At 43.1% G+C, this 127,548-nt stretch overlaps 4 protein-coding genes and 1 long non-coding RNA gene across 8 annotated transcripts in view; 3 read left to right on the top strand and 2 right to left on the bottom strand.

The window, feature by feature from the left end:
* The window catches only part of MCM8 (minichromosome maintenance 8 homologous recombination repair factor), a 21,356-nt gene extending 8,815 nt beyond the window's left edge, over nucleotides 1-12,541 (top strand). For both annotated transcript variants that reach the window (XM_020793665.3, XM_078386611.1), the window contains exons 10-19: nucleotides 373-571; nucleotides 3,366-3,396; nucleotides 4,285-4,425; nucleotides 5,085-5,226; nucleotides 5,750-5,945; nucleotides 6,232-6,451; nucleotides 7,947-8,156; nucleotides 9,589-9,665; nucleotides 11,179-11,368; nucleotides 11,556-12,541. In XM_020793665.3, the coding sequence (XP_020649324.3) occupies nucleotides 373-571; nucleotides 3,366-3,396; nucleotides 4,285-4,425; nucleotides 5,085-5,226; nucleotides 5,750-5,945; nucleotides 6,232-6,451; nucleotides 7,947-8,156; nucleotides 9,589-9,665; nucleotides 11,179-11,368; nucleotides 11,556-11,648 (1,499 nt within the window). In that variant the 3' untranslated portion in view covers nucleotides 11,649-12,541. The remainder of the gene's footprint in view (nucleotides 1-372; nucleotides 572-3,365; nucleotides 3,397-4,284; nucleotides 4,426-5,084; nucleotides 5,227-5,749; nucleotides 5,946-6,231; nucleotides 6,452-7,946; nucleotides 8,157-9,588; nucleotides 9,666-11,178; nucleotides 11,369-11,555) is intronic.
* A 12,991-nt stretch (nucleotides 12,542-25,532) lies between these two features.
* CRLS1 (cardiolipin synthase 1) lies at nucleotides 25,533-41,425 on the top strand. 2 transcript variants are annotated; one of them, XR_012088241.2, is made up of 8 exons: nucleotides 25,598-26,193; nucleotides 29,453-29,590; nucleotides 30,401-30,530; nucleotides 31,749-31,834; nucleotides 35,290-35,358; nucleotides 37,398-37,489; nucleotides 38,730-38,970; nucleotides 39,093-41,425. XR_012088241.2 is itself a non-coding variant. In XM_073003039.2 (7 exons), the coding sequence occupies exons 1-7, from the start codon at nucleotides 25,729-25,731 to the stop codon at nucleotides 38,815-38,817; spliced, it is 1,068 nt and encodes a 355-aa protein (XP_072859140.2). In that variant the 5' UTR covers nucleotides 25,533-25,728; the 3' UTR covers nucleotides 38,818-41,425. The 2 variants fall into 2 exon arrangements, 1 of the variants encoding a protein (XP_072859140.2); XM_073003039.2 differs by having other exon boundaries at nucleotides 25,533-26,193; nucleotides 38,730-41,425.
* Nucleotides 41,426-42,275: 850 nt separating this feature from the next.
* On the bottom strand, nucleotides 42,276-53,830 carry LRRN4 (leucine rich repeat neuronal 4). Its single transcript, XM_020793642.3, has 5 exons — nucleotides 53,274-53,830; nucleotides 50,792-51,520; nucleotides 47,341-47,545; nucleotides 46,071-46,208; nucleotides 42,276-44,083 (listed from the first exon to the last, which is right to left on the bottom strand). The coding sequence occupies exons 1-5, from the start codon at nucleotides 53,275-53,277 to the stop codon at nucleotides 42,778-42,780; spliced, it is 2,382 nt and encodes a 793-aa protein (XP_020649301.3). The 5' UTR covers nucleotides 53,278-53,830; the 3' UTR covers nucleotides 42,276-42,777.
* Nucleotides 53,831-64,140: 10,310 nt separating this feature from the next.
* Nucleotides 64,141-100,776, bottom strand: FERMT1 (FERM domain containing kindlin 1). Of its 2 annotated transcripts, XM_020793677.3 has the most exons (15): nucleotides 100,654-100,776; nucleotides 98,607-98,803; nucleotides 94,891-95,124; nucleotides 91,368-91,508; nucleotides 89,202-89,415; nucleotides 87,021-87,123; nucleotides 83,683-83,790; nucleotides 82,553-82,684; nucleotides 79,724-79,773; nucleotides 75,671-75,795; nucleotides 73,217-73,323; nucleotides 71,288-71,509; nucleotides 69,500-69,624; nucleotides 66,715-66,856; nucleotides 64,141-64,539 (listed from the first exon to the last, which is right to left on the bottom strand). In XM_020793677.3, exons 2-15 carry the CDS (start codon nucleotides 98,752-98,754, stop codon nucleotides 64,366-64,368), a joined length of 2,025 nt encoding a protein of 674 aa, XP_020649336.3. In that variant the 5' UTR covers nucleotides 98,755-98,803; nucleotides 100,654-100,776; the 3' UTR covers nucleotides 64,141-64,365. The 2 variants fall into 2 exon arrangements, with proteins under 2 accessions (XP_020649336.3, XP_072859160.1); XM_073003059.2 differs by lacking the exons at nucleotides 94,891-95,124; nucleotides 98,607-98,803; nucleotides 100,654-100,776 and having other exon boundaries at nucleotides 91,387-91,501.
* A 13,701-nt stretch (nucleotides 100,777-114,477) lies between these two features.
* Nucleotides 114,478-118,147, top strand: LOC140708112 (uncharacterized). Its single transcript, XR_012088250.2, has 3 exons — nucleotides 114,478-114,717; nucleotides 116,086-116,167; nucleotides 116,289-118,147. It is a non-coding gene; the product is annotated as an uncharacterized LOC140708112 (long non-coding RNA).
* The last annotated feature ends 9,401 nt before the right edge of the window (nucleotides 118,148-127,548 follow it).

Consider the following 127,548-nt stretch of genomic DNA (forward strand, 5'->3'; position numbering starts at 1 on the left):
GCCTACTCTAGGGTGACTTACTAGCTAAGCAACAGAATTTGGACCAGTGTTTAAAATAATAATAATGAAGTCAATTGCGACTTATAGTGATCCTTTCTAGAATTTTCTAGGTATAGAGTACAGTACTCTGAAGTGAGTATTGCTATTCCCTTCTTCTGAAGGCATGCTGCTGTAATTGTACACTTTGCTCAAGGCTACACAAGCTGGCTTTTCTCCTCACAGTGGAGAATCAAACCCAACCAACTCTCCAACCCACTGAGCTATTCTGTCAGCACCATTCAGTGTTTAGAGTCATACTGTATTTACAACGAGTCCTTGAAAATTATGTCTGCATAGAGTAATATGTTAATTGCTGATCTGATCATTTAACAGGAGCAGGAAGGAATAAAAACGATAAGTGTGTCTTCCTGTTATACATTGAGGCAAACTCCATCAGTAATACTAAAGGACAGAAAGCCAAGGACTATGACCATGGAGTGAATCATCCATCATGCATGGAATTTTCACTTAAAGATCTTTATGCTGTCCAGGAAATACAAGCTGAAGAGAACCTATTCAAGCTCATTGTCAAGTATGTTTTTTCTTGTATTTCAGTGAACATTATACCTAGTTTACTATCACATTTTAACATCCCAAATTACTGATCTGAACTTGAATTCTAGAACAAGATTACATTTTGGGGGGAAATGCATTCTGACTTATTTAATCACAGAACAGGAACATTTGGGTTGGTATAAATGTAGTTAGCAATAATGTTTGATATTCATTATAACGTCCAAAATGTAAATACAAAGGAATATTTTTGTTAAAGTTAGACGAGACATCCCGATTCCTTGGAGGAATGTTTGCAAGGTTGTCCCGAGCCATCAGTGTTTACTGTGTCCCACAAATACTAGTTAGCATTCTTTCACTTTCTTGATGTCTTCTCCTTTTCCAACGATTTCAAGATGTTTCATTTCTCTTTAGATCTCTTTCTCGCCTGTACATCTTTTCTACAGTCTCTTCTTGGAGTTGTCTGTCTTCATTTCCTTTAGGGAAAAGAATGAAAAGAATGGTTAGAAGAGCGTAGAGAAACAAAAGCAAATCAAAGCCATTCCTGGGGTTTTTAAAGTAGTAAAGCTGAGGATTATAAAGGAAGCAGTGTGCCTTTATACACTGCAACAAATCCACATTCTGAGCAGAATGAACAGCATCCTCTGGTGATTCCCAATCTTGGGTCTCCCGCTATTTCTGGACTAAAGCTCCCAGAAGCCTTCACCACTAGCTGTTCTGGCCAGGATAAGAACACTTTTCTGGAAGTCAACACCATACATCCTGTTCTTCATTCTTAAAACATAGCCCAAGGACATTCCCTCTTTATAATAAAACATCTGGCCTAACTTGGCTAAATTTTGTACAATATACACCAACATTCATTAAGGATTAGAAGAAACCGCTAATGTTTCTGATTATCTAGTTAAACTGCTTATATAAGCAGAATTCCTCTCACAATTGGTAAAACATCCTTTTTTAAAAAGGAGATGGCTTTTTCTGGTCACAGATTCCCATAAATAAAGGAAGTATCACCTCAATACTCTGTTGGAACCAATCAACCAGAAGTACAAAATGCTATCTGCCTCTTGGATCATTGTTTCAAAGAGCTCTGTGAGTTGTGGTACCCAAGGGTCCACTGAAAAATATATTATTTACATTATTGGGCTTTATTTGGAATGCCTAGTGATTCGTATCTTCTCATTTTCTTCCTTCCCAGACCTTTTCCCAAATAGGCTTTTTCTTTATATATATTTGGCTGCATTGTTTCAGAAAAGAGATTTTTCTCTAAACTCTTCTGTTGATCTTATAAGATTGCCCAGCTGCATTCCAAGGATACTTCAGAAGATTCTGTAAGATTTAGTATTCTAGGCCTTGGCCACAGGGCTGAGAAGCTTCCCATGCAGAAGAATCCGGGCTGGAACCTTGCCTTGCCAAGAGGATTGTGACAGGTGGCAGCCTTAACAACATATTCTTGGAGAGAACACAAAGTTCCCCTGTCTCGTTGACCATGTACATAAAGAGAGATCTATTAAGCAGCAAAACCAAGAAAGATGAAGATGCTAAAATGGAGAAAGAATTCTTGCAAACCCACTGTAGTGGAAGAACTGTAGTGCCCACCACCACAAAAAAACATAGCTAGCTTTGAATTTTGTTTGGGAATTATTTTGGTATACAGCATGCCACTTCTGTATGACTTTTGTCCCAGCTGGTCTCTTAGGAAAATTTCAGAGTAGGAGAAGATGTCACAAATGCCTTTTATGACATCTTAAATGCTCTATTTATAAGCAGACCACGCTGTCCAGAAGTATAGTATGGCTGCTGAAGAGGACACATGAATCTACTTTCTTTCTGAATATTTTTTTAACCTGATCTATAACTTGGTCTGCTATAATCAAGACAACTGTTCTTTGCTGTCCTCATTATCTAAGAAGTGACAAGTGAGTCTAAACTGCAGGATGCAAAACAGATTGTACTATATTTTGAATAGATTTAGAGATGGAATCTAAAATGCTTAGCCTGTATTCCTTGGAGTCCGAATTATATCATGGTAGGCATCTATCATTTTGAGAGGAGTTGCAGAGTACTATTACCCTTTGCATACACAATGTTCATTCATAAATGCTGATAAACTACCTAATGTTACACATTAGTGAATACTTAATCTAGTCAGTGTTACATGCTTTTAAATCTTATTAACCTCTTTGAAAGAGATGTAGTGTTTGGAATTAAGTGGCCAAACCTAAGAGTTTCTCTTTTCCTATCCATCTCCCTCTCTGCTGCCCAAAACTCAGCTCTGGAGGGTTCTTGTAATATTGGTTTCGTATTATTTTTAAGGGGTGCTTAACTTTGGTTTGATTATCTTTTATGGGTTTGGAATATTTAGAACATAGGATTTGATATTTGCAGTGGGATGGGGAATAATTGTCATGAGATGGCAAGAAAACCCTCTCATTGTGCTTCTGCTAGCCAGATAATTAGCAATGAATGTTGCCTGATTCTGTAAAAGAGGAGAATATAACAGTGGGTGTGAAGTTCCTTGCCTTTGAATGTCCGTATTTTTAAATGTGCAGTTTTCTGACTGTGAGCAATGCTGCTGAAATCTCAGAAACCCAAGTTGGCCTCTGTAGGTAGCCTTTCATGGCCTCACATAGCACTTCCTTCTTGCCTCTGCAGCTCTAGCAAAAGATTGTGTGTGTGTGTGTGTGTGTGTGTGTGTGTGTGTGTGAGAGAGAGAGAGAGAGAGAGAGAGAGAGAGAGAGAGAATTCAGTGACAACACATGGTATTTGCTATAGTATTATGTGCTAATAATGAACTTTCTTCTTCCTCTTAGCTCCCTTTGTCCTACCATCTACGGTCATGAGGTAAGTGCTTCTCAAGTGACAAAGAAAGAAACATGCCTTAACCCATCCTGGTTTTGAAGCCTGTTCTGAAGGTCACTGTGAAAATCCACGGTGGACTGGGGGGCTACGGATAACCTACATGCTGGCTACCTATAATTGCTTACAAGATGTATAACATTTCTGCTACTGTCCTACTATTATAGGTTTTGAGCAGTGTCCTGCTAAGTTTTGGTGAGCAGAAAATCTTGCTAGTGAAATATGCAGAGCGGTCACAAACACTGCTGTTGGCAAGCAGAGAGTGGGTTCTCTTCTTGGAGGTCAATTCTTGTGCATATGGCAGTATTTTCACAAGCAGTGTGATCCCACATTACTACACTGGCACTAGTTTCTGTTAAACAGAAGCTAAATATTTATTTATTTATTTATTTATTTATTTATTTATTTATTTATTTATTTATTTATTTATTTATTTATTTATTTATTTATTTAATGGACTTATATACCGCTCCATAGCGCTACAAGCACTCTCCGGGCGGTTTACAATTTAATTATACAGGCTACACATTGCCCCCCCAGCAAGCTGGGTACTCATTTTACCGACCTCGGAAGGATGGAAGGCTGAAAAATATGATACATTCAATTAATATATAAGGTTTTATTTGTAACTGCCTATTTTTATTTTTTAAAAATTTTGCAAATCCCTTTTTGTAAGAGTTTAACTCTAACGAAGCCCTCTAGCTTCTTTATGACCCTTCTAGTATTTTGCTATTGCCCTTTCATCCTTGCTTTTGAAGGCTACAAATCCTGGCCTTCTGCCGAGTATCAATAAGGCAGATTTGGACCATATACTGTGACATTTTGAGATAATCCTTTCAAATACTTTTTAATGTTACATTTTTCATGTCACAGATTGTGAAAGCTGGCTTAGTTCTGGCATTATTTGGAGGATGTCAAAAATATGTGGATGATAAAAATAGGATTCCCATTCGAGGTGATCCACATCTTCTGATGGTTGGAGATCCGGGATTGGGGAAGAGTCAGATGTTGCAGGTACGGATTCATTTACTAATTAATATAGCTTATTTCTTCTAAATGTCAGTTATTTTTAAAAGTGTGCTGTAGGACTTGTTGCCAAGTTAATTTCTACACAAAAAAGATGGTTTTCCCTGGGTAGTTTGATCTTTTTAAACTCCATATAGACGTGATACATTTATGCTCAAACTGTACTGAAATTAAAGGAGTGCCATTTTGAATTTGTTGTGAGGAAATTGTGAGTATATTGTTTAAGAGGAAGGATGTAAAATTTCTAGCTTTTCCGTCCTTGGTGAATCTATAGGCTACTCTGCATGAAGCCAAACAATGCTGAGCCACCTGATGAGACGTGTTCCTTTCAGTGTGACATCAGTCTTCCATCATACCTTGGAACAACATGTAGATGAGAAGGATTTAAGATCAGCCTCCACTCCAATGTCCAGTCTCCTCCACTTCGTTCATTAAAAGCTGCTTGCTTTTAACATCTAAACTCTTGAAGGAAAATGTTCCCCAAAATGTGCCTCTGCATACTTTTTGAGCAGTTTGATTATACAAAAGTATCACATCAGTATGGATTTTGGACCATTTTGTGCCACCACTGCTTTGTTTTTCTCCTTTTTGAGTGTAAATCAGCTGGTGGGATTGAAAAGTAATTTTTTTTCATTTTGTTTGTCTAGGCTGTGTGCAATATTGCACCTCGTGGTGTATATGTTTGTGGCAATGTCACTACTGCTTCTGGCCTGACTGTAACTCTGTGCAGAGATAGTTCATCTGGAGATTTTTCATTGGAAGCTGGTGCCCTTGTGCTTGGAGATCAAGGTACTGTATAAACATATTTATATTTCATAAAAAGCAGGATTAAAGGACTAACTTGTTTCCTGTATCCAAAGCTTTCTGACATTTGTCTCCACTTCGTCAGATGCAACAAGTGTAAGCCTAAATTGGCAGACATATGTACAAAAACAGTGGAAGAATATTAAAGGCTCCCTGCTATTTATGCTCAACTCATGGTTAAGCCTGGTTCTACTGATTAGAAATATTGAGTACCTAGCGTTGATAGTATATTGAATACCCTGTCTGAGATTTCTATAGATAATTCTCAAATTAGGCATCTAAAAATTGTGAGAAATAACAGGTGTTTCAGAAAAGTGATGGAATCCACATTTTTAAAAAATATTTTATGTCATTTGGAGTACTGGAGTGAAAAGTACTGAATCGGATATCTCCTGCATATTATTCAAAACATCCATTATCTGTGATGCCTTTTGGTTGTTACTTGTCAGCCTTCAAGAAGGCTCTCTGTGCCAGTTCTTGTATCATCCTTCTGTAACTTTGTTTTTAGGCATTTGTGGAATAGATGAGTTTGATAAGATGGGGAGCCAGCATCAAGCCTTGCTGGAAGCTATGGAACAGCAAAGTATCAGTCTTGCTAAAGCTGGCATTGTTTGCAGCTTGCCCGCTAGGACATCCATTATAGCTGCGGCGAATCCAGTTGGAGGACACTATAACAAAGCCAAAACAGTATCTGAGAATTTAAAGTAAGTATTTTTAAAGTATCTGCCGTCTAGCCTGCAACAGAAATCAGGAAATAAGATTTTCCCAATAAAAAATTGGGTTTTGGAAGTACTGTATGTGTACTGATTGTTTAAAATTTGGCAAGTATGTTCAGATTGGGAGTACAGTATATATGTGCTTCCTTTCAAACCGTACTGTTGTATTTGCCTTGTTTCTTCTGACTGTCCTTTCAGGTATGTTGGTCTGATAGAGACAAAAACTAGCCAGGTACAGAGAGATACTGTCTGTACTGTTTTTCTCTCTCCCTAGAATGGGAAGTGCTCTATTGTCCCGATTTGACTTGGTATTCATACTGCTGGATATACCAAATGAAGATCACGATCATTTGCTTTCTGAGCACGTAATGGCAATGAGAGGTGGAAAACCATCAGGATGCAGCAGTGCTGTAGTGACTCGTGGGAACTCTCAGAGTTCAAATGCGTCCGTCCTTGAAGCTGTTTCAGACAAACCATTATCAGAAAGATTAAAGGTAGTGTATTCGGTTCGCGTTTCTTTCATACCCCTCTCTTATAGAACAGCACCCTGAAAGCCCAAAGGTTAGTATGACTTCTGGAGTGATGCTGCATGAGGTGCCAGGGAGTTGCAAATAATTGGGAGTTGTGGCTGTCCTCCAGACCACCACCCCACCTCCTCTTTAGTCGTTCTTTCCACAGATGACAATGGCATGTCAAAGATACATCTTTAAAAACTTAGCAACAACAGGGTCTTTGCCTGAGGAGGGTCATCTTTCTTCAGAGTGATTTCAACATTATTATCTCTTTCAACAAACAATGGTTTCCTAGCAACTGGCTCTGCAGTAGAACTGGAGTTTTTGTATTCCCACTTTAACCCTTGTCCCAGCTTTTCCGTATCATCTTTGACATCTAGGGTTGTTGGGGGTAGTAGACCTAACCCCCCAAAGGTCCTCATACTTTCTGACCTGAAGAGGGTCATACTCTGGGTCAGGAGGGACACACCCCACATGATCTCCTAGGGTGCCCTTGATATGCTCTATTTCCCCTATCTTTGCCTGCCACTTATGTTCCTTCTTACGCCTCTCTTGTTCTTCAGTTTCTCCCCAGTAAGGGGGTTTCTTTTAAGAAATGTGCTCTGCAACTCTCTGCCTTGAGCTCAGCCCATTTGCCCAGCCAAGGTCCTCTTTCATGATCACCAACCAGCCTTGTCTTTCTGCCCCTCTTCTTCTGTGATCTGACAACCTTCTCCTTCAGCATTCTCCTCTAACTGCCCCTCAGTTTCCTTTTCCTTTTCTTTTAATACCCATCTTCTTTCCCACCCAAATAGCTCCCTGTATTGGTAAGTCTTTTCTTTCATTTCCCAGTTCTTGCTTTCTCAGGCTCAACGTTTTCATCTCTTCCTCTAGAGTTATTAATAGAGTTTCCTTTGTGCTTTCTGGAGTGGAGAATGGCACACTACTGACAGCTGCAGTGTTGTCCTCTTCAGGCTCACGTAAATCAATTCTGACATGGCAACCCTTCTCATGGTTTTCTAATTACAAAGAACTCAGAAGTGGTTTACCCTTCCCTTTTTCTGCCCCTTGCCCATGACTGCGCAGGCTGGCTCTATCCCGAGAAGGCACAATGGGGAGTTGAACTTCCAACCTCTGGCTCCTGATCAGTGGTTCTACCTTACTGACGAAACTAAAATATTCTCCTTGCTGCATTTGCCCAGAAACACTTCTTATTCATGCAAAAAGTGAGGAGATGGATGCCATCTATTGAGTAACATTTGTTATATAATTCAGCAGCTCTGTGTTGTGATGATCCACACACACACACACACACACACAAAAACAAATGACTTGCTAGGGCTATATCTCGTATGAATATTTAACCCAAGTGTCCCAGCTCTAACACTCTTTGTAACCACGAGAGCAACTGTGGTTCATATGTGATCGTACTGGTTTGCTGAAGCAAACCAGCTGAAGCAAAGCTCTGATAATACCTGAACTGTATTTTTATTTTTAGCTCATTCCAGGAGAAAACTTTGACCCAATTCCACATCAGTTGTTAAGGAAATACGTTGGTTATGCTCGACAATATGTACAACCCAGATTATCTCCAGAAGCTGCTCAGGTTCTGCAGAAATTCTATCTTGAGCTCAGACAACAAAGTCAAAGAGCAGATAGCACGCCTATCACCACACGACAGCTAGAATCATTGATACGTCTTACTGAGGTATCCTTCCATTTCATACTACTTGTTGTGAAATGTGTAGCCATATTTTGACATGTGACAGATTACAGAGCTATTAGTGGGTTTCAAAATATGGTGGGGGAGATAGCATAAATATTGGTACATGGTGATGCCATCAATCTTGTAGGCCTGGATTCAGATCACATCTAAACTGCTAGATTTCTTGTGAATGTATGAAAATCCTCTCAATCCCTTCACCTAACGGAGCTAGGTATTTGTATGCTTCTCCGGGGGTTGGTGTGTGTGTGTGTAAGTAAATGTTTGTTTGTTTATTTATTTATTTATTTACTTATTTATTTATTTGATTTATATCCCGCCCATCTAGTCTGGTCGATTATGTTTAGCCTAGAACATGCTAAAAGTTAATAAACCAGCTTCAGATGTATGTATATCCTTCAGTTTCTCATATATCACTTGCATGGATGATTCTGTCATTAATGTCCTGTGAATAGTCTCTTAAGAAGACAAATTACTTACAGTTTGATGCCCCAGATGATATCACTTGCAAGCGGAATACTGTACTAAAATGTCCCATATCTTAATTACAATTCTGGTCATAAAATCCAGGTTAACTCTTTTGGTGTTGATTTAATTTCAGTGTATTAACTGTATACTACTTTTCCTCTTCCCTACTATAATTTACACCGATACTACCTCTAAGGTACTCTACTTTGTTCTTCCTTCACTTTGGAATCTTGTTTTTTTTAAAAAAAATTCAGAAGCTAATATGGTTCTCTTTTTTTGTATATTCTATTGAGTGATCATGGCAATTTGAGTCTTCCTATATTCTTAGAAGTATTTTGTGTCAGGTTTTAATTTCAGAATCTGTGAAGTTGTGTTAAATTGATTCAGATAACTGGATGTGCATGTTGATTCAGATAATTGGACCACAATCATTTACTCTAGCACTTGGTAAAATTTCTTTTTTTAAAAAAATTACATCTCATAGAATCCACCAGCCAACATAGCTGGTAACAATGGTGGCTGAGGGATTCAGGGAGCTGTAGTCAAAAACAGTTTAATTTCTTGAACCCTTGGGTAGAGAGATCTTTCCCAGACCCCTAGACATGTTGGAGCTGTTTTGTATTGGCAAAACATCATCTTGCTTCTGGGCCAAGGCTTCTCCCATATGTTCTTCTCTCCATCTAGGTCATTAATAGACTAACACATGGGCCTTTAGCAGATACCACTTTGATACTGAATCTGGTAGTGATCATTTTCTGAATATAGTTTACCAGTCTGCAGTGACAGAGCTCTTTCCTCGTCCTGTGTTCAAACTGAAGAAAGAGGCATATAGTATATTTCTCTGTATTCATTACAGCCAGGTGGAAACAATGTTTACACAGCCTTTTTAAAAAAAATCTGACTGAAGTATTACATAATACCTTACATTTAATAAAGCTTTCTGTTAAAGGCACGTTCAAGACTAGAATTGAGAGAAAAAGCCACAAAGGAAGATGCTGAGGATGTCGTAGAAATAATGAAATACAGGTAATACAACTCTTGGAAAACCAGCTTTACAGCAAGCCAAAAGTCTGTGGAGCTCGGTTATGCACCTGGAGTTCCAGATAACCAGGTGCTGCTTCAATTTGCTTCAGTAATCTGCCTATTTCTTGCCTGAGTAAATGAAGCTGTCTCATACATTGGAATGAATGAGCAGCCATTTTCCAATCAGTGGTCTGTGTGCACATTGGCATAACTGGCTCCTGGTGGTTAATCATGTGCCATTTTTTATACAGACAATTCACTTATAGCTGGTAGAGATTAAGGGCAAAGGATGTGTATTCCCACAAGTTCATTGTGTTCTGAATATTACTGCCCTATAAATTAGTAAATCCTCACACTAGGAAGCAAACCTTAAATTTTGGTAGCTATATTACAGTTCTGCTGGATTTTTATTTTAAGCACTATGTACTGTACCTTCAGAAGAGAATATATAACAGAAAGAAAAAGGCGGGGGGGGGGGTCAGTTTAACTAGAGACATGAAGATCTGAATTTCTTCTGTATTCTTTTTTCCTGGTTCATCATATTGCTGAGCTTAGCCTTTTAAATGACAAAAATACTGCTGTGCAGATTGTTAGGCTCGTGATATATCTCAGAAAACATTTATCAAGGGAAATCTATCTGCAGAAACAAGTCAGTATACACAAATAGAGTTCAAAGAAATCTAACCCCACACAATATTATAGGCTGCATTCTTTATAGAACCATATTCACAACAAATCACATGCAACGTACAGGCTCAGAATAGTTGAACATAAACAGGACAATACTATTATGAAAAGTAAGAGGACAATTTTATATTACTTACTAAAAACATTTTGTTGAAGTGCATCTGTTCTCATATAAAACACAAAACTTGTTTGCCTCTATGACATCTTACTTGTAGAGCTGAAATAAAGTCAGCTTTTTAAAAATTTTTCCTGTTGTGTGGATACTTAATGGCATTCTTAAGGTCAGTCCTTGGTACAGCTGCCTCCCACTTTCTGTTTTAAGATCTGGACCACACAAATTTCATGACTAATAAACCATGCTAGCTTTTTCATCTGCCTTCCCATTATTGAAATATCATGTCTGATTAAGACATCCAGATATTTTTTGCATATCTTATCAATGTTTTGGGCTCATAGCATTTGGATTTTAAGGGTACAGTACGTGTGTATTTTGAGCCCATTTGTTAATACCGCATGACAGTGTCAAGCAAAATATAGAAAAACACTAGTTCTGTTTGCACTTGATCATCCTGGGTCCCCTTAGCATCTGGAGCCATTGATTTAGAAAGTTTTAGTGTGGATTGATGGAAATCTGAAAAAGTCTGGATACGTTGTATAGGTGCTGGCTTACATTGTGTTTCCTGTATAGAACTACAAGCCATAAGGTTTCAACCTCTCTGTGGTTCAGGGCAAGAAATCCTATATCTTCCAAATGTAGTTCATGTCTAGCTTGTATTTCTCTCTGAATTAGTTATTGATTGCACACGTTTTGGGTTTTTTCTGACTCAAGCATGTTAGGAACGTACTCTGATGAGTTTGGAAAGTTGGATTTTGAACGTTCCCAACATGGTTCTGGAATGAGCAACAGGTCCCAAGCAAAGAGATTCATTTCAGCTCTTCATGGTGTAGCAGAAAGAACCTACAGCAACCTTTTTGAGTTTCAACAGCTTCGGCAGATTGCTAAGGAAATAAACATACAGGTAAGTCAAACTAAAAGTGTAGATTAGCTGTTCACATTCTCAGCTAGTAAACGGAGTAGTAAAGTTATGATCCCAGGATTTCTATTTCTGTTGAACAAAAGAACCCAATTATGTTGCCCCAGTACTGCTGACTTTTAGCCTCTGAATTTAGAATCTGTGTTGATTGTCTTGTATTTTTTTATTCCAGGTAGCTGATTTTGAAAACTTCATTGGGTCGTTAAATGACCAAGGTTATTTCTTGAAAAAAGGCCCCAAATTATATCAGCTTCAGACTATGTGAAGGAATTTGACATCAAAACAGCCATTTTGTTGGAACATGTCAGCAGAACACCACAGTGGACTGCATTGTGGCTGATTAAACCTTACAGGTAGCCAAGATAGCTAAGATGGTGATTTAAAATCACTATTGGCTTATTCCAGAAAGCATGGCTGCATGTAGTGAGTGCAGAGACACTTTGTGTAAGGTATTTACATAATTGGAAAAAAAGAATTTTGGCAGGTGTTTGAAAGTGATTTAAACGATCTGAATGGAACTGATGCATGGCATGGCTTAATTTAATTTACGTTCAAAAGCAGCTATCAAAAATGGTTTACTTTTTAATATGGAAGTATAATCCAAGATGCCAATTGTATCTTGTAGTATTTTGAAAGGCTTGGTAGACTTTCATGATACATACTTGCAGGAAGCATGTGCCTGTTCAGACAAGCAACACTGTGCTTTCTTTTGGATGCTGCTACTTTCTCAGTTTGTTTTCAATTGCAGCTTGCTGTTTCAGACTCTACAAAAAAGTATGGTTAGCATTAAACAAGGGATTAACAGGAAAGCCATGCCGTGTGTGGGAGGGAAGGAGGAAGTGTGAAACTCTACAATTATCTTCTGAGCAGACTCATTGCCTGTTGAAGATTCAGCTCTGAAAATTCAGGCGCTGGCTGTGAACATCTTAATGTTAGTGATTCTAATACTGTATCTGTAATGTAATGATTTGAATAGTTACAACTGAAATTGTTTAAATGTAACAAGTAGTGTAGACAATGTTTATAGTCTCAACAGATTTTCATCCCAACTTACTGTGATATTTTAAATTTGAAGCCACGCTCCGTTTCTGTTATGTTCAGTGTAACTGTTAATTAATGTTCTGTAATGAATAAAATTATTCTGCTTTCTTAATGCTATGAACAGGGTACTGTGTAAAAAAGCAATGTATGAAATTCCATTGATGGGTACAAAGTGCATGTTCTGTGTATATATCAGTCAATATGTTTGTGAGGGTGTATTTTGACTTATGATTTATATTACAGTATGCCATGTTGTCTGAGCAAAAAGGACAGTCCCCTGCTATGTATGTATCACCCCACTAAAAAGTGGTTTGTGGAATAATTAGATCAAGTCACAACCTGTATCATTCAGAGGTTACAGAATTACTTCTTTCCGTGGCATGTTTATGGTAAGAGAGGGAGTGAACTATCATCAGTGTCTTGGGCTGCATAGAAACACATGAACAAACCAGGCAAATTTAAGACATTCATAACCTGACTTTTTTCGCAAGAAGTGTTTACCAGTTGTTGGAACACGGACTGAGGAGGACTGGCCTCCACAGCCATGTTATCTAGTGTTACTCTAATTACAAGACTGTGTGCGCACAAACGGTGGGGTCCATAGGAATGTAATTAGGAAAGCTGAAGAGTATTTACACTAGACAGGTGTATCGGTTTAGTACTATTTTAATGGCAAGGGATCCGGACTATGGAGCCCTGCAGTTTGTAGGAGGACTTAGAATTCCCAGCTGTAGCTCAGGGGAGGGCACTAGAGGCTCTCTAGGAGCAAAACTTCTAAAGCAAGGGTCCCCAACCCCCGATCCACGGCCCAGTGCTGGTCCGTGGGCTTCCTGGAACTGGGCCATAGAGACAGATCTCTGCCCCCCAGCCACGAGCGCAACATGCCCACATACGAGCGTGGGGGGGCCCCTGTCCCCCCAACCAGTCCGTGGTCCCAAAAAGGTTGCGGACCACTGCTCTAAAGAATACATTTCTCCCTTGAACAATGCTGGGTTTAGTGGTGCTGGACCCCCGTGTAGTTCAAAATCCATATATAACTCATGCCCCCAAAATAACTACAATGCACAAACAGTTAAGTGTGCAGCATGCCCCAGCAGTCTCTGTGGCTACCATGGCAGGTGAGGGGGCTAGCCAGGTTGCTGCCATTGGACCAGGGCTGTTTCACCGCCAACAACAGGAGTCTTGGTAAGTCCAAGACCCATCTTTCTCAGGCCACTTCCTGGAGGTGAATAACACCACAGTATTCCTTGAATATTTAGTTCCCTTATTTATTTATATTTTTTGGGGGGGGGAGATCCATACATACCCAAAACCATGCTGGTCAAGCCTGTGCAATTCAAGGGAGAGGAAGAAAGTGAAAGATGGATCCATGAAATTAAGAATAGATCCTCATTATTTCATATGATTTTTATGTAGGATCCTTATCAAATCATAGATCCCATATATACCCACACACTGCACAAAAATTATGTATCCTTCAACACATAGGGCTTTGCAGTGGCACAAACATGGATCCAAGGCACGGATCCTCATGGTTTCCTATGATTTTTGATGTAATCCTCCCTAAACCACTGTTGGATCATAGATCCCATTTGCACTCACAGACTACAGCACAGAAATCATATGTCCTTCAGTGCACAGCTTTGCATCGGTGCAAAACATTATTTATGAGGCACAAAGCCTCGTGGAACCACATGATCTTTCAGTAACATCCTCTCCAAACCACTCTCCAATTATAGGCCCCATCTGTGCCCACAGGCTACATTACAGAAATCATAAGTCCCTCAGTGCATGGCTTTCCAGTGGTGCAAAAACATGGATCTGAGGCACAGATCTTCAAGGACCCACATGATTTTCAAGTAGGATCATCCTCAAGCCAGTCCCAAATAGTAAATTCCATTTGTACCCACAGACTAATAGAGATCATGCCACTGCCGTGGTGCAATTACATGCTTCCCAGGCACAGATTCTCATGGACACACAAAATTTCAATGTAAGATCATTTCCAAACCACTGTCCTGTCATAGGCCCCCTCTGCACCCACAGACTACAACACAGAAATTAGGGGGTCAGTGCATGGCTTTGAAGTTAGAGAAAAACATTGATCTGAGCCATGGATCCTTATGGATTCACAGGATTTTTATGTGGGATGTTCCCCAAGCCTGATCTTGCCCCTTTGTACTGACCCTGGGTAGGGCCATGAAAAGTAATACCCAGGGTCAGTGCAATACCCAGCATCATGTGCTTGATGGCAATTGTGCTTCTGTTGTACACCTCAGGATGACCAAAAGAGTGTCACAATGAGATGGAGTTCCCTCCCATCCCATGTCCAAGGTCTGACTGGAAAGTTGCATCTTTCTTCAAAACAATGCCACTAGGTAGGAGTCAGGCTTGATCAAGTCTGTTGAATGTTGGCCACGAAAATTAGGAGACTTCTTTTAAAACGCAAGTCACACTCCTTCCAATAATGGATATCCCCTAATGCACAGTATGTGATGTTGGATAGATCCAGATCTGGGATGCAGAAGTCCTGGGGGGTTCCTGGAAGCTGGCTATCCAGACAACCATCTCTGGTTCTTGGCACTCATGGTGGGGAAAAGAAGGGGAGCCCCACCCAGCCCGGTCCAGATATGCAGGATCAACCCCTGTGTCTCAGGAACCTTCATTCTGGGAGATGTTGGGGATTAACTTCCCCAATGGGCTAGTGGTAAGCATAAAAAAGAAGAGCAAAGTGGCCCAGGATGCTGAGAAGGGAAGCAAAGAGGAACTGGTGTTTTGTGTTTGTGAGAAGTTAACATGACCCTTAGGCAACTTGGCAGGTGTTCTCAAAAGACGTCTGGCTGCTGCTTCTAGGCACAGGAGCCAGACCAGGGAAGCAATTGGCAGCCCACCCTACATAACCACCACTGAGCTCTGTGAAAGCCTAGGCTAGTATTTTCATTCGAAAATGGGTGGTTGCTCTGCAGGATTCCAGAGCCTGGTCTGTTTACGTGGTTGCCGCAGCAACACAGTTCCCAGCCAGCCCAGGGCGACTGACTGGTCATTCATGCTCTGGACCGGGCTGCTCAGAGAAGCGGCTTCAGGGCACTCCTGCTGGTGGCTCTTAGTTGGGCAAGACATTTGCTTCAACCGAGTTCTCCAGTGTCCGCACATCATGGCGCTGAGAAGGATGTTCATAGTGTCAATCCAAGGGTCCTCAAAAGCAAGTTTTTATTTTTATTTTTTTTAACAGAGGGATGGAGAATAAGATACAGGAAATAAGTCATAGTGACATGGCTAACACAAAATTTTAAGGAGGGGAATCTCTTGAACAGCAAATGGAGCCACATAATTAACTTTTTAAGAAACGTAAAGATACTGAACCATTTTTTAAATTCTAAAAGTTGGGGGAGAAAATTTCCACCATCTAACAAATGTAGCCATAGATAATTTTTTAACTTGAAAAGACATCCAACCATCTATTTTTTTAAAGTGGGAGGGGAAAGATGGTTCCTACCCATAAAACAGGGTTTCTTCCCGCCCCATAAAGGGGAAAAAGACAGTGCAAGCCCTTACAGATATCAGGTAAAAATAAAGCCAAATAAAAGAACGACATTTTAAAAATTGAATAAAAATAAAGCAACAAAAAGGACCCCTCCTCCATCGAAACGCCCCTGATCGAAATAAAGACACTGATGCATTTTTAAAGTGTGTGTGTGTGTGTGTGTGTGTGTGTGTGTATACACACACACACACACACACACACACACACACACACACACACACACACACACACACACACACACACACACACACACACACACACAACCTACCTTCTAGGACTAAACCACTCAGTCTTCTTCACCCAGTCATGGACAGGCATGGGAGTTTGAAATGTGACAGAGTTCAGAGGTTAGTCCATCATGATCTCTGGCCGGCAGTCCAGGTGGGCACTAACTCCATCCAAACAGCTCTGCCTCTCACAACATTGATTTTTTTTTGCCCTTTTTTTCCTCTCTTTCAGCATGTGAGGAGGTGGTGCCCGTGTTCCTGCTCTGCAGGCACTCCAGCAGAGGAAGGCTTGGTCCTTAACCTGCCAGGTAGGACCCCGAACAGCCGAGGCACTGGCATCGCAAACGTTTCCTAAAGCCAAACGAAACCCGAGACCCTGCCCTCGGGGACCCTCCAGTCTGAATCCACAAAGCTTCTAATCAGCAGAGAAAAGGGAGGGAGAGAAGAGCAGGGAAATGCTCCTCCTTCCTTAGCCTTGGAGGTGATGAAGGAGAGGAGAAGAGGGGCAACCACAGGTACATGGAGAACTCTGTGGTCGACATCTAACAGAGCATAGCTTCTTCCAGACCTTTAGGGCAGACAGACAGGATGAGGGGAGAGGAGGTGCCGGGTCCCCCTCCCAATTTTGTTGTTGTTGTTGTTTAGTCGCTTAGTCATGTCTGACTCTTTGTGACCCCATGAACCAGAGCACGCCAGGCCCTCCTGTCTTCCACTGCCTCCCAGAGTTTGGTCAAATTCATGTTGGTAACTTCGATGACACTGTCCAGCCATCTCGTCCTCGGTCGTCCCCTTCTCCTCTTGCCATCACACTTTCCCAACATCAAGGTCTTTTCCAGGGAGTCTTCTCTTCTCATGAGATGGCCAAAGTATTGGAGCCTCAGCTTCAGGATCTGTCCTTCCAGTGAGCACTCAGGGCTGATTTCCTTCAGAACGGATAGGTTTCATCTCCTTGCAGTCCAGGGGACTCTCAAGAGTCTCCTCCAACACCACAATTCAAAAGCATAAATTCTTCGGTGGTCAGCCTTCTTTATGGTCCAGCTCTCACTTCCATACATCACGACAGGAAAAACCATAGCTTTGACTATTCGGACTTTTGCTGGCAAGGTGATGTCTCTGCTTTTTAAGATGCTGTCAAGATTTGTCATCACTTTCCTCCCAAGAAGCAGGCGTCTTTTAATTTCGGGGCTGCTGTCTCCATCTGCAGTGACCATGGAGCCCAGGAAAATAAAATCTGTCACTGCCTCCATATCTTCCCCTTCTATTTCCCAGGAGGTGATGGGACCGGTGGCCATGATCTTAGTTTTTTTGATGTTGAGTTTCAGACCGTTTTTTTCACTCTCCTCTTTCACTCTCATTACAAGGTTCTTTAATTCCTCCTCACTTTCTGCCATCTGTCGTGGTGGCCCAACCACTTCATTAGCTCTGGAACTACTTGTAGTTGTCCTCCACTCTTCCTCAGTAGCATGTTGGACGCCTTCCGACCTGAGGGGCTCCTCTTCCAGCATGACATCTTTTAGCATTTTGTTTCTGTTCATGGGGTTTTCTTGGCAAAGATGCTGGAGTAGCATTGCCATTTCCTACTCCAGGTGGATTGCGTTTAGTCGGAACTCTCCACTATGTCCTGTCCGTCTTGGGTGTCCCTGCACAGCATAGCCCATAGCTTCTCTGAATTACTCAAGCCTCTTCGCCACGACAAGGCAGCAATCCATGAAGGGGGGCCCTCCCCATACAAGCCTCCAAAGGAGAGGAAGGAAAAGGATAAAGTTCAACTTCTCCCCACAACCTACCCTCTAGGACCAAACCACCAGTCATTGACAGGCATGGGAGTTTGAAGAAACTGCCTGGATTAGTTCAGAGTGAAGACCATCATCATGATCTCTTGGCAGTGGTCCAGGTTGGCACTAATGTCACCCAAGCAGCTCTGCTTCTCACATTATGATGATGATGATGATGATGATGATGATGATGATGATGATGATGATGATGATGATGATGCCATTCTTTCTCTTCCAGCATGTGAGGAGGTAGTGCTTGTGTGCCTGCTGTGCAGGCACCCCAACTAAAGAAAATCTGCTCATTTACCTGCCAGGCAGGACCCCAAACAGCTGATGCACTGCCATCACAAACATTTCCTAAAGCCAAATGAAACCCAGGTCTCTGCCATCAAGGACTCTCCCGTCTAAACCCACAGCATTTTTAATTAACAGAGAAAATGGGAGGATAGTACACTGATTGGAAAGAAAAACTGGGATTGCTCATATTTCCTTAGCCTTGCAGAAGATGCGGAGGAATTGGAGGTGATGAAGGAGGGAAGGGGCAACCAACCACAGATACATGGAGAGTTTGTGGTGGACATCTAAGCAGATCTTAGGTGGCCCTGCTGTCTTTGGGATGCTTGGAGTTATCTTCCCGGAAAGTAATTTCTCCCAACTCTGTAATTAAATATGGTTGGCCTGTGGGGGGTCTCCTCTCATCATCAGCACTTCAGAGACATGAACTGGTGCTCCTTTGGTACCTGGACCCCAGGTAAGCTTTGTAGCTCCCCCAGATTGTGGTCAGTCAGCTGTGGCTCATTCCAGCGGAGGTTTTAGAACAGAAAATATATCCAGGATCACCAGTGCTTTCTTGGGATGCTCTCAGGTTGGCTGACAGGTGACATGAGGGGGCCTTGTGAACATTTGCCTTTCACTGAGTCATTCTGGGGCAGGTACTTTAGTCTTGGCCTACTTCACACTGGCAACAGCTCTCCCAAATGTCCCCTCTGAAGTCTTCCAAAAATGGAGATCCCAGGGGCTGGATCCCTATCTTCTCATATCAGGAGATCTCGAGAACTAATTGCCTTGAGGTCTCTTTCCAGTTGAGAGAAACCTCACACAGCTATGGCTTTGTGTAAATGACAGAATTTGGGCACAACTCCTTATACTGGAAAGCTGTTCAAAGCGTCTCTGAGACACACCTATAGAAGATTCAGGAAATCCCTTCTTTGTTTCTAAAGGTGCTCTTGACATACAAACAGCTTGTAAATGCTACTTTTGGGGTGACAGTTCCCCAGCTCCAAGCACCAATCTGACTCAGAAATACTAGGAATCATTATACTAAACAGTGGTGCCTCAACTGATGAACGTCCTGACATAGGACCATTTTGAGTTACGACCAGCTCTGGCCACACAATTTTGCTTCTACTTGCGACCGGAGCTTTGAGTTACAGAAAAAGGTGGGGGATTCTAATTGCTAACCATTAGTGGCAAACAAGCTGCTGCTTTGTAGCTCTTTCACCCCAGCAAAGACCTAGACTGCAAGAAAGCATTGGGAGCCAGGATGTTGCTGCAAAGAGATGCCAGCTACCCATTGCTTCTCCCTCTAAATATCACTTCCATCCAGCACTGCAAGGTTCTAAAGCTCATTTCAAGCACAGAACATGGGTATGGAGGGGGGAAACTAGATGGCAGATGGCCATGCACTGGGAAACAGAGCTCTTGGGGGAAGATGAAAGCACTTGTTCCTTGTTCTTGTGGCTTTCAATTCCATTTGCTCCATCACCTTTACACTCACTGCAAGCAGTATTACATATAATGTACTGGAAGAATTTTCCTAATTAATTCTCTGAATGTATGTTGTCTGAAGAGGCATCCTGTTTTAAAGAGAGAACCAACTTTATCCACAGAGAAATCATAGCAGAGAACACCTTTAGGATGAAACAGAGAGGTGGACTTCAGAGTGAGTGTCTGACTTTCCAGCTCATTCTTCTCTTTAATTTATAGGATTCTGTGAATGTGAATCCCTCTAAGAGACTATGTAGTAGCCTGGAGGACTGGGCTTCTGACCTTTCATTTGGAAAGATACTGTCTTCTTAACTAAGGAATAGGAAGGTTTAGCCCACATACCTGCCAAACAGCCCCCAGGCTTCCCCTCAACATCAGAGCTAGGACAATGGAAGGAATTGTCAGGCAAAGATTGGTGGGTAGTAATCACGTCCATAGACTGATTTCTGGTAGTCCCTACCAGTTACTGGAAAGCAAAGGGTGGGAGGTAATGTTTGAGTTCATGACGTGCTTGCAGCTTTCCAGGACAACAGCAGGAATCACGATTCAGGGCTAGTTGCTGGAGGCCTGGTTTAATCCAGTGGGGCTCTTATAACTTCATTTTCTGACTTGTTATGTCATCTTCCCACAACACTGTCAATGAGCAAGAATGAGGGAACCCTAAAAAGGAGGAGGAGGAAGAATTACACAGCAGCAGTTCAGTGGGATTTGTAGCTTCCTGTAGTGTCGGCTGGGGCCAGGGATGGTATTGGGATCTTGCTGGGTTACCGCGCTCCCCGCGACCCAGCCATTTCCTTACCAGAGGTGGCGGATTTGGCTCTGTGGCACTGTTGGAGTCCCTGAGGCTTTTGGTCTTGGGGGACTTTAGCATCCACACAGAGGCAGACACTTCCGGTCCAGCTCTTGAGTTCTTGGAAACCATAACTTCCTTGAATATGTCCCAACATGTCAACGGCCCCACACACGTGGGTGGTCATATGACCTGTTTTTTCCACCAGTTGGAGTGAGCGTGATCTGATGGTGACTGACCTCGTGTTGGTCCCCTTGTCATGGTCAGTGTGACAAACCCAGACCTACTGGGATCTGCCACACGTTAACTAAGCTGCCACCAACCATTCCCTATAAGAAGTCACACAGACCAGGGATGGATTTTTAACAAATAAAAGAATAAGGTTTATTTAAATCATACACAGGGAAAAATAAAATGATCAGGTGAATAAGATTTAGTAACGTGGCTTAGTCTCATCCATACAGGCATACAGTTTGGTTCACACAGAACCCTTAACTTGAAGCACAGACCCTGAACCTATCAGTTCTGGCTAACCAACAGACACCTGAACCTATCAGGTTGGTACTCTGACACACAGTAGTACCCTGTCTGACACACAGACTCCCACACCAGCTTCTTCTTCCCAGCTGCTGCTTCGTCACATCCCTGCGTCTCCTAACTTCTCCACACACGCTTCACATATATACAGTACAGCCCCTCCTCCTGATGTCCCGCCTTCCACTCCCCATAGGATGGAACTTTCCCTCCAAACCCATGACAGACAGGTAACATCAGGGCTGTATGTAACAGTCAGATCACCACCTAATAAAATGTAACTTCTCAGTGGCTCTCCCTCCTCGTAGGGAGCATGGACCTATTTCTATGGTCCGCCCTTGAATGCTACTGGATCCCATAGGATTCCAGGATGCCATGAGAGGGATTTCAGCTAGCCTGATTGGTGCTCCTGTTGAGGCTCTGGTTGATGGATGGTTTACTGCCACCACCAGGGCTGTAGACACGATCGCTCCTAAACGCCCTCTCCAGTGCAGAGCTCAGCCTGCGTCCTGGTTTAACTAGGACCTGAGAGTGATGAAGCAAACTAGGAGAAGGCTAGAGTGCAAGTGGAGAAGAGACCTGACAGTTCAGAATCGAGCAGCTGTCAGGGTCGGGACTAACCTTTACTTTCCTAAGGTAAAGGCTGCTAGGTGAGCACACTATGCTGACCAGATAAGCAAAGCTTCAAATCAGCAGGCAGAGCTTTTCTGCATAATTCGTGACCTATCCGGAATTGGTCTAGGTAATGGGCCTCCCCCTAGTATCTCACCAGACCAATTTGCAGCATTTTAAAAATCTAAAGTGGAGGCTATCTGCCGGGAACTTTCTCCTTTTTTGAATACAGTGAGTCGAGCAGAGATGTCCAGTGCTCTGCCTTGCCCAGTGAGAATTGATCATTTTCAGCCGGTGACACCAGAGATTGTGGAAAAGGCACTTGATCGCTGTCGTGCCACCACCTCATCTCTTGACCCTGGCCTGGCCTGGCTAACCAAAGCAGCCAGGCCTATAACAACAGAATAGGCAACGGCGATAATTAATGGGTCCTTCCTTGAGGGCAGGTTTCCCCTTGCCCTCAAGGAGACACTCATTAGGCCCATAAGAAAGAAACTAAATTTGGCGGCGAACGATATTGGCAATTACAGGCCCATTGCCAATGTTTCTTTCATTAGCAAAGTGGTGGAGAGGGTGGTGGCTGACCAACTTCAGGTGCACTTGGATGAAACAAATGCCCTGGATCCATTCCATTTGGGCTTCAGGCCACACCATGGTACAGAAACGGCATTGGTCACCCTGTTAGATGATCTATTGAGGGAGACCGACAGAAAAACTTCTCTGCTGGTCCTCTTCGATATCTCAGCTGCCTTTGATACCGTTGACCAGGGTATCCTCCTGAGGAGGCTCTCCAAGTTGGGAATTGGTGGCCTGGCGTTTGCTTGGCTCCAATCCTTCCTGGAGGACTGCCCCCAGAGAGTACAGCTTGGGGAGAGGGTTTCGGCCCCATGGAGCCTCAATTGTGGGGTCTCGCAGGACTCGATCATCTCCCCAATGCTGTTTAATATCTATATGGGGCAGCTGGGAGGGGCCATCAGGGGATGTGGGGCATCGTGCCATCAGTATGCTGATGACACACAGCTATACATCTCCTTTTCTCCAACTACAGTGGATGCCATTCTGTCCCTTCAGTGCTGCTTGGACACTGTTCTACAATGGATGCAGGGAAATGGGTTGAGGCTGAACCCGGAGAAGATGGAGGTACTGAGGTTGGGCGCCCCCACCATCAGCAGTTTGGGAAACTCCCTCTCATTTTGGGGGGGTGACTCACTGCGAAGAGTGAGGTGCATAGCTTGGGGATACATCTGGACCCAGCGCTCACAATGGAAACCCAGGTGGTGTCAGTGGCCTGCTCCACCTACTTCTCCCTTTGGCGGATTGCCCAGCTGCGTCCCTATCTTGATGCTGGGCCGCTCACCACTTTTAGTGCATGCGCTTGTAATCTCGAGATTAGACCACTGTAATGCACTGTACATGGGGCTACCTTTGAGACTGATGTGGAAACTTCAAATGGTGCAGAATGTGGCGGCCAGACTTCTTAGTGGGGTGAGAAAACACCATCTCTCTCCCACTCTGGCCGCATTGCACTGGCTGCCTATGCACTTCTGCATCGATTTCAGTTTTTTCCCTTTTTCTTCTTATTTTTTTCTTCCCCCCCCTCTTTTCCCATCTTGAATAATTTTTCTATTGATGTTTTAAAATTTTGTTATATTTTATATGTTGTTATATATGTTCTAAGCCGCCTAGAGTGATCGTTCGACTAGATAGGTGGGTATAAATGCAATAAATAAATAAATAAATAAATAAATAAATAAATAAATAAATAAATAAATAAATAAATAAATAAATACAAAGCCCTCAACAGTTTAGGACCTCACTATCTGATGGAATGTCTCCTCCCACCAAAATCTACCCGTATCACTCAATCTAGTCAGATGGTGCAACTGAGTAGCCTAACGCTGAGAGAGGCCCGGAAGGAAAAAACAAGAAACCGGGCCTTCTAGGCAGTGGCTCCTCGGTTATGGAATAATCTACCTACAGAGATCCATATGGCCCCTTCGCTGGGTATTTTTTAAAGCCAATTAAAGACCTGGTTATTCAGGCAGTCCATCCCTCTGGGCACTATTTGATCTATTTCCTTTGTTTTTTCCATCTTGAATGATTAATTATTTTTGGATATTGATGTTATTTTAATCTGTTTATTTTGTTTCATGTATGCCGCCCATACTAGTCGAATGACTTGATGGGTGAGATATAAATATATTAAATAAATAAATTCCTGTGTAAGGAATGAAAAAAAGTCTTCTTGCTCAGTGGGACGTCCCCATTCCCTCCCATTCCACAGCTTGCTGCAAGATGGTCAACATTGTGGTTAGTGAGGCAGGCTTACATTCGGGGCTCATCTACACATTATATGTGCAAACAGGCAAGCACTCCTGCTCCTAGACTGCAAGAAAGTATTGGGAGCCAGGATGTTGCTGAAGAGAAATGCTAGCAACCATTCCTTCTCCCTCTAAATGTTGCTTCCATCCAGGATTCTAAAGCCTGTTTCAAGATCTTCATAGGTAGACTCTGGACCAGTGCATTCATACAAGTGAGTATGTGTCCCTCCCTTTTAGATTAGGCATCCTTCAGTAACGTGCTCTGAATAGGAACAGCATCTAGTGTGGCTGAGAAGGCTAATTTGAGAGTGACAATCCCTTCCATGCTGAAGACAAATACAATCTGTCCCCTGTCCAGCTACCTAATTTTGTTGGTTTCGGGAGTGCCTCTTTGCCTTGGCCTGCTGGACAAGTGTCTCTTCAAAATTTAAGAACAAGAAAAAGGACAAAATAAAAGGCATCACCTTCTCTCGCATCTCAGTTTTAACAATCTAATTTTGGCTGTAAATTTCCCTTCATTCATGGTGACATTTGACAAACAGCAAGCCCAGGGCAAGCCCTATTTATGAAAATAGTTTCTGTGGGCAAAGATGGACACTAGTTTGGGGAGGATCTTCTATAAAAATCATGTGGCTCCACAAGAATCCATGCTTCAGATCCATGTTTTTCTGCCACTGCAAAGTCATGTGTTGAAGAATTAAAGATTTTATGTATTTAATCTGTGGGCACAGACGGGGCTTATAACTGGATAGTGGCTTGGGCAGGATCCTACAAGAAAATCATGTGCATCCATGAGGATCTATGCCTCAGATCCATGTTTCTGCTCTACTACCATGTTATGCACCAAAGGACCCATGATTTCTGTGTTGTAATCTGTGGGCGCAGGACGGGATCTATGATCTGATGGTGGTTTAGAGAGGATTCCATCTAAAAATCATAAGATATAATATGGATCTGTGATATGAATCAATGTTTTTTGTCACTGCAAAGCCATGTGCCAAAGGATCCATGATTTCTGTGGTGCTGTCCATGGGCATGAGATCTATGATTTGAGGGTGGTTTGGCAGGGATGTCACATAAAAATCATATGAAATCATACGGATCCATTCTTGATTTCATGGATCCACCTTTTACCCACACCCCAAGGGAGAAGTGTATAAAACTACCAATTCCAGGATGTCACAAGATACAGCAAGTAAGATGGTGTAACTGCAGCTGAGTTACCAAATAGTGTACTGTATAGGCAACGAAGCACGGTTAGCGAAAGCAGCACTATTTGAGTTATTATTAAAGATAATGGAAACTTTCAATTGCCGGCTGTAAAAAGTATATAGGAGCAACCAAGAAGTCAGATCAACTGAACGATGATGAAAACCGGAACGACGTCTTGACTCTTTACTGATCTTTCCCAGTTACATTCCCCCTCAGGGAAATGGAAAGACCCACCTTTTTTCTCTCCCGCCCTCCCCAGCTCTGGGCAAAAACTCGCCTGCCTCTTTAACACGGAAAGACCCTTGCCGTAAAGCGCAGCGGCGATGTCGCAAAAGGCACGTCGGCCCCCCGGCCGTGAAGCGAAGGGAATCCCTCAGGCGGGCGAAGTTGAATGGAGGAGGGCGAGCGGGAGGGCACCGGCGGGGGGAGCCCAGAGGAGAGGGGCGTGCCTTTGCCCTCCGCCTCCGGCGGGCGCTCCTAGCAGGCGAAAGAGGTCTCCCCCCTCCCGGCAGAGCAGGAGCCATGCTCACCGCGGCCTGGCCGGCCAAAGGCAGCGCCTGCTGCGGCTGGGCGCTCCTGAGGAAAGCGAGCCCGGGGCGGTCCGTCAGAGCCGCCGTAGCAGCGGCGGTGGCAGGAGGCGCGAGGTGGGGCGCCAGGTCCGGGGGCCAGGGCGCGCGCCTCAGCGACCCACGGGCCGCGCACGCGGCCCCCTCGCGGAGCGGCCTCGCGGCAGCTCACCCCCCTTCGCCGCCGGGCCGGGACCAGGGCCCTCTGGTGCGCCTGCGCTCTCCCGCCGCTGCCGCCGCCGAGGCCAGGTTCGCTTCGGGGTGGGCTCCCTCCGCCGGCAGCCGCCGCCGCTGGAACTCCGGGAGACTGGACCAGCAGCGCCCCTCATCCTCCGGCCGGGATGGCGGGCCCCGGCAGAGCGCCGGGTCGTCGGAACAGGAGAGCGCCGGACAAGCGGACCGACCGGAACGCCATGAACTGGTAGGTGTTTGTGGGGGGGAGCGGGCAAGCCTTCGCCTCCCCAGCAGTCGTTGCGAGTGGTGTGTGGGGGTGCCTGAAAGCTGCTGCCGGTGGTCCCACGGCTGGGAGCGGGGCCAGTGGTGACCATTTTAGGGCATGGAAGGCTTTCCTTTGCCAGAAGGGACTCCCAGGAAGTCCCGGAACCTGGGATGGGCTCGAATAATAATACAGTGGGGTCTTGACTTAAGAACAGCTCGAGTTAAGAACATTTTGACTTAAGAACCGCTCTCATAGGAAAATATTGACTTGACTTAAGTACTTAGATTTGAGTTAAGAACTGAAAAAAAAACCCACGTGGGAGGCAGGGAAAGTGCAAAATGTGAACTTTCAGTTAACTGTTGGCCAGTGAAAAGGGTGCCTGTCTGCTTCCTCACTCCTCCCAGCATTTACAGAGTGGATTGGGAGACAGTCTTCGGACTGCCTGGTACTGCCTGGACTGTATTTTCCCTGCCTTCCCTGAACCTTTCTTGACCTAAGAAAAAAAGAAACAAAATATTCCCCCTCTAGTGGTCGAAGGCGGAATAGCAGCTTCCCATTAGTTTCTATGGACGGAAAAGAGCAGATACGGATCAAATGGTTTTCAATGCATTCCTATGGGAAATGCAGATTTGACCTAAGAACCTTTTGACTTGAGAACCGCCTTCCAATACGGATTAAGTTCTCAAGTCAAGACCCCACTGTAAAGGAACTTTTAATGAGCGATCGTAGGCCATGGCTGATAACATCGCCCGCTTGCACATGGGTAACTTTACACCAAAGGATGTTGGCCCTTGTAAAAACAAACTAGAGCTTGGTAAAAGTACAGATGTCTCAATTCAGAATAATGTCCTTAAAAACAAGTAACATTTGCAAACTATTGCAGTGCCACATTAGGAGGGATCCAGTTACTTGTGAATTCCTATTTTAAGTAAAACGAGTTGGAGTCCATTAAGTCTATTTTTAAATCTCCTTGAATCATGAAAGTGTTTTTAATTAAATAATTTAAGGAGGGCTGCTGAAGTTGTTAGATACTAGGTGCTCCCTGTGATTGATGCAATGAATAGTAAAGATAGAAGGTATAACTATGTTTAGAAGGGTGATTATCCTCTGTATCAACCAACGATAGAAGCAGCACCAACAGTTGCACAAGCAGTTATATTCTCAGAATATTGATTTCACTTAAGTAACTTTTGGCTTCTTCAAAAATAGACAGCTCCTTAGTATCCATTTTAATCCTCCTGGCAAACAGCAACTCTTCCATCCGTTACTGTTTCAGAAGCTCATATAAGGCATGAGAAGAGCATCTTGTAAAGTAGTTTCATCTAATTGTAAAGAGAATTTCTTGGATTGGCCTGAAGTGACCAATCTTTTCAATGTATCCAAATGTGTTTTCCCCCAAATTTGCTTGGCCTCATGCTTTCATTTGAAATTGTAGTCATACAGTCCAAGCACATAGGCAGTGATTGGTTTTGCAGAGATGCAAGGAAACCATATGATAAGTATTCCACAGAATATTGATGTGTTTTTGCCAAGGAACTCATGGGTAGAATGATATATGGACGTAATTTTAAAAATAGGGAAAAAAATTAAAAAGAAAATAAGGAGCAGATACTGTAAAAGGTAAAGGTTCCTTTTGACATTGTTAGTCCAGTCATGTCCGAATCTAGGGGGCGGTGCTCATCCCGTTTTCAAACCATAGAGCCAGTGCTTGTCCAAAGACAGTTTCCATTTTCACATGGACAGCGTGACTAGGGAACGCCATTTTACCTTCCCACCGAAGTGGTACCTATTTATCTACTTGCATTTGCATGCTTTCGAACTGCTAGGTTGGCGAGTAGCTGGGACAAAGCGACGGGAGCTCACTCCGTTGCGTGGATTCAATCTTACGACAGCTTGGTCTTCTGACTCTGCAGCACACAGGCTTCTGCGGTTTAGCCTGCAGCGCCACCACGTCTCTTCCAGATACTGTATACATGTATAAGTCAATAAATTTAGGTCTTAAAATTGATCTTAAAAACCTGGGTTGACTTATATGTGAGTGTATGTGGCCTTTTCTGATCTGCACAGTGCGTTTTTCTGTGTAGATTGAAGGGAAGGAAGCTCAGTATGGAATGGACCATTCAATTCTATTGCAGCACCTTCAGGTGTTTTTGTAGCAACACCAGCCCGGCAGGGACATCCAGACAGGGGAGGCAGGGTCTCAGGAAACCCAAAACAAGTTAAAAAACTAAAGCACAACAAGCAAAAAGAAAAACTAATTTGCTTTTCTGTATCACTCATTTCTTCTCCAGCACAGTCAGCGAGTTAAGCTCCACACATAGACACATATCACTATATAGATAGAAGCCACTGGCAGCTGACTCACTACATTCATGGCTTGTTTTCTGTAAAAACAGTTAGGATGCCTGCATCAGCAATCACTGGGGAGGCAGCAGACAGAGTTGCTTCTGTTCTGTTCTGAGAAAGCCAGAAAAACAGGGAGCCTGTGGGAAGGGCCCGGCTCATGCTGCTTGGGTATTTAATCGATTCAGTTAGCAGGGCCTCCCACAAACCCTTGGGGCTCACCTTCTCACAGATTTCAGTTTGTGGTCCTTTTCAAATTGCCAGGGGCCCCAGGCCCTTGTTGAGAATGGCTGTAAGGGAGAGGCTTTGCTCATATGCTCTCTTCTGATGCCTGAAAGGGTACTGTGTGTGCCTTGGAACTACTCTGATGCTATGCTAAGATGTTTAATTTTATTTTATTGTGTGGTATTTTAAGTATTTGAACTTTGTCTCAGAATCATATTTTCCTTCAAGTATTTTTTGAAATGTTTCTTTGCAGCTTTTTGTCTTTTTATCTATTTTGCTTCCTTTAATAAACTATAAACTCTTTAACCAGCTCCGAGTTTTGACTTGGAGAGTTTTTGGTACTATAATCAGGTCTGGAAGAAGTGCCAAGTCTGAATAGACTGGAGTGATGACGAGCCACCAGTGTTAGACAGGGGCCATTGCCATCATCATAGCTCACATTCTCCTGGGTTCAACCACCCCAGGATAAGCAGAGTAGTGTGTCTCAGTGGCTAGAGAGGGAGCCGTAACTCGAATACCATCACATCTAGTTTGATCCTCAGTGTTCTTCCTAGCAAGGAAAGGAAATGCACTCCCTGCATTAAAGGGACATTCCTCACTTTTTATTGCCAAAACAGATTGAATTGAGATAGTAGTGGATTTTTGAAAAAGTCATCTATGTTTACTTTTCCAGTATGAAAATCCATGGACAATTCCTAATTTTCTTTCAATGGCAAGGATCGGTCTGGCACCAGTTTTGGGCTACTTAATAGTTGAAGAAGATTTTAATATTGCATTGGGTGTGTTTGCTCTGGCTGGCATAACAGATCTGGTAAGCATTTTTTGTAATAAAATATTTGACTTATTTGTTTGATTCACAGTTTGTTATGTAAACCGAATACTCTTTCTCTGAAATGTAGTGGTAAGTTGCAACTAGAGTAGGGCCATTGAATCAGTGGAGTTGATTCACTATGAATCAATGATCCTAATCTAATTATGACTTGCTACTGATTTCAACCCTTAATACCTGAAATCCTATTTGTGCAACTCTGCCACAAATATCATCAGTGTCAATTTGTTGTAATTAAAGGTTTCCCAGTTTCTGTCACAGATTCCTGGCAATGAAAGAAATTCCATGGGAACTTTGGGACAGATAGAGGAAATGTTTAATTTCTGAAAAAAATCACTTTTGCTGCTGCTGATGTCATCAGTCCTGCTTGGACAAGTTGCACCAACAGGCCAATATAAGTTTTTAATAACTACTTCTAAGTTTTGATAACATGCTTATAACCTCTGCCTATTTTCTAAGATGATTTGGGAGGAAAGGTATTATTCTTTTTTCCAGGATGGTTTTTAATAGGCACATTAGATTTTTCTAGCTTGTTATACCACTCTGCAACTTTTGTTCTAGTTGTACCAGTCAAAATGTGTATTATACTGCCTTGTTTTTTTTTTTAATGTGGCTGGCAGTGCACTATTAAAGTACAGCATTCATGTACATATAGAAGTTTTGTGCTCAGGTTTGGTTCGCATACAACATGCCTATGCCATGTAGCTAACCTCTTTTGAAAATGCAGAGACTTTCCAGAGCATTAAAAAGGCTTGCTTTTTACCTGGCTGACTGCTAAATTTATATTTTCAGTTGGATGGCTTTATTGCACGAAACTGGGCCAACCAAAAATCTGTTTTAGGGAGCGCCTTGGACCCCCTGGCTGATAAACTTCTTATCAGTATCCTGTATGTTAGCTTGACATGTGCAAATCTTATTCCAGGTAAGCAAAGTAGCTTCGTTTCAAATGATGACTGTAGAATGGCTATTTGTGGTTATAAAGCTGCCCTGAGTAGACTTTGTCTAGAAGGTGCGGGATAAAAATCTAATAAAAAATAAAAATAAATAAATAAGCAGTAGAAGCATTTTTATTTTATTTTTTGTCAATAGTTATCACTTTCTAATTTGCTCTCAAAATTCAGTAACTGGACAAAGTGACCCCATGGCTTGTTTTAGTCATGATTTTTGCTATATTTTATTGAAAATTATATTTTTAAAAAAATATGTTGATTGTATTTGCTCTTTATTGAATTAATTTCACTAAGTTTATTTTCATGTCTGAGCTGGCTACATCTTTGGGTTCTCCTGATAAGAATAAATGATCTTAAGTGGTGGGTGGTTTTCCCTGAAAGAATTGCAACCTTCACTTTTTAATGAATGGTTTCAGAGCTGTTAGAAAAGAACTACAGTGCACACCCTTGTCTCTGAGGAAGTCCCAGTGAGCTCAGTGGGTCTTTTTTCTGAGAAGATAGGTACAGGATAGCATTGTTACTTTGTAATATCCAGCCTGTCTGGATGTAATTCATGGCAACTTAGAAATACTCGAATAAAACAAACCAAGTTAAGAAATCTTGCTGACATCATAGTCTCACTAAGACGACAGATACTTTCATTGTGTAGGAGAGGGAAGAGCTGTGCATAAGAGCTGTACCCTGGGTGATAGGTTGAGCATGTGTTCATTGTATGGCCAAATAACAAGAAAAGATGCTGTTCTTAGCAATTTTTACCTCCTTCCTCTGTCTCTCTCCAGTAGAGTAGGTTCCAACACCACCACCCCCAGGAAAACATATAGTATTGAATGCTATACATAGCATTGTCTCTGGCTCTCTCTAGTGGCTGGTTGTGGTAAATACATCATGATAATACATATAAATGTGTATTTCTTTGTTTTTAATTTAATATTTTCAGGCAGCAGATAAGTGAACTCCACAGATGTTGATCCAGAAGATAGAGGGAGTCTGTTTTAAGCTTATGTGGCCAGCAAACTGTGTACTGCCAGTTTAGATTAAATAAATGAAAACAAGGCTTTCTCCCCCTTTCTCCTCCTTTCTTTGTGTTTTAATGGATTTTTGGTTTGATGTGTATGGATATATAATGGATTTTAATTATTTCTCTCTCTGTGTATGTAAAGCTATTTAAAATAATTTCATCTTTCCCCCAGTTCCTCTTACGTCTATCGTCATTTTAAGGGATGCTGCGTTAATTGCTGTTGCTTTTTATGTACGATATAAAACTCTCCCTCCACCAGTAAGTATGCAAAAGCCTATTTGACTATTTAGTCCTAAGCATTTTTTTTTTGGTACAAATAAGAGATATGTAACTGGTCTATGGATCACAAACAGTGTACCTTGAGAGCTCAACATGCCACGGTTAGAGCAAGGATGGGGAGCTTGTGGGACTTGGGCTCCCTCTCACATATGCTCCAGTTAGCACAGCCAGTGGCTATGGATCATGGAACTATAGTCCAGTAAGCTATTAGGTTCCCCAGGTTCCCCAACCTGTGAATTTAAATGTGTGTGTGTTTTTTTTTTAAAGTTGCACTTTGGTGTCTGAAAAGAGTTGCTGTGGTTTTACAATAACTTCAAAGTTGCATTTTGTTATTAAGTGTCTGTTGAAAGCTCTGTAGTCCGATTATGGTTGTTTCCTTGGAATTTCATTTTGATTTTTAAAAATAATTTGACTCTCCTTTGCTTGGGTCCGTTCCCCGGATTTTTGCAGTTCTACCCTCTGCAAGTTCATTTCCCACCCATCTGATCACTTGGTGTTTCCATAGGGGGAGTTCTTCTAAATACAGCCCTCTTCGTTCAGCCTTTTGCTATTCTTTCTATACTTAGTCCTTGGATGACTCACTATATTCCGTAACTTTTGATACCATCACCTGTACACTAAAACATCCACCTCTGTCTCTCCATCCCAGATTATGTGCCACCATTAAATCTCAAATCCCTCCATGTTAGATAAGGGAGGCCAATTTTAGTGGCTCCAAGAGACAGTTTACCCTTAGGAACCAACTCTGAGCTGCCTCTCCAGCCAAATGACCAAAATTAAGCAGCAACTGGGAAAAGTCCTTTAAATTGGCATCTTCTGCTTCCTTTTGTTCCTCATATCTCATCTGTCTTCTGCAAATCAGATCATTCTCTGCCCCTTTTTTTGTAGCCTGACAAAAACAGGATTTTTCCTCCCTGTATCCCCTAGTAAAAAACTCTGGTCAATGCTTGGGTAACTTTTGCCTTGACTGCTGCAATTTTTTTCCTCCTCTGGTCTGCCACTGTTTTCACTTGGTCCAGTCCTGCCCATCCAGGATGGTTCAACGTCTGTTGCTCTGGCCAGTTAACACACTACGTTAAGTTCCCACTCTTAGCTTCCTGCTATCTTCTGGCTTCAAAACCCTCCATGATCTGGTCCTCTATATCCCTCTGGTATCCCAACATATTTATTCCTGCAACTATTGGCTTGTCCCAACCATACAGAGTCTACTCTATGAAATGGCTTTGCCGTTTCTCTCTTTTTGCATTATGTCTCTTTGTGTCTGGAAACTATTACTCAGAATGCTAGTTCAGCTCATGGAACCTGTACCTTGTCCTTATTCTATTGTGGCTTCTCCCAATGTGGTGCATCCCAGATGTTTTGGAAGACTCCACCTATATCTCCTGACCCTGCTGGCTGGAATATTAGGGGTTGTAGCCAAAATATCTAGAAGGCATCGGGTTGAGGAATTGTAACTAAGTCACAGTACATTTAATTGAAGTACAGTGGTGCCTCGTTTAACAAGTGCCCCGGTTAACGATGAATTCGCATAGCGATGGCAAAAAAGCAATCTCTTTTGCCATCGCTTTGCGATGTTGCCTATGGGGAAAAATCGCTTTGCGATGTTTTCCCCATGGGCCCCATTTTCCCCCAGCTGAGTGGCGGGAGCCTCCAAAGGACCGCTCCCGCTGCTCAGCTGGGGGAAAATGCCGGTGGTAGCCTCGGAAGGACCCTTCCGAAGGGTCGTTCCAAGGCCACTGCCGGGATTCCCCTTCGGAGGGGGCATTTTCCCCTAGCTGAGCAGGAGCCCCGCTGCTCAGCTGGGGGAAAATGCCGGCGGTAGCCTCGGAAGGACCCTTCCGAAGGGTCCTTCTGAGGCCACCGCCGGGATTCCCCTTCGGATGCCTAAAAGGCATCCGGACCGCCGCCGCCGCTTGTATCCCCCCCGCGGCCGGCTACCCCCGCCATGGTCGGACTCTCAGGAGTCCGACCATGGATGGGGTAGCCGGCCGCAGCGTGGATCCAAGCCGCGGCGGCAGGGGTCCGGATGCCTATCAGGCATCTGGGGCTAGGATCTGCCCCCCGGCCGGTTCCCTTCCATGGTCGGACTCTCAGGAGTCCGGCCATGAATGGGGTAACCGGCCGGGAGGCGGATCCAAGCCCCACCGCCACCGCCGCCGCTTGGAACCGCCCCCCGGCCGGTTCCCCTTGCATGGTCGGATCCGACCGTGCAAGGGGAACCGGCCGGGGGCCGGATCCAAGCGGCGGCAGCGGCAGCGGTAGGAGCTTGGATTCTCCCCCCGGCCGGTTACCCCATCCATGGCTGGACTCCAGAGAGTCCGACCATGGAAGGGAAAGCCGGCCGGGGGGAGAATCCAAGCAGCGGCGGCGGCGGTAGGAGCTTGGATCCGGCCCCCGGCCGGTTCCCCTTGCATGGTCAGATCAGACCAAGCAAGGGGAACCGGCCGGGGGCCGGATCCAAGCCCCTACCGCCGCCGCCGCTTGGATTCGCCCCCCGGCCAGTTCCCCTTGCATGGTCAGATCAGACCAAGCAAGGGGAACCGGTCGGGGGCCGGATCCAAGCGGCGGCGGCGGTGGTAGGAGCTTTGATCCGGCCGCCAGCCGGTTCCCCTTGCATGATCAGATCAGACCAAGCAAGGGGAACCGGCCGGGGGCCGGATCAAAGCCCCTACCGCTGCCGCCGCTTGGATTCGCCTGGAAGCCATTCGGACACCCCCTACCCTGTCCCCGCCGCCGCTGAGAGCCTTCCGAGCTCTCAAAGGGCTTTCTCCAATGTGTGGCGGGGAAGCCCTTTGAGAGCTCGGAAGGCAAATGTTGGCGGTCGGCGGTGGCTTTGGGATCCATCCAAAGCCACCGCCGACTGCCGATATTTTCCCCCAGCTGAGCGGCGGGGCTTTGAAGCTCCCGCCACTCAGCTGGGGGAAAATGCCATTTTCGGTCAGCTGGTCGGCGGTTCTAAAATGGCCGACCGGCTGTGCTGCCTCGCTTTAGAGGCACCGAAAATGGCCGCCCCTATGGAGGAACATCGCTGAACGGTGAGTTTATCCTCCATAGGAACACATTAAACAAAGTTTAATGTGTTCCTATGGCTTTTTTAATTCCGTTCAGTGATGTTTTCGCATAGCGACGATTAATCCGGAACGGATTAACGTCGCTATGCGAGGCACCACTGTAATCACATTTCCCTGCCTATTAATATTTCCTTCCATTTTTCCATCTGTGTTCCTTCCCTAGGCCTACTTTAAACTATAAGTCTTTCAGAGAAGGCAGTCCCACCCCCACGTATCATCTACCTAAATAGTGTTAATTAAATACATGCATTGCAAGTTAAGATGGAAAATGATTGTATTGCCCTTTGAGCTGTATTTTATTAGCTTGCATGCTAAGTAGAGTTTTTTTAAATGTAATAAGGAAGCAAACTTTGTTTTTCACAGAGAACACTTAGTAAATATTTCAATCCATGTTATGCACCTGCTCAGTTAAAGCCAACATTCATCAGCAAGGTAAGATTATCTTACTTTATCAGCTTGCCTCCAGGAGATGTCATTTTGCAACAAGTGAATCACCAGGGGAAAAGCAGAGGTAGATGCAGGAGTGAATTGTCTTACAGCTTTCTTCCTGCTGTCATTCATGAAATAAAACATGAATGAGGATGGTGGTAACTGAATTATAGCCAACCTGCAAGATAATTTTGATAGTGTAGTTCTCTGCCCTGAATGCTGGCACCAGTACGTTACAGAAAAAGTATGAGGGGTTCTTAACTTTGGATGGAAAGTATTGCCATCCTGCATCACCTGCCCCTCCTCCAGTTATTGCTTCTGAGGGAGACAGCAGAGGGAGGGTTTCTATCTGCTGGCCTGTCACTTTGTGCTGTCTCTTTTAACTTCACCTTATGCCTTGAAATAAGGCTAAATGTTGGTTACCCTGGATTTCAAACAAGGTGTAATTTTTTCATATCCTGATTCAGATCTAGTATTTAACTATGTTTTATATTAAAAAGTGACTTCTGCTTTCAGTTTTTAATAAATTTGCATTTCACGTTATGTTCAAACTTCAAAAACGGTGGTTATTTCAAACAGACCAGAATTTGTAACCATAATTCAGTTGTGGTTTTATCATGCCTCACTTTGCTAAGACTTTTTCCCAAGAGGAATTTGGCCTCTTGCAGATGAAGAGATTCAGTGAACAAGGGGAACTTTACAGTTCAGTACCCTCTCAGAGATTTTGGGAAACACAGTAGGTGAAACTAGAGAAAAACAAAGATTCACAACATTGAAGCAAAAGTAGTGCCAGCAACTTAAAGTGGATGCCAGGGAGTGGCAAGCTGAGAGCTATAAATTCTGTGCTTGCGGACTGTTAAGCTTGTGAGAGACAACTGGCAAAGTCAACACTTGCTTGTGACTTTATTTCTGCTAGACAAGACTCCTTGGAACTTCCTGTGATCTGGATTGTCTAGTAGTTCTGTGTCTGCCTGTTGCCCATACAGTTGATAGATTTACTGAACTGGACTCTCAGCTTTGACTCATAGATTGTGAGTGACTGTCCTGCATTTGGAGAAGGACTGACTCAGATGGTGCAGCCCGGACACTTGTTTCCTACAGTCATGTCAGGTTTATTAGCACAATGATGGTTTGCCACTGTTTCTTGAGCTTAGACATAACAGGAAACTGAGGCTGATTCAAAATGGAAAGTGGAGTACAGTGATGCCCCGCTGGACAATTACCCCGCTTGATGAAGAATCTGCTTAATGTTGAAGTTTTTGCAAACGATGTTTAGATGGGGGGGGAATTTCGCTTAATGTTGATCGGATCCCTGTTTCGGGAACCGATTTTTCGCTTTACGACAATCAGCAAACAGCTGATTGTCGGGTTTCAAAATGGCTGCCAGCTGTAGAAAATGGCTCCCCGCTATGATAGGGACGGATTCCTCACATTACAGGCACCAGAAAATGGCCACCATATGGAGGATCTTCACTGGATGAGCAGGTATTTCGCCCATTGGAACGCATTGAACGGTTTTCAATGCGTCTCAATGGGTTTTTTTATTTCGCTTGGCGACGTTTTCACTCTACAGCGATTTCGCTGGAACAAATTAACGTTGTCAAGCAAGGCACCACTGTATTTGACTCTTCTTCCCTTGCTGACCAAGAAGGAGGTGAGGGGTATGAGTAGCATGTGTGCCCTGACCTTGCCGTGGCATGTTCTCTGAATGACAGAATCTGGTTTCACATTTTGTCAAAGTGCTGAGCTGCTACATTTTGTTCTCAGATTCTGTATTTTGATTTTAAGTTGAAACCTTTGTGCTCAGTTCACCTTCCCCATCGTGATGCTATCCAGTTGTTTTATGTTACATCTTCCATGTCCTGGCCAGTATGGGATGATAGGAGTTGTAATCCAAAGCATCTGGAAGGCACCAGGTTAGGTAAGCCTGACTTAGGCTATTGGGGCATTGCCACATAAGTCCTTTTATTTCCTTCTAATTACAGTGGGTCAAAATGACGTTAGTGCTGTATGACTTCAGCTTTCTTTTAATCTTTTACCAGGTGAACACAGTGGTGCAGCTTGCCTTAGTGGCGGCATCCTTAGCAGCTCCAGTGTTCAATTACGTGGACAGTATGTATCTTCAGACATTATGGTATGTGAGCCTTATGATTTTTGTAAGGGAGCAGGGTAATTCAGAAGGAACGTGATAAGAATGTAAAAAGAGAGCTTGGAGCACTTCAGGGGTTCCTGATCTCTAGGGTTGGCACCTGTACGAGAATAGCTTAGAAGCTTGGAGAGGAAGCAACCCAAGTATGGCTTGTCAAATCAAAACAATTAGCCTTAACTTGATTTGCAGCCCAATCCCCTGTGCATTTTCTTTGGAGAAGACTGAATAAAAATACTCCCAGATACAATGTGCATAAAATTGTGGCCTTAGTAATATTGAAATAATGGGGTTACGTATGCATCGACTTGCCTTTCTTTTAGTGCTGAGCTGGTAGTAAGAAAAGATTGAGACATCCTAGAATCAGTCCCACCTTGGAATCACTTCTGCTGTCTGTTTTGCCAATGGCGGTAATGAACTCACAGTTAGCCTTAGCCTCTTTTTGAAGATGCAGAAAGTGAAATGCTACCTCTTCTTCTGCACATGGATGGGATGTAATCTCACTGGCCTATATTATTGTAAGGAATGCCGACAAAATAACATATGGGGGAAATTGCTTTGGATATTCTTAAAGGCTAAATGAATGCTGAGCATTATTTCAGGGAGGTGCATCAAAGCATTTGCTTTGTGTATGGAAAATCCAGAGAGGGAGAGAACACACAGAAGTTCTTATGAATAAAGTTTTAGTTACCACAGCAAAAAAAATGTGTTCTAATCATAAGTGGTGTTCTCATTGCCTTAAATATCATTTAATACAAGGGAACCCTGGTACTTTATAAATTTTAATTGTATTTTAATTGTATTTTAATTGTATTTTAATCATCTTATTGTATTGAATTTTAATTATTGTAAGCCGCCCAGAGACCTCTGGGTAGAGTGGGCGGCATATAAATAAAATAAAATAAAATAAAATAAAATAAAATAAAATAAAATAAAATAAAATAAAAAAATAAATAAATAAATAAATAAATAAATAAATAAATAAATAAATAAATAAATAAATAAATAAATAAATAAATAAATAAATAAATAAATAAATACTTTAGACTGTAGGTTCCCAGATTTTGGCGCCCTGATGTTCTTGAACTACAGCTCCCAGAAACACTTAACTGTTGGCTGTGCTAGCTAGGGCATCTGCAGCCCCAAGTAGTTTGGAAATCACTGCTGTAGGCTTAAGACTTTTCCGTCTTTTTTCATGGAAGCTAATATAATTGTTTCATCCCTGAAGGTGCATCACAGCTTGTACAACAACAGCGTCTGCATACAGTTACTACCATTATGGCCGAAAAATAGTTCAGGTGCTAAACAAAAAATAAACTTCTGCAGAGGAACTGTTCACCTCATGTTTGGTCCATACAGGAATGTTTAACGATGTTGCATTTTAGAGTGTGGATAAAGAACTCTTTTCAATGGGTTTGCCTCATCAAAACCATGTCTTCACGGTGAAGTTCAAATGAAGTTTGGATCATGTAAATATACAGAATTTTCCATGTACTTTTTCAATTTGTTACAAATAAAATATAATTTTTTTACCTTGGTATATTTAAAAATATAAATCACTGATATCGTGTATTTGTCCATTGATTTTCAGAATGCTGCACTTTAAAACAAAACAAAACCAAGGTTGATACAGTACATTCTTCAATACAGCTGGACTGAAATAAAGTTAATTGTGGGGTGCTTGTGACAAGCAGAGGCCAATTCAGTTTCATTATCTGTGAGAAGTGATCCCATCAGTGCAGCAGATGGCATAACATGTAGGTGTAAAGTGGCAGGTAGTAACACTGCTTTGAACACCATGATCCTTAGTTAAGCCTAAAGTATAATTTGGTTTAAGCCATAGATTATATTTTTATATTGTTGCTAGGGGCAGTCAGAATAAAACCTTGAATATCCTTTTGCTCAGTGGTCTGATCCTAGAATTTGCGGTGTTAGCATCTATAAACCTTCAGAAATGGTAATCCTGGTTATGCCAGCACATTGTGTCTGGTGATGTTATTAAGCGACATTGTAGTCATGTCAGTGCAAATCATGAGAATCAAATTTCTGATTTAACAAGTTAACCCTGAGCCCTAGTGAAATGTTTCCTTCATAAATTAGACATAATTATTAAATATGCTGAAATAAGGGGAGGGGAAAGTGCTGTAGCATCATGATTAATAAAGATTTATGAATCAGGATGCCTCTATTTTGAATGTCAGTTCTTGGTGAGAAGCTAACAAGTTAGGCTGCCTCAGCCTTAGGCTTCTAGCCGAAGTAGGGGGATAAACATTATCTTGCAGTTTGGTAAGGTTACAAGAAAATAACTTGTATGAAGGATTTCCAAGAATTGTTACACAAACATGAAGAATTATATTTTTATCAACATGGGGAGGTGATCTATGAAGTCTAAATTCTATTTACATATGTATTTTAAGATATAAGTTTAAGTTCTGTGTAATTTATTTGTATGTCCTTAATTTTTACAGATGAGATGGCTAATGTTTCTTGTTGCTGATGCTCTTAAAACTACCCAGTACGGAATTTTATATAACTGTTATGTGTCAGAGGGAGGAAAACAATAAAGACTTTAGATAGTTAACTAGATGCATGAACTCATGGGACATTTTAGGATGTGATATAGTAAAAGCAAATCCTTTTTCTTTTTGTAACCTGGACATTATTAGGTAACATTGCTGTCATGATAGTTCAAATCTTGAGAATCAGATTTCCAAGTACTGTATGGTGGCCCAGATTCAATACTTTTGCTATACCACAAGCAATAAAACAAAGTGGGAGACACTCGTTACTACAATACTGTTGTCTTGTAGGATGATGAGCAGTCTGCCAGCAGAAAAGGCTGAACAGGATTGAACAAGTTCAGGCATTGTGACTAATGATGAGAGAATATAAACCTCATGGGCAGGATTCTGTTAAACTCCAGTAAGTTGGCAGAAATTTAGGTGACATGTCTGAGTAGCTTCCTGTATGAGCCCTCTGGTTTCTGCAGTTCATCAGGCAGGCAGGCTAAACCGAGGGAAGTGCTCTTTTGAGTTAACCCTTGGCCTGAATCATTGTGCTAATTATCTTACTAGGCTGTACAGGTCAGTTTTAAAATTTCATGTTTAAACTTTTTTAAAAATATGGACAGAAAAACGAAAAAGATTTCACAGGACTATTGGTAGGCACACAAAGCATGTTTTGTGTGTAGTAAACAAGTTCCCAAACTGTACAGGGACGTTAATTTCTGGACATTAATTTCTGCATGTTAGCATCTGCTGCTGTCTCTCCAAAACTACTTGGGAAACAAAGCCTGGTGGAACAGAAGGTGATGGAATTAAAGATGGGCAGGAACTGCTGGTTCAGCAGTTTGTGCCAGTTTGTCCTTTGGATAAACAGGTGTTCGGTGGTTCCCAGCCCTGCCTCATCTGGTGGGTACCCAATCTTTGGCAACCCGGGAGGGGGCAGGGTGGAAAGCTGGGGCACTGCCTTTGAGTGGGCACCCACTGGAGTAGGTGGGGCTGTGAATTGCTGACACCTGTGTGTTCAAAAGATGAACCAGCACAAACCAGCAGTTCATGCCCATCTTGGAATTCTCTATGTGTATGAAAAATTATTAATGATTTTGTTTATGTTTAAAGATGTATAAATGTTATAAAGTATACATTGAAAAGAGTTTTCCTTGATAATTTATGGAATGTCATTGTATTATAAAAAGACATACTTTTCCTGTAGAAAAATGTTGAGGAAAGATGCCCATATTTCATTTTATTAAGATGTAGAATATGAGCTCCATAAAAGCCACTCAGGTAAATTCTTTCAGATGACCAAGTGTAAATGCATATTGGAACATGTAAGAGCATTGAACAATGAATGGTTTCTGCAGGATTGTCCACAGTCTGTGCCTCTGCACTTTCCAAATAAATCTTGTCAGTTCTTTGACTACCTATGGCTAAGTGAGTGGTGTGTGACCCTTTCCAGCTGAACTGTCTCAATTGCTGCTTAATTATCATCTGTACTGTACAGCCATGACCCAGATGTTGCACGAGGGCTTTACCAGTCAAATTTTTTATGCAACATTAAGCGACTGGGGAGAAAGGGAATAAAAATAGAAATAACTGCGCTATGCAAACATTTCTTTTTTCAGTTAACACAAACCAGGTATAGTGAAAATTAGCATATTCAGTATTCTATGCTAAAGCCTCAACAAATGATTCTGATTCATCTACAACAACTTGTTTGAGCTTATCACCTGATACTAATCCAGGCCATTGTTGAGATTTGTTGCACCAGGAGTATCCTAGTGAATCAGAAGTAAGGATTTGATAATATTCAAATAAAAATGCAGTGAAGCATGTAATTATACAGTTTGGTGTTTCCCATACAATGTGCAGAAGCAGAGACTGCCCTTATATTCTGGTGTGACCCTTCTCAGCATCATGTTCAGTGACCCAATACACTTACCCTAAAGCCTAATCCAGTGAAATGTTACTTTTTCCCTACTTTGGATTGGATCCGGAATCTGCTTTCTGTCAGAATGCTTCTGATCAGCACAGCCTTTCCTCTAGCAGCATAGGCAGGGAGGCACAGTTTCCTCATACCCTTTCCTGCCCCTACCCCTCTCCTCTTGGACTGAGGGTTGAAAGGCAGCCTGGAACAAGGTACTGTAGATGGTGGCACTTAAAGGCTTCCAACAGAGTAAGGAAGAAATGCTGGATCCCAAGATTGGATTGGATTTTGCCAAAAATAAATGGTCATAACATTAAAGGATCTTCGCAACTGTTTGAGCAGGAAATTTAAAGTTTCAAAAGGACAAAAATATTTACCATTTATTGAATGCAGTTACACAACACAAAGATCAGAAAGGGGAACCGATAGGGACAAAGGGGTACTAAAGCAAAGTCTTAAATGTCCAGTCAGAACTGGGAAGAAATGTGAGGTGGGGATTCCTAGATTTTGCCCAGTCAGCACTGTCAAAAAAGCTTTCAATGAAATGTTGCACTAGCAGACATCTAATAGAATTTCCCCCCTTTCATATTACCTAGAAATATGTTCCAGAGGGTTACCCAACCTTTCAGGACAAGTTTTGAGAGTGGGTGGGGAAGGGGCTACCAAAGGAAAGGAGACTCACAGACATTCGTTTCTGCTGGCATTAGCAGAAACATCCCACTGAAATCTAGTCTTTGAAAATCTCCCCCTCCCCATTATGCTGTTGGGGGGGGGAAAGCCTCCAGAAAAATAATTAAAAAGGTGAAAGCTTTTGGAACAATAACAGGTTTGTGGTAATCTCATTAACCTTACTTTAAGGAGTAATCAAAAGCAGGGTTTTTGTATGAGACAAGGTGTGTATTATAATGCTCAATGTGGGGTGCTCTGCATTTTTTGCACAGACAGGCTGACAACAATATGGTAGCAACAAGGAAGAGTCCACTGGTTGCACACAAGGCAGCAAAGACAGATCGATAGCTGGACTTGGTTGCAAAAACATTGCATGGAGCATTGTGCTTGCTCTCCTCTGAAGTCTGACTTAGCCCTGCCTTGTTTGAAGCAATGACACATACCTCATAGGTAGAGCCAGGCAGGAGGTTATACAAGGTGTACCGCCTGGCTGTCATGTAAATCTCCCCAGACATTGTATAATTCCTCTTACTGCCTCGGGGTCGGTAGGCAAGTTGATAAGAGCTTACTTCTGAATTTGGGGCACACCACTGGATCTCCGCAGAGGTGTCCCTTATTTCTGATACTTCCTGAAGCCTTGGTGGTTCTGGGATAGTGAATTCATCTGATAAACCAGGGCACAAGCAAGGAGACAACTTTTGGAGATCGGCACAAGGCTTCTGGAGATGTCTGCAGGAGTCATAGTCACAAGGCTCAAGTGCCTCAGCTGCAGATTCCTTTGGGTCCTTTTCGTAGTCATAGTCCTCTGCATAATACTTCAGATCATCAGTGGTTGCAAGATTCGGAATAAAGGCAGCCTTGGTGGGGCCTCGAGATGGTGGCATGGCCTGATTTGAGTATGCTGTAGTGTGGGTGGCAAATGCAGTGCCTGGAACCTGGAATCCATCAGCGGCTGTTGGTTCACGTGTAGGACTCTGTAGTGTAGAATGGTACCATATTCTTTCTAGGGGGGCAAGAGAATTCACTGTTGCATCTTGTTCCATTCCAGTTGTGTCTGCCACGGTTTGTTTGGCAGAAAGTTCATCCAGAATTGTGGAGGCAGTTGTGGCAACATCTACTGATGCAGGTGGATTGGCTGTAGATCGGTACATGGTTTCCTCTTTGTATGCAAGAATGTTTGCCTTGGTTGAATCCCACTGCGTGGTGTCTCCCCATGTCGAAGGAGTCGCATCTCCCCAAGTTAGAGGAGTATTTTGTGGGGGCAGAGGACTGCTCTGCCATTCATAGGGGAATACTCTGGAGTCTGAAAGTGTGTTGGTAGCGATGCTGGACAAAGTACCAAGCAGTTTGCCTTGAGTAAATAACGGAGTTAAATGAACAGTTCTCTGTGTTTCACATTGGTCATGCAAGTTGGACAGCAGCATGGATCCAGAAGTAGATGCCATGTGACTTTCTATGGATATTTGGCATGTAGTTTCTGATGCCCTAAGACAAGTGGGAGATACCAAGGCAAAAGCTGTGTTAAACAGAAGTAGCAGAGTAGCATAAGGAGAACTTCATAGTAGTGCTCCCCTGGGTGTCCATCGTTTGAGGAAATTACTTTTAGGATTCTAGTCCTAGTATCAGGCGTCAGCTTGGCCCTTCACATCATTGTGATGTAAACTCAATTTAGTGCACTGGAGCAGTTATGGCTTGCTACCCACTGCCACTGACAATCTTACAGTTCATATTTGAAATGTACACATTACTGGGGAAGCTTTTTAAAATTTTGATTAATAAAAAGAAGAATCAAGCACAATAATTGAAATGAAACAAACTTTTAACAACAAAAAAAAACCAACCCAAAACTAACCAGTATGAATGTATTTCAGATTCAGATTTTAAGGTCTCTGTGGTTGCCACATCTTTGTTCTAGGGAATGAATGGGTGGATTCTGTTTACAAGTATCAGTGTTTCAGACCAGTACCTGATTGGCCACTAAACCATTATATTTCAGGGAAAACAGGATCCCAGTTGTTTCTTCATCTATATCCCAACCAGAGTGCACACTACCAGTATGTCAGGTTAGCCATTGTTGTGAAAAATGTGGTGGAAGCCGGCCCACACCTGAAAAGGTGAGCGTTCATCTTGGAATTGATTTTCTTGACCATGAAGACGTTTTTTGAGTTAGTCCCTCAAAAACTGTAAAATAACTGAGAAGATCTGACATCTTTTTGTCAGTCTCTTTCATTCATCTTTAGTGCCCATCATATTTCTTTCCAACAGACAAGAGCATCCTCCCAATGGACATCTGTGTAGAATACTCCAGCATGTGTGATGGAGTTTCTGCCAGTTCCTCCATCCCTCTGCATAACCCATCAGTGCCTCCAATGCTCTTTTAGAGTCCCCCTTTCAAAATCCCCGGAGCTGCAGTTTCTGAAGGTGGCGGATAAGGGGCTGCAGGTGGATTGAGGAATAGGCAAAGACCACGTCCCACCCCAGCATTGTGCCTGTAGAAATTGTCTGCAGATCAAAAGTATTCTGTGCACGAAACTTCTGTTTTTTGGAAGCAGATCCTGGATCCACCTCATCCTATTGTAATTCTTCTCTGAGCTACTGCTCAGATTAGAAATTTATTGTATTCTATTAGAAGAAAATTAAACAAAATTTAACAGATAGCATGAAAAGTTTTCAGTGAGCTAGCATGCTAGTCTCTTTCAGCATGTGTAATAAAGACAAAATAAACATGGCCCCTTAAAGTTTAACAGATTTACTTCAGAGTGAGCTTCTGTGGATTACGCTCCACCTCTCCACAAGTGTTGTGTCTGAGGAAGTTCACTGAAATCCATGAAAGCGTACACTGGAATGAATCTCAATCTTTGAGGTACCAGCACAACATATTTTGCTTTTGCAGTGGTACCTCACTAGACGATGATAATCCATTCCACTGAAATCGCTGTTTAGCGAGATCATTGTCTAGCGAAAAGCATTTCCTCATTGGAATGCATTGAAACCTGTTTAATGCATTCCAATGGGGAAGAATCATCGTTGTCTAGTGAAGATCGGCCATAGGAAAGCCCCTTTGTGAACCGCTGATCAGCTGTTTAAGTCGCTGTCTTGCGATGCTTAAGTCCCAAAAACACCTGTTTTGCGAGCGCCAAGGGAGCTGTCAAAATCATCGTCTAGCAAAAATCGGTTTGCGAAGTAGGGACCAAACATTGTCCAGCAAAATTCCCCCAGAGGAATCACTGTTTTGCGAATCACTATAGTGATTGCAAAAAGTCAATGTCTAGTGAAAAAACTGTCATGTGGTGTAACTGTCTAAGCGAGGCACCACTGTATTATTGTTATACAGGCAGGATTAATGCGTTCTCTGTCCACATATTGACCAGCCCGCTAGCTTTTTATATAGGCAGCTGTCTGGACGGAACAAAGATTCTCAGATTGGTACTGAGAAACCTGGAATTAATTTCATCCTTGAAATTCTTCCTACCTCTGTAGAACTATTTTATCTGGTTTGGAGAGCAGCCAGGACATCCCACAGTGGCAGATCAAAGGGTTTCCGTAGAGGTTGATAGCAAGGCTGTTTGATGAGCTGAGATTCCACTGACTGAAAGAACTCAGGTTACAGCTAGAATGAGAAAAATATAAAATGTCAACGAATGTGTGGATAATAGATTTTTCTATAATATGACGTACAGTATTTTGTCTTCTCCAGAGAGAGTTGAATACATTCAGTTACTAAGCTGAGTTTATCTCCAGCTTGCTTAAGGCAGCTAAAAATAAAATTTCCAAAATAAAATTTAAAGACTGAATAAAAACCAGTTTGAATCAGTGTGTTGCAAGCTGCTCAGGAATTTGTTACAGCTAGAAAGTAGAAAATCTACTTTGTCTGGTGCTAGGTAAGTATTAAATTACAGTATTTTGACAAAGAGGTACTAATACTCCTTTGTCTTCAATCATCTACTATGTATCTATTTAGCTTGCTCTGTAGCTGAAGTGGCTTTTTTGGGGGGGCGGCAGAGCGGCTCCTCCATATGTTGAAAAAGCATCTGTTTTTCATAGCATATGATATTCTTCACATATATTTTTGTTTTGCAATTGGTTACCGCAAGGTAAATATGGGTTTAATGTGCATCTCTGATAACTGAGGCAAAGATCTTTGAGGGCATCCTATTGTGGAAGGGAAAAAAGTTTAACAATAGGGAACACACATTCCCCTTAACATCTAGCTTAATCTAGAAAAAAAGATGTGGTATAAATAGAAAAAGGAATGGGGAGGAATGAAGAAAAAAGCCGCTGTCTTTCAGCAGAGTTGCTGGAATGGCCCTGCTTCCCCATTCATTCCTCTGGGATTACTGCCAGTGGTAACAGTGGAAGGAGGAGATGTTCCTTCAGGAGATCACAGATAACACAGTCCTTTCATCGCTTGTGCTTCACCCACCTCATCTAACCTCGTTCAAGGGATCCCTTCCATCCTTTGAGAATCAATTCCTGGCCTCAGTTTCTGTCGAATACTGGTGGCCATGCTAGTGTGTTGCAGCAAAATCCACAAAGAGTCTGCCAGCACCTTAAAGACTAACACCTTTGTTGTTGGACAACATGTACTAAGATACCATGGTACCAAATCATAGCCCTACAGTGGACTCAAAATCCTCACAATACTCACTGAGGATTACCAAGGAATTGTGAAAGGGATGATCTCTGTAGATCCTTTTGATTTAGCTGGAGTCCTTCTAGCAAGACAACACAGGGACTCTTACTTTTGGAACTGGAGAATGGCCAGGTGAGGTGTGTGGTTGAATGATTCAGTTTCCACCAGACTTAGTCCCTGGGAATCTCGACAATCCAGTTCTTTCAGCATGGGCACATACAGGAAGGCTGAGGGTTCGAGGATTCGTAGTCTGGTCATTTTTGTTAGATGGAGAGACGTGAGTCTGGGCAGATGCTTTAACCAGTCCTGATGAACTGGGGAGGAGAAGGACAGATTAACAGGCAAGTGTATCAAAGAGAGGAGCGTCTATTTAAAGATGGGTCTGTCCAGATTTTTCACAAACTTTTTACAGCCTGAGACAACACTCCTTCCCTTCCACAAACAGAAGCTGAGTAACTAGGTACATGGAAATGCCTTCAACACTGGGAATGGGACAAGGTCCACCATGACACTTAAAGGCAGCAGATGATGTTAGGACATGCTAGAGAGGTCATGTAGCATAGCCCACAGAGCCCTGTCCTCCAAGACAGGGAAACATTGGAGAGTACAGCCAAGATAGGAAGAGGATTGTTACTATGGCCCTCCCGTCATCTGCCACTGGAATCCATTAACTCCCTCTCCATATTTCTAGGGCCATGTCTCTTGGTGAGGGCTACCTTACTTAGGATTACTCAGAAGATCCACATCCTCTGTGAAAATTCACGGCTCCTTCAAATCCTGCCCATTTTGCTACACAGTGAGCAAAGTTAGACTCTCTCAGTCCAGAAGTTTGTTTGGGAGCAAAAAGCCCACAGATTTGCTGTACCCATAGGCTTCTCATTGTCTGACTACTGGTGAGTCATTTTTGAGGAAGGAGAGAGCTATATATTACAAGGTAGTTTACTACTGGGAGTGTCTTCTGTGGCTGATTCTGAATCTGAACATCTGTGACTTCAGGTGCTCTAATGTTCTTTGGAAGAACCTCAGGCTGTTGCCTTACTCAATGTGCTTAGTTTTCAAACCTGGTTTAAGTTATATGACATTAAGACAATGTTTTCTGTGAGGAGCTTCTTTTTAATCCTTCCCAAGGAATAGGAATATTTAAAGTCCACTCCAGATGATGTACATGAACAGTAACATCCTGTATTTGTTTTATTTTTCTGGCCTAAAAATGCAAAATAATTAAGTAAAACAATACTGAAATAGAAATGTAAAAGGGCAGATAACATTTTGAGTACTTCTCTAGACTCTAGAGGACCAGCCCTGCCATTAAGCAGAGTGAGGTGGATGCCTCAGGCAAAAGATGTGGGTGTCATAAGAGAAGAGGAAATGACCGTTTGTTACCGTTACAATAACAATTTGCTCACTTACGTAAGGAGAGGGAGAGATGCTTCCATCGTTTTTTGTGCCTCATGTGCCAAAATAAGCTGGCTGGGCTTGGGCACTCTGCACGCTGACTTGCGTCAGTAAAATCCATGTCATTTGCTGCTCTGTCTCAGGCAGCAAAATGTTTTAATCCTAGCATTCATCTCCTACCTCAAAAACTCTCAGTAAATAGAAAACAGGAAGGAGTATTTATTAATTTTTATTTGTTTTATTTATAGGACACCTTTCTCCCGATAAGGAGGGAAAAGTCTGAACCTACGTAGGATTGACCTGAAGTTTCCCTCCTGAAACAAATGGTTACCTTTGTTCTGCTTCCAAATGATATTTATGTGGGGCAACCACTCAGTATCCAAGTTTAGCCTCTGGACTCCCCCAGGTCACTGTGGCACATAGGCCATTGATGTGAATGTTAAGGCCCATTCTCTGCTTCATGGTGGACTGAAACTGATAAACTAAAACATCGCCAAAACATTATAAATCAAAAGGATCTAAACTATACCATATACCAAGGATGTGGAACGTCTTTCCAGATGTTGGTGAATTGCTCATCATCTCTCACCACTGGCTAGACTAGCTGAGGCTGCTGAGAACTGGGGTCTATAACATCTGGAGAACTACAAGCTCTGCCATCACACATTTCTGAAGGTCTGACCATGGAATAAGGGTATCCACACGATAAGAGGAGAGAGAAAATAACATTCTGTCCCTTTGCATATTGATAAATGCAGTAAAATACAATTTAGTAGGAAAGCTGTAGAGCACAGGGAGTACAGTGGACTCTCTACTTACGGAATTAATCCGTATTGGAACGGGGGCTGCAGGTTGAAAAGTCTGTTCCATTTTGGTTTTTTTCTGGTCTGTAGGTCGATTCTCTGACTGCAAGTCAAACCAAAATTTTGCGGCCAGAGAAGTCTGTAACTCGAAAAGTCTGTAAGTCGAGCCGTCTGTAAATCAAGGGTCCACTGTACCTCTGTTGAAAAACTGTTCAGTTGTACCTTGTGTGTGGCAAAGCTCATTACAGTCATACATATGCATAAGTCCTGCGTACTTGGTATACAATGCAGCTCTTTGTTTTAAAGACAATTTAGAATCCTTATGAAGTTTATGGAGTGGGCAACTGGCCTACTATATGTTTTTTGGGCTGTAACTCCCATAATTGCTTGCCAACAGCTATACTGAACAGGGGTGATGGAAACTGTAGGCCAAGGACAAAATTGCTTACTCCTGGTTTGGCACCACAGTCACTAGTACCTGTAATGATGAGTCCCTTAAAACTGCAGTCATGCCTAGTGAAGTCAATTCAATTCTGAGTAGGGATTCTAAATCTTTATGATCTGGAATGTTTACAAAGGCTTTGACTCATCACCACATCGCTGGTAAATTTTTAACAGTTAAACATTTGGAGCAGTAAACTTATATCATTCCTGTGGAGTTTGAGCTCCATTGAAATAATTTGCACTTACTATTCATTCATTCATTCATTCATTCATTCATTCATTCATTCATTCATTCATTCATTCATTCATTCATTCATTCCAACTTGTATACTGCCCCACAGTGCAAGCACTGTTTACGTGGTTCCCAACATATATTTTTAGATAAAGGATGTACTGCTAGTGCTATAATCCTTTTAAATTGTCCATTCAGTGTATTCAAATCAGACTTTATAATACATAGCGTAAAAATATAGCACAAATCCATGCCTTAAGAAATGTAATTAACTTAAATATTGAATTTATATTTGAATTTAATAAAACTTTATTTATGCTTCTTTAAATGGCATTCAGATTCTATTGTAGGAATTACACACACACACTTCCTCTAAATAAAGATCTGAAAAATATCCCCTAGTAAAATTTTACCCAAGCTATTCAATTTTTAATGTTTCCATTATATTTAGATTTCTAAAACTGAACAATGCTTTCAATTCGGATACATCAAGTGTTCTGTTGGCCAGACAATAGAAATTTTAGTAGGTATTGGCCTCTTCCTTTCTCTAACCACAATCAGAGCTTGGGAAAGTTACTTTTTTTGAGGCTATAGCTCCTATAGGAATTGTAATTCAATACTGACTTTCCCAAACTTTGGTCTCAGTTTAATGGGATGATGGCTTCCATTCTACTTTTAGAACTTACTGCTCTCCAGAAAGGTTGCACTCAGATCGAGCACACTGATAACACTTCCAGATTCTTCAGTGGAGTCTCCAACATGCACCGAGTTTATGGCAAAGGCTGATGGCCTGATCCTGTCTTTGCCATCCTTTCCCAGCCAAGTGGATGACAGATTGAGGAAATGTAGTTGAGGATAGCAGGAGAAAGCCAGGGGCTGGATTTCTGTGATAGGGTTCCCAGCCAGAGAAAGCCACTTAAGATCTCCCAAAATGGAGGCACTGCATGCAGGCACAAAGGATAGCAAATTGAAGCTGAGATCCAAGAATCGGAGGCTGTTGGCACTTCCAGCATCCCAAGTTACTTGTCGAATGACATTCTGTTTCAGGGAGAGGACTTGCAACTTGGGCAGGTGGGCCATGTGCCGACTGTCGAATTCAGGCAGGAGGTTAGCACTTAGATCCAAACGCTCCAGGTGGCCTGGCAAACAGGCTGGGAAATAAGTCAGTTCTTGGCTTTTCAGGCGCAAGGCAGTCCATGTCTGGTTATTTATCTCATCACAAGAAAGGCTGGTCAGATTGACATTCTCCTCCCAAACATTCTGCTTCACCAGCTGGAAAAGTGGCCTCACATCTCCCTGTATGGCAGGATTCGTCTCTGTTGGCTTGGCTGGCATTTCCCTCACATGGAGAAATATGCAAGCAAAGAGGCAGAACATGGTGGTCCTTCTGGGCACCTTCCACCTAAAGAGGAACCCTATTCCAGAGAGAAAGCAAAGGACAGAAAGCAATTGGAGTGCTGCCAGCCAAGCAGTCATTCTCACAAAAATAGTCATCCTTCAGATGTCACCTGAACATAGAAGGATAGTGTGCAAAGTCTCAGACAGGCAGCTGGGTTCAAAACCAGATTCGGCTGGAGGTCACTTGGTCAGCCACAGACAAAGCACTTGTTCATACTGCAACCCCATACTTGGTCATAGAGAGGTAAGGAAATCCCACTAAACTCCATATGGCTTGCCTCTGAGACTGTGATGTCGGTCCTAACGTGACATAATAAGAGTTCCAAAAACTAGCTATGTTTGATTCACAACTCCACAGCACCCTCATCTGCCTAGCCACACTAATGAGAGGATTTGAGGAATTAAAATCCAGAAAGAGGAGCTTTGGAAAAAATGGCTGATATCCTTTTGGTATAGTAAGTCACAACTGGCATGGACTTATTTAAGTCAATGGAATGTACACTTGACTCACCAAATCCCCACACATTTAATGGAACTATTCCAGTGCACCCTATTATGCTAAGCAACAAGATTTCAGCCAATAAGTCCTGCCTCAGAAAGGTGTTGGGAGTTCAAGAAAAAGGTGCATTGGTGGTTGAAGGAACAGGACAGATGTCAAGACCAAAGGCTGTAATTGGCCTCAAAGGAGCACCTGAACCCCAACTACCAGGTAGCACCTAGGAATGGCATTTGGATGGCACAGGAAGCAACTGCCAGTGAAGCTGGTGCTTTGTCCTGGCATTGGCCTATGCCAGTATTATCCATCCTCAGGCCCTGCAGATACATTTCACCTGCATAGCTGAGTAGTCCAGATAGGTTTGAGTTCCATTTGCTACAGTATGCTGGGTGGGAAGTATGGGTATTGCAGGCCAATATATCTGGAGGGTGTCAAGCTGGGAAAGCTAACTTACAACAAAAGATCACTGCAGCCTGATAGGTTAATAAGTGTCACTTCCCCCACTTTCCCACAAGGAGAGCTCCTGTTTATCTAAATGTTTCTGTTTGATGAATGCTACAGCCCTAAATGCAGTTATTAATACCAACTGCTGTAGACCCATGGAACCAAAACAGCATACATACGTGTTGACTTAACATGTCCCATTCATTCAACTGGTCCTATAGCTAGAACTAACAATTGAATTTATAGACCTTGTTCTGAAACATAAATATTAGTTGCCATAGTTGCCTAAGTTCTTATTCAGTTGTCTAACTAAAGTTGTTGTCTTCTTACTTGGGTGGTGGGAGCGTCTTGGACCTTTGAAGCTGCAGAAGCAGAGAGAAATGTTTGGCACGTGTAGCTTTTCCCCTCCCCCTTACAATAACTTGGAAAGGTTAAATTTTGGACCACAGTTCCCAGAATTCCCAGTTAGCACAGCCACTGGAGACATTGTCCAGAAAATTAATTTTACCAAAGTTTTCCCATCACAGTTTTAGAACAATAAAAGTACAGATGCTTAACATAAAAAGAAGACGACTACATGAGACACTGGCAATGCCAAGTCCACTCACTTGTAGCTGAATCTTTTACAGACCTTACATATATATAATGTTGCTATATATATAATTAATGGTAATTAACTATATTCATGGTAGTAATAACTATATATCATTTTCTTTCTTGCTCAGTGCTAAAATGCATCCCATTTTATCCAGAAATAATGAGACTTCAAATCGCCCTTGTTAAAGAATGATTAATTCCTCTCATCTCCATTAGCATCAAGTGGTACTTACCCATCAAAGCATCTCATAGGGAGACGTTCTAGTAGTGCCTGTGACATCTGAATTTATTTTCCAGCCTTTCCTTTAAACATTCAAGCGATTTAGAGCAAAAGCATGGAAGCCTTCAGCTTGCCTCCTTGGCCTCTACCATTCAAACCACCCTCTTCTAGGTGAATCTGAGTGGTCTCCTCTCCCCCCGAAAAAGCCAGTTCACCCCCACCTTTGCCTGCCTCTTGCTAGAGAAGAAGAATGGTTCTTATGATGATACGGCACCCGCCCTTCCCTCTCCCTTGGTGGTGGGTGGGCAGATTTATTTCCCAGCCTCCACAAATGGATGCTTTTGACAGCTCCTCCCTGCATTAGCTGGGGGCTGGCCTAGGGAGGTCTCTCTCTCTCTCTCTCTCTCTCTCTTTGTGAGTGTGTGTGTGTGTGTATTGGGGCAGAATTGCCCTTTGCCATTGAGGAAGGGAGAAGAGGACTTTCTTTCAAGGTGAAAGATCCATGAGGAGTCCTGGTCTGCTGAGCAGTTGGCCAAAGGCTTATATTCCTCCCCCAAAGAAATAATTCTTTCTGTTTCAGTTCTGCTGCAAGTGAGTAAGAGGCCAATCACATATCCCAGGGGTATAAGTGCCATGAAGCCCCACTGTTTTAAAGAAAAAACGAAAAGTGATTTGGTGGGAGAATGGGGAAGAATGTTTTATCCTTGTCCTGCCAGTATGATTCTTGTTCAATTGTCTGGATATCTGGAATTCCATGATGAAGAAAAAGGTGAGAGTATTTTGGAATGGAAGAGTAATTAATGATGTATTCCTCTCTCACACACACACCCCCGCTTATTTCCTGCCTTATACTCTTGGACAGACCCTGGGTCCCTCTTGCTCAGTATCTGGCAGTGGCTCTCCAGGACTTCAGGCAGAGGCTTTTGTAGTTTCTGCTTGGAGGATTTGAACCTGGGACCTTTTATGTGCAGCCCATATGTTCTACCATTGAGCTACAACTCTACCCCTCCCTCAAAACAACAACAACAACAAAAAAAGCCAACCATGAAGAGGCTTGCATTTTATATTTAGATGGTTGAGATGGAGAAGCAACAAAAAGGATGTCTTTCCAGATGTTGGTGAATTGCTCATCATCTCTCACCACTGGCTAGACTAGCTGAGGCTGCTGAGAACTGGGGTCTATAACATCTGGAGACCTACAAGCTCTGCCATCACACATTTCTGAAGGTCTGACCATGGAATAAGGGTATCCACACGATAAGAGGAGAGAGAAAATAACTTTCTGTCCCTTTGCATATTGATAAATGCAGTAAAATACAATTTAGTAGGAAAGTTGTAAGACAGCACTGTGGAGCACAGGGAGTACCTCTGTTGAATACTTGTTCAGTCGTACCTTGTGAGCGGCAAAGCTCGTTACAGTCATACATATGCATAAGTGCTGCATACTTGGTATACAATGCAGCTCTTTGTTTTAAAGACAATTTAGAATCCTTATGAAGTTTATGGAGTGGGCAACTGGCCTACTATATGTTTTTTGGGCTGTAACTCCCATAATTGCTTGCCAACAGCTATCTTTTTGAAGCTGCTTTTCTTCAAAGAAAAACCTGCTTCTTCGAGAAGAAAAATATATAGAGAGAAAGAGAGCGAGAGAGACTAAGAGTGCACACTAGGGCTTCATTATTGATCATATGCCTGGTGTCCTTTTGGTTCTCAGTTTAAAGGCAAGTGAACTTAGAATGAAAGAAGGAAAGACAAATGAATCTGTCAATAGCAACATGAAAAACAGCAGGTAGCATTACCTAAGGGGAACACAGTGGGTGTCTCAGTTATTACGTATTGTGCACAACACTAGAAATGAAGGCCATGCTTTCTCATTCCCCTTGCGAATGTACTCTGGCCTTATCTTTCTACATGCTGCTCTTTGTCAAGAGAGTCTTGACACATACCAGGCTCCCCAGAGATTTAAGAGGGAATGATGCCTTAATGGGGCAGTCTGGAGCCCTTTTGTCCCCCCCCCCTTTTCTTATAAACAGATCAGTTTGTACTTTTGAAATAGCCAAGGACGTAATCAGGTACTGGTCTAAACTGTTCCGTTCCTGTGAATGTTTGGTACTTGCCATGAAGTCTGATTTCCCCCTCAGTATTCTTTTGGGAAGAACAAGGCCCCAGAGAACAAACTAAAATGATTGGACAGAGCCATAAAGTACAATAACATCAGCTAGAAACAGATACAGTGGACCCTCGACTTACAGACGGTTCGACTTACAGACTTTTCTAGTTACAGACTTCTCTGGCTGCAAAATTTAGATTCGAGTTGCAGCCGGAGAATCGATTTACAGGCCAGAAAAAAACCAAAATGGAACAAAAATAGAATAAAAACCGCCGGTTATGGGATTAATCGGTTTTCAATGCATTGTAGGTCAATGGAGATTCGACCTACAGACTTTTCGACTTGCAGACACCATTCCAATACGGATTAATTCTGTAAGTAGAGGGTCCACTGTATAGACAAAACACTGACTAGCAGAAAACATTAACAGTTGTTAAGTCAGTTCTATTGGATACTTCTAAATTTCATCGTCTAGGTATTTTTTCTCTCTAATAAGTAAGTGTATACCCTGCCTTTCCAAAGCAGGGCTTCACAAACGAGCATACTAGGTGCTACAGGATCTTAAGTCACGTTTGAGGATTAATAGAGTTTTCAAGATATGTGGGATATTTAAGGAGAGGTTTTGCCAGTGTCACAAACCCCAACCTCAGTGAGTTTCCATGGCTGAGCAGAAATTTTAGCCAAAGCGTCCTTCGTGCTAGTCAGACACTCTGTCTACTACACCTCACTAGCTCTTGTTCGCAATAGATCACATGAATAAAGTGAGTGCATCCATTGGCATAAGTTAAAAGAGCTATTCTTCTGAGGAAAACTCTGGGGTTTCACTATCTCAAACTAGGCCTGAATCACATGGATGAAAACGCATTAGGCTACAACCATAAACCTATTAAGGGAAGTTGTCCTGGAAGGCACCCATTGTCTGAAGAACTTTCTTGAAGGAACCAAGGATCATTCACTGAACAATGCTACAGTAGCATTTATACAGCATTTTGCTTGAGCAGCGGACACATTTTATGCATACAATCTCAGCAGTTTTTATGGACAGACTAGTTTTATTATCTCACTATTACAAAAGGGGAATTGAAGCTGGGAGCATGTAGCTTGCTAGGATCACCTGGTATGTTTACATCCAGGGTTGGAGACTCAAGTTGCGGGACTCGCTGTGAAGTTGGACTACAGTCACGTGAGCAACTTGACTTGAACACGACTCGGATTTTGTTTCAATGACTCAAGACTTGGAACCTGCCACCCTCTCCTTTTTTTTTCTGGAGAAAACCACTTGATTTAAATAGGGACTTAGATTTGGGGCTTGGAACTTGGTGCCAAAGACTCAAACTTGGGACTCAAACCCAAAGACTGTCCAATATCCTTGTTTACATCATTTTGAGATGGTCACCTCAGACAGCAGCTGTCGAGAAGTGGCTGACAGGTGTTGAGATGAGAAAGCTGTATGCCACGTGCCCTGCCTTGCAGCCCTCCTAAGCTAATTTGGCTTCCTCTAGGTTTACTAGAACAGTGGTCCCCAACCTTGGGCCTCCAGATGTTCTTGGACTTCAACTCCCAGAAATCCTGGCCAGCAGAGGTGGTGGTGAAGGCTTCTGGGAGTTGTAGTCCAAGAAGATCTGGAGGCCCAAGGTTGGAGACCACTGTACTAGAAGATACTACCCCATTGTGACTGTTGAAAGAATATTCAGCTGCCCATCCAGTCAGCTTCTGTGTGTGGAATGAAGAGGGAACACCATTTTTGCCTCAAGCAGCAAAATATTTTTGATGGGCCACAAAATCACCCTTTGAGCCAGTGACGTTTGACTGTTTCCTTTTCTCCTCCCCATATTTTGTAGTAGTGCTTTTTAATGTTCATCTTGTAAGAACTTCTCCATTCATCCCACAGGGAAGGAAAATAAATATGCCATTCCAAGGCTAACACAGCAGTTTTCAAAAAGGCAGCGGTCAGAATCTGTGGCAGTAGGTAGAACAAAACAACATCAACAGATGGAGTCCTGTGTCACCTTAAAGTTTTACAGATTTATTTCATTGTGAGCTTTTATGGATTACAACCCATCCATTAAAGGTGGCAGGAAACATGTTTGTTTCATTCTTGCTGTACAGGTTGGTGTACTTTCTCACCACTCACCAAGGAAACGATGGGGAGGTTACATGTGGATGTTGGGATCGATAAATGCAATGTTCCCCTTGATCCACCTCTTCCAAACTTGCCCCCTTTCTTCCTCAGAAGTAATAGTGTTAACCCTGTGTGTGTCTAATCACAAGTAAGCTTTAGTCAGTTCATTGGGGTATGCTTCCAAGTAAACATACTGAGATTTTTTTTAAAAAAAATGATAATAAACAAAGCTGGGATAGCACATTTCACTGAACTGTTTTGACTCCCATTACTGGGCCAATTCAACTATTTCTCTGTGCTTATTTTGTTAAATCATTAAATAATGTGGTTGTGTTTCTTAGCTAGTGTACCTATGGCCCAACACCACCCTAGTTGGCTATGTACTCTAGTGGGCTTACACACGCTCCATTGTTACATGTGTGCTGTACTATGTCTTTCCCTGTATTTTAAAAAGATCTTGAAAGCTACAGCAATACACATGTGCCGACACACATCTTTTGCCCTCCTATCAGTGCTGGCTGCAGATCATTCAAGTCTGGAATTTTACAACTGAAGGCTGAATTCCTGAGTGACACAGGAGAAGATAAACAGGACAGAACCGTTCCAAGAGGAGATGGTACGGTGCCTCAGAGATGAGTTCCTCCCCTCCCCTCTTTTCTTACTCCAATGATGGTATGAACTATTAAGCAATGGCTAAAAAATAATCTTCAAATAATCTTCAAAACCAGGCTTTTATTTTCTTTTTTTAAAAATCCAGTCAGACCTCACCTAGGCCAACTCAGATCTTTACTTGTTGAATGTGGAGGTAATTAAAACATCTAAATAAGAAATTTAAAGACATGTTTTCTACTCTATCCCACATTGTCCATTGTAATGTCCAAGGTCCATCGTAAGGAAATGAAGTGGCGATGTGATTTTCTAAAATATTGTTAGCATGATAAATACCCAGTTCAATTTCTGAAGCTCATATAAAAAGCTCCATGGGATTCGGTGCTCATGAGAAGTGAGGAAATACTACACTTCATGATTTTTAGAAACAATTTTGTACCAGTTTTATCTTATCCTTCCTCCACAGAGCTCAAAGAATTCTACAGAGTTCTCTTCTCTCCCTCACTTTTATCCTCACAAACACCATGTAAGAAAGCATCATCCGAAAATATTCACTAGCATGCCACCTCTGGAAGCAGACTGAGTTATTGCTGATGTCTTCAGTAGAATACTGGTGCTATGGGGTTAAGTACAAAGAATCAATAGCTAAAAGCAATATTCTAAACCCAGAGTGAGACTAGACAATGAAGTTATCTTGAGCTGGATCAGTTTTAACAGGGTTGCTTGAAGGTGTGGCCTGAGATTTAGATTGATGGTCTGGTAGTTTAGGGATGGGAAACCACACCACTTTCATGCCCGCTCCTGTCTCTCCCTCCAAGGGGAGTGAGTGAAACCTGGACTTTTTAAAAAAGAGTTTGGCAAATGACATGTCACTGAATTGCCTTGTCATCCAAGTGACACAGCACTAGATTCCAAAAATTCTGCAGGGAATTAAAGGGAAGCAAGGAAGGGCTAGATTAAAAGAAATTATAAGTGGCATTGTTGGGGAATTTACTTTGGTTTGATTTGACAAATGCAGGAATCCAACCTAAAACTAAGAAAACAGTAGCCACAGCCACAGATCCAAGAAAGTATGGGATTGGGATTGTTCAAGATTACCAGAGTACTGTGGAGTCATTAGAAACTAGGATGAACCTGACTGTGCCAAAAGCGGTCCAGAATGTGAAATAAATGACCATCTGATGATGCCCTCAGTTGCTGAGACATGCTCACAATAGTGTGCATAGTAGGTTCTATGTCAACTCTCATGCTTCTGCTTGCACAGCTGACTGCTTATGCTCTTCTGTCATTGAAATGTCATGTTGAATTTTACTTTTTTTATTTTTATTTTTAACAAGGGGATGACAAAAAAGGAAAAGGGGAATTGAGGTTAATAGGGAAGAGGAGAAACAATAACATACTAATGTCCATTCTATACCTATTGCCATATCAAAATTTCAAATGATTCTTTTTACTATTTTCTGCCTTCCAGGTTTAAGTTCTCGTTTCAATATATGCTCTTCATACGCTGCCTGCTGATTCAGTCCATTTGTAGAATAAGTCCGATCATTCTGTTGCCTTTTGTAAAGGACAGTCCTTCATCACTTCTGATAAAATGTCCATTTCTGCTGTTTCCCGTATCTTCTCTATAAAGTCTTCTTGTTTCAGTACCATCAGACTTTTCCAATTTTTGGCATAGAGAATTCTGGCTGCAGTGACTATGTATACCTTGAATGTTACTTTCAAAGGAGAAACATAATATAGAAAGTTGTCAAGTCTTTCTTCCATTCAATTCAATACTGTTGATACTGATTGTCAGCAGCATTCCAGGGTTTCAGGCATTCCTTTTCCGAGCCCTAGCCCTAGCTGTGTCAAGTCTGGCACCTTCTCTTTGCAAAGCACATGCTATGGGCCTTCTTCTGCCACACCGTAACAGCATAAAATAGTCCTCCTGTGAATGGAAGACATGATCCACAACTAGAAGGGCACAATTGGGTACAACCCATTCCCCCCAACAGCCACTCAATTTACTATTTCTTTTCATGTTTCCTGATTTTAATCCCCATCCTCTCCTGTTCAGGTGATCAGTGGAAGTCTCAGCTACTAAAGTGAGGATTAGAACACAGCAAAACTTGTACTGATAAAAAAAATACAAACAGGGAAGGATTTTGTTAACCCTGAAAATCGGGTTGATTCTCCGGCAGAGGCAGCAGACTAAGACACGAGACAACCAGCTGTATAGAATGCCAATTATTTATTAAATTACACAGCTAGGGCCCAATCTCTTAAAAGCAGAGAAGAGCCCCAAAACACGGGTGCATGGATGTTTTATAGGGATACACACAAAGGGCCATAAACAGTTAGATTCTGATTGGTGTCCTGAACCCGAAACTTTGGATCTCTATGCCCATTGGCCCTAAATGTTCTGTGGGTCTGACTTATTGGCTACACCTGAATGTGCATATGATACGCATGCCCCCTTGGCCTTAAGGTTATGAATTACTCAGATGGCGACTATGTGTCTGATTTGACAGTACCCAGATATTCGTTTTATCTCTGTCGTTTTGTTTATTGTTGCATTGTATATGGTGGCCTTCAAGTAACAGCTTTTCCCTTGGTGTCAAGATGGAAGTGCCTTAGCTTCCTCCCTACGCATACCAAGGGTGCCAATTATCTCCTTAATTGCCCTCTGAGCAGGCCTGTTGTTTTGGGAAGTGAAAGTATTGTGTTCTGTTCCTTGGGGCGATATCTCTCAGCTAGCAGATGGAAGGCCATTGAGGCACTATGTGTTTTGATATGCAAGGGTGTGTTTGTAAAGAAGGCCATTGAGGCACTATGTGTTTTGATATGCAAGGGTGTGTTCGTAAAGTTAGCACCCTGGTGTGATTGTGGCAAGAGTCAGAAGAGATCTAAGTCAGGGTCAGTCTATAGTACAAGCAGTTTCTAATACAGACCCATTCGGATACAGATACATTCAGATACATAAAGTTACACAAGTATTCATGTGCAAGACGTTACAATAATTAAGTTGTATTGAAACTAAATACAATTGCTGCGTTGTGGAAGAAGCAATGGGAATAAAAGCGGTGCATGGAGTGAGATATAATAATAAAATGCTTATTTGTTAACCCTAGAATGGGCAGCCTTCAATTTCATGCTGGAATCCTAGAAAACATTAAGAAGGACTGGATGGAATACATGTTGCTGTTGGACTGCTGTACATTTATTTTTAATATTTTTATTAGACAATCCCAGGAATTCTGATTCTCCACAAAAATGTGCACTTTCAAATTCATTTATTATCAGAAGTTCCAAACAAAATATTATACATATTTTAATTTTTTTTGTTTAAGAAGCATTTTGTGTGTGTGTGCGCCGTCAAATCAATTTTGACTTATGACAACCCTTTTCAGGGCTTTCCAAGTAAAGAATACACAGAAGTGGTCTACCCTTCCCTTCTTCTGGGGGTGGTCCTGGCGCTGTGCAGTTTGCCCAAGGCCACACAGGCTGGCTCTCCTCCCAGGAGGCCCAGTGGGGGACCCAACCTCTGGCTCCACAGCCAGATACTTAAACCACTGAGCTATCCAGCCAGCGTTTTAGATTATTCTAAAAGACCCAAAGAATTGAAACCATAGTAAAACCCTTGACATTTCCCTACAAAACAAACAAACAAACAAAAAACTAGATAGTTATATTACATTACCTAATTTGGGAAAGTAGACAAACATCGTTCAATAACTAAGCAACGTTCAATAACTCTGAAATGATTTATATGAAAAGTATCTCCTGAATCCAAAAACACTGCGAGGACTACATGGAAAATATTTGGATGGAAATGAAAACAACAACAACCCAACTTTAAAAATACTCTAAGATAACATTTTATAGAAATATAGGTCAAAATTCAATTGTACAGTGATGCTGGCAGAAGGGCAGTGGCACAATTCACAAGTGCAAATTACTACTAATTAACAAGTACCCAGATTATGTGCCAAGCCACCCAACTGACACGCAATGAAGAATCCAAGTGGAGACTCATTAATTAGTGGTAAACTGCAGTTACAAGTTACATCATTATCAGCACAATTGCACAGCAGGCTCTTTGGCTATAATTTGCAGATTTACATAGGGAAGAAATCCAAAAACAGAAGACTGTAATTAAAATTGCAAACATGTACATACATTGACTTTGCAAACTTTAATACATTGTATATAGAGCACCTGTTTAATTTCTTCTGCTTTAGCATCCTTATTTTACGTGTGTGCCTAATTAAAATGAGTATGAACAGTCTCTTAAAAAGGCAGAATAGTAATGATGATGAATCTCCTCTAATATGTAGTATAGCAGTAAGTCAAGGAGCTGTGAGATTGCTTCAGTGCATACATTGGTACATCTATGTTTTCATTCTTTCCACAGCCACCACCTCAAAGCTATTCAGGAGAACCAAGCGCAAAAACTCCTGTAGTTCCACATCAATGCCCGACTGCTTTTTGATAATACAAGGACCTCTTTAAATCATGAGCCAGATCAAATGATCTGAGAGTCTTAGCCTTGCAAGCACAACACTACAGGTGCCATGGCAGTCCATTTCCCCCCGCCCGCCCCCCCCGAACTAGCTCGGTTCACTCACTGGGCTCTGTGCAGCATGCATGTCCACTAGCACCACTGTCATGCCAATCATGGAAGTAGTCTTGCCAGCATTTCCCCATCTCTCCCCACAGCCAACCACTCCAGTAAGGATGTGTCTCCCTGCTCAGCTGCTGAGCAGTTATGAGAGTTGGGAAGTGCTGGCAAGACGACTTCTGCAATTAGTGTGATGATGATGCTGACAGATGGGCGTGCCACTCGGAGCCTGTTGAGTGGAGTGGGCTGGTTCTGGGAGGAGGGAACGGCCCACCATGGCACCTGGGGTGCTGGGTTTGTATTTGTACCCTCTGGATACGGAAACGAAGCACCCATGTCTGCAGGGCGCTGTTTTGTTTATAGGCTAGAGGAGCATTTCCTGTAGTAAAAAAAGTCAAAATCAAAATTTCAGTTCACAGTATGGTGCGTGCAAGTGCTGATGGGCTGAACCGACAGCATGACACGGTGTAGTGGTTAGAATGCCAGACGAGGATTGAGGAGTTGCAGGTCCTCACTCAGAGATAAAAGTTCACACAGCCACTCACTCTCCCAGACAAATCTGTACTTCATTGCTCCTTGGAGCAGTGTGTGTGTGTGTGTGTGTGTGTGTGTGTGTGTGTGTGTGTGTGTGTGTGTGTGTGTGTGTGTGTGTGTGTGTGTGTGTGTGTCTGTGTGTGTGTGTGTCTGTGTCTGTGTCTGTCTGTGTCTGTCTGTGTCCATTGCTCCTTGGCAATGTCTCACATCCATTGCTCCAAGGAGCAATGAAATACAAATTTGTCTGGGAGAGTGTGTGGCTGTGTGAACTTTATCTCTGATATATATATAGGGTTTTTAAACATTCAGTGGCTAGAATCCAATTGCTGTTTGTGTAATGTCTGCATAACCCATCATGGTTAATTCTAGCTTCAAATACCAGGCCGCTTCTCAGTTCCATGCCTGGTCACAGACACCACACACACACAACGGCATAACCAAGATGCTTCCTAGCCCTTCATCCATCAGCTGCAATTACCCAATGACTAGTTATACAAACCTTACATGGACACTGACAGGAACCCACTCAACGGAAGCACCGGACACTCATCCGATCAATGCCTGTGTGGTTCGGGCCCTTGGACCGAAGTCTGCAGTTCTGGCTCTTCCACCTGGTGTCTGGGAATGGAGTAACATCCCAGGGCAAGGAGCTAAAACCAACTGGATGGTTCTTTACTTCCTCGCTCAAGAGCATTTGCGAACCTCACAAGCATAGCTGTGACCAGTTGCCATTCAAAAGCAAGATCATTTGTGACTTGCACAGCTGAGAAACCTCATTCCAACCTCTTAAGGGAACTCTCCTCCCGTTTTGACCCTGAGTTACAGAGGCTGACAACTGTATCATTTCAATAAAGATTACAGAGTCAGTTCAACTGCGTCCCCCACAGACATGATGGGTAAGTAGCGTAACAAGTTAGGCTCTGTGTATTAACATGGGTGGGCTTGGATAACACAGATAATCCCTGAGGTAAGTCAAAAAGTGATAGTGATAACAAGAAATGAGTTGCATCAAGAATGGGTTAAAACAGTGTATCATTCCTTGGCTTCAAAATAGATTCATATATAGGAAGTCCTTTTCTGCAGTTCTCGCTGGCCTATCCGAACCAAAGGCAGCTCCAAGCTCTTCCTTACTCCCAGCCTCCAGTTAATTTATGGAACAAGTCTTCATCCAGTGTTTCATTCTGGTCTTTAGAACGGGTTGACAAGAAAATATAGCCTCCAATGTATTCATGGACCACCTTGCAATCCGCACTGAGGCAAGTGAAGGCAATTGATACATTCTGATCAAATTCAATGGCAACCTGAAGGAAAAATAAATAAGTAATTTCAATTATCATGCCCAGAATGGAACAATTTCCCCAGCTTCTCACACTTATAAAGTAAAGGAAATCACATAAGGCTCAAAAACCCGGATGCCTGAACTAGATGTGACACAGGAGACACAAAACAATACCCCAACAGCTTCCTTCTGGAAAATGTGTTTTAAAAGCTGAAAGGCAGCAGCAATCAGGGAAGGTGGAAGGAAGGGAGGGGCTCCCTAACCCTTCTCCCTCCCATGTGCCATCTCCAGAACCACCCTTCTTATTAGGAGCTTTTCCATTCCCTTGGGGAAAATTATAGGCAATCCTCTCTCCTGCAGGGAGAAAAAGCAACTTAAAGAAAGTGATATTAGACAATGGTCAAGGAGGGGAAAGGCTTCAGGAGCAGTTGTCTTTTCCACTGAGATTGGCAGCCTACCCAACTACTTTCCAGCTAAAAAGCGTTTTCTATCCTATTTTTTTGAATTGTAATTCATTTTCGATTGGGTAAGGAAAGATCATAGGGAAGGGGGTTTGGAACAGGATACTGGGGTAAGTATAAAAATACAGAATGTGATAGAGAACAATATACATCATTATTACTTTTGCTGATACGTTTTCTTATTAAGCTTACTTCACACATACCTTGCCATTTTTTCTAAGCCTTTAAACTCTACAATTATATATATTCTTTCTTATAGTTTTAACACATTCATGTTCTCATCTCTCATCCAATTATACAAAGATTCCCACTTTTTTGTAGCCTCAACAATTTCTTCATCTTTTAATACTTCGGTTAAAATATCCATCTCTGCTGCTTTGAAAATGTTTTCTATTAACTCCTGGATTGTTGGAACCTCTTCTCTCTCCCCCCCCCAAATAAAATTCTTGCTCCACAGGCAGGATAACATACAGTTAGAGGATACCCAAGTCTGATGCTTTACCACGTCTTCCTAAATCAAAGTCAGCTCACAGGTTTCAAAGAAAGAAAGAAAGAACCTGTCCGCAGTGATTTACAATACACCAGGCAACCCATTATAAGGGATTTTCCAGACAGGCAAAAGTTTTGCAATACAGTGGTGACTCGCTAGACAGTTACCCCGCATAAGTTTTATCGCTAGACATTGACTTTTTGGGACTGCTATAGCAATTCGCAAAACAGTGATTCCTATGGGGGAATTTCACTGGACAATCTTTGGTCCCTGTGTCACAAATCGATTTTCACTAGATGACAATTTTGACAGCTCCCTCCGCGCTCGCAAAACAGGTGTTTTCGGGACCTAAGCTTTGCAAGACAGCGATTTAAACAGCTGATCGACAGTTTGCAAAGCAGTTTTCCTATGGCTGATCTTCGCTAGACAATGATGAGTCTTCCCCATTGGAATGCATTAAACAGGTTTCAATGCATTCCAATGGGGAAATGCTTTTCGCTAGACAATGATTTCGCTAAACAGCGATTTCAGTGGAATGGCTTATCATCATCTAGCGAGGCATCACAGTAAATGATTCTGCTTGGCTGCAGATCCTCCCAAAGGGCATCAGGACATATTAGTAGCCATGGGTTTGAAAGCCTAATAAATCATTATAAACCTACTTCCTCACTGTTGCTTTGCTTGTAGACCATTTCCTACCACTGCTTTGAAAGCCAATGAGTGAGGTAATTAAAGGCTTCTACCTGGAAGTCTTTAAAAGCTGGGAGCAGTGACTCGGGGTAAACTCACTATAGGAAGTGCTTCAACATCACATTCTGTCCTCTGGAACAAAGCCCAGTACAAAATAATACAGCTTTCCCTGGGTTATTATGGAAGGTAGGGGAAAAGGCACAGATCTCAGCAAACTGACCCTTCTGTTGGTGAGGGGTGGGGGAAAAAAATCCTAAACCAGCAGTGTTGAACAGAATATTTTTGCTTCCACCTGCACAATCACTTAGTTTCATTAAAGTCATTCCTGCTGTTGGCACTACCAGTACTTGAGGATAGCATGTTCTGTACTTTCACAGTATGTTGTGTGAAGAATAGCTGTTTCTTTGCTCCGAAGCCTTAAATAAATTCTGAAAGACGCCCCTCCCTCATAATGAAGGCATTAATTTGCAGTTTCCTGTTATAACACAACATTGTTGTTCAATTTCTATTAACTCGAGAAAGATAAAGCAGTGCTCCAGGAAACATTGGATTTTACCTGTCGTATCTCCCAGTTCACATTCCACTGTTTCATATTTGAGAATCTCCACGTGGTTATTGGGTCCCCAGTGACAGCATCTATCCTTATCAGCCTGTTATAAGAAATCCCCAGGAGATCGTCCTTCTTGCTTCCCTTAAATCTGAGGGAGAGGAAAAAAAATCACCATTGCATGTTTTTGCTAAAAGTGGTGGAAATAGGAAACATAGCTATACAATGCTGACCATATGAGGAGAACCCATTCCTGGACAATGTCTCTTCCACTCAGACAAAAAGGGGTGGGGTGAGGCATGGGGAGGCACTTGTGAAAGAAAGGAGAGCCCCCTTTATCAGAAACGCAGGGAGCTAAAAGGCTGTCATTCCATCTTTGGGACCACTTTCTGTTCATGGTTTATCTCCAGCTTTGTGAGTCCAGCAAGTGTGAAAGAAGAAAGTATTGATAAGCTCGGGACTCTGTTTCAGGATGGCTGATGGATAAGAACGGGCAAAGGGCCCTTCAGAACAGCTTCAGCCTTTAGTGGCTCTGAGATGAGAATGGGGATGACATCTGACTTTAAAGTGCCACCATGTTTTTGTCTTCTTCATTTTTTCTTTTGCTTTTGGCTGAAATGGTGAAGCAAAAGCCTTCCTCCTTCCCTTCTCTTCCCTCACCGGGGTAATTTGGGAGCCGTGCTTTCCCCTCCATCCCAAAGCAGAAATAAACAAACGTTATGAAATGGACAGAAGGAAAAGAGGAGGTGGAAATGAGAAGACCTGAAACACTGGACCGTCATGGCTTGGTGGAATTATACTTCCCCCTACTGTCCAAATGCACACCCCACATGGTTGGAAGATATGTATTCCAGAAATGTAGACGGCTTCGAGGCAAGGCTTTTTTTTCTCATGAAAAGTGTCATGCCTTGAGGCATAGCCTTTTACTAAAGCCCAGGTATCACCCCGTTCCCTGAGTAACCCTCATATATCTTCCTATTACTACTTCTGTCTCTCCCCTCCAACATTAAAAAACAACAAGTGTTATAGTAGGAAAGACCAGAAAGGACACAATGAATTCTGACTGGTCATATCAGGAGCTGTCTACCTGGAAGAGGCACCTGCTGAAATCTCATGGGGCTTTCCAATGGGATTAGTCACATGCACTCCCCCCCCCCCCCGGCCGCCCCTTAGGTTGAAATACTGTTTTAAACTCTAATCCTGACCTAGCAGTAGGAGTGTAAAAACCCAAGGTCTTTTGTCCCTGAGAGATCCCTGTCACAACTGGTGTCTATACTTGCACCTGACACTTCCATGTTTTAAATCAGGAGGGCTGCGCTACATCAACTGAAGGAAGGGATGTGGTAGTAAAGATTCCAAAAAGCAGGATGGTGCCTCTAAGGGAGGGAGAGGCAGGTGCACAGGTTCCCACAGTGGAGAACTGGCCACGGCTGTGCCCACATTCCTTTGCCCTTGTAGGCTCTTGTTTACCTTGTGAGATTTCCAAGTGGAACAACTCATCTGGGTCTTGAGCCAAGTTCCCTGATCACGTCAATTCTGCGTTTGAGAAATGCTGGTGCTCTCTCTAAGCAAGCAAACGATCCCCTGAGCATTTCTAAGTGGCTCCACGGGAGACCCCTGGGGACGGATTTCTCCCTTGGCCCTGGGGGGGGGGGCAAACCAAAGTGAACACCAGCATTACAGGTCCTGCTTCATGAATTCTGGGATGGCACTACCAGCGAGGCTATGGGATAGGCTTAGAGTTCAGAGGAAGTGCCTCATACATCTTCCTATACTTGATCCCCATTCTGAACACTGTGACTCTCTGGCATCTCAATTTGGAGTCACAGAGAATGGAAGTGTGAGGAAATGAGAGTAATTGTATGTGGGCAACAGGATGACAGACATTCTTGGTAAGGTATACTATGACCATTGACGTGGAAAAATTTGGAAGAGTACAAAAGTTCTGAAATATAAAATGGAGTGGTAGAGAAAAAGAACATGTGGGTGTTTTCCTATGCATTGTTACCTTTCCCCCCCCTCTCTCACATACACACACACACACACACACACACAGAGAGAGAGAGAGAGAGAGAGAGAGAGAGCATATTCCCCTGATATATTTGTGTATCCTTCTTGGAAGCAAGAATGGCTTAATTCTCTCCTCAGTTTCACCGTTAACGCCTTCTACCCTCAGTGACACTGTGCCAGTTTACAGGAGCTTTAGGAAGATTCCAGCACAGATATTGCAGAATTGGAAAAGAGAACACAAGGCATTTGGATCGACAATTTCTGAGCCAAAAAGGGGGTATGTGCAATCTGTTTATCTGGGATAGGTTGCATATGCAGTGAATTAACTCCCAACTATTAACATGATGGTTGGAACACTGGTAGTAACAGGATTCAGAAGGTTCTCAGCACAGTATCTTCTGGTGGACCCCTTCTTTCACTCATGGGCCACCATGATGGCTCTGATCCTCTAATCGGCATCATGTCACTGCCATTATCACTTCCTAAAATACCCTGGTGGGTACCCATGTTGGGGGGCACTGTGTGAAAGAGCAACAATCTCCATGCGCTTTATTTTACTGGCTATACGGTAGGTGGGGGGGGAGAGCAGATGGTGAACCCCTGGTACTGTAACTGCCTCAGGATGTGTATCAACCCAATGGAAAATAGGAAGTGCATTAAAAAGTCAAGCATTTAGAGAATGTGAAACGGTCAGAAATGTTTCAGCACTTACATTTTCAACTCCAACAGGTGAAAGGGACCTGAGAAACCTTTGCCACCTGGGGCAGCAAAATGCTACATTTACCTTACGATGTAGTAGGACAAGCCGAACTCAGGAAGTGACTGCCAGGCCTGGATAAATCTCAGTTTGGCTTCCACAAGTGGCATGTGAGCAATGTTTTGGTGGGCTTCTAAAATGCGAGCAGCCAGCTTTTTTAAAAAAAGAAAACACACAGAAGGAAAAATACAGGCTTTGATTAGCAGATGCAAAAAACAAAAGAACAGCATCATGTGGGCAATAGGCATGTTGTCAAGGGGTACCAATGTCCACTTCACTCTCTCTTCAGGAAGCAAGATTTCTGTCAAGGACATAATGCTCCATGGAAAATCAGGCAAAGCGGTGCAATCTCAAACCATACAGGTAGCCTTGTTCTTTGAACAACCATGAGACAACAAGAAACGTAGGCCGTGTGGCTTCCAAACCCCCTGCCATTTTATTTTCCATTACTACTCCAAGGCATACAGTTCAAGGTCTGAATGGCACAGTGATATTCCAAAGCACCAGGATGGAAAGATTCCCTGATATTTATAGTTGATAGCAAAACACTGCGTAGTACAGGTGGTGTTGTGTTTATATTATTGTTCTACACAGTGTGGTAACCATCATGGCATTAAGCAGCTGCAAAGCTGTATTTCAGCATGGGTCCAGCTGTTTTGCCACTACCTGGTTTTGAACAATCTGCTCAGCCTTCCAGATCATCATAGTTCATATTTTACAGATGGTGGGGAACTAACTTACAAGATTGTGAGCTGTCTTTTAGATATAATATTGTATTGCATTTTATAACCTTTGTTTAAAACAATGTGTGTTTTGGGAGCAGTGGAATCAAGCACTTTTGCACTGATGGCTAATCTGAATCATAATCTTCTGTTAGGAACAAAACTATGAAAGCTTTGTGTATATTTTTCAGTAATATTTCTTGATGTTAAGTTCTCCTAGCGGATACCCAATATCCCTCTGCTTAAGATACTGGACATGGAAAATTGGGTCATATACATATCAAACATTTATACAGTGTCCCCCTTACCCTACAGTAGAGTCTTATGTCCCTTTTGTTGAAGGGAATTTGGGTGTAGGGAGGGAATTAGGATGCAACTATGTTGATAAATAATGGCTAATCAAGTGCAAGAAATTATCAGGGAGAGAAAAAGAAGTATTAAGGTAGTTTTGCTCTAACCTTGCCTCTTTCAAATCTGTCCAGAGCCATTTTAAGAAGCTGGAAATAAGACTGAATTGAAAACTTCCTCATCTCTCTCTGCCAATTCCTCACTTTTTTTCTTTTTTCTTTTAAATGAAAGTAATGGAATGGAATGAAATGAGAAAGGAAGAGGGAAACAAGCAGACTTAGGCACCAGGTGTGGGGAGAAGAGGATTCAAATAGTGAACAAACTGCAAACAAGGCTAATTTCCTCTTTTCTCTCTGTGACTTCTATGTTGTTGGCTGAAGCAAATTTACCCAGAGAAACATGACTTCCTGAGTATGATTTCACAGCAAATTCATTTGCATTTTTCCTATACTGTGCAGTTACATTCTCACATAGGGCCAATATAGTGTGAATACAGGAAGAGCCAGTTATAAACCTCAATCTCCCATATTTGAGTCCAATAGGCTGCCTGTTGAAACATCCTGGCTCTTTGGATTTTCATTTGCAGAACTTCAGTTCATGACCCTGCAGATAAAACAAACAAACTAGGAACCCTAGAATTCAGGTTTTCCCGTAGTTAAGCAGGACTAACGTGGGTCACCTTGGAATCCCACCTCAAAAGATCCAGCAGTGCTTTCTCTCTCCCCCCCTCTCTCCCCCCCATTACCTGCTTTGACTTGTATTTTTTTGCATATCTGGGTGAGACAAAGCATTCTGGTTTCACATCCATGCTTTCCACATTGGTAACTTCTTGGGGAGAAGCAGTTCTGCTTTTCATTTTTAAGAATGACAGGATGTTGTGGACCTCAGGGCGATAGGAGCTGTCCGCCATTGTTTTTCCTTTAGAAGCTAAAACGCAAGCAGCCATCCATCTGGCATACTGATTTTCCTGCAACAAAGAGCGGAGTTCTGTTGAAGAACAAACCCCCAAAACAATGTATGCATCAAAAGTCTGTGTGCAATCATTTAGAATGTGAAATCAAGCTTCTCGAGTAAGGTCAGGCACAGACCCTAATTCTGGAATATAGCAGGTATGTGTAAGGAATGGGACCCTCCGGATGCTGCTGCATTGCAATTTCCATTATCCCTCGCTGCTGGTGATGCTGGCTAGGACTGGTAAGAGCAGCTTCCTAACACTGGTGGGGAACATGTTTCCAACTCTTGAAACAGAAGTTTGACTTTGCACACATTCATTCAGATGACTTCACAAATGAGTTCAGGCAAATTCCTCCTGGAAGATCAGATTAGTAATTGCTCACAATTGCCTCAATGACTGTAAGCAATGTCTAGGTTCAGAGGCAGTGCACTACAGAACAACAGGAGAAGAGCGCTATTGCACTCATGCCTTGCATGGGAGCCTGCTAGCGGGAAAAAAGGATTATGGCCAAGATGGCTCTCTAGTCGGACCCAAGATGGTTCTCATGTTCCTATGCTGACCCAATCTTGAATTCTAAGTTGGTTTTTAAAAAAATGTCAGATGACATGCCTTTTTGTGCCATCATTAACCACTAAAATATCTGAACTTGGACACTACCAATACAGCTACTGCTAAGAAGAACAGGAATTGTTGACGTTCCACTAATCAGTGCATCTGAGAGTGGGGGAAAGCTGCAAAAGAAGAACCACAGAAGCATCAGTCTAGGTATAAAATGGACGATGATGTGTAATCACCAGAGTTAATTTTGAAGCTGGCTTCAAATTATAAACAAAAACCAGTCTGCATACTGAGACAAAAACCAGTCTGCACCCCCAGAAGCTTTTTTTGCTAATGAAAATCTTCTCAAGATATGTGATGAAGAAATTCAACATACCAAAATGTAAACAGATTATGCAAGGCTGGTTAAAATCACACAACTTAGATTCCTTACTTCATGTGCAGCGACAGCCACAGGAGAGCTGCCATGAAGTCACAGCCTGTACACAAATATCCTCAATCACAGGCTGGGTAGAACTGTGAGGTCACATAAGCCAAACACATTTGTATTGTACTGTATTGTAATTTTATCTATCCCTCTGCCTGCCTGCCTCCTTTCTTTCCACGGGAGACTCAAGGCAGCTCACAGTCAATTAAAACTACACATTAAAAACACCAAAGGAAGCAAGAGTGAAAAACAACTGAATATATAATAATATTAAAAACCATGAATAAAAACCAATATTTAAAACATTAAAAACAGCTCTAAATGCAACAGCTCACATATCCCTAGAACTCCCATTTCTTGCCTCAAAGGCTGAATGAAAAGGAAGGTCTTTGCCTATGATGGAGGGACGATGGGGTGTGGGGTTGACTTGGCTTCTCTGGGCAGTTCATTTTAAAGGCAAGGAGCAGCCACTGAGAAGGCCCTCTCAGTAAGCCAAAGCCTATACATGCAGGCCAATCTGTAATTTTGTTTGTTGCTTCTATTGCAATGTTATCTCATTCACTGCACAGTTTCCATTTTGGTGAAGACATTTTTCTCATCTGATCTGTTTATGGCTTGCTTGCTATTTTCAGCCAGGTTCCTTGACCTTAATTAGATCTCCCACATATTACTGCAATGCACACAAAGGAAATTAAACCTTTCTATAGAATCGGTTGACTATTTCTGCTACTCACGTTATCGCATCTCAAGTGTACTTCATTCATTCCATCAGCAACAGGGATAAGTAACTTAATTCCATATTTTTTCCCTGATACACTTACATCGGGGACAATTTCACATCCTGAATGAAAGAACACATGAGAAGCCATAAGTGAGGTTATGTTTTATCCGCTTTAAGGATGAACGACGAGGTAATCAGAATAATATGAAAGGGAACTAGGAGAGAATGAGAAAAACAAAGATGACAGCTCGTACAAGAGATAATAACAAGGTCCATTTACGGCTGAAGCAGGGCTGGGTGACTCCTCTCAAGATTTCCAGGTGAGGCATCCATCCTCCTTGGAGCATGAGCCATCTACAGGTGATAGCAGAGTTTAAATTTAAAGTCTACAGATGACCAAACATTATATTTCTAAGAGGGCAGGGAAGAATTTCATTTTGTATCTTTCTCCAAATCAGTGAACTGGGAAATACTAAAAAGAATTTACTGAAGTCTGCATAGGATCATAGAATAATTTTGCTGGAAGGGGCCCTTAAAGCTATTAAGTCCAGCCCTCTGTTCAGTGAGGGAATCCAAATCTGACAGATGGTTGTCTTTCTCTTGAATGCTTCTGCAGCTGGAGCAGCGCTCCCCACCTCCCAAGGTCATTGGTTCCGTTGTCATACTGCTCGAACAGTTAGGAACTTTTTCCTAATATTCAACCAAAATCTGGCTTCCTGTAACTTGAACCCATTATTACATGCCCTACACTCTGTATATATGTTCTGATTTACACTGAAGACATGAATTTATTTCTAGAAGTAAAGCCCTGAACCCAGGCGCTGACAAACAATTATACCCACAACTCCTCAACACTGGCATGGCTGGGTGGGGCTGAAGGGAAGTGGAGTCCAAATGGACCTGGAGAACCACAGGCCCCCCAACTCTGTTTCACAATCACAGACCTTCAAAACTAAGGGCCTAATCACACCTGCTGAAAGAATGCCAGTTATACCCAATCTTTCCATACCTCTGTTCTTACCAATATACAGTCATGTGGTACATAAATATAAAAATATATATTTTAATTGTTTTATCTTTTTACTGTATTTAAATTGCTGTAAGCCGCCCAGAGACCTTTGAGTAGTGTGGGTGGCATATAAGTTGAATAATTAAACAAAATAAACTGGCAGGAATGTTCACGTTGTTTTTACCTGTAGTGATTCAATTCTTCCTATTTGAAACATTATTGCTGGCTACACCTTTGAATTAAATTATTTCCTCTGATGTTTCCTGGAGCACTGCTGCCCCTTCTTTATTATTATTTTTTAAAAATCCCGAATGGATACATCAAAATGGCAGAAAGGGATTCCCATTCAGGGCCATTTGATCCCTGGTGCCTATGTCTCATGGAAGTAACACACTGCCCACCATGGCCCTGTCCCCCACCCGTACGGCTGTGCCACTTGGCAGATAGTAGGATGAGGCATGAAGTAGAGACAAGACAAAGGGCACATGGAAGTTAAACAATGCCAAAACTGTCCCTGTACCATAGCCCTTGGTATATCAATGTATTGATGCATTGCCTATGAAAAAAATAATAAAAAAATAATTACAGGGCAGCCATGCGACAATTATGGTCGTTGCCTCCCTTACAGACTGAGAATGAGAGAAGAACTGACAGGTCTGCGCACACATGCCATACCAGTAAGGAATGAATCAATACATCGTCGCAATTTAAAACCACTCTCTCAGTGAGGGGAAAATAAACTGGAAATAAACTGCTGGTCAGAAAAATGAGCTGATTTTGGTCGTGTGTCACATGCTCGGAAATCTATAAAACAATCTAAAAAACAGCCACATGAGTGTAACTGGGGTTCTTTTGCCAGATGTGATCAAGCTCTAAGCTGCTTTGTCCAACCTTTTAACTTGGAGTACATTATAGTACTGGTGCCCACAACTTTAACAGGTTAATGTATTCGTGAAGGCTTTCACGGCCGGGGTCAAATGGTTGTTGGGGGTTTTTCAGGCTCTTTGGCCGTGTTCTGAAGGTTGCTCTTCCTAACGTTTCGCCAGTCTCTGTGGCCGGCATCTTCAGAGGACAGAGAGAGCACAGAGTGCTGTCCTCTGAAGATGCCGGCCACAGAGACTGGCGAAATGTTAGGAAGAACAACCTTCAGAACACGGCCAAAGAGCCCAAAAAACCCACAACAACCATTTAACAGATTACTCAGTTTAACTAGAACACAATGTCATAAGTGTCATATCATCTTTTACTGACCTGGTGACAAGCAAACCTAAAGCAACAGTACTGGTTCAAAAAACAAAGTGTTGAATCACAGTTTGGTGTAACAGCAGATTAAATTGCACATGTATGAGCACACTACCAGGAAAGAAGTAAAGTGTGCACTGTGCACTGTTGCTCACTCTCAAGCCATATACAAAAATCTGCACCTTATGAAACGTAGTATAAAAATGCCAGCTCTACCTCGTAGGTTCAACTTCTCAATGGGTTCTCCCTGTTCAGCTTCTTTGTTTTTAAAATAAGAAACCGATGTGTCCTTGAAGACAAACCAATACTGCTTGGAGCCTTTCAGTGACAACTTTCTGGATCTGCAAGTCAAGCATAACAGCATCAACGCTCAGTTCTTTTTACACTGCTTATCAACCGTGGGCCAGAATTCATTCCCCTGTATGACTGGGAAGATTTTGTGGGGGACCACTGGGTGGGAGGTGGATTATTTTCAAGACTTTTAGTGGCTTTAACTGAGAAAATCTTAAAGTGTGTGGGGAGAATCTGACTAATTTTAAGACAGAGTTATTTTCTACCTCAAGAGGGACTTTCTGGCAGAATTTCTATTGCAAACTGAAAGATGGACTCACTACTTATTTGCAAAGATTCTCTAGCATATTACATAGCGGGCTGAATTCTAACTACACACACGTCCAACCTGCAGTTCCCTTGTTTCCATTTTAATACTCAACAGGAAGAACTCAATCTGTGACATTCCTTTCAGGCACTCAAGATGGCTTGTCCAGCGGCACAGGATGTCACCCAGGATTATGCCCCAGAAACCTCCCTATGCCAGATCCTTTACACACAAGGACTTTGGACTGTGTCCCCTGTATATTTATCTTCAAAGCTGTCACTATTTTACAAATGTGAATGCTTTTCTTAATCATTTGCCCCTGAGCAGGAATTATTCTTCTTCTCTTTAAAGACAGCTTTTTATTTGGCTTCTGAAACAAGCTACTTGATTTCTGGGAAAGCTATCATGATCACCAAGTAAACCGAAATACCTGATTGTATGCAAAGCTTTATGCTCTTTTATCTTATTGTTTCATGCAATTAAAGTTTTGAATCGGTTACTTCAATGAAAGAAAAAGCTAGCAATTCGCTAGGGCAAATAAAATGACTATAATGGGGCTGTCTCTGAGTCATTGAGAAGTTTGCCTTGATTATCAGTGCACACGGCATTGATATTAATAATACAAGTAATGCTTTATCTGCTCCCACCTGCAATTCACAATTGTTTTGAAATTATTGCTACAACCATGCACTAAATGAAATGGGCTGGAAGTTCATGAAAGCTCTTGCAAAATAAAGTTCATTAATCTTTGAGATGCTACAGCAGACCTGGTCAAAGTGCGGCCCGAGGGCCACCTACGAGCCGCGAGCCGCTCCTGTCTGGCCCAGGGACAGTTTTGAACATGAAAACCATTTATAGCTTTTTGTCTAAAGTTGATCAGTTGCTTATCTTTAATATACTGCAAAAAAACCTCTTTAGTATTTGTGAAGATTAACAAGTTTAAAATAAAAACAATCATAACATCACTGTTTCATTTTATTTTTAAGTAAAGTTGGTTTGGCCCACAAACACAGTTCAGATTTTTCATGCCCCCCTAGAAATTAATTGCCCACTCCTGTGCTACAAGAATCTGTGCTGTTTTCCCCCATGACAGATTAATACAGCTGGTCGGCTCTGCAAACCTATCACAATCTAGAGTAAAATTGAAAACCGTTATGTTAATCCTAGGGGTCTGTGTATTTCTAAACAGCAACAGTAGTATTATTAACAGCAATGAAAAAGTCAGGGGATAGTGAGGGGGAAATGGGGCAGGGAGAAAAATAATTAAAGAAAGGACAGATTTGTTGACATGAAGGAAAGTGCCAGTTTGCATTTGTAACTGTCTTAAAATGGAACAGGACTGGTGTTATGCAAGGCACTCACATTTACTTATGTTCTGTTGAACTCAGCAAGATGTCCTGAGTATAAGAGACAGAGGCCCTGGTCACATGAGGGAAATGTTCTCTAAACCTGTATCCTCCAGATAGTTAGTTGTATTTTTTTTCAGGTCACATGATGCACAAGCAAGACTGAAACATTTCCCTGGCTAGCGGTGCAAGTGGGGAACATTTCCCCCTGGCTGGGAGGATTGTGTTATTCTGTACCTCTGTTGTACCGGTGCATTCCTTACTGGGATAGCCTGTGTGCAAACCTGCCCAGCTTCTTTTCAGAATCAAAGCCAGGAAGGTGGCTGCCATTTCTGTGGCATGCATATTAATTTTTTAAAATGTTCCCAGCTGATACATCAATACATTGTTAAAAGTATATTACTGTATTGGGGAGATTACCAGTACAGGATGTGTGGATTTTTCTTTCTTTCTTTCTTTCTTTCTTTCTTTCTTTCTTTCTTTCTTTCTTTCTTTCTTTCTTTCTTTCTTTCTTTCTTTCTTTCTTTCTTTCTTTCTTTCTTTTTCTTTCTTTCTTTCTTTCCTTCTTTCTCTTTCTTTCTTTCTTTCTTTCTTTCTTTCTTTCTTTCTTTCTTTCTTTCTTTCTTTCTTTCTTTCTTTCCTTCTTTCTTTCCTTCTTTCTTTCTTTCTTTCTTTCTTTCTTTCTTTCTCCACAGCCTGTTTGCATGTCTGCTTAGGTAGCAGCGGCTTCCCTTGCTGCCGAGTGTGTGCCATAGACGGTGGTGCCATGCGATTCTACAGGAGCAACTATATAAATTAAGGGGCTAAACTGCCCCTTGAAAATAATAAACCAGTGCCATGGTGTAACTGGCCATAATGAGTCAAATAGGTGGAAATAAATTGGAACCACTAAAAGCTGCTGGGACATTCACACTGGTATACATATATATCACAAGACGGTGAATCAGTACAACAGAGGTATGGACAGTATAGGAAGAACTAGACAACATTTCTCTTATTTGGCCAGGGCATGAGTGGTACATAAGCTTAGCTTGTTGCAAGCAACAATAAATTCCAATAAACTAGTGCATCAATGTTTCAGACTTGGTCCAATGGGTAAAACAGAACTTTTTCTCCCCATTCTATGTACATTAATCCCTGCATCCTGCAAGACTGCTTTAGGAGCCTCATGGCACAGTGATTAAACTGCAGTACTGCTGTCAAATTTCTGCTCATAAATCAGGTGGCCAGTTTGAGGTTGACTTATCCTTTCAATGCTGGTAAACTGAGTACCCAGCTCACGGGGTGGGCGGAAGCCAGTTGTAGCCAGCCATAATTAAAACTGTAAAGTGCCCACAGAGTACTTTAAGTACTATGGGATGGTATACAAGCAGCAAACTACTTTACATGATTCCCCTAGCAGCACATTTAGTTGTGTCAAGAAACAGAGAAGCTTTCCATACATTCTATGTCTGGCAAGATATATTCAAAGCAGTATGGTCCCAGGAAGGAATTTGCCTGATATATTTCACACTGCCTAAACTTTTCAACCATCTCTTTCTCTCTCTAGTTTTTTTGCAAATTTTCGTAATTTCTTCTATTTTGTTCCACAGTAATTCCTGATTGTAAATAGGCCCAAGAAAGCAGTACATCCTACATAGATCTGTTCTGTCTCCTGAATATGATGAAATTCCCAGGGCAGGCTCTGCACTAGACATGTAACAAAGCAGTTTTCCTGCAGTTCTGCACCAATGGAGAACTATCACTGCACATCCCCCTAGTCACATGGTCCTTACTAACGGTACGTGGGCCTCACGTATGTGAACCTCATCATGACACAGTATTTTGGTTGATAATTTCTATGTGCACCTATCGAAAACACACAGACACAGATCCACAAAGAGATACTGCTCTTTTGGTAAATTTAAAGTAAATTTCTCAAAAAGAAATATGTAAATATTTATGAAAGGAAAACACGTCAGTTGTCGCACATCACTGCTTTCAATAGATCTGAATTTCTTAAGGTTCTTTTTGGTAATATAATTGTATAGTTTCAATTATGTAAATAATTTTGAAAGGTTTCTCCCCCCCCCCCCTTTTAACAGGAGGTTGGCACAAAACTTTACTAAAAAAATACGTATATTTACCATCTTATTGAAAACCATTAAGGAAGCCAATATACCTTTATCAGATTTGGGGGGAAATGATTTATGCAACTTTTCACATGGGCTAACTGGATATTCCGCTTTCTGTATGATCAGTATCCATTACAGTTCTTTAATCCTTGTGGGGTTATAAATCAATCAATCAAAATAATTCTGTTATTTGCTTTTTTTTTTTGCTTACCTAAATAACCTGAGGTTGTCAGCAAGCTCTGGTATGTCTGTGATATCCTCCTATGGACAACCAAGAATTATATTAGCACCGCATACTTTTTAGACATTTTCTAGCACATCTATCTATCTATCTATCTATCTATCTATCTATCTATCTATCTATCTATCTATCTATCTATCTATCTATCTATCTATCTATCTATCTATCTATCTATCTATCTATCTATCTATCTATCTATCTATCTATCTATCTATCTATCTATCTATCTATCTATCTATCTATCTATCTAAAATACTTTTATCCCGTCTTTCTTCTTAAAAGACAGTATTTAAATCTAGCACCACAGTGGGTATACAAATATTAAAAATAGGGAACTAACAGATGCAGAAGACATCAAGAGGTGGACAGACTACAAAGAGGAATTATACCAGAAAGATCTGGGTGTCCCAGACAACCCAGAGAGTGTGGTTGCTGATCTTGAGCCAGACATCCTGGAGAGTGAAGTCAAGTGGGCCTCAGAAAGCCTGGCTAACAACAAGGCCAGTGAAGGGGATGGCATTCCAGTTGAACTATTTAAAATCTTAAAAGATGATGCTGTTAAGGTGCTAAACTCAATATACCAGCAAGTTTGGAAAACTCAACAGTGGCCAGAGGATTGGAAAAGATCAGTCTACATCCCAATCCCAAAGAAGGGCAGTGCCAAAGAATGCTCCAGCTACAATTACACTCATTTCACATACTAGCAAGGTTATACTCAAAATCCTACAAGGTAGGCTTCAGCAGTATGTGGACAGAGAACTCCCAGAAGTACAAGCTGGATTTCGAAGGGGCAGAGGAACTAGAGACCAAATTGCTAACGTGCGCTGGATTATGGAGAAAGCCAGAGAGTTCCAGAAAAACATCTACTTCTGCTTCATTGACTACACAAAAGGCTTTAACTGTGTGGACCACAGCAAACTATGACCAATTCTTAAAGAAATGGGAGTGCCTGACCACCTTATATATCTCCTGAGAAATCTATATGTGGGACAGGAAGCAACAGTTAGAACTGGATATGGAACAACTGATTGGTTCAAAATTGGGAAAGGAGTACAACAAGGCTGTATATTGTCTCCCTGCTTACTCAACTTATATGCAGAATACATGATGCGAAAGGCTGGACTGGATGAATCCCAAACTGGAATTAAGATTGCCGGAAAAAATATCAACAACCTCAGATATGCAGATGATACCACTCTGATGGCAGAAAATTGAGGAGGAATTAAAGAACCTCTTAATGAGGGTGAAAGAGGAGAGCACAACAAATGGTCTTAAGCTCAACATAAAAAAAAAAAAAACCAAGATCATGGCCTCTGGTCTCATCACCTCCTGGCAAACAGAAGGGGAAAATATGGAGGCAGTGACAGATTTTTACCTTCCTAGGCTCCAAGATTACTGCAGATGGTGACACGAAATTAAAAGACGCCTGCTTCTTAGGAGGAAAGCGATGACAAACCTCAACAGCATCTTAAAAAGCAGAGACATCACCCTGCCAACAAAGGTCCGGAATGGCCAAAGCTATGGTTTTTCTAGTAGCGATGTATGGAAGTGAGAGCTGGACTATAAAGAAGGCTGACAGTCGAAGAATTGATGTTTTTAATGGTGGTGCTGGAGGAGACTCTTGAGAATCCCCTGGACTGCAAGGAGAACAAACCTCTCAATTCTGAAGGAAATCAACCCAGAGTGCTCACTGGAAGGACAGATCCTGAAGCTGAGGCTCCAATACTTTGGCCATCTCATGAGAAGAGAAGACTCCCTGGAAAAGACCCTGATGTTGGGAAAATGTGAAGGCAAGAGCAGAAGAGACGACAGAGGACGAGATGGTTGGGCAGTGTCATCGAAGCTACCAACATGAATTTGACCCAACTCCAGGAGGCAGTGGAAGACAAGAGAGCCTGGTGTGCTCTGGTCCATGGGGCCATGAAGAGTTGGACACAATGACTAAACAACAAAGCATCACACTGGGTATACATATATTAAAAAGAATCTAACGAATACCGTGCTAAAAACATATATTTGGCTGCTTGCAGAAGGACAGCAAAGATGGGGCCAGGTCAGCCTTATGTGGGAGGGAGTTGCAAAGTTTGGGAACATCAACAGAGAAGGCTCTCTCCTGTGTACCCACCAAACACACCTGTGAAGATGACAAGACCAAGAAAACCAAGAGAAAGGTTTTTCCTGATGATGGACCATTGGCTATGTTATGATTTCTCAATTTGTTTTTGTTCCTGCCCCATAGTATTTCTTTAATCCCAGGTTAATGATAGGCTGTGGACAAACAAACAAAATTCACATGCCAAACCAACAACCACCTCTCAAGCTTGGAAGAAGCAAAATATCCCAAATGTTTTTCCCCACATACGGCCCGCGAGCCACTCCTGTCTGGCCTGTGGACAGTTTTGAACATCAAAACCATTTATAGCTTTTTGTCTAAAGTTGATCAGTTGCTTATCTTTAACATACCGCAAAAAACCTCTTTAGTATTTGTGAAGATTAACAAGTTTAAAATAAAAACAATCATAACATCACTGTTTCATTTTATTTTTAAGTAAAGTTGGTTCGGCCCCCGAACACAGTCTGATTTTTCATGTGGCCCCCTATAGAAATTAATTGCTCACCCATGGCTCAGAATATGGATTTCAATAAGGGAGCTGCCACCACAGGAAACCTAGAATGCAGCTGGTTATCCCGGTGGCCATAGTCTGAGATATTTTTAGCAACAACAAGCAACAACCCTTTCTCCTCAGCCCTTGACATTGTCTTGACTCAATGACCCTTAAAGTCACACGCCTTACATACCAAAGGATTCTCTGCTTTTACCCCTTCCAGAGTTACTTCAAGATTAAAAAGAGCAGCTTCCACTTCATCCGTTTCCACTTCTGTTGTGAAATCCTGTGACCCCGAGGATAACGTCAGCTTGCTGATGTGATACTACAATAACAATATGTATATAAGATAAAGACACAGGGGTGGTCTACATGAGGCCATTTACTTCATATACATGAGGGACTTTAAAAAAATAAATCAGTAGCAAAACCATTTGAAGTGAAATTTATTTATTTACATGTGGGATTTGTATCTTGCTTTATATCTAGGTCTCCAAACGCATTGGCTCACGACATTGAGAAAACTGAGCATGAGCCTGCCAGCCTCCCCCGACCCGCCAGTTCTCTTCTATAAAGCAACTGGGCTGACCCGCTCACTTCAAGTGAGGGAGGAAGGAACGGTCTAGTAGGTGTGACAAGTTGCATCTGTCTGTCAGCCTGCCTACCTCAGACTCTTTTCCAAGGATTCCTGATTCCTTTCTCACAAAGCAGCTGGTCTTAAATACAACTAAGCTTCTCTGACTTTTTCAGCCTTTCCCTTTCCCCCTTTCTCTGTTCTTTTCCTTCCCTTCCCTTCTTTTCCTTTCAACGGCCTGTAGTCACACAATAGCTGAAAGGTTGCACAGTTAATACAAAATGTGTAACTTTCAGAACTGAATGGCTGTAAGTTGAGAAATCTATCGCATGACCCCTACAAGTAACAGCATCAGGTTGGGGGGGGTCCCCCTTTACCGCATGCTACGAAAGTGCCCATGTGCTTACCCTTACTCTGTATGCATATTTATACATAAAGCAGATGTTAAACACTGGTCTCTCTGGTGCTTTTCCCTCTATAATATGATGTTACTATGTGGAATTATCATTTAGAGGTCAGGAGTGCATGACAATACTTTAACCATTAGTTGCTGCTAGAGAAGGCGGGGGGGGGGCATCTGTTAACTATTTACACTGGATTAAATAAGAGTTGGGATTACTACTCAAAAGTGGTGGCAGCGGGAGAGGCTTTATGTGGAACAATCAATCCTCGCTCAGTTCACTGTGTTCATGTCCTGGCAGGGTCCTAACCTGAACAGGAAAACTGGTTTGTCTAGATCAAGCCCTCACCTGCAATGCAGCAAAGATGAAGGTTTCTTCCTCTGTGCAGTCTATTTCTTCCAGCAGAATAGCCCATCGAGCTTGTTCGTACAGCTGGTTGATTCGCACTGCGTCATACTGCCAAGAAATTACAAGATGTTGTACTGAGGGGCAACATTTCGAACAAGGCTGCCATAAACTGAACAATTAAATGGTGCAACCACCTCCACTCACAAGGAGCCCTGAAGGAGGTGCATCCTTTTGAACGCCTATGTGAATTTCGTTGTATGATATAATGTGTATATACTTACAATGACAATAAATTATATTATTATATTATATTATTATTATGTATATTCATTAGGAATTAAGCCTCACTGAACAAACTGGGATTTCCTTTGAAGTACAGATGCGTAGGCTCGAGCTAGAAAGCAGACGGCAAAGCAGGACAGGGTTGCGTGTCACCATGTGTACAGAATTCCTGTGCACACGGTGTCATGAAAGTCTGCCCAAGCCCACTTGAGCCACAGCACTTTTGTCGGAGGATGAGCCTGAGGCCTCACTGTATCCAACTTCTTACTGGCTTCATGAGGCAGTCAGGGACCATCAAGACCATCCAAAGACATTTTGTTTCCAGAGGGGGAACAATAAATGGGAATTCTCTCACCATTGATATGGTACAGGGTACCCAAGGCCAACCAATTTGTTTTGGCACCCAAGGAACAATGTCCCAACAAGTACCCTTCTCCATTTCCCTGGTTTTAAAGTTGGAAAAATTAATCATAATAGATGTACAACAATTTGATCTTTCATGACTTGCCCAAGGCATCTATCTCAGTCTGCCTAATGGCAGAATCAGTCCTGAGTACTATATCATCTATGTATCTACTTGCTTTTAAGCCACACATGGCTGCTGAGCCACAGTCTGGCCTCCTACATCAGTTACCAAAAGCAAAAAATGACCATATGACCTCTGACTATAGTTTGTAGATGTTCCATACGGTATATCTAATCATGCATAGAATTCTGGTCATACCACAAGCTGAATGTCCCTTTCATGCAACACCAAGGGTTACATCGCTAAATCGCTGCACTATATTTCTGGAGCTGGAGCCACCTCTCCAACTGTTAACAAATGCTTCAAAGTGTCATCCACAATCAGTGAATGGTCACCCCATTCTAAATTACAATGCACTGACTGGGAACTATGAAGATGAAATAACACAACTATCAGCATGTCAACTATGCACGACGAGGCCCAGCCTCGAGAACTCCTGAGTAAATGCAGAAGAGAATGTTTTCTTCCTCTTCAGTGAACCTGTAAACATCGTCAGGAGAAACTATGAAAACTTGTTCAGATTCTCCTTAAACAGAATGTAATGCAGGGCACCTAACAAGGATTGTTTGGAAAGCAAGCTACATGTTTGGGCATGAGTTCCAGGAATTCAGTGTTTTGGCATGGTAAATACCATCCCTATGACACTGGCCTTGAGACAGCATTTTCCTAGCTTGTTAGCAGCAGAAGAGATCTAATTTTTCCAAGTTCCACTTAAAACAAGAAACAAGTCAACTTCAAACCAGTCCAGGGAAATGGCTTGTTTTCATTTGCCAGAGTAAAGAATAGTTTAAGGTTCAGGTGACATTATAAACTGTGGCTAATCGAAAACAGAAGCAGACTCTTCCAATCTCCTCTGTGTGCCACAGCAGGAGAGGTCAGGAGAAGATTATATGCATTCTTGCAATGTTAAACCAGGGCTTACATCTAAGCACTGCTACAAATTAGACACCTGAAGGATTGGAGAGTGTTTACATAAAATATAGAAGCACATGGTGGAGGTGATTAGTCTGGAGAGTTTCCATCTGTGCCAGGTAAAGACAGGCTTCCAAAAAGATCTTCATTCAAGAACCAATACACATCTGCCAGATTACTTGTAATATAGTTTGTCCTTTGATTTCAAAGATGACCATCTCCATCAGATTCACCATTAAGGGGAAAAAGAAGAGGTTTGTGGTTAAGGTTGAGCAATAGCTAGTCCAGCATGAGATTGGAAGATATGGAATCCATGGAGGCAGGTTAGCTGATCCTGGTCTTGTTAAGGAGGTACATCCTTGCTTTTTTACTTCTCTCTTCCTTGGTTTGCCCTTCTGTTTCGAATGCTTTAGCCCCTTGTTTGATCGCCTTTCACCAGGTACTTCTGTTTTGAGCAAGTGCTTCCCAACTGACATGGCCAATCTTAACATCTTTCAGTGTTGTTTTCAGTGTATCATTGATTCTTTTCTTTTGCTCACCATGCAGTTGAGTGCCTGAAACAAGCTCTCCATAGAAGGTACATTTTCGGAGACGACATGGCCACCCCACTGAAGTTGTCATTTCAAGATTGTAAAATAATAAAAAATAATTAAAAAGGCTGTCATCTGCATTTGCTTCAAGACTCCAGTGTTGGAGACTTTATCCTGGCGTTGACATCAAGACAGCCAAGATGAAAACGACTGAGCTTTCTTGCATAGTGTTGATAGATAAGTCAGTGTCTCCACTCCATAAAGTAGAGAGGATGATAGAACAACAGCCATGCACACTTCCCCCTCTTTTATATGGTTGATTAAATGGCCCACAGAATGAGCTTATTAATTATTGCTAAATTATTGAAAACAAAGTATTAGGAGAACAGTTAAGTTTTTTCTGCAGAGGAACATGGCTAGATTGTTCGGCAAAACTAAACCAAAAATATCAAGAGAGAAACAGGAGGGAGACCAATGAGGCATTTCAAAGGGAATGAAATGCTTTATAAATTTTATTTTAGAAGGCAACATGTGACCAGGAATTAGAAATCAAATGGTTACTTGCCGTAGTTTGCAATCTTTTTAAAACATCTTCCACATCCTGGTGGCTTACAGATACTGGGCTACAACTCCCATATTTCCAGTAGGCACAGCCAATGGTCATGTTGGCTGGGGATGATGGGAGCTGTAGCTCACATCTGGAATACAGTAGATGTGAAGCTGGCATACAAACCCACCTGGCAACAAGCTGCACTGAATATAGTGGGACTTGCTGTAAGAGAAAACATGCATAGAACTGCACTGCAGATATGAGATACTTGTTCTCTTCTTTACATGAAAATTTAAGTTTTAATAATAAAACGGAGATGTAGTGGGATTATTCCTTTTTAAATGAATTATTTTGTTCCATTAAATCACATTAGATCACAAAAACACAGGGCAGGTATGGTACCACTTGACTAATAAATACTGTATGTTTTGGTTTGCAAGATGCAGATAAAGAACTGGTAAATTTCTTATATTTGTTTTTCAACTGATGTGTAACTAAACATGACAGGTAATGAATACAGAGTCTTAGAATTTCTTACTTTTGCATTCAAATCAAAGAAAGCATAGTATTTAAAACGTAGCAAAAGCTGATCATCCTCCTGGACTCCTTGTTCCATGAGGGATCGTGAAGAATCTAGCCACCTGAAAGAAAAACACATACTTTCAAATAAGCTACACTTGTTAATAAGAAAGCAACAGTAAACAAGCCCAACTGTTGCTGTTTTTCAATGCTCACGTACATTTTTAATTCTCTTGGAAAAAAATATACAAGCACCCTAGAAGCAGTCAGGAAAAAAACTGGTAAACCATTGCTTTCAATGAAATGTAGAAGATGACTTTTTCATTGTTTTGCAAGCATTACGTTTATAAACATAGCCTATTTTAGTGCCTCGCATTACGACGTTAATTCGTCCCAGCGAAATTGCTGTAGAATGAAAACGTTGTAATGCGAAATAAAAAACTCATTGAAATGCATTAAAACCTGTTTAATGCGTTCCAATGGCCTAAAAACTCACCGTCCAGCGAAGATCCTCCATAGGGCGGCCATTTTCGGTGGCTGTCTTACGAGGAATCCATCCCAGAAAACAGCGGGGAGCCATTTTATTTACCTGGCGGCCATTTTGAAACCGCAGATCAGCTGTAGGAAAATCGTCGTTTTGCGAAGAATCGGTTCCCGAAGCAGGGAACCGATCATTGCAAAGCAAAAAAAGCCTATTCAGACCATCGTTTTGCGATTGCAAAAGCGACTGCAAAAATGTCGTCGTAATGCGGTTTCGTCATAATGCGGGGCAATCATAAAGCGGGGCACGACTGTACATGCAAATATCCAGCCAGGCTTGTTCAAGAAGCTTATGATTTTGAGGGAACCTTTCCTTAAGATTTATGGGTGGAGTGCCCCGTGGCTGGACCATCAACCATTTCTGGAAGCTTGTCTGCTTTAAAATATCCAGTTTTGTCTTTTTGAATTTCATGTATTTTTATACTGCCTTTTAAGATAAAGCCTACTGGGGACCGTTAGTAAGATAAAATATTAAAATAATAGAACTATAGTGACTGCAGCATAAAATATTTAAATAGTACAAAATATTTAATATAGCAGAAACAGTAAAGGCTTCAATACACGTAATAAAGGTAGACACACAATAAATTAACGGCAAACTGAAACTTCAAGTTCTTTCAGACTGTTTAAAAATGGATAAGAAGGAATCTAGCAATGATTGATAATAAACATGGCCTGTTCTGCTGGCAGAAAAACACATTGAATCTTAATGGTGTTTAGAGTACTTTGGCTGTGATCTTAAACAGATTAGAGACTAAATATGTACAGAATTGCTGAGCCTGATTTACCATGATTGAATTTATGGAAACTCAGTCACAGCACAAATACCAGGACAGCACATAGGAGACACCAAAGCCATTTGGTGTCTGAAGATGGTGTATGAAACAGTACATTCAAGCTTTGGGAAATGAGAGTCAAAGAAAGAAAGGTAGGGCTAGGACTTTTTCTGTTGGAACATCAGTCCCCTCTGGAACCACCTCTCTACTCATGACAATGTATCCAGAGACTATACAAACCAATCTATGACAGCAGTTTATACAGTGGCTTTCAGCAACTTCAGACTATTGTTTAGCACATTTACGTGCTAAAAATGCCATATACAAGTGGGAGGGACAAACATTTCTGTGCAATCTGAAATACAAATGTGTTTTGAAGGACCCAGTGAAATGGCGTGCAAAGAAAAGTATACAAAAATGGTGCTGCACCTGGCTGGTCTCCCTGGCAGGCTGGAACATCCCTTCCTAAACACCTACCTGGTAGCATCCCTTGTCCTTTCCTTTCAGTTCCTCCCATTCACTTTTTCAGCAAAACCCTTGGCTTAACCCTTTCATCATTTCAAAAGAGCGTCATCATTTCAAACCAATCCCAGGTGTATTCTCAAAGGCTTTTAAGCATGCATTACATGTAACTGCATCTTTTCAAGTTTGTTCCTTGACCCCTAAGATCAAGACTATAAGCTGCTTGCTCATGTCCCAGAATGAAGGGGAATACATACGGATGTACATATCAACCTACGTCATGTGCCATGTACATCTTTGTAGTTGTAGAATCCTGAATAATTGCTGGTGTGCAGGCACCCTGACCAATGTTCTGAAAAAAATGCAAATTCTGGTTTACCCAAACCAGCAAACTTATATGATTCACAGAAGCACTCCCTTACCCTGCGTACAGTTTTGCTTTGTCCACCAAAGTTCGAGGCTGGTACATTTTGGCCAGTGTTTCAGGTGTACAAGTGGGGAGGCTGAAAGCAAGGCTGTTCCAGTGCTGCTGCATCAGAGGGCTGCTGCCAAACCATGCAACGGTTGAAGAGACAGGGGTGCCGCTGACGGGATCGTATATGGGAGTCATGGTTTTACTGTATAATCCGGGACTTGCTGAAATATGGAGTAAACACATCAGGTTGCTACAGTGCTCCGTGTCAAAAGCGCTATATATCTCTTAGCTATGCCAAGATCCATACATTTCTGTGTATATCTAAATAAACATGTTATTTACAAGTCTATTAAAAATGGAATTACAGTTATTTCTGTAGCGCGATGCTGGGGTGCAAACCTGAACAGGAAGCCCAATTCATTTACACCAGCAAGCCCTGCTCCTTTATGTCTGTGAGGATGTATTACATGTTCTTACAAAAGAGAAATGTTAGTTGCTGGGGTTACTCCCAGAATATTATGCAATCAGCTATCAAGTCCAGAGGCACCCTATGGAGACCATCTAGTCAATTCTCTGCCCAATGTAGGATTTTCAGTACAGGATTCCTGCCATTCCAGACTCTGCTTAAATGCCTCCAGTTGAAGAAAAACCCCTCCCCTCTCCACAGTCAATGCTTACTAAAAGGATGTTTCTGCTTCTGCTTAGTCAAGATTGATCTCCTCAGAGTTTCCACTTATTGGTCTTACTAAGCCCTCACTCTGAAGTGGCAAAGAACAAATCTGGCCCATCTTTTGTGTGACAACCTCCCAGATACTTAAGAGGCTGTTCTCACATCTCCCTTTCATCATTTCTCCTCCGCGTTAAACATGCCCAACTATTTCTCCTGCTCACCTATTCCAGATCACCCTACTCTGGGGATGTTCTGATTTTTCCTAAACATCTCTTAAAATATGACACAGAAATATACTTTTTAAGAGTTAGACTGTGGAGGGTGAAGCAGAACAGTGCCAGACACAAGAATTATGTTCCTAGTGAGATTTTGTTCAAGGATGCTTCCTGCCTGCAACACATCTTGTCATATAAATGAGGTCTTGGAGCGACACCCAAGGATTATCCTGGCTTTTTAAATTTCATCTGAAACCTCTTTGCCAACCCACACTGCCATTTTCCAAATGAAAATGTGGCCCTCAGACTCAAATGTCAGCAGAAAACAACAACAACAAGAAAGCTACTCTTACTGCCAACATAGAAATCCAACTGCGTGTTGCTACAAAGGCAGTCATGCCAAGTGGTCCATGGCCATGCCTGTACATTTAGGGCAAGAGTGGACTTTCACCGTCTGTGGGTCACATGTACTGCTCTGGCCCCCATCCTCCTCAAACTTTAGAAGTCTACTTGGGCCTTCCAGAGGACAATTCTGACATGTTTTGAGGATCACCCTGGCAACCCTAACCCTAATCTTGAAATCTTTCCACCTCCAAACTGATAACATGTTTTAAAAATTGAACACTAAACTAGAAAAAAAGATTTCAATTAAAAATTGTTTTAGTTTTTTTTCCAGCCCATGGTAGCAAACTATAATACATAAATACTGCATTAAAAAACCAAGTAATTCACTATACTAATTAACCTTCTTCACCACACCCTAAATCTTTAGCCCCACCCATTCAGACAGCAGTCCTTAGGCTGCCAGCAAATCTGAAAATTGGTCCTCGGTCCTGCTGGGAATTCCCACTGCCCGATTTTGGCTACACATGCAATTGTTAACAGACACTAATTGGGGATCATATGGATTGGGACCTCAGTGCTGAAGCTGGAGGAGTCTGTTGGGCAGGCAGCAGCAGTTGGAGGGCAAGATGCAGAAAAGGTTATAATGGCCTGAATCCCACCCACTCTTTGTCGGTGTCATTGGTGTGATACTGCCTGCCCTAGTTTGGTCATTAGTATTACCTCCATATTGCAAAAGTTGAGAATAGCTTGCTTTAGAGCACATAGGAAATTCACAGGCGAGATGAGATTTGAGCTGTGGACTTCTTGGTTAAGGGTGAAAGATTACAGGCACTGCATTCCAACTGCGTTGGGTGGGCTACTGTTGCCCTTCCTGGCTATAAAGTAGAGATGAACATAGACAACACACACTAAACAAAGATAGTCCTATTTTCTTCACTGTTACCTGGCAATCCCAAACTCACTGGAGAGCTGTGCAAATTTAAAATATCTTCTATGACTGGCTCTTTGTCCTTTTCTTTTCTCTTTTTCTTTTTCGCGTCCTCGGGTAATTTCAGCAGAGAAAGTTCTTCCGACCGTCTAATACCTGTAAGAGAGTTTCCAAAGGGAAAGTGGCAATGTCTTAAAATGAGAACAGGCTGAAAAGGTCAATGTGCTGTCTTACTTGAGAAGAAACTGGGTTCTGCTGAAAAGAGCAGCACATCCTTGGCAAGTATCTCAGAAGGGTGAGGGTGAGCTGAAGCCTGCAAAATGTTAAGTATCTTCCCTCTTCACCTGGTTTTTAAAAAATATATATATACACGATACTATCGTAACACTCGGAATGTCAAAAGTCCAGGAGTATTACCTTCATACCATCCTTAACGGTCTAAATGTTGACCACAGACTTTACTAGACCTACAAGTAGTACTGTAATTAGGCAGCTAGTATCTATCAAGTTAAGTCATCTTGCTTCAGAAGTGGCAAGGAAAAAAAAAGGAAGTTCCTATGGACATAGTAAAAAAGCAGGGAAACTGGAAGAGAGCATGTTAATTACATTTAAGAATTCATTTATCAAACAAGAGTGGTTAATCTTACAAAGGAGTAACTGGAACTGCATTTGCTGCACTGTTATGTGTATGTTGCCTTATTTATTATCTGTTTATTTAAAGAAGGGGCAGACATAGTGTGGCCTGTGGGCTGCATATCATCCCTAGGAACCAAATGAGCATGTCTCTCTCCCACCGGCCTGCCTATACTCCCATTTTAATGCTTGTTTTTCCTCAAAAATCCCCCCCAGGTGCCTCCAGGGGGTAGATGGTACAATTCTGACATGTTTTGGACATCCAGGGACTCCATAATCTGTTTAAAATTAAAAAAACATAACAAAACCCTGAGGGGACACTTGAGGGGATAAGAGGCCATTCTTCAGCTAAAAAAGAGAAAATATTCTTGCTTTTGGGTTATGGGGGTGGGCAAAGGCCTCCAAGGCCCTCAACTTTTGTGGGAGAGTGAACAATTCTGGAAATTTGATTGTGCTGTCAAGCAAGCATGCTTTTACAGAATGCCTGCCACCAAGTGTTCATTTGGGAAAAAACTGCCATGTTAAACATGGCCAGTCACAAAACATTTTCCAGCATACACACGGATGAGGCTAGCAACAATTATAATAACTTGTCCAGCAACCTAATACAAAACCTCAATCCTATTTGTACTGTATTTCTGGAAAGCAATTTTTTTAAAAAAAGAGAAGAAAAAGAAATTAATCTGTCACGAACTGTGCACGTAAGTGGACTCAACCTCTACACAGTCTGCAAGCACAACTGAGGGAATAGTAAACAGGAGACACAACAGTTGTTTGCTATTGTGGCAACGTGAGTGCCTGCAGTTGATAGAGGTACCCTTTGTTTGGAATGTGGAAAGGTATAATTCACTACCAGTTGACAGCCCAAGGGTGGAACACGTCTTCCTCCTATTTCAGGGTGAAGTGCCCTCCCCTGCTGCATTTCAATGATCTATGTGTTTCAGCAAGTCTCGGGAAGCCAAGTGTGGCCCTAAACTGTTAACGCTGGTTTGTTTTAGCTCTGGTGATTTTCATGGTTTAAGTCTTTAAAACAGGCTTAGCTGCTCTTATTTGAGACTTGGTTAAAAACAGAAAAATAAATTCACACATATCTTAAAAATAAACAGAACAATCAAATCTGGAATACCTATAAATAGGCAATCTGACCAGTATTACTGCATGTTCTTTTATATCTTATCATTCAAATTGTCTTTTTGATTAGTTCAATACATACAGATGACAACTTGCAGCGAATTTATCTGTTCTGTAGCTATTTATTTGTGGCTAGGTATACTTAACAGCCAAATGCCCATTGAGCAATATCAAGGGCTTTCATCACAGTAATTGTGACACTCAGACATGTTTACAGTCACGAGCTAGGAATTTAGAGGGTGAAATGCACAGCTGTTCATATGGCTTGGGGTGAAGCATTCCATCTGCAGGGAGTAGGTGTATTAACTCACATACCATTGGAGATGTGAATGATATGTACTTCCAGATTGGAGTAATCTGGAAATGCATGGCCTAAAAGCAGAATGTCTGTTTTGAGGCAGAAACACTCAAACTGTGACAGTGGGAAAAATGTTATGGATTTAAATAACATTTCAACCCAGTCTGAAATCCTCCCCATCACTTCAGTGATTATAGAATCGCTTCTCTAAAATCTCCTAAAAACCATCCTTTCATTTTGTAGATTTACATCATTTTTCTTCCTCAAGCCAAACCAAAAGGACCACAAACCCTAAAAGACAACACCCAATAAGTTTAGAGGACACAACTGCAAGTATGAACACAGAGTGATCAACATAAGAGAAAAACATTATTCTAAAGCAGCAGCAAAAGGCAACAAACCATATCATCACGACTGCTGTACAATCTGACATTGCTGAAGTCTGAAAAAGACCCTTGCAAGCCAAAATCGCTGAGCAAGGAACAGATCTTAGCTAAATGGCTAGGAAAAAAAGGGTAAGGGCTGGCAAATCTCCTCAGAGATTTCAGGGATATTTTCAAGAAACGTCATTTGATCAGGCTGAAATCCTGCTATGTAGTTCTGCATGCACAATGGGAATGACATCATCATTAACAGCAGCAAATGGCCACTGATTAAGAGTTTCCTTCGATAAGGTCCAAAACTGTGTAAATTAAGTGCAGTGTGGTCCCTGAAAGCTGATTCTTAAAAAAAGAGATTTGTTGGTCTCAAAGCTGTCACAGGACTCCATTGGTTTTCTTGCAGCTGATCAACACAGCTACCCACCCCTAGTACAAAGAAACTATGGTTAATGCATAACAAGTGTGTGGCAGCCCTAATCTATAGGCTTGCTTAGGAATGTAATTGCTCAGCAAGGTCAGACTACAGTTTATCTAATCCTCCATATTTTGATTAAACTGTTACCATGATGCTGTGTTACTTTATTTCAGTTAGTTTGCATTTGGGAAGTTGCAATTTTGGTACCTCTGCATTTTGGTCCCTCTGCATTTAACATGCACACATCAAAGCTCTTGAATATGAGAGGCATCATACATGAAGACAGCAACTTTACCTAGCAGTAGGATATCCGCTGACTAAATTGGGATAAACTTACTTAAGCAAACATTATAGAATACCTGTATGAGAAATGCACACCCTGAAGATGCAGAAATTATACAGAACTCAAAAATTCACCAATACTCCGTCAAGCAAGTCTTAAAATCTATACTACAATTTCATTTCATGAAATTACAGGGCAGAATTCACCAGACACAGATGCTGTGCTTCCTTTACTCTCTGAAACAGTGGTTCCACCGGGGCCCAACCACAAAGTGAAAAGAATGGAAGGGGCACATGGAAGATTGCTGTATCTTGCTTATGTTCCTATTAACTCCACTGCTTTGGGATGCTAAGTGCAATTCTTGGGAACCTTTCCAGGTGTCTGGACTCCATTCTTACCAAGGGTCTTGCAGATGTCTCCAACAACCTTGAACACCACCGAAGAGAAGCTGACACTCAATCGTACAGTCTTCATGCTTGGCAAGCGAAGGCGCAGCATTTTGTGCTGTACAGTAAAGAGCAGCTTGGCATCAGCTTGCACCCCATATTTATCCAATGTCCAGTGTGTTTTTAGAAGCCAGCATTGCTTTTGCTCCCACCAAAGGGCATAGTCTGACCAATCCTGTGAGACACCTGGAGGAAAAAAAAATCCAGCAAAAGACAAAACAGAACTAAATTGTTCATCTGTTCAAGCACAGCTACCATTGAGGCGTCTTTGAAAACATCTGTGAACTGGGAGCCTAGATCCAAAGAAAGAGATATCACATCCAGAGAAGTCACTTCTAACAGGCTCTGGTTCTGGAGATTTCTGAAGCTCTCCTCCAGATAGGAAGAAAAAGCAGGAAAGGATCACTGGCCGTGTTTCCTCAGGACTTCAGGGAAGATGTCCAGCAGCCTACTCAGCAAAATGAGTAGAAAGGATCCTGACACGGTGGGGTTACCTCACCACCTTTGATATGGGTGAAGTAATATGTATTACCATCCCAAACGTCCCTTCCATTCATTAAACCTAGAGTCTAAAACTATCTAAGTGCACTGCTAATGAGATACAAACAAATTGGAGGGGGGGGGGGGAAGAAGCCACTGGTTATCTTCCTCTTTGTTCATCTGCTTTCTGATTTAAGAACCAATTTTATCACCACTCTTCCTTTCCAATCCTTATGGACAATGAGCCCCCAAGAAAAGCTATAGTAAGCAAGGATCAATAATAGAAGGAGATTTCTGACTAACTCAAATTTGGGGGTGGTTCAACAGCAGATCTCCTCTGAGCTCAGAGTTTCAAAGCTCCATAGTGTGTGGTTTAGGATCAGAAAAGGAGAGATTTGTTCTGTTCTTTGACCCTTGGACACATCCCTGGAACCAGAGAGCTGCAGCCCAAAGACAGCAACAAGAAACAGTAACATTCATGATGGTCACTCCATTATATATTTGTCCAGTAATTGCAATGGTGACTTAGCAGAATCATTTGAAACCTCCAAATTATTCTCCTCATCTTCTCACTCCAGATCTCTAGATAATTCAGGCATTCTCTATCTTTTCCAGAAAATACCTTTTATTTTGGCATCAGATATGTCTGTAACTGAAAATGGAACATTATACTGATAAAGACTTATATTCAAAGACAGAGGAAACTTATTTTCCTTTAAAAGTGTTATTATAGCTGCATTATAGCGTACAGTTTTGCACTCACAACAATCACAGCTCAAAAATATTGTGTTTTAGACTACATAATTTGTAATCTAAAACATAACAAATAATTTGTTTTAGATTCCCAGAATTTGACTAGCCTATAGAATCACTGGAGTATTAAAGGCTGGAATACAGCCACTTCTTCAAAATGTACCACATTAGGAGTCCAGTAGAGACTGCCAGGAGTCTCCCTCATCAAAGGGCTCAGAGTATTAAACCATCATGACTGGACAAAGAAAATAATTGATATATCCCCTGTACAGGAGATATTGGGATATTATTCCCCCTTTGTTCATTCGTTCGTTTAGTCATTTAGTCGTGTCCGACTCTTCGTGACCCCATGGACCATATTCCCCCTACAAACTCCCAAATGACTTTCTTCCAACACTCCCTACTGGTGAACTTCATGACAAAACAGAACCGATAACTAGAATATCTGGAGGCTGATAATGGCTCCCATTTCAGAGATGTTGTGAATCCACTCTGGGTTCTACTCTTCCCTTTACAAGGGGTAGCCAGTGTGCTGAACATGTTTGGGAGAAGAGCGTTCAGCACCTTGGACAGCTCCAGTAAAGGGCAACCCCCAAATCCAGAATGGATTTACAGCACCTCTGAAATTGGAGTCATCAGCCTTCACTGCCTGAGAGGTAGCCATCCAACCTCTATGAAAAAATGCCAGTGAAGGAGAAACCCAACTAAAATGGTCCTCGCCCGACCAGATAGGCGGGATATAAATAAATAAATAAAGCAAAATAGAGTGATATTATTATCTCCTTTGATCTTGACCAGTGGTTCCCAACCTTAGGTCCCCAGGTGTTCTTGCATTACAACTCCCAGAAATCCTGGCCAGCACAGCTAGTGGTGAAGGCTTCTGGGAGTTTTAGAAGATGGCTATCATATCTGCCCCTCAGTCTCACTAAGCTCAGTTTCTGGGCCTTTTACCATTTTGCAGCTGGGAAACATTTAAGCTTGTTGATAACCTTCTTAAACAGTGGTGCCTGTAACTGGACTGAAGTTTGGGAACTACAAGTCGAGACACTATACTTTTGTTGATGCAGTCTCACACTGCATGCATTTCTTTTTGCTTTGTTGACAAATATTTAGCTTGTGGACTACTAAGGCCCCCCAAATCTTTTTCAGATGTACCAATGTCAAGCCAGCTGTCATTCATTCTATAATTGTGTATCTTATTTTTTCCTCCCTAAGCATAAAACTTTATACTTTCTCCCACTGAAACTCATTTTGTTCTCCAATTTCTTATACAAGTCATCTTGAATCCCGGTTCTCTATTCTGAAGTATTACCAACTCTGGTGTCATCTGAAAATTCCATCATGTCTCTTCCGCACCCTCATCCATGTCATTTATAAAGATCTTGAGCTACAGCAAGTACAGGAAAGAGCCTCACTTGTCACTTTCGTTCAGGATGAGGAGAAATCATTGGTGAGCATTCTTGAGGTATAGCTTGCCAACCTGCTACAAATCTGTCAACGTTTGGAATTTTGCACAAATAAAGTATTTAAATTATTAATGGGGGGAATATAAGAATTGTAATCCTAGAAATATGAGAAATGATCATAAAATTGAGGTTTGAATAGCAATGGATGCCTGTTGGAGGTTACTTCAGGGCAAACAGCTAATTTCACTAAACTAGTAAAATATATATAAAAGGCTATCGGCTCTGCAAGGTGAGCAAAATACTGTACATTGTAATTCAACAGGGTTTGTGAATTACGCAGATAATTAATATAGTTTTTCTACTAGAGCAAGGCTCATGGGAAAACACTATATATTTGCTTCAACAGCAAAACCAGACTTCGTTTTCAAGATGTTACAACTGTTTTGTAGTATGCTGAAAAATATATTTTTCTAACAAGTCTTTGCCTGCAACTTCGGTTCAATCTTCTTATATTTTCAAGGATTTGTCCTTGCAGCTTTTTTCATAACTGAGAAAATGGTTTTTGAAGTAATATGCCTATGACTTTTCAAAAGTTACATGATTTCAACAACTATCTTTATGCATATGGAACATATGCTTGCTGAATAAGGCAAACTGATGTTGCCTGGTGCCATTTTTCTCTGCTTGGGAAACATGGAATGAACAAGATTATGGTTGTCTGGAATACATCACCATGAGAGAAACAATGGTTTGTCCTCATCCTCTGAAGGGAACTAGAGCATTTAAAATACTTCTATCTTGATACTTTGATGAATTTTGATATGACTAAAAAGATTATCCGATCTCACACTGGAACCAACCCTTTCAGGACAATGGAAAAGTTATTCCTTCCCTATTATTCAGAGGGAGGAGCTGCATCACTGAGAGGACTTAATGAGTTACCACCAATTAATTGCATCTTTTTAAAATTAGTTTTTTCATCCTTTAAAAATACAAAATACAGAAAAATGGCATACTCTTGGTACTCACTAATTTTTTCCACAAGCTTGAGCATTACTCCTCCAATATGAAGATCTCCTGATACTTGGAGCGTGCTCTCCTTCTGTTTTCCATATGGGTGATCAATGGCGACAGTGAGCTCCCAGGAACCAGAACCATATTCCTTGGATGAAATCATACTGCTACTGAGAATGCCACAGTCTCAAGAACGGAAGAAATCTCAACATCTGCTTTAAAAAAATAAGGTATATTTTTTTCAGTGGTGTCATGGAGTACAAAGCCATTCTAAGTCTAAAGGCACAAACCAGACTTTCACCCCATTCGTTGGGTGCATTCAAGGAACTCACTGAAGTTTGCTATGACCTCCTGGCAGGTCTACTCCTTGAAAGAACAACAACAACAACAAAATGCGTACTCTTCCCAAGTGCAAAATCCAGGTGCACAGTACCCAAGGCTTGCCAAGTTATTTTGGCTCCTGAAGCAGAAAAACCTACACTCATCTCTCTCCTTACCCAACAGAAGAAATAATAAAACCAGGAAAAAACCAACAACAATGTGCTACCTTTCAGGTCACTAAGAATCTGATGGCAGAGGTGGCCCCTGGCTACTGAATTCCCCATGGTTCACACTCAAGCTGCAGACTATGGACAGCTCTTATCTATAGTTCCCTCTTAAATGAGTGACTACCAGCTTGAGACAGATCGACTCCATAAAGGAAGCAAGAGGTTTTAGCTTGCAAGAGCTAAGCTGGTCTGTTAATGATAGGACATTTTGGAGGTTGCCGTAAACCAGAGTCAACTTGATGGCACATAACAGTAACAACAGCTTGTTATCACATGCTGGGGCATATTCCTAAGAAACCCTTAGTTGAGGAGATTGCCATCACTTGCTCTACGTACTGTTTGATGAGGAGCACTCATCATGCTGTTGAACTTCGAGTTCCACCCACCACCTCCCGTCTGGTCTGGCCACCTCATAATGAATCATATATTTATATTATGTTGTTGTCCAGGCTTCTGTGATGTCTGGCATACCCATTGATCAACCCGTTCAAACATCTTCACTATGTCATGTTGAAAATAACTACTCTACTTCTTAGTATTAATCTTTGGATGAGTAGTGGGCCTCTGTCTGGAGGACACATTCCAGCCTGACGTAACTGAGAAGAGATACCTTGTCCAGGATCTGTTGCTGACAATGCAGGCAGATTATGCTTCACCAAAGTTTGTGTTCTAGAACTCTGTTACTATGCTAAACGTCATGATTTCCAGAAACCCTTAAAAAAAAAAGATATTGCCTCTCATATCAGCTCCACTGTGCCCCATTCCCAACAGGAAGCATGGATTCAATTCCAGGGAGCTTTCCAAAGGAAAAGAATACTATCCTGAATAAAATGTTTACAAAATATCAGGAGGGGGAAAAAAAAGGAAATTCTCAGCATTCCATTCCTTCAATCAACATACAAAAGTTTGTCTTTTCCTTGGTCTCATGTCCCCCCCCCCCAAAAAAAAATCTCACATCAATTCATGCCAATGATAAGGACTACTATGCTGATGGTTTTTACGTAGGTCAGAATAGGATTTTTTATTCTGTTTGTTTTGTTCTAGCATAACTGCGGATTTCTATTCAATTTTATTTTTGCACTGGAAAAACTTCATTTGCTCTCTTTCTCGATGGATTTCTCTCCTCGTGGTTTAGCACGCTGTCAAATCTTAAAATACCGATTCAATAAGAGTCTTCGGGCAGTTTAATGATCCGTAAACGGTGACTTAAAAAAAAAAAGCAACGAGGAACCCCGTGGCACCCGGAACCCTAAAGAATTGATTCCAGCATAAACTTTCGCGGACTGTAGCTCCCTTCCTGCAGCCTATCAAAAGCTTTCTCTCCCACATTTCTCTCCCCGCGCCTTCCCAATACTCTCGAGCAAAACAACGCAGAGTCGTGTAACACCTTCAGGCTTTCTTTGGCTTCAGCCTACAAAGGGGGGGGGGCTGCGGGTTGCGCTCCAAAGGTGCTCTCGCAGAGGCGCCCCCCCCCTCCTGCAGCCGGCCAGCGGAAGAGGGAAGAAGTCTCCTACCTGAGAGAGAGACGACTCCTCTCGGTCATGCTCAGCTCCACCTCGCGCGCAATCCCCCGCAGCAGCTGCCGCGCGCGTCCGAAGGCCGAGGTTGGCGGGGCGGGAGAGGAGGAGGAAGGAGAGACGCAGGCTTTCTCCGGCCCCACCTTCCCAGGTGGCGCGGCCTTCCTCGTAGCTGCAGGGAACCGCAGGCGGTCCCAAGGAGCCGCCTTCTCCCGTGACTCTTAGGCGAGGCTCCCGCAGGCGAGTGTCCTCCGCCCCCTCCCCGCCGCCCGCCTTTGTCTGGCACCGGGAGGCGGGCAGGTAGGAACAAGCGAGCGCCAGACAAGCGGGAGGATTTGTCAGGCTGCGGCTCCCTCCCACGGCGGGAAGAAGGACTCTCGTAGCGGCTCGGGGGCCGCCATGACCTAGGAGCCGAGGCCGACCCCCACGGTTTTGCTGCCTGAAGCGGCGTCAGCCACAGTGGCCGTGATCTTAGCTGGCTGCTTTCCCAGGAGGCCCAGCGGGGACGTGGAGGGCTTGCTCCTGGCTCTGTAGCCATGCCGTCCTACCCAACGAGCTGTATCAGTGCTCTAAATACCTATCCCGCCCTCCCGGCGCGCAAATTGAACAACAAAACTACAACACTAACAAATCTCATAAATATCGTTGAGCTCTTTCTCAGTATTAAAAATCTGCAGCCTCACTCTGGTTAATGCAGGCGTCAGGGAACTTTTTTAACCTTTTACCCCCCCCCCCCCCAATTTATATATGCCGACATTACCTCCTTGATTCAAAAGGAAGGAAATCATACATTATTTGAATTAAAAATATTATTGAATCTACACAGGCTGTGTACTGAACTAGCAGGATGCACCAAAGATGTGCACTATTTTTGCTGGAACACATTGCACTCCAGCCATGGTGTGGTATAGGAAACAGGTGTCCAACATGCCTAGCAAGTTGCATTAAATTTTTGCTAGCTTGCAGAGGATTTAATCATCAGTGGCTACCAGAGTGGTGCTGGCAATGACATGCTTGCTAGAAACAGCCAACGCAGAATTGGGGACGGGGTTTCCCTACCTCTTTAATCATTCTATGTGTGGTGTGCAAAAAGGAACAAACCAAGCTAAAGGCCATGTCACTCACCTGGTGCCACAGCCCAATATCAAAGGACCAGTGTGCTTTTTTAAATCATCATCAATGGAAAACTCAGCAGTGGTCAGAGGACTGGAAAAGATTAGTCTACATCCCAATCCCAAAGAAGGGGAGTGCCAAAGAATGCTCCAACTACCAAACAATTGCACTCATTTCACACACTAGCGAGGTTATGCTCAAAATCCTACAAGTTGGGCTTCAGGAGTATGTGGACTGAGAACTCCCAGAAGTACAAGCTGGATTTCGAAGCGGCAGAGGAACTAGAGACCAAATTGCTAACATGTGCTGGATTAAGGAGAAAGCCAGAGAGTTCCAGAAAAACATCTGCTTCATTGACTACGCAAAAGCATGGCAGAAAGTGAGGTGTGTTACATACAGCACTGATGTTACCTGTCTGTCATGGGTTTGGAGGGAAAGTTCCATCCTATGGGGAGTGGAAGGCGGGACATCAGGAGGAGGGGCTGTACTGTATATATATGTGAAGCCTGTGTGGTGAAGTGGAGACGCTGGGATGTGAAGAAGCAGCAGCTGGGAAGAAGAAGCTGGTGTGGGAGTCTGTGTGTCAGACAGGGTACTACTGTGTGTCAGAGTACCAACCTGATAGGTTCAGGTGTCTGTATGGTTAGCCAGAACTGATAGGTTCAGGGTCTGTGCTTCAAGTTAAGGGTTCTGTGTGAACCAAACTGTGTGTATGTGTGAGTGAAACTAAGCCACGTTACTAAATCTTATTCACCTGATCATTTTATTTTCCCTGTGTGTGATTTAAATAAACCTTATTCTTTTATTTGTTGAAAATCCATCCCTGGTCTGTGTGACTTCTTATAGGGAATGGTTGGTGGCAGCTTAGTTAACGTGTGGCAGATCCCAGTAGGTCTGGGTTTGTCACATTGATTGGTGTCCAGCGTGTGGGATACGACTGATCCAGTTGTCCAGCGGTCCAGCAAAGCCTTGGCAAGTGTGCCCAGAGCAAGGGGGGTCTAGTCAGGGACAATCTGAGAGCACGTAGGTAATCTTCTAGGTGTACCTCACGGGGGGGTGCACTAGTAGAAGAACGTGTAACCTCAGATTGGGGACTAGATTAGGGAGCTCTGAGGCAGCCTGTTTTGGCGGGAAAAAAGCTGAGGCAAAACTGTGAAATAGCAGTGAGCTAGCTTGTCTGCTGAGAGGCCCAGCAGAGGGGGGTAGACTCTAGCTCGCAACTGTTGCAAATTAGTGCTGAAGGACAGCAGCAATCTATAGGGAAAGCTGGTTCTGAGGCAAAAAAAAAAGTGGTCGTTTTATTTTGAGGCTTGACTTTTTAAAGCAGCCTGTTCTGGGGGGGGGATTATGCCCTTGACTCAAAGCCAGATGGCAGAAATGGGTGAAGTGAAAGACCCCCAGGTAGACCAAGGTTCTGAGGATGAATTTGGCTCAGTGCAGGGTGACAGCACAGGAGAGCAGAACCCAGAACTCAGAAAGATACTCCTAGCCCAACAGCATGAACTGAGGGTGAGGGAAATGGAAGAAAGATTGGAGAGAGAGAAAATGGTGTTTGAATTAGAGAGAGAGAGAGAGAGAGAGAATGGAGAGAGAAGAAAGAATGGAGAGAGAGAAAATTGCTCTGGAAAAAGAAAGGATGGCGTTTGAATTAAGAAAATTGGAAATGATGAACCAGAACAATAATAACAATAGGGATTCTGAGGGAGGCCAATTGTCTAAAGCTGACCTGAAGAAATTCCCTGTGTACCACAAGGGAGATTGTCCTGAGGTGTTCTTTTCCTTAGTGGAAAGAGCGTTTGTGGACTTCTCAGTGAGGGAAACTGAGAAGATGACCATCATGCGATCTTTAATCAGCGGTAGCCTGGCTGAGGTTTATTCAGAGATGCCACAGGAACTGATGAGAGATTTTGCAGAGTTTAAAAAACTGGTGTTTGCAAGACATGGGATAAATGCGGAACAGCTGAGGCAAAGATTCAGGTCCCTCACAAAGAAACCAGAGCAGACTTTTACCCAAGTGGGGGCTCAATTGGTGAGGCTGCTTGAGAAATGGCTATCTCAGGAGGGAACAGAGACCTTTCAGCAGCTTAAAGATTTGATAGCGCTGGAACAGTTCTATTCAGTCCTGCATGGGGAACTGAAATTCCAGGTGAGGGAAAGGAAACCAAAATCTGTGGCAGAAGCAGCCGAGATCGCAGATTTTATTTACCAGATAAGAAAGCCCTTAGGTGAGGAGAAATCTGTAGGAAAACCCAAAGAAACCTACAGCAAGTACTCTCAGGGACCAGGGAAAAGCCAGCAAGGGGGAGGGGCCCATGGTGAAGGGAAGCCCTCAGACATGAAACCAAGACCTCAGATTTTGGAGGGAAAACCAAAACAAGATGAGAAAGACTCAAAATATAGCAGAAAATGTTATTTCTGTCAGGGAAAGGGCCATCTAATCTCAGAGTGTGAGAAATTAAAGCAGCTAAAAGGACTTGTGCCTCAGGATTCGAGTGGAACCAAGCCAAAAGCTGTGTTCTGTGTCCAGAAAGAGCAAGGCTCATTGTCACTGAGGGAGCCTGTTGCCATGGCTACTCAATCTGAAACAGCTACATCTGCTGATCAGGCTGAGGAAAATGGTCCTCTTGTAGAGGTCAGGCGCTGCCTACTGGTGAGAACAGATTCCCAGTTGTTTGAGACAGCAGGGGTGGACGTAGGAATACTTGACCATCAGTATCGGGGGCTGCGGGACACTTGTTCCCAGGTGACCCTGTGCCATCCAGATATTATTCCTAGGGAGTATGTAATCCCAAATGAGAGCATGAAGGTGGCAGGGATTGAGGGGCAGGTCATCTCACTGCCAGTCGCGGAGGTACCTGTGAACTTTCAAGGCTGGAGGGGAGTTTGGCGGCTAGCAATTTCATCGACTCTGCCAGCAGCCGTGCTCGTGGGAAATGACCTGGCTGAACATGTGAAACGGGTGCTGGTGATTACACGTTCACAAGCCACCATGGGGACAGTTCAGGGGGGTAATGATGAGCCAGAGACGGAAGCAGAGGGGAGTTCAGAAGCTGTGGTGGAAACCTTAACCACAGACAGCAGATTTGGACAAGAGCAAAAGGCAGATGCCACTCTCCAAAAGTGTTTTGAACAGGTGACTGACGCCCAGCTAACACCTGAAACCCCAGTGAGATTTCTGGAGAAAAAGGGGATTTTGTATAGAGAGACCCTGAGGAATATCTCAAAAGGGGGAGATGGGATCAGAAGTCAGCTAGTGGTACCTGAAAAGTATCGCCCCATGATCTTACAAAGGGGGCACTCTGACATGTTTGCTGCACACTTAGGGGTGAACAAAACACAGCAGAGAATCACACAGAATTTTTACTGGCCTGACATAGGGAAGCAGATCAGGGAGTTCTGTAAACAATGTGATGTGTGTCAAAGGCAGGGGAATAGCCGCGACAGGACCAAAGCAAAGTTGTGCCCTTTGCCTGTGATTGACACTCCGTTCAAATGCATAGGGGTGGATATTGTGGGACCTTTGCCCAAGGCCACAAAGAGGGGGAACAGGTTCATTCTCACCATTGTGGACCATGCCACGAGGTACCCTGAAGCCATACCCTTGACTAATATTGAAACTAACACAGTGGCAGATGCCTTGGTGGGGTATATGTCCAGGATGGGATTTGCCTCAGAGATAATCACAGATTTGGGCGCATCGTTCACATCAAAGCTCATGAAACGCTTATGGCAAATCTGTGGAATTAAGCACAAGGAAACTACTGCCTATCATCCTGAAAGTAATGGGTTAACTGAGAAGTTCAATGGGACTCTAATGCGCATGATTAGGGCTTACTTGGCAGAGAATCCAAACAATTGGGACCAGAAGCTGCAATCCCTTTTGTTTGCTTATCGATCAGTGCCACAAGCCAGTACCGGGTTCAGTCCATTTGAACTTTTATTTGGGAGAAGGGTGAAAGGGCCCCTTGATTTGATCAAACAAAATTGGGAGCAGATCACCCAGGATGACCCACAAGACGTTGTGACATATATAGACTCTTTAAGGAAAGACCTAAAGAGGAACCTAGAGCTAGCAGCAGAGACCCTGCAAGCTCAAAAGGTCAGAAAGAAAGCTTGGGATGACCAGAGAGCCAGTGAGAGGCACTTTGACCCAGGGGAGGAAGTGCTTTGGCCTAGGCCTTGCAGAGGGAACAAACTGCAGCTGGGTAGCCCAGAAATAAAATACTTGGGTCACATGGTAGGGGGAGGAGTGATAAAACCCCTGGAGGCCAGAATAGAAGCTGTTCGTGATTGGCCCAGACCCAACACCAAGAAAAAAGTCAAATCATTTCTTGGGTTGGTGGGCTACTACAGAAAGTTCATCCCGAGGTTTAGCGAGATTGCGGCTCCGCTGACCGATCTGACGAGGAAGAAGACTGATGACCGCATCCCGTGGACCAGCGACTGTGAGGCGGCGTTCCAGAGGTTGAAGGAGGCGCTCGTCCAGTATCCAGTGCTGCGTGCTCCAGACTTCGACCGGGAGTTCATCATCTACACCGATGCGTCTAACAGCGGGGTAGGAGCAGTTCTGTGCCAGGAGGATGAGAATGGTGACCAGCATCCAGTGTCCTACCTGAGTAGGAAACTTCAAAAAGGTGAGAGACATTTGGCAACCGTGGAGAAGGAGTGGTTGGCCATAGTCTACACGATCCAGAAGGCCAAGCCTTACATCTGGGGGAGACATTTTGTTCTGTGCACTGACCATTCACCACTGCAATGGTTAAAGACAATGAAAACCCACAATAGCGAACTTATGAGGTGGGCTTTAAACCTACAGGACTATGACTTTGAAGTGAAGGTGGTCAGAGGGTCAGTGAACTGTGTTGCTGACGCCTTGTCAAGAAGACCTGAAGAATGAAGACGGCGAAAGAAACATGGACTATGTATATATATTGATGACAAAAAGTTAAATGTACCTGTTTTTTGAACTTGGTTTGTATGAATAAAGGTAAATTGATGTAATGTATATGGTAAATGTTTAAATGCCTAATTGCTATGGTTAACTTAGAATGTAAGTATAAGTAAGTATGATATGGTATGTATAACTGTTGTTGTATGTTTTATCCAGGTTGTTTTTTGGGAAAAAGCACCTTAGCTTTCCCCCTACAAAACAACTTATAAAGAGGGGAGGTGTTACATACAGCACTGATGTTACCTGTCTGTCATGGGTTTGGAGGGAAAGTTCCATCCTATGGGGAGTGGAAGGCGGGACATCAGGAGGAGGGGCTGTACTGTATATATATGTGAAGCCTGTGTGGTGAAGTGGAGACGCTGGGATGTGAAGAAGCAGCAGCTGGGAAGAAGAAGCTGGTGTGGGAGTCTGTGTGTCAGACAGGGTACTACTGTGTGTCAGAGTACCAACCTGATAGGTTCAGGTGTCTGTATGGTTAGCCAGAACTGATAGGTTCAGGGTCTGTGCTTCAAGTTAAGGGTTCTGTGTGAACCAAACTGTGTGTATGTGTGAGTGAAACTAAGCCACGTTACTAAATCTTATTCACCTGATCATTTTATTTTCCCTGTGTGTGATTTAAATAAACCTTATTCTTTTATTTGTTGAAAATCCATCCCTGGTCTGTGTGACTTCTTATAGGGAATGGTTGGTGGCAGCTTAGTTAACGTGTGGCAGATCCCAGTAGGTCTGGGTTTGTCACAAGGTGGACTTAAAGAACCTCTTGGAAGGAAAGCAATGATAAACCTAGACAGCACCTTAAAAAGCCATCCTTCCCCCCGCACCTTAATTCAAGGTTTCTCTTTCTCTTTCCTGTTCTTTTTCATAGTTTTGAGTCAGTCAGTCTCTCTCCCTCACTCACTTTCTCTCTCCCTCACACACACACACACACACACACCCACACACCCCCACACACACACCCATACCCATCCATCCACCCACCCACCCTTCCTCCATTTCCTCCCTCCATTTTGTACATTTAAATAAGCTTGATGAAGTCCTTGGTCTCTCGCACCTTTCTTCCCTCCTTCCCTTGCTTGCTCCTTGATCCTTTCCCTCCTGCTGCTTCTTTGCAGTCATTTCCGGAGGAAGCAGTCATTCAGAAGCCCCTGATTGATTGCCCAGGGCTATTCCACAGCTGTAACCAATCAAGGAGGCTTATCTCTGATCTCCAGAGGATTTATGAGTGCCCTGCTGCAACCAAGGAAGTAACAAGGAGAGGTGGCTTACAAATTGAGGTTTGGCTGCAGAGGGTGGGGGTGGGTGGGTGGGAGGGAGGGGGTAGCACTCTATTCATTACCCCCAGGATTTGCACTTTTACCCAATTTGGGGTTATTTACCCCTGTTTCCTGACCTATGCCCTAAACGGTTTAGGGCCTCGATATCTGATGGAACGCCTCCTCCGACCCAAATCTACTTGCATCACTCGATCTAGCCAGGAGGTGAGGCTGAGAAGTCTAGCACCTGAGGGAGGCCCGGAAGGAAAAAACAAGAAACTGAGCCTTCTCGGCAGTGGCTCCTCGCCTTTGGAATAACCTCCCTTCTGAAATTCGTATGGCCCCTTCGCTGGGCATTTTCAAAGGTCAACTGAAAACCAGGCTATTTAGGCAAGCCTTCCCTCCAGCCACCTCTTGATTTATTTTGTTTTCTCATCTTGAGTCCTTGTCTATTATTGTATTGCTTGTTCTATATTTTAATTGGTTTATTTTATATGTTGTTAGCTGCCGAGAGTAGTCAGTTGACTAAATGGACGGGCACAAATTTAACTAACTAACTAACTAACTAACTAACTAACTAACTAACTAACTAACTAACTAACTAACTAACTAACTAACTAACTAACTAACTAACTAACTAACTAACTAACTAAAACAAGGAAACAGTGTGCTGTAAGGAAGATCCTTAAATAATAATTGTGTGCTGTCAAATCAATCCTGATTTACAGTGGTCCTTGTCAGAGTTTCCTAGGTAGAGAGTACTCAGAAGTGGTTTACCCTTTCCTTCTTCTGGGGACATCCTGAGACTGTGCAGCTTGCCCAAGGCCACACAGGCTGGCTCTTCTGGGAGGCACAGTGAGGAATTAAATTCCCAACCTCTGGCTTTGCAGACAGAAACTTAACTCACTGAGCTATCCAAAAAGCTACATCAATAGTTACCTTTCAGGGTAATTACACTGTAACAAAACAACTCCTCAGAATTAAGGAATACACTCATTGTGCTGGTGTAACAAGTGATGTTTTCTAGTTACTTTCAGGGGAAAAATAATGGGTATGTAAAGACTGGCTTGTACCACTTTATACTATGGAGAGTGGATTACATTTTCCATTTTAAAAAGGGGAACCTCTTCTTGCACAAAGAAAAAGAGCAACAGGGATCAGTGGACATGGGGTCCAGTTGGCAGCATCCTCCCTCTCCCGCTGCGCCTGATGTTTCATCATTTCCCAAATGGGTCGTTGCTGTTTCGTGATGGGCTTTGAGACTTCCAGGAGGGGTTGTTCTCCACAGGATGAAAGTGTCCCCTTTGAATGTGGAAGAAGCAGGGGGCTCCGTGGGATGCCGCACAATGACCAAGGGTGTCTGGGTGTTGGTGGCCAGCCTCCAGTGACTTTAGGCTTGTCGGGTGCCTTGGATGGTTTCCCTTGGGAGGGTCTTGGGATGGGCACGTCTTTCTTGGTTAGGGGCTCCTGAGACTGTTCTCCGATGTCGTCAAAAAAGGTGGCACTTCCGCCACCTTTTTTGCCACTGACGAGGGAACTGCAAGACTTCTTATGTGACCCCAAAGCCATCGCCCAATGGCCAAGGGTGTCTGGGTGTTGGTGGCCACCCTCTAGTGACTTTGCCCAGACATGGGGGGATGAGGAAGGGGAGTGCTGGTCTTCATGGAGGTGCTGGCCGGCCGTCTCCACCCAGGGCCTCGTATAGCTGGGATGGGGAGGACTTCGGTTTGCAGGGGTAGGATAGGATTGCAGGCTCTGTAGGCTACAACCGGAATGGAGGATGCCACCCAGGGGCCTCGTATAGCTGGGATGGGGAGGCCTTCGGTTTGCAGGGGTGGGATAAGATTGCAGGCTCTGTAGGCTACAACCGGAATGGAGGATGCCACAGATTTTAATGGTGGCTGCAAGGGTGGCTGAGGGCCTGAGTGGGATGCTGAAATTTTGGGGATCTTTGGCAGGGAAGGCAGGGGTCTTGCCCATGTTTCTGGCAGTGGGAATGGGTATTCTGGAGCGGAGGGAGCCAGAGGGGGCTGTTTCTTCACTGGCGCCAGCTGTGGTTTGCCCTTCCTCAGTGGGTAGAAGACATTCAGGGACTCAGTCATCTGCATGGCCAGATGGCTCCTAGGAAGTGGCTTAGGGGGCTCCTGAGGGGCCACTTGCTTAGGTCCCACCCCTGCTGTCACTGAGGTTGTTGTCTTCTTTTTCGCTGCTTTCGATGCCTTGCTTGGGGCAAGATCTTTTCCAGACCCAGCACTCTGCATCATGAGACTGACCCCTTGGTTTGTAGCGCCCTTTGCCGACTTTTTTGCACCTCTGCCTCCATTTTGGCCACTGATGAGGGAACTGCAAGGCTTCTTATGTGCCCCTAAAGCCATTCCCTCCCCAGAAGTGGTGGGATCTGAGCTTTTCTTTGTCTTCCTCCCTTTCCTGCTTGGTTCCCCTTCACTTGCTGGGCTTTCCCCCCTCTTTGCCTTGGTATTGAGTTTAGGCTCGTCGGGTGCCTCAGATGGTTTCCCTTGGGAGGGTCTTGGGATGGGCACGTCTGTCTTGGCTTGGGGCTCCTGAGACTGGCCTCCAATGTCGTCACAGGGCCGAGAAGGGGTTGCCAACAGTTCCTGGGCCTGCCCGGAGTCCCTGGGCTCTGTTGGATCCAAAGAGGGAATGGTGCTGTCTGGAAGGAGGGGCTCCATGGAAGAGACGAGGTCCTCAAAATCTGGGGACTCAGTGAGGAGATTCTCCGGCAGCTGGATATCATCTCTGGAGCTCATAAGGAGACTTCTCTCTTGGGCAGGAGGCAGCAGCTGAGACTCCAACATTGGGTTTATTTGACCATCCCCTCCTGGAAGAGAGGGAACAAAACCAGGACCCTCAATCAGAAGGCACAGACTCTTCCCTTGATTGCCAGGACAAAGCCTGAGCAGCTGCCTGGTTCCAGCCCTGAGGGTGGAGCTCCTCCACACACGCCCCGATGCAGTGGAGCTGCCCTCCCCTCACCCGCTTAACAGAAAGAGAAAAGCAGGAGTCTCCCTTTCGAACCACTTCCTTGCGTTTCTCCAGAGAGACCCTGGTACACCACCTGCCCTCTGCTGCAACCTGGGGTTAGCCGGGTCTGAGGTTTGCCAGGAACATCTGCTTGCCGGCCTTGGTGGCACTTGGGAAATGCTAGTCCTTCATGTTCCCAGGGAAGGATGTGGGACGTGCTGTATGTAAGTGACTGGCTCTCTCCTTTTTGGGCTGAATGGGCAAAGCAAGAAAGTGGATTGGCCCACGTCTAATCAAGACTTTCCAGCTCCCGGGACCCCTTGGGAAGACAGAACAAAACCAATTCACCCCTACAGGTTCCGTGTGCACTTGTTTCCCTTCTGCACTCACCGTGGGATCCTTCATGGAGTGTCTTGATATTCTCCGCAGATGCCGTGGCAGAGGAAATGGAGGGGCAGGCAGAAGAGGACTGGGAGCAGATGCTGCTCCGGCTGTTGGTCTCTGCAGGCTCTCCCGGAGGGTTGGCAAGTCCTTTGACAAGAGAGGAGGCGATTGCTCCTGAAAGAGAGGAGAGAGGATGCCTGAGCCTCTGTTCTAAGCTTGCCTAGTCCTGCACTCTGGTAGAAGGAGGTCCCTGGAACAACGTTGGGGGATCGTCTCCACTGGAAGTCCCATTAAGATGTCTGGAAGCTGGATGAGGAGCAGGCATAGCCTCCAGAAACAGTCTGCGAGAGACGCCCAGAACAGACGCCTGTGGATCTCAGCATGCATTTCTGAGTCCTGCCTGCACCCCCAATGGATGCAAGCCAGGGCCCTTGTGCAGGTCAGCCAGCCAGTGCCGATCTTACCTAATGGAATTACCCAATGGTAGTATAAAAGGAACAGTTTTACTCAATTTCAGAAGCAGGAAGCCTGGCTATGGTCTTTTGTTTCTCTCTTGCAGCCTCTCTGCATTCCTGCTCCCTTCTCTTTTTTTACCTCTTATTCTGCAACCTCTCTCAAAACAAAAACAAAAACAAAAACAAAAACCCAACCAATGGAGAACTCTTCCCTTTCTCCACCTCAGCCTGTAGCAGCGTCTACATTTTGGGAGGTTTTTTAAAAAAATTAAAATTTTTTAAACTTTCCATTATTATATTCTCTGTAGGACCTGATTATAAGACATAAGAAATTTATTTGTCATTGCGCTCACAAGTGGGTGCAACGAAATGAGGTGCTCTTCCCCAAGGTAAAACTGGACAACACTACAAAAAAAAAGTTAAAATATACACAACTTTCACCATCCAAATATAGATACTCCGTTTTCTCTCAGCAATTAAAATTCCACCAAAAACCTATGGCCCCGCATTTAAACTCAATACTGCACTTGGGTAAAAACTGTTCTTGAATCTGCTTGTCCTTGCTTTCAATACCCTGAATCTCCTTCCTGATGGTAATAGTTTAAAGAGCTGATATCCCGGATGAGAGGAGTCTTTCGGTATGTTAGATATCTTCCTCTTACATCTGTTCTTATACAATTCTTCCAAAGAGAGGAGTGAACAGCCAATGATGTTTTGGGCCGTCTTAATCACCCTTTGAATTGCCTTTTTCTCTGCCACTGTGCAGCTCGTGAACCATACACAGAGAGGTTTATTTGAGGTTTAATAACCTTCTGTCCCATCCCCTTTAATAAAAGGAAAAAAAGTTCCCCCAGGCCATCCGTCTTGTGTGTAATTTCGAAGCTGCCTCTCCTGGGGCTGAAACCTCCCTCCTTTATGTCCAAAGCCACAGTTGCTGCCTGTCAGTCGTTCCATCCGCTCCCCTGGCTCTTCTCCCTAGACCGATCTCCTTGTGCTCATGTGTCCCTTTAACAAGATGTGCCGGACCCTGGAGTCGGGACCTTCTTCTTCCCACAGAGCTCTCCCATTGAGCTCCAGCCCTCCAGGTGGGGGTGTGGGAGGGGTTTGCTTCTGAAAGCAAACACATGCCCTCAACGACTAACAGACCCGGCTTGCCCTCAATGGTGCTTGAAGCTGCCGAGTCCCGTATCAGCCTACAGAGTATTTGCACTGCCAAACACGGCTTTTGGGGGGAACTAGTTCTGAGGGGTTGGCTTAAGTTTAGCTTCAGGGAATGAGGAATGTTTGGGACCAGGAACGTAGGAGCAGGCTTGCTGCTGTTGCCTCGGGAACCCCGGAATTCTGAGAGTGTTTGGGTCTGAAAGGGATTCTAGAATGGAGGGCAGTTGGCTTGAGCTGGGAGGCCGAGTGTCCGTTAAGAGCCAACGCCTAAGTCCAACCGAAACAAGCAAACCAAAATAAGCCCTTGTTGATTGTCTGCCAGGTGAAGAGTCCTCCAAAGTCAAGATTATTCTGAAGGTTTGGTGCAGAGGCAAGCACTGGACTGACGGAGCCCCAAGCCATGGGTCAGACCCTTTAAGGGGGTCAGGACTCCCCTTAGGACCTTCAGAGGCCTCTTCGTCCCCTTCCCTCTCCCAGAACGAAGCTCAGGGACCTGCACAGAGCATGTAGACCTCCCTGTAGGTAGGCCTGACCGGAAAGCGGTGCCTCTCCTTCCCCTCCCCCTTTTCAGAGGTGTTACTTTCTTTCAGTCCCTTGCCCAGGGCCTTCTGACTCAATCCCAAATCCCATGGAGGGTCAGGTAACAGGCTTTAGGCTTGCCCCACCTAAACCCCATTAGCATGACTGGGAAGTCCCCATGTAACTGAAGTGGCTGGCTTGTGCCTTGTGCCTGTGCAGCTGTAAAGTCCTTTCCCTTCCTGCCAATTCATTTCCATCTCCACTTTCATGTGTTCTACCTAGTCTAATCTAACCTAAGGCCCTTTGCTTTTTCCAGCTAAGCGTCCATAGCTTCATGGTCGGCTTTTCTGGGAGTGTCTTGGGAAAACCAAGAAAGAAAAGAAAAGATCAATTTGAACCTTGAAATGACATCATGACCTACCTGCCATGGTGAAGAAGTTGATTGGGGAAGTATATTTTCCTAATCATAGGAGACCACTTCCAACACTCCTAACCGATGAAGCGTCCGGTACGGAGTAGGCAATGGAATGGTGATGATGCAGAATTGTTTATGGTTGTTCCTATGGTAACCTGGGGGCAGGGGCAGGGAGCATAACCACCATAGAATATGATGATGTCAGATGATGTCATTACCCAAGATCAGCCAGGGCAACCAGGAAGAGCTAAGGCAGGAAGGGAAGACATGGACCCATTCATGTTTCCGATGGACAAGCCATCTTCACAAGTTCCTTATCCCTGTTAGTTTATTTCTCCATCCATCTATCCATCCATTCCCCATCATCTTTGCCTTGACTTTGCAAGGGAGACTTAGCATTAGATGGCCACCTTCATCAAACATAGGTGATCATGATAAATTCTCTTTGTGTTTTCTTTTGATGGGAGACAAACACAGCATGCTTTCTACTTTCCTAAAAGCCATGTTGATGTATGTGAATGACAGCTACAGGCTACTGCACGACCAAGTCTTCTTGCTGATACTCTTTCTGTCTTTTGGTTCATGAAGTTACAGCCACTTGAAGGAGCCATTGGCATGACAGTGTGCAGGCAAGGAAGTGCCTTAAACTGGAATGTTCCAGTGTCCCAGGTGGAAGCCATTTGTTCCAGTTGAGCACGCTTTCCAAAACATCATGGAGGTGAAATTGAAGAAGAGGTATGAGGCCTGGCAAGGTCAAGGAGCCTGCAGTCCCTTGCATCTTTCGATTTCTGTCATGCCTGAAGTTGGATGGTACCCTCTGGAGAACTGGTATGCTGTCACGGAGGTGCCATGAATGGGAAACCTGCATGTTGAAAGGTCCCAATTTCGCCACAGGTTCATTCCCATCCCCGTCCATTCCATGGGTTTTCTCATTCTGACCTCCCAAAGTAGATCTAACTGCATAGAATAATGGCCTATGTCTGGTTTCAATAGTCTTCTCCTCCCAGAAACAAATGGTGGAGGATTTAGCCCTCTGCCCCTCCCACCAGTACTTGTGGATGGTACAACTCTGTCTCTCTGTCCTTCACCTTCTAAAAGCAGATGGTCTCTACTTGCATCTTTTATCTGAATTGAGAATGCTCAGTAGAAAATCTGGGATGGAACTGTGGTTTTCTAACTTCCTTACGTAGGACAAGTTTGGTGGAACACATCTAATCCTGGAGGGTGTTTCACAAGGAAAAATGTGGGGAAATGGGCATAGGGGCTTCTTCTGCGTTTATTTTAACTCTAGCTCAACACACATCAGGCTCTAGTACAAACACTCTGGGACCCTCACCTGTTTACAGCACAGCATGGACGAATCATGGTTGCCCCTTTGCCTATCTGGGCTGGTCTCACATCTGATCCTCCAGCGAATATTTTGAGAGAAGATCCATACTTACAATGTGACGTAATAAAAGGGCAGAATTGTATGTTGAACTTCTACGCCATTGGCTGTGATGTTGTACAGTAACTGCTTCTAACCCTACGTCGTTCATAGCTTTGAGCTGTTGACCGTATGCCATCCATGAATTGGCAAAACAAGACAAATACAAGAGCAGGCAATGCCTTTATTTTAAAAAATCAATCAAACAGGAGGTGGGGAGGGCAGGTGGGTACCCTGTGCAGTTCCTCGCCAGGGCGCGCTCTCCCCGCGATGGAACACCCATCTACACAGCATTGTCAGAAATAAAATGCCTGGGGGTAAAATGCCTGCCGTGACTGTCCTCATTACCCCCAGGATTTTCATTTTTACCCCATTTGGGGTAATTTAACCCTGTTCCCTGACCACTGGGTTAATGATAGGGCTGCTCTGATAAGGGGGCTTGCTGTGAACATATACACTTAGGATCTGGCTGTTACAGAGTAGCAGCTCTTTGAGGTCAGTTTCATAGAAACCTGAGAGTAGGTTCCCTTGAACTCAGAAGCTGTGATTTTGAATGCATCAGGGTTCTGGAGCTGAGCTCTAAATTACAGGCTTGCTTGGATATAATAAAGCTCCTATAAATATACGCCTTTCCTCTTTCCTGGTTTTGGTATTTTCCCTGTCACCCAGATGATGTGAGGTGTGATTCACTGTGACCCCCCATGCCTTTTCACTTGCTTTGCATTGTTTTTAGTTTTTCCCCCCGAAAAGAGCAATTTATTTTGTTTCAGAATTTGTTCCAATGGGCAGAATTGATCACAACACCTCTTTCCAAGGAAAGTTCACGTTCACATTAGAAGCTTCCAATCAGAAGTAAGTGATTAATTTGCTCTTAAAATTAGGTTTAAAAATAATGATCCCCTTTAAAAATTAGCTCCAAAGGCAAAGTTGCAGCCTGCAAAATGGATTTGTAAGGATTTTCTTTTCTCCTTAGGATCTCAAAGAGAAGCACTCCCCCACCCCCACCCCCAAAAGATTAGCTGCGCAAACTTGCATCCTGGTAATCACAAGTCTCCTTTAGGGCAAACTGTTCATTTGGAATGGAACATTGACCCACCTGGGAAGCCCTTGGTATATACTTAGAAAGGACTGTGAAGATCTATGGACGTGGATGGAAACCATGATGTAATCCTTTTTGAAGATGGAGGCCTACGAGAGGGTTGCCTCTGCACTCTGGGCGAACTGTCTGATCTTGCCCGGCACCCTTTGGAGGTCCTGCACAGACATGATGTCCCCTCCAAGGGTAAGAAAACAGCTGGACAGAATAAGGACAAACGTATGGGGAAGGAAGCAGGGGCTGGGCTCTGTGGGCCGCTGAGGGCCATAAAACTGGAGGAGGTGGAAGGACGGGGTCAGAGGAGTTAGGTGCTGGGGATCTGGGGCAAGAAAAATCCAGGGCTGATGCCCATAGAAGAGCCTGTTCTGGCCTACTTGGTGGAGGATCTCTTTGCCTATCTCCTGGGTGGGGGTTCTAGTGAAGCTGCCCATTCCTAAAGGGATGGTGGGAGTCTGCAGTGCTGCCTGGAACTGATGACAGTTGATGCCACATCAGGGCTGCCACTGAGGGCCACTGCTGCTTGGACCACAGATCCAGACCCCAACGTTGATGCAGAAGAGATGCTGGAGACACCAGTGACAGCACCAGTGGGAGCCTCTGTGGCATCTGCAGGAGGAGTCTGCCTCAACCCAAGGGTAGAGGTGGCCTCGGCTCTACAAGCCCTCTTTGTTGGGTGCAGGTGGCCCCTCTGTGTTTTCTCTTCAACCTTGCCTCAGGGAAGGCTCATAGAGGTGCCAGGGATGCTGAGTTAGCAGAGGGACTAGTAATTGGAACTCAGTCCTCTGCGGGGTGGCCATGCAGGGAGGGGGGGTTGGCATTGTTGAAAGCTTGGCTAGAAACCCTGACTCTCATTGAATAAAAACGGAGTTGCCTCAACCTTCCAGTCTTATGCCCAGGGATATACAGACTGAAGAGAGATCGTTTGCTACCCTGATGCTTGGTGAGTGTGGAGGAACTCACAAGACCCCATTGTATGGATCCATGACAATCCGTTTTATTTTTAATTTTATAGATTTGATGCTTACTTAGAACAAGTAATTCCATTAATCACTTTAAAACAGCAAATGAGAGGAAGGGGAACTGCTACTGTTGCTTTTCCCAATAAAGCCCCTTGCTCAAGAGATTTCTAGATTTCCCCCTCCCCTCCAGTACTTTACTTTGTCCCTGGCTTAGTACTAGGATATGTAAGCAAATGTTAGTGGAATGGATACTCTTTCCTAGAATAGATTTGGAGTGGAGGAAAGGAAGAGATTGGAGGGCATTGTTGTGTTTTAAAAGAAGAGCTATTTGCCCTTTAGAAGAGAATTCACTTGCATTCACTTACTGTGTCAAAAGGTTCGTAAGTCATTTTTGGTGGTTTGCCGAGATAAGCAGGAAAGCCAGGAGTCTGATCTCTTGAAACAGAACTGTCTTTATTAACTCTTAACAGTGGTGTATCTATAACAACCTCTATGGGTTCTAAACTGTCCCGATCGTTCAACCTTCTCTCCACCTGCCCATACTGATTAACTGTATATTAACTGTATATTAATTCCTTAAAACCAGGGAGCCGGACCAAAGCGCTCCTTGTCGGTAGGCTTCCTGAGGGGGGCACTTCTCACCGCGCATAGAGTCCCACAACAAGGGTGCCGTGCCCAATCTCCCTCCTGCCGTGGTTTGTCGAAAGTCATGTCCGGCCGAACCACCTTCCTCCAAGGACCCTGGCCTCGCGGGTAAACCACCACCGTCCATTCCATTGTTTCTTGCACTACCACGCCTCCTCGAGAGGGCTCTGGATCTGGTAATAGTCCACTGACCCTCAGATTTGAGAAATCCTCTAACAAGTTTCTCACTTTGTGTGCTCTAGCTTTTTCTTTCTCCTCTTTCTTTGTGTCAGTTACAACTTTAAATTCTCGCCCCTTCACCTCCCCCTTTATATCTTCCTCTACCCATTGCTCCTCCTCCTTTCCTTTCCCTTCCTCTGCCAGGCACACTTCTGTTTTAACTCCCTCTTGTCCATCGACTTTCTCCAGACAGCTTTCCTTCTCTTTGATGTTCTCTTTCACCGGAGGAGACGGCGCACTGAAATTCTCCTGACCTTCACAGTTGTGTTTTAAAAGAAGAGCTATTTGCCCTTTAGAAGAGGATTCACTTGCATTCACTTACTGTGAAGTCACACCAGGGAGTTTGGGTTTCCCTGGGTTTATTTGCATTAACTGGCCACACAGGTAGAGAGGACAGCCTTGTTTGCAGTTGCTTGCCGTTCTACTCATAGCCCTGCAGGTGGTGCAGTTACAAAGGAACAACCTAATAAGTTATAAACAAGGCTTTCCATCCTCATTTCTTTGTCTCCTTCTTATCTAAAAAAAATCCCCACAACTTGTTGATGGAGAGAAGCTTTGCTCTCATTTATTAAGCTGTGAAAAGGATCTTGCTGATGGAGAGAAAAAAAGCTGTAAATGTATTGGTGGGGGGCTTTTCTGCATCAGTTGAATGGATGGATTTCTCAAGTCTTGGTCCTTTGGAGCCCTTCCTGGTGGTCTTTGAGGCCCTCAGTATCTTTTCCACCAAGCTAGGGAAAATTCAAGAAGATTATTAGAAGTGAGTATCCCCTAAACTCCCAAAGGCAACTTGCTTGAAACCTACTCGAAGAGGAAGCCCTTGAAGCGGGACTTTTTCTTTTTAAGTAGTACTCCCAGCAACAGAGGCAAAAACTACAGATGACGGGGGTGGGGAGGGAACATCAGGTCAATTTGTATTTCCTCTTGCATTGTGTGGCCAAGAAAAAAAAGGCAAATCGGCCCATCCCAATCCCAGAACATTTCCCGTACAGTATTTCTGTTTTTTAATCAGTGTGGTAACTAGCTAACATGCTTGTCTCTGCCTGAGTGAGGGGCAGGCAGAGAAAAGCAAGTTAAGTTTGAGCTGACAAAAAATAAATCTGAGGTATATTTCTTTACAGTTGAGCTGCTGCTGCTACTTTTAGGATGGCCACGTGCAGTGGTGGGATTCAAATAAATTAACAACAGGTTCTATGTCCTAATGATTGATAAATAAATAAATAAATGAATGAATGAATGAATGAATGAATAAATAAATAAATAAATACATAAATAAATAAATAAATAAATGCCCAGGACAGTTTTTAAAAAGGTACCACATAAGCAACAGTCTTATGTGGTACCTTTAACTTGAAAAAAAAAATCATAGTAAAATGAGGATGGTTGGGTGTTTAACTGAAGCGGTCTCACCCCAAAACTTTTTCCCTCTGTGTCCTGCCCTCATGCCTTGTCAATCACCCCCCCCCTCTCTGCCTCGAGGCCATGAGCTTTCCTCCAGTGACATCAAGGACTCATCCTCCCCCCTTTCCCCCATTGATGCCTCTGCTCTTTCCAGGGCTTTATCTCTCTCACCCACACCCCACCTCAGACGGCTCAGTGTGGCGCAGGAAGAGAGGCAGCTAATTGCGCCCCCCTCCCCCCGCTCATAGCTGGTCACCTGGCCCCTCCTCCTTCATTCATCTCAGGCCAGCAAACGGTTCTAAGAACCGATAGTACATTTAGGAATCGGTTCTATAGAATAGGTGCGAACCTGCTGAATCCCACCTCTGGCCACGTGTCCTGCTTTATGGAGTCTGATTCTCTATCTGAAGGACTGCCAGGGAACAATCTTCTAGAGATGAAGTCAACTTCTGTTTGAAAGGCTGTCCAGTCTAACCTGGTTTAAAGATTAAAGCTGAAACCCTGGTACACAATTTATACCAATATGGAAAAATTCCTAAACCCTCACCTCTCAAACACACAAAGATCCTATGAGATTCCTTTTGTTGTAGGGAAGCTGTTAGTCGCCATCGGATGGAGTGGGAACTCTTTGGTTTCTAAAATTTGCCATGGTTGGGATAATTTTACTACTTGAATCTTTGGGACACAATGTCAGCCAAAGAAACTTAAGGAGGGAGAGCAAGCAAGGGCCTTAAAACAGCTCACCTGCAGTTTAAGTACTTGAACAGTGGTCTAAGCAATCACACAGGCATCTTGATTACAAGTCTTCCTTACTAAAAATTAGAGTATTTATTTCTAAGTGAGCATCCATGGGTATAAAGAAGCTTCTGTAAATTTTACAGGAATCCATGTCCTCTTTTGTCCTCTTTCTGGTTATTCATTCCTTCTGGCACTGTATGAGCGCTCACCTTGGCTGCCTTTCAGGACTGTCTTATTGCTTCCTCATTTAGTGTGCTAGTATATTTGTAAATAAAGGAAATACAATAAAAATGCCATAAATCTCAGGTGTTCTTTTATCCAAGGAAAACCAAAGTCAAGACAGGCAGGGAGGTGTTTATAACATAACAGTCCAAATCTGGCAGCCAGAAATGTAAAAGGGTTGGAAGAAAAACTGGTCATCCACCAACCTCTTTTCCATTTTTCAAAGCAGGCAATGGATCATGGAGCACTTGGAAGTACATGTTTGCACAAGGCTCAAAGCAACGGTTATTTATTTAATCAATTGCCATGCTACTTTGCATATTTAACAATGCCTCAAAGCAACTACAGTATATCAAATTATGCTTCAGGTGCTGAACATGAGGGTTCCACTAGAACACACTAAACAAACTACTTACTGCAGGCTTCATATTGCTACAACAGTATAGAATTACTCTGCCAACGTGACTTTATGTTCTACCACCAGCTAAAGTGAGTTTTGATTAGGATCCAGTACCACCCACCAAAAAGTAACTCAAGGACAGCACTGTGTAGGCTGGGATCACGTGCATGCCAGAATAGCACATCTTTTAAGATAGTCTCTCGTGTCTGAACTTGACAAGTACATAATGATAAAATGGGAAGAGAATCAATGACAACCGAAAGAAACATTTGCATGAAATAATATAAACCTCATTCTCCCACCAATGAGTAAGCATGAGATGTTATGTTGCTCTAGTGGATTTCAGCGGAAACTATCCCAATACTTCCAATGTGAAAGTTAGTATTACTGATTCAGATTTTTGTCATCCTCTGAAAGAGGGATCCTGAAATCTGCATCCTGTGAGGTGGCAATATGATTATTATGCTTGGATGTTCTCCAAACCTTGAAGCTTTCTGCAAAGCTTCCTTCTGCTCATATCCATGGAGGATCGTGGCACTTTTAAGGCTAACAGATTTTATTAGGCATGAGCTTTTGTGGATACAGGCTACGTCACAGAGTGCATGGAGCAGAGTATTCACACCACAGGTTTACATGCTTGTAGTCTTGATTATGTTGGTGGGATATAGTGGGATGATAGGATACTGAAAATGACAATTGGATGAACACTGGTCCTAAGTTTTCAGAGAGCTGGTAGGCATAAACATCCTGGCCACATAAGATCACTGACATGTCCATTACATGGAGACGAGTGATGGGAGTTGTTGCCCAACAACACCTAGAAGGCCACACATTTCCTACATCTGCTGCATCCCTTCCTCCACAAGCAACGAGGTGGAAGAGCAGCCTGCTGATGCTGCCAGCAAGAGAAATGCACTAAGGAAGTGGCCTCATTCCAAAACAAAACAAAACAGAACAAAAAACAAAACCCACACCTCTGAGCAAGGCAACAAGCTGAAGCACGCTAAGCACAAAGTCATGAGGCCAGGAATGGAGCACAGCCGATGAGCCCTTTGTGACTGGAGGCAGACAGGAGGTTGCAACAAACAGCCAAGGAAACCGTGCTTCCAGAGATACCTGGCTCTCTAAAAGGCCTGTTGCACAGGCGTGGAAAGAATAAAAAGTGTCCTGTCCAGGGATTTTAGCCCCATGGTCATACTTCTCAAGATCTTGCTGACGGAGCAGAGTCTTATGCCTTGGTGTGTTCCTGTTCATATCTCCCAATGCTTTGGGGTATGCAGGAGCAGGAGATACCAACCCCCCTTGTCTCCCTACTTTGTGCATCTGGAGAAGCAAGGAGGGGGATGCTGGCTATCTTGTATCCACTAACCTATTCTATCTCCTATCTTCAAATCCCCTCCGTTCCTATTCTCTGCACATGCAGCCAAGTGCACAGCTTCTAACTGAGCCATAACCTCCATTAAATGGTCTCTTCCCTCTCCTTCTACTGTCCTGAAGTCCCTATTTCACCAAATTTCCCCAAAAAACAGGCAACACCCTAAAAGCATAATGGGAGTCTGCAAACATTTTATTTTCCCAGCCCGGGGCCAATGTAAGGGCGAGGGTACAGGAAGGGCTTGTGCCTCAACCGTATCAGAATCGACTTCAAGGCAAGGGCAGAAGGGAGGCAGAGTTCAAACGCAGACTCAGAAGGAATTTCCAATAGTTGCCCAAATGTTGGTCAAGATGTTTAGACTAAGGCAAAGCCATGTGCCCATGAGGCTTTGGGGACTGGGCAATGGCAACTGGTCCCCCTTTTGGTTGGTGTGATGGGAAGCCCAGCACAGGTGGGCAGAGCCTCAGTAGCAGGCGGAGCTGAGGCAAAGATCTGTTACATAGGTATACATGCAGACTGTGATGTAACTGTGGCCAATTGGCATGGTAACTGGGGAAACAAGGTGATTGGCTGGAGGGTGCAGGTGGTCAGCCTATCCGGGAGAGCCTGAAGGAGGAGGAGCCTGGAGAGCTAGAATGAAAAGATTATAACTACTGATGGAGGTGGTGGTTTTTTGAGAAGTTGGGTTGTAATTGAAGAAAAGCTAATGTTGTTTAGATCTGTTTCCCGATAAGTTGTTACTTTGTAATAAAGAGAATATCATGTGTTTTAATTCTTTAACTGCTTGGTCTAGTCTAGTGTGTTTAATGATTGGAGTCAAGCCCTTTAGAAGAAGGTTATTTTAAAAAGTGACAAGACTGGATGGGGGCTGGTCACGCAGACTAATAAGCATTCATACTTGGACACAGGAGGAAGTGGGGCATTGGTTGAGCCTGAACCCTCTGCCTCTGATAAGGAGGCAGGCAGAAGGGGGCTGACTGGGGTAGCTTGAACATGAGATGGGGCGGTGGCTCATTTGCTGCCCTCATGGCTGATCTCCACTGAAGCTGGGGAAGAAGGAAATACTTAATAATTTTTTTTCCTATGGGGAAAAAGTGTGACAAAGATGGAATGAAAAGCAACAGCTGTCAAAAGCCCAGTTGGGAGAACTCCGCTCCAAATGGGCACAACTCCTGTATGGACAGATGGTTCACTGTTGATCAAATGTCACCACAGCATATCCTGGCACTGCTGCTGCTCACCTAGAAATGTTTAATCATCTCAGGAAGATGCCTTTGAAGTGTACACATGCCATTGTCATGACCCCTACTCATCCCATTTGCTGTCACTCAAATTTACCAAATGAAATAGTGCTGAACTGGCAAGGCATGGTAACCATTGCATTAGTAGTGTGTCAATTTAGTGCTATAGCTAAACTGTGTTCTGCCTATAGTGCTACATTACGAGGAAATAAAATCACTATACAATTTACAAATTGCATTGTGGCCGTAGACCTTTCTGATGTGAGCAGGAAGAGGCAAAAGGAGTAGGGTTTTTGCCTACACTGTGCTTCACTCGGCACATTATCAATTTTTCATTGGGATATGCCTGGCAACTTCCCCAAAGGACCAGTACAGTATAGGCAATCACAAAAGCCAAAAGTAGGACAACATAATGTACCGTATTTTTCGCACCATAAGACGCACTTTTTTCCCACAAAACAGGAGGGTGGAAAGTCTGTGTGTCTTATGGAGCGAAGAAAACATATTATATTTTCCTGTTTTCTTCTCCTAAAAAATTGGTGCGTCTTATGGAAAGGTGCGTCTTATGGAGCGAAAAATATGGTAACTGGAAATGTTACAAACAAACCCCACAAGCCCTGCCAGCTTAACACAATACACGCTATACTCATAAGTCATAACAAAAGATTGGCCATTCTCTCAATTAGTGCTAACATGGTGTAGTCGATGGAATAGATATTGAAAGGAACAATGAAGAATATGGCATTAAGTGCCAGGACAAATGCCCATCTTACTCCTCAAGGAACTGTAGGTCAAAACAACCAAAAGAACAATGCAAGTAATGACTTTTCAGCACTTGCTTATATGTTTTATCATGCTAGACACCACTTCCCCGCCCTATTTTTCAGACCATTCAATATGGCCTCTGATGGTTTACATCCATTTCTAAATCTGCTTAATATGAGCTCTGCATCAAACTCCATGTAGAGTAGCAATGTTTGAAGTGCAGGTCTTGTTCTGACAGTCCTGAACTGACAACACACAAGGAGAGACCAAAAACGCATGTTGTTGTTTTGATCCATAGCTAGCAATTCTTTTCTTCCCAAAGAGTTGTGGCATTGTGAAGGTTTGAATTGCAGATTTGAGAGCAAGCCAAACAAAATACTTTGCATTGCAAAGCGGATACTTCACAATGATACATTAGGACTGGGCAAAGCCATCCTTTTCTCCCCCCCCCGCCCCCCAGGATAATAGGAATGAAGGGTTGGCAGATGACATAATTGCTCCTGCCAATTAAAAGGTTGCTCAAGATTTTACAACAAAGACTTCTGCTGTATATTGAGCAGAAAATGCCAGATATTCAGGACAAAAAGAATTCAAGAAAGAAAAAAGTGAGCATATAGCAAATATACATCAGCTACTAGAACATATCAAAGAATTTCAGAATAAAATCAGTTTGTACTCTAGGGAATGCAGCAAAGCTCTTAACTATGTGGATCATGAAAAGCTATGGATTGTTCTGAAAGATACAGGGGTACTTCAGCACTGGATGGTCCTGATCTGTAACCTGTACTCTGAACAAGAGGCTACTGCTAGGAAAGAGTATGGCAAAACAGAGCGGCACAGGTGGTGTGCAAGGGTGTATTTTATCACCCTAACTGTTCAGTCTCCATGAAGAAATCTCAAATGGAAACTTGGACTAGAATCAGGGGTCTCAAACTCAATTTACTCAGGGGCCACTGGAGGCAGAGTCTGGGTGAGGGTGGGCCACATCAGATTTTCCGCCAAGCGGAGCAAGAGCCCGAGAAAGCCGCCCAGGAGTTTCCTTAGCCCGGTTGGTGCTCTGAGGAGGAGGAGGAGGGGCGCGTGAGCCCTCGTTGCCAGCCACGACCCCCTCTGGTTCCTTCTTCACTACCACCAGCAGCATCAGCAGCAGGATGAAGAAGTGGAGAAGGGAGGGAGCACCAGTGACCGCCTAGTGGAGGGAAGGAGGGCATGACATAAAATCTAAAAAACCCCTTACAGAACTGCCTTTCCAAAGGAAAAAAGCCCCCATCGGTACCTGTGAAATTAAACAGAATGGCAGACAGGCGGGCTGGCTGGCAGGCTGCAGTTCTGGATGGAGGGTGCAAGAAGTGCTGTCTTGGGGGAGAGCCGGTGAGCAAGGCGAAGCTTTTTTTGACTCTTGGGTGCTTTGGGGGGACAGGCAAGGCGGGGGCCACAAACTATCGTCTGGCAGGCCGCAAATGGCCCCCGGGCCGCATGTTTGAGACCCTTGGATTAAATTAAGGTGGAAGAGGGAAAAGTGGTGAAACAAATCTCAGTGACTTAAGGTATGCAGATGACATTATATTACTAGAAGAAAATGGCAATCACTTGAAATGACTAGTGATGAAAGTTACAGAAGAAAGTGCCAAAGCATGATTGCAGTTGAACATTAAGAAGATGAAAATCATGACTACAAAAGAATCATATGACTTTAATGCTGGTAATGAATAAGATTTTGTGTACCCTGCTACAGTCATCAATCAAAATGGAGACTGCTGGCAAGAAATTGGAAGAGGACTGTGACTTAGAAGGAGAACTACCAATGAACTTTGTTAAATTATCAAATGTTAAAGACGTGTCGCTAGGGATCAAGGCCAAGATCATTCATGCAATGATATTCTTAATTATTGTCTACTGTGGACATATTGTGAGAAGAAAATAATGCTGAGTAAAGTTGAAAGCAGTAGGAAAAGAGGAGGACCAAATACAAGGTAGATTGGTACAATAAAGGAAGGCATGCCCTTTAGTTTAGAAGACCTGAGAAGAGCTGTTAGTGACATTGAAAGGACATTTTGGATGCCTTTAATTCATACAGTAGATGTAATAGCAGATGGGTGGCACATAACAACAGTAAAGAAGTCCTGGTGTTTTTACCCTGTGAGCCCTGGGTCTAATACATACCTGATCCACAGCCTACGAGTTCACTGCTCCTCAACCTGCAGACTTAGCACATGGCATAGCAACAGTGCGTAGATCTGTGGATTCCTCCCTGGCAGCTCCTGCCCTCCCCTCCTCTGTAGATCAACTTGTTGGGTATGGAGTATCCAAGTGTAGAATGGTATCACCAGCAGTCCATTGTGACTGTATCCTGTGTGTCTTTGTTCAGTCATCAATCAACATGGAGACCACAGACAAGAAATCAGAAGAGAACACACTCAGAAGCAGTGGAGTTCCTTCTCAAACCTGTGTCAATGGGGAACAGGGGATGGAGCTTCAAACATAAAACCAAGTACAGTAGGAGAGGATGTGAAAGCATGCCTTTTCCACTGTAATTTAAAATGGCAAACCTTTGTAAGGACAACTAGGAAAAAAACTTGGAAAATAAAACAGATAAATAAACCAGTGACGAGATGCCCAAGACATTTTGTAGCTATGAATGTTGTATGCCTCCCATCTACAATAATTAGGGTTCCCATGTCTTACCCAGCTGGAGTCTTAGGGAAATGTTATGCTCTTCCAATTCTCTAGACCAAGGACAAGATAGTTTAGGACAGACCAGAGCTGGAGGAAAAGGAAATAGTTTCATTTCAGTCTCTGAGACAGGTTTAAAGCCTAGATGCCCATCTCCACTCCTTTCAAGCTGGCAGCATGAGTTGTGAGCTTGACAGAGGAGGAGAGGTATGATTTCTAAGGCAACAAATAAACCTTTTTTTTGGGGGGGGGGTGAATGCTGAGGCGGCATATCTTTGAAGGAGGATAATTTTTTGAGGACTATACACCCACGCACCCTAGGGCCTTCAGCAGCCCTTACTCATGAGTAGACCCACACCTTTGGAGGCCCTTACGCATGAGTAGACCCACGCCAGGGGTGGGCGGGGAGTGCACCAGCTTCCCGTGCCCGGCGGCAATCCGGAGCCGCCCCCTCCTCTCCTTCCTCCTCCTGCATGGCAGGAGTAAAAAAAGTTCCCTGACC

This window comes from Pogona vitticeps, chromosome 1, assembly GCF_051106095.1.
Source record: "Pogona vitticeps strain Pit_001003342236 chromosome 1, PviZW2.1, whole genome shotgun sequence".
NCBI lineage: Eukaryota > Metazoa > Chordata > Lepidosauria > Squamata > Agamidae > Pogona > Pogona vitticeps.

Excerpts from the sequence above, each read along its gene's own strand:
- CRLS1 (XM_073003039.2), top strand. The coding sequence starts at position 25,729 with ATGCTCACCGCGGCCTGGCCGGCCAAAGGCAGCGCCTGCTGCGGCTGG. Across the intron at positions 29,591-30,400 it reads TGGCTGGCATAACAGATCTG|TTGGATGGCTTTATTGCACG; the intron begins GTAAGCATTTTT and ends TTATATTTTCAG. Across the intron at positions 37,490-38,729 it reads ATGTATCTTCAGACATTATG|GTGCATCACAGCTTGTACAA; the intron begins GTATGTGAGCCT and ends TCATCCCTGAAG.
- FERMT1 (XM_020793677.3), bottom strand. The coding sequence starts at position 98,754 with ATGATTTCATCCAAGGAATATGGTTCTGGTTCCTGGGAGCTCACTGTC. Across the intron at positions 95,125-98,606 it reads CAAGCTTGTGGAAAAAATTA|GTGTCTCACAGGATTGGTCA; the intron begins GTGAGTACCAAG and ends TTTTTCCTCCAG. Across the intron at positions 91,509-94,890 it reads AGACATCTGCAAGACCCTTG|GTATTAGACGGTCGGAAGAA; the intron begins GTAAGAATGGAG and ends ACTCTCTTACAG.
- LRRN4 (XM_020793642.3), bottom strand. Across the intron at positions 47,546-50,791 it reads TGCAACCTTTCTGGAGAGCA|TTCATCAGGACTGGTTAAAG; the intron begins GTAAGTTCTAAA and ends TCTCCTCCCCAG. Across the intron at positions 44,084-46,070 it reads GATAAAATAGTTCTACAGAG|GGCATCAGAAACTACATGCC; the intron begins GTAGGAAGAATT and ends CACTTGTCTTAG.